Consider the following 119,360-nt stretch of genomic DNA (forward strand, 5'->3'; position numbering starts at 1 on the left):
CGCGGACACGGGGACGCGAACGGACACGGGGACATAAACGGACCCCCCGCAGCCGGAATCACCCACGGACACACACCCGGCACGCCCCCGCTACCGGAATTAACACAGGCGCACCCCCAGCATCACCCCACAGCCGAAATCACCCCCGCACCCAGCATCGCACACCCCTCCGGCATCCCCCCGCAGCCGGCACCTCACCCGCACCCAGCATCACCCACACACCCCCAGCATCACCCCCGCATCCAGCATCACCCCCGCACCCGGTACCCTCCCCTCCCCGCGCCCCAGGGCTCAGCTCTGCCCCCAAAGCGCTGCCAAAGCAAAGCGCTGCCCCCCACCCCATGATGGGACTGGAGGGAATTTGCCCCCACCCCAGGGCTGCAGTGGGGAGGGGTCCCTGGGGTGAATCAGGCTTATTTCCCAGTGAAGTATCTCCACACACACGCACACAGCGGATCAGTGACCCCCCGGCCACCCCTCCACGCTGGGCACGACAGGGCTGTAAATCTGGGGGCAAAGGATGTGTGTTCACCCCGCACCCAGGCTGGCACCCACTGAGCTTTCCCGCCGGGCTGGGTGCCAGGGCTGCCAGACGCTGTGGCTGCCTCCCAGGGCTGTGCCCAGGGGATTTGGGTGCTTCTGTGCTTCCCTTTCCAAGCCTGGGCAGCGTGTGATGGGGGGAAAATGGGAAAGGAGGTGGGGAATGGCGCGGTGCTAGCACAGAGCTGGAGCACATGGCAGCGCTCCAGAGCCAGGCTGTGCCCGCAGGTGTCTCTCCTCATATAAATACAGATATATTTTTATATATGTATATATGTATGGCCATGGAGAGGTTCACCCCATCATTGAGTGCCTGGGGACGCAGGACAACGAAGGAGCACCCGGAGGGACAGCAGAGTGACAAAGACCTGTGCTCCATCCAGCTCCAGTAGCCCCAGGTCAGGCAGCTGCGAGTCCCAGCCCTTTGCTACAAAACCTGCTCTCCTCAATGCTTCCTTAAAAATAATCCGTGGCTGAGTTTGTCAGCGGCACCGGACTCGGTGCCAGGCTATAAATACCAGCAGGCTATTTAGGAGCGAGGTATTTATACTGCTCCTCCATCTCCCTGTCAATCTTCCCACGGAGGCCGAGCATCACTTGGCTGTAGGAGAAGCCCCAGCGCGTGTAGGGAGCTGCAGGAGAGCTGGACCTGGCTGCTGGGGGTCCCCAAGGTGTGTCCCACTGCCCTTGGGGACACTCAGCTCCCCGGCAGCCCGGTGGTTCTCTTGCATCCATCACACCTGGCAGAAAGTAGAAATGAGGAAAGAGTGGCACTTGTTTCATTGGAAAAATCGGGAACCAAAGCTGCCCCACTCCGCAGGCTGGCTGGGGAGGGTGTCAGGCTGGGGATGGAGCCTTTGGAGGGGAAAGCTGGGAGGACAGGGAGGGGAGCATCCTCCCCAGAGTGACTGGAGAGGGCTGCTTGTGGGAATGATGCGTTGGAGTGCCTTCCTGACAACACAGCCCCCATCCTGACATCCAGGAGCCTGCTGGCCTCGGAGCTGGATGGGAGACTGGTTCCCACTCCAGGGCATTTGCTGAAGAGCAAAATGCCTCGGGATGGTGGGTGGTCCGAGCAGGCACCGTGGGCTGGTGGCCACAGGCCTTGGAACCTTTGGAACCCCCAGAAACCTTTCCCTGCTCAGGGAATGTGAGTGAGGAGCCGGGGCTGGACACCCCCAGCACAGCCAGACGGGGAAGGGGAAGGGGAAGGGGAGAGGGGAGAGGGGAGAGGGGAGAGGGGAGAGGGGAAAGGGGAAAGGGGAAAGGGGAAAGGGGAAAGGGGAAAGGGGAAAGGGGAAAGGGGAAAGGGGAAAGGGGGAAGGGAAGGGAAGGGAAGGGAAGGGAAGGGAAGGGAAGGGAAGGGAAGGGAAGGGAAGGGAAGGGAAGGGAAGGGAAGGGAAGGGAAGGGAAGGGAAGGGAAGGGAAGGGAAGGGAAGGGAAGGGAAGGGAAGGGAAGGGAAGGGAAGGGAAGGGAAGGGAAGGGAAGGGAAGGGAAGGGAAGGGAAGGGAAGGGAAGGGAAGGGAAGGGAAGGGAAGGGAAGGGAAGGGAAGGGAAGGGAAGGGAAGGGAAGGGAAGGGAAGGGAAGGGAAGGGAAGGGAAGGGAAGGGAAGGGAAGGGAAGGGAAGGGAAGGGAAGGAGCTTTTCCTCAGCCCCCTTTCCACACAGGGCTGGGAAGGAACATCAGAGTGGGTGGGGAGAGGTGGTGGCTGCTCCCCTCACTCCACCCTGTGCTGGTTTGGTCCAAGTCATGGAAATTGGGATGGCCAGGTCTGGCAACTGGGCCCTCCATCAGTGGCTGTTGGTGTGGGATGGAACCCTGGGAAGTAACAGGGAGCTGGGAGGCCGGAGAAGGGACTGGTCTGGGGATCAGAGCTGGCTCAGGGTGGTTTTCCTGACAGAGAAGTTTAAGGATGTCTGTGGTACCAAGGGGAAGTTGATGCAGGAGACTTCCCCCAGCAGCCTTGGGGCCACATCCTGATCCCTCCTTCCTGGTCCTCTCCTAAGCAGTCCAGGCCAGGAGGCCTCGCTCTGAGCTTTTTCAACCCCAAAAATTCAATTAAAAACTGTTAAGGTGCTCGAAATGTGTTTAACTGGCAGAAATGGGGGTGCCCCACAATCTTCTGAGCCCTGGGGCTGAAGCGGAAAACACTGGCAGCTCCTGCTGATCTGTGCCCATTCCCCCTGGGAACTTCCCCGGAACTTTGGGGATTTTAGGGCACTAGGGGAGGGTGTGAGAGTATCCAGTATCTGCTGGGGAATGCACTCACAGGCCGGGATGCGGCATGGGGAGGGCACTTCCACCTCGCCCTAAGCATTGCTAAGTGTTAAACACCTGGCCCCGGGGCTGGCAACGTGTCCCAGGGGAAGGTGCTTGCAGGGACAGTGGGGGCACAGTGACACCCGTTGTTCGTGTCCCCACGAGCTGCCTGGGGCGCAGCTGCTCCGGGTTAATCATCTCCAAGAGCCCGGTGGTTTTGCTGGAGGCAGTGAGGGCTGAGCTGGGCTGCCTGGGTGCTTTGGGTTTTCCCGCTGTTTCCAGCTGTTCAGCAATGCTCAGACATGGATGTTTTTTCCTTTCCCTGGTGCAAATGTCAGGGCTGTGACCCGGCACCAGCCCCTGCACCTGCTCAGGGTTTGGAAGTGGGGCAGAACCCACAGGTTGGAAACCCACACTTCCCAGTATCCCACAGCAAGGAGCAGAGCCAGAGCCACATCCGTGCCATGCCGGTGCCCATGTCCATACCCTGTGGTCATCCAAGTGCCCAGACTGTCCTGCCTGTGCCAGTGCCTGTCCCATGACCCGTGTCCCATGACCCGTGTCCCATGTCCCATGTCCCGTGTCCCATGTCCCATGCCATGCCGGTGCCTGTCCCCGTGGCCACACCCTGTTCTCACCCCGGTGCCCACGCCGCTGCCCGCACCCCACGCCCCGTGCCACGCCGGTGCCAGTGTCGCCAGTCTGTCGCACCCTCCGCAGGCTGCACCGAGCCGAGCCCGGCTCCCTGCCAACGCCTGGCTGGCGGCCACCGGTAATCCCAGCGCCGACCGGCAGAGGGGAATGATGGTCCGCAGGAGCCTCCCTCTTCCTCCTCCTCCTCCTCCTCCTCCTCCTCCTCCCGTGCCCTCCGCTCCTCGGGCTGTGCTCCCCCGGCCCCGCCGGCCCCTCCCTGCCCCAGGGCGCTGGTGGGCGATGGGTGCTCACCCACGAAGGGTGAGGGTGGGGTGACACCCCCCGCCCCCTGTGCTGCCTGTCACAGCCCCGCTGCACCGGCTTGGGGGGTTTTGCGGATCCTCAGGTGCCTCTCAGTCAGTGTCATCCCTCTGCTCAGGGCTGGAGCTGGGGCTGGAGCTGTTGGATCCTGCTCCGAGCTCTGTGTCCAGGTTGGAGCTGATGGATCCTGCTCAGAGCTCCGCACCCGGGCTGGAGCTGGGGCTGGAGCTGATGGATTTTAGCCCTGATTCAGCAGAAGCCGGTCGAGGCAGGCCTGATTCAGCACTCTTTAATCACGTTGTTATCTGGGAGCGCAGCGCTGGAGTCAGCAGCGGGACGGAGGGTGCAGCAGCCCACGGGCACAGCATCCCTGCTCGCGGGGCTGGGCAGAGCTGCCCTCGCCTTTATCAGCAGTGGAAAGTTTTATTGCTGCAATTACGCTGCTGTTAATTGCACCGAGAGCAATTCTGGGGAAGGCGAGCGGCCCCCGGCGCGGGAGGGCACCTTCACCCCCTTCTCTGCCCGGTGCTTCTCTCTCCTGCCCAGCCTGGGCTGGCTCAGACCCCGGGTCCCTTAACAAGGACATGCCTTAGGCACCTCCAAGGCTTCAGAGGTGACCCCAGGTGGGTTTGTAAGTGACCAAACACTGTGCATGGGGACCTGAGCCCAGCTGCGAGGGACACCCCGACCTCCCCTTGGCTGCATCTCCTGCCCTCAACCCTGCCCCCCGCCCCACCCCGGCTCTTCCCTCACTGCGATCGGGTTTCCCGGTGATCTGGTGAGGCGGAAATAAATCCTTGTGCCAGGGTCAGTGAGAGCGGAAGGAAAACTCCACTGATTGCTCCTCGTGTCCGTGAGAGAGAAACAAATTTTCCTGGGCTGGAAGCTTCATCCTGCAATGTTTAGTGGCTGCAGGAACCCAGCAGGATTCTGGAGGTGGTGAGCGATGGGGAGCAGCCTGTTCTGGGCACTGTGCAGGTGCATCCACCACGTCTGCTGCTGAGAGGTCAGGTTTTACACTGTGGGAATGAATTCATGGAAAATCACACGGGAGCAAGGTGGGATGATCCTCCCCACAGGCCCCGAATCCAGAAGCATCAGCTGAGGGGGCAGGAGGTCAGGGAGCTGAGCACACAGCCCCTGTCAGGCTTGGTTTGACTGCTGTGAGCATAAAAAATATCCCAAATAATCAACTTTTTTTTTTTTTTCTTCAATTCTTCATCACGGCCACCAACTGTGGCACCAGGATCATCCAGGAGAAATCCTGGCAGGGTGAAGGACAGGTATGGAACACTTTGCTCATCATGATGGGCTAATGCACTGAAGGCTTTGAAGGCTTTAATAATTTGGGAACTATCTCACCTCGCTGCTGCCACCTCCACCATCCCAGGAGCTGCCTGAAACCACAAGAGTGCTTATTCCCCTCGGCTGGATTCCCAGGGAAATCCTTCATTTCCGAGCTGGGATAGATAAATCAGGCATCTCCAGGCAGATAAGCATTATTTCCATCTGTTCAGCGAGATGTAATTAGCTGGCATGATCAGACTTTATCAGGCTGCAGTTCCATACAACCCCGACACTGCACAGCCTCTGACGGGAAGGACACCTGTGCTGGGTCCCTCGGAGCCCCAGCACACGGGACAGGCATGGGACAGGATGTGACAAAGCCATTTGAGCATCACTTGTGCTGCTGGAGCTGCTGGTTTGTTCTCCTGAATCCAGGAGCTTCACCTGGAGCCTTTGCAGAGGGATATGGGGAAGGAGAGCAGCGAGTTGGGAGCTGAGCCTGCCAAAGGGGATGGATTTAAAGACATCCTCGAGAGGGATGGAGCCAGCAGGGGAGGAAGGAGGGCAGTGGGGGGCTGTGCCTGCACCCCTTGTGCAGAGCCAGGCTGGGCTCCCAGAAACTACAGCTGGAGAGGAAGGACAAACCATTCCTATCCCCATCCCCATCCTCCTCAGGCATCCATCAGGGTGGAAGGGACAAAGGAAACTCTGACCAGGAGCACAGGGACAATTCCCTCTTCATGTAGCCATGTGGGGATAAACCAAAATGTGCTGGAGAAGGACAAACCACTCCCATCCCCATCCCCATCCTCATCCTCTTGAGGCACCCATTGGGGGGGTGGGGAAGGAGAAAACCCTGAGCAGGAGCACGTTGGGGACAATCCCCTCTGCTCGTGGCCATGTGGGAATGCACCAAAATGTGCTGGAGAGGAAGAACAAACCACTCCCATTCCCATTCCTGTTCCCATTCCCATCCCAACCCTCCTGGGGCACCCATCAGGATGGCAAGGAGGAAGGAAACCTTGACCAGGAGCACGCTGGGGATGTGGCCATGTGGGAATGAACCCAAACGTGCTGGAGAGGAAGAACAAATTCCCATCCCCATCCTCCTCAGGCATCCATTAGGGCATCAGGGGTGAAGGAAACCCTGACCAGGAGCACACCGGGGACAACCCCCTCTGCCCGTGGCCATGTGGGAATGCACCAAAATGTGCTCAACTGCTGAGTTTCGAGTTCCCAAATGTCTCCAGTCACAATAAAACCCTTCAGACAACTGCTTTACTTTCCTCTCCCAAGCTTTAGCAGCTGAGCCTGTCTCTGCCACCAGCCAGCCAAAAGCCCGGTGCTGTGCCACCATGTGACGCTGTCTGACGGTGCCAGCACATCGTGCCCACCTGCAGGTGGTTTTTGGAGCCCCAAAAGCAGCCCGTGTGTCTGTGTGACAGCTATTTCTGCGTGCCACAGACATCCCCTTCCCGTCTGCAAACCAACAATATGAACGCTGTCTATTTTTTACCTTTTCATTCAGCTTTTAGTTTTTTATTTAAAAAACACCCCAGTGGGCAAAAGAGGTGGGTGATGACTCAGTGCTCCAGTGCTTGTGTGGATTAATTTTTCAAAAATAAGGCTTTTAAACCACTTACTCGGTTTATTTAGCAGGACTGTGTGTGCACTGCCTAAATCATATCCCATACATTGCTTTTTTGGAAGGGATGAAGCTTGGTTTCTAATAATGAAGTTATTTACATGGATAGATATTCCCATTTATTTTCAATTTGAAGGGAGTGGATGCATTTTCATCGCCTCTTAAATACCATCACCCCACTAAGACAGAATTCCAAATTAACTCAGAGCCAGACTCCTCAGGGATCAGCACTGGGGAAAGTGTTTAAAAGAGGAATGATTTTCTATTGGAAATGAGATCTCGCTGCAGATAAATTTCCCACGAGAATCCCTCGATATCAGCAGCATTTTGGCCAGGCAAACAAACTACAAACAAGCCCTCTGCTAAGGGTAAAGCCTTCCTACGGAGCATCACGGGGGTGGGAAAGGGAAATATTCCAGCTTTGGAATTATTTTCCCATTGAAATGAGTCCGAGGGCTGAGAACAGTGTTAGGATGGAAAAGGCTGATGCACCGTGGGCATTCCCGAGGGTGCTGGCACAGATGCAGGTGGCATCTGAGTGCCAGTTGACGTCCTTGATTTTGGCCACGTGGGGAGTGTTCGGCTCGGAGGGATCACCCGCATCCCTCCCTGCGCCCCTGCCCAAAAAAAGCGGATTCTTGGCTCCAGGGTGGCATCCCCCTGGCACTGCGAGGGGGAAGGACCCGCTGGTGTCCCCCGGGGTGGTGGCACCGCTGCAGGGCTGGTGGCACAGGCGGGGAGGGATGTGAGCATCCTGCCGCCCCCTGCCCAGCCCCGCGGCGGCCGAGGGCAGCTATTTCAGGAGGATAAACAGGATGCCTCAGCCCGGCCACCTCCGATCCTCCCTCCCACCGCTCCCGGGTAAACAAGTCCAGCCCAGGAAAAGCCTCCTGGAGCCCTTTCCACGTTTCCAAGCCAAGCAGCTGAGACGAGCTTCGCCCAGCCCAGCCCCAGCTTCCAGAGGTCTGGAAGCATCCAGGGAGCAGAGCGATCCCAAGGCATGCATCCACCTCGGCAGCGACTCCCCGGAGCCGCCCTGAGGCTGGGAACAGCTTGAACTTTCTGGTCACGCCACCACGTCCTCCTCCTCTTCCTCCCTCGGTCACACCCCGAGCTGCTGGCGGTGCCCGGGCTCTGGGAATGACGCCGGCGAGGCCTTTCCTCCCTGCGGATCGTGCCCAGGCAGCGCCGCAGGATCCTGCGAGGGCCGTTTCCGCCTGTTGCTCTCGGCAAAGGAGCCGCGGCAGCAGCAAGAGGAAGGAGGAGCTTTTCCACCGCTTCCTCCAGCGCCGCAGCTCCAGCTGCTCCCTTCCCGGCCGTGTCCGAGGAGACTTTGCAGGATCGGTGGAACATTCCCGGGTTTAGTGTCGCTCTCCGAGTGTGCCCTCCTGCTCCCTGAGATGCCCCCATCCCGGGACAGCTCCTGCTCCCAAATCTGTGGCCGGGGCGGGTTTTAAATCAACTCGAGCGTTTCCCATCGCGTTCTCCCGCGGGCTGGGGAGGGCGCGGGGCCCCTCGCTGTGCCCGCTGCCCGCCGGCTCCCACGCCCGCTCTCCACCTTGGCAGCGCCCGAGCCAAGGTCAAGGCTGGCGGCCGCGGGGTGTGGGCGCAGGTGGGACGGAGCCCGGGTGTTGCAATGCCGGGGCTGGGGCAGCGCGGTGCCAGGACGGAGCCGGTTTTCCCAGCGGGACTGTGGAGGGGGGACGACACCGGGCACTGCCCAGCGCCCGGCTCCATCCTGCCCATCCCCCTCCTCCCCCTCCGGCAATTAGCGCGGCTAATTACCAGCCGGGGGGACACTCGCAGCCTCTCCCTGCTCCCGGGGGCGGCGGGAGGGACGCGGGGCGGTGCGGGAGGAGTGGCCGGGGGGGGCCGTGGGGCGCCGCGCTGCCGGGCCGCCCCGAGCGCTGCCTTCCTCCTCCTCCTCGTCCTTCTCCTCCTCCTCCTCCCTCTTCCCTCCTCCTCCTGCCGCTCCTCCCGCCGCCCGGCCCGGCCCGGCTCCGCTCGCCATGGGAGATGTGGTCTCCACGCACCTGGACGAGGGTCGCCGCCAGCACATCGCGGGTGAGCCCCCGACGCGCCCCCCGCTCCGCTCCTCCTCGGCGGGATCTCCCCATCCCTCCTTCAATCCCTTTGGGACCCCCCCGCTCAGTGTTCCCGGGACCCCCACGCCTGCTCTTCGCCTCTCTCTCGCTCTCTAAACTTTTTAATTTTTAGCTTCCCCGTGGTTTTGCCTGGGCGCAGCTCGGGGGGCTCCGGGGGGTACCCGAGGTGCCCGTCTGCCTCCCAAATGGAAGGTTGGATTGTGCCGGGGGTGTTTGTGTTGGCGGCGGGGCTCGGGGACCCCTCGGGCTGCGGGGAGGGGAGAGGGGAGCTGGGCTCCGGGGGGATGCTGGAAGCCGGGTCCAGCGCGGGGACACCGCTGTCAGCACGAGGACTGCTGGGGCTGGCTGGCAGATGAGTCTCATCCCCCTTTGCATTGCTGGGAGATCATTAGGAAAAGCCCTCCTCAAAGGTTCTGGCTGCCTCCAGCCTGCCCCTGCACAGGCAGGACACAGCCGTGCCCCCGCCAGCGCCGTGGGACGGGCAAGGGTGACAATGGGGTCATTGAGAGCCCGTCTGTCCCCGGGCGGCAGCGCCTCGCCCGTGGCACAGGATGTCTGGCCAGAGCTGCCTGGGAAGCGCGGAACGCGGGGTTACGGCTCCGCACAGGCTGGGATTGTGTGAAGCAGTGGCTGGGGGGGCGGTCAGGACTGCTAATTGGGGTCTGTGGTGACACTCCTGACCCCTGTGAGTGGGGTCACCCCTCCGTCGCGGTGCTGGGCTCCCCCAAGCCATTTTGTGATGCGGGCTCTTGGCTCCCCGGGGCTGCTGAGCGGGCAGCACGTAACCTCCGAGCCCTTTCACGCCCCAGCTGTGGTTTCAGCTCCCCAGGCGGGCAGAGCCTCGTCTCCAGTGGGTGAAGCCACCCCCGCACCCAGCGGAGCCGCACCTGGGTGGGTGTCACCGCCGAGGGTGGCTTCGTGCTGGACCTTGCGCCTCTCGCAGGCAGCTCAAGGGCTGGGGAGCGCCGATGTTTTGGAGGTGACTCCGCCATATCACTCCTCTGTCTCGGCCATAAAGCCGCGGGAGTGGCTCTGAAGTCCTTTTGTCCCCGAGGGCTCTGGGGGAAGAGCTGCTGCCGGCGGAGCAGCGCTGGAGCTGCCGTGGGGCTGGCACAGGGACACGGTGTCTCGCGGGGCAGCCCCTCCGCCCTGCCAGGCCCCATCCTGGCAGGAATGCTTACGTGGTATGCGGCTCAGCAGGACGCCAGCAGGTTTCTGAGCTTTGAAGGAGAGCTTGGAACTCGCTCTGGGGTTTTCATCTCGCATTAGTTAAAGCTCAGCCTGGCTGATCCGCGAGGCTGCACCGGGTCGGGGCTGCCCGTGGCGCGTTTGGATCCAAAGCAGATCCCGAATCTCCCTGTAACTTGCTGGTTGTCTGTGCAGAGATAGCTCCCTGTGCAAGCCCCTGTGATCCTAATCCTGAAGAATAACAAGGAAAAGCCTGGCTGGGTTTCCTGTGCAGGGATCTGTCTCTGATGGGTCAGGGACTGGGTGTTTGCAAGGCCAGGCTGGATGGTTGCACCCCGGCAGGGGCTGAGCTGTCAGCCCAGGGTGGGTTTTAACCCATGCCTGGGGGCTGCAGAGGCCTTTTCGTGGGAAAAAAAGTTTTAATGGGAAAAAGATTTCCTGAGGGAAAAAAAAAAAAGATTCCTGTGGAATAGGATTATGGAGACTGGGCTGGAAGATGCTGCAGCTCCAGAGGTTTGGGGTGAGTAGGGGGGGACACACCTGTACTGGGACACCTCCCTGTGAGAGACTGGGGCAAACTGGGTTCCTGGAGCACCTCTGTGCTCCTGCCAGGGCTCCTGGCTGGCTGAGGATCCCCCGGAGCTGGGAGGGGCTGTAACCCAGCAGGCAAGGCACGACTTGCTGTCAGGCATGCAAAGCAACGTGGCGGGGAAAACTCCGGGTTTTCCTGCCTAGCTCGGCCTGTTCTCCGCTGCCGCTGCCCCAGGAGGGATCCAGCCCTTCTCCAAGCAGCTTTTCCCACTTGTCCTCCCAAATTTGGGGAGTTTGGATTTGCTGTCCAGGCTGCCATGACCCCTGGTTGCTAGAGGAACAGGAGCTCTTTGTGCTTGGCAGTGCTTCCCAAGGTTGCAGCCTCTTAGACCAGCAGAGCTGCTGGGGAGAGCCTGGGCCAGACCTGTGCCCCTCCTGGGAATGGGTTAAAGGCAGGAGGAGGTGGGAAAAGCCCTGCCATGCCCACAGTGCCCAGGCTGTGGGGTCCCATGCCCTGTCCCGGCCCATGTGGTTGTGGCTGCGTGAGGCTCGTGCCAATGTCTCCCAGAAGTCACGAGCCACACACGCGTGACTTGGGTGGCTCAGGACCAGGGTCTTTCCTCCCTCTGGTGGGGCTGGAGGGCTCCAGGCAGACATGGAGGCAGCTCCCTGCTGGGGATGCTGGGGCTGTCTGGAGGAGCTCTCTGCAGCTCCTGCACTCCAGTCTCCAGGGTCTCTCTGACCAGTGCTTCCTCCTGCCACCCTGGTTTGGACATCTTCCTGCCTGAGTCATCCAGTTTGTTTGTCAACACCCTTCGGCTGCCCTCCTCCTCCTCTTCCTCCCAGATGTGGTTTGGGAGTTGCTTCCAACCTGCTCTATGGGCTGGAGCAGGGACTGGCTCATCCTCCTTGTGCAAGGACGCCCAGCATGGGCACCCTCAGCTGGGCACACGAAGGTGGCAGGGATGGAGTGTCCTGGGAAACCAGGGTGTCACTGGGTGCCCTAGAGTTTTGCAGTGTCCTCTCCTGTCCGGGGCAGTGGGTGCTCTCAGCATGGGACTGGATGAAGCTCTTCCCTCATGCTGGAGTAACTCCTTCCCTAGAGCATCCCATGGACCCCTCCTGCTGGGGGCTGAGGTGAAGTGTGGCTGGCAGGAGCTGGCTGGGGTCTGGGTGGAGCTGGTACTCCTGAGCCCAGGGGTGGCAGAGCCCAGGGATGCAGCAGGAGCCGCCGGATGTCTCCGTGACCAGAGGGATGTGGGGGTGGGTGGCAGCACAGGGAGGGTCCCTGGGAGCTCACACCTTGCTCTGGCATCTCCGGGGAGTCGCCAGCCCGTTAATTACGGAGTGAAGCAGCTGCTAATTTCGGGGTAGGACTTCCACGGGCACCAGCCCACGCAGAGGTGGCGGAGGTGACACCGAGCCTCATCCCTGGAGCCGGACCTGCAGCCTCCCTGCTCCAGCGAGCTTTGCCAGGCATCGGTGTCTGCATATCCCTGATCCCACCAAGCAGGAGGCTGGATGCCGATGGCATGGGCTGCAGGGCCGGCTCCAGATGTGCCAGAAGGCACCAGGCTGTGGCGAGCCCCAGGGATGGAGGGCTCGGTGTCCTCCTCCTGCTGGCAGCGGGAGCAGGTTCGCTGTGGCTTTTCCCTAAGCGTGACACTCATTTCCCAGCCTTTGCCGCAGCTCAGCTCCAGCCGGCGTGGGAGGCAGAGGCTGCCGGGCTCTGGGGTTGGTCTTGAGGCTGAAACCCTCACCCTGCCCCGGGGGAGCCGCGCAGGGAGGCTCCGAGGGCTCGGCGCTGCAGCCGTGGAGTGGTTTCTCCCAACGAAACGTGTGTCTTTCATCGCCAAATAAATAACTCCCCTGGCACGTCAGGGCTCCCTGCCAGCGGCGAGGGCTGGTTCTGGCAAGCTGGGGCTTTACCTGCAGCCGTCGTGTCGGGGCACGGGGCGCGCTCCGAGCCAGCGTGTTGGGGCAGGGGACATTGTTCTGGTGGCCTTCCCACGTGGGCGGGCCATGGGAGCCCTCCCGGCCGTGCTCAGCCCCGGGGCAGAGCCTGCCTTCCCTCGGGGAGGGCTTTCCCTGCCTCCCCCAGCCAGGGTTTAGCCACAGGCTTCGGCTGGAGCGAGCTGGGGCACGCACGGAGGGGATCCCTGCTCTGCCTGCGAGAGGCAGGGCTGGGACAGGAGGAACTGAGCCAGGATGGCAGCTGAGAGCTCTCCTTGGGCCAGCCTAGGGAGAGGAAATATCCCTAGAACAGGACACCCCCACGGCAGTGTCAGACACCCCAAAACCCACTGCAGGGACACAGCCAGGAGCTGGGATTTCCCAAGCCTTTGCCTCCCCTCCTGCCCAAATCACTGCAGAGGCTGGCTCAGAGCTCAGAGGGGCTCGGTGCCTCTTGGCACAGCCCCTGTCAGCTCCATCCCACCCTCCTGGGACCGACAGGCTCCGTGACTCCAAGCTTTCCAGCAGGAAGAAGGGCTGGAGGGATCCAGAGATGTTTATCCATGGGCACTTGATGGGGCAAGGTGTGAAGGCAGGTGAGGATGGGCTCTCCAGGATCTGCTCTGCCCCTGCAGGACCCAGCTCTGCTCCCACCACCCACTTTGTGGGGGATCTCACCTCATCCTGGGGCTGCAGCCCCCAGAGCCCACCTGGTGAGGTCCCCAAGCAGGAGCTGTGCCCCGTCCCCAGCCCCTGGCTGGCCTTGAGGCCCTGTCCCGTGCCTGGGGGTGACTGCAGTGGCTCCATGGAGAGCCCAGTGCCAGGGCCAGGAGGGGAGGGAGGAAGGGGCAGAGCAGAGCAGCTTTTGCTGCCTCCCAGTCTCTTGGACCAGCAGGGGAGGAAGCAATAAAACTCCACCTTTTCCCCCTTTTCAAAGGGAAAGAGCAGCGACATCTGACACAGGCCCCAGCTCTGGTAGAGCACAGTGCCCTTCTCTGTGCCTTCCTGCCCTTTGCCATGCCCTCCTGCCCTTCTTTGTCCACTCCTGCCCTCGCTGGCAGGGATCTCTCTGGGGAATTCCTCTTGGGAACTCGGCCTCCTTCACTAGGGGAGTCCCCAGATGGGACATTCCCTCACAGCAGGATGGATGGGACACTGCCCTGGAGGTGACAGAGGACCTGGGGCAGGGTCTCGCCCATCTCCTGCTATGCTGGTGGCTCCTGGGACACAGGACACTTGTCCTGGCTTCCTTTCTCCCTCTGCCAGCTCTGCTCAGCCCCTTGGGAGGTTTCCCTGCATGAAGGAATGTGCCCAAAGCTGAGATGAGCCAGCTCCCAGACCCCAAAGTAGTGGTGGGACAGCATCCTGTGGGATGAGTATGGAGGAGCTGGGGGGGGAGCTCCAGGACAGGCTCCAGGACAGGCTCAGGGCTGTTTTCTTCAAATCCCTCTTGGCTGGGTTGTTTTTTTGGATACACATAAAAATCTTTGTTTGGTCTCCTCCCCCGGGGCTGGATTGGGTTTCCCACTGGCACTGTCCAGCTGGGCACAGGGACAGTGTGCCAGGTTTGGTGCCTCTCCCTGGGGCTGGGCACAAGGGAAGCGGCTGCCGGGACATCCCGGAGCACGGACTGCCGGCCCCCAGGTGCCCCCAGCGTAGGAGATGCCCAAGTTTGCTCCATCCCCTTTGCCGTGGGGACCTCAGTTCCCTGTCCCACGGCTCCCAGGAGGATGTGGATGCCTGTGCACACCCCGGATTGCGCCATTCCCGAGGGCTGCAATGCAGCCCAGCCGGTGCTGGGGGATGAGCTGGACCTTGTCTGGGCAGGGGTGGTGCTGGGTCCCACCCTGCTGTGGTGAGAACCAGAGTGGTGGCAGCTCTTCTCCACCCTGGCCAGGTGCTGGTGGCACCCAGGGGGGCGAGGGACACGTGGGGTGATGTGGTTGCAGCCAGGATGAGGGCAGTGGGTGCTGGTCCAGCTCAGGGTTTGGGGTTGGTGTTCAGCTTGAGCCAAGTCCCCTACAGGGATGCTCCATCCTCCCACAGCCACCTGTGTCCATGGGACATATCCTGACAGTCCTGGGAGTGCAGTCACCTCTGCTGGTGGCTTGAGCCCGGTCCCTGTGCCCACTGTCAGGTGGCTCTCTGCTTTGGGGTGGCTTTAACCCAGCTATGAGGGCACCTGTGCCCCACGGCTTTGGAGCATTGCCCCAAAGGCTGCTCCAAGGGGAAAGGGGGCTTGCAGGTTGGATGGGGGCAGGAATCTCCTCCTCCCACATCCCTCGGAGGCTGTTTGGGCAGGGAGGCTCAGGGCAGGCACCTCGGCCCAGCCCCGGGAGCCGCTGGAAGGCCCCGCTGCTGTTTGTTATTCACAGGCACATTCCTCGCACGCAGCAGCCCCGCACTGCCTTGTTCCCGGGAAGCAGCGGGACACCGGCATCCACGCCACGGGAAAACACCCGCCAGCACGTAGCCGGCCGCTGATCCCTGTCCTGCCGGGCTGGACGTGACCCCGAGCCACGGCAAGGGGCTGGAGCAGGGGGCTGAGCCCCGCTCACAGCCGGGATAGCGGAGCAGGAGCAGCGGTGTCCAAAGAAGCAGCAGAAGGTGTCCAAAGCTTGGCTGAGAGTGTTTTTTTCAGTGTTTTTCAGCTGTTCAGAGGTTGAGGAGCTGCTGCTGAATGTGTCGCTTCATTTTTAAACCCGTGGTTGGCTCCAGAGCCTCGCAGGGCCATGGGAGCACGGCTGTGTCCCCGCAGGTTGGACTGCCGTGGGCTGGGAGGGCAGCGGCGTTGGTGGTGGGAGATGGGCTGGGTGCTCCAGGGTGGGCACACAGCCCTGGGTGGGCACACAGCCCTGGGAGCACCCGCGGGGTCCCAGCCGGCCGAGGGGACAGCGCAGGGTGCTGGGTCTGGGGGCAGCTCTCGCAGAGCCGTGTCCCCGGCGGGTGCCCCAGCCCTGCGCTGGCACCACGGGCGCTTCTGACTCATCCGGGGGCAGAGCCCGGCACGGCACAGGCACGGCCAGAGAGGATGAACCGGTTCAGGCCCGGCCCCAGCTGGTTTCTCCGGCGAGGCTCCGCTGCCTCATCCCTTCCTACCCGGCCTGCCCAGCCTTCCCAGCGCGGCTGAGTCACAGCGCAGCCGGCCGCTCCCGAGCTGCTCCTGGGGGAGGCACGGCGTGCTCCCTTTCCACCCCCACCGGCCTTCGGAGCTGGTTTTGGGCAATACTTTCAGTTCTGAAAATATTCCCGGTGGATTTTGGATAGTGCTGGAGCCTGGCAGCGCCCCTGTCCTGCCACCTCCCTGGCGCTGAGCCCTGCCTGGCATCAGAGCAGCCTCTGCTCCTGTCTTGTTCCAGTCAAGCTCAGTGCCAGTCCTGAGAGCAGCCCGGAGCAGGAACACCCCGGGGTGGGTTTGGGTGGGTTTGTGTGAAGGGTGTGGGGAGGTCAGAGGGGAAACTCTCCCAGATTTTGCTCTCCCACATTTTCCTTTCCCTGCTCCAGCCTCTCCTGGTTTGTATGAGAGAGGGAAATACGGAGAGCTGCTGGGTCAGCCCCTGAGTTTTGCTGTTATTAGGAACAAAACCTCCTCCAGCCCTTCTCTGTCACAGTGCCCCGGGGTGAGGAACTGGTGCCCAACTTCCCCCAGTCCTGGCATCTCCTCTGGGTGCTCAGCCGGGCTGAGTCAGGCCCATATGAAGGAGTTTGCTGTTTCTGGGTGGAAATGAGCTCACATTCAAATTCCCGAAACCCTAAACTGCCGGCTGGGGCTTAACCCTTTGGGTGCACCCGTTGGCTCTGCAGGGTTCCTGTGCCCCATCCGTAGTGGCACTGTCCCTTGTGCTGGCTGGCACTGCACTCCTGGTGCTCGGCCTACCTGGAGCCATCTCCTGCTGTCACTGTCTTTCCCAAATTCCTGCTGGGGTGAGCCTGGGATGAGCCAGGACAGCCCAGGGCCATGGGTCCTGCTCAGAGTTCGTGGAGTGCCCTGGGCACCTCATCCATGGCATCCTGTGCCCCCCATCCATGTGTGCACCCCATCCTCGCCGTGCTGTTCCCTCGGGGGATGCCCACACACTCTGTCTGCACAATGCCAGGATTTGGGACACAGGAGGACAGCTGAGGGACAGTGGGAACATGGCCTGGCTGTGCCTGGACCAGGCAGCAGAGCGGGCTGGAGCAGCCCCACAGAGAGGGATGACCTGGGGACATCACCTGGGGACAGTCAGTGGCATCCACATCCCTGCAGTGGCTTTGTTTCCCTTGCTGGAAGAGCCATCACTGGCCCTGTCAGTGCCTCCGTGGTGATTGTCCCTATCAGTGCCAGTGGTCTGGGGCTGCTGGGAGCCCCCCCCGCAGCCTGTCCCCGCTCACTAATCATTTACTGGCTAAATTAGTAATTAACTCCTCCCCCAGCAGCCTCAGCAAGCTGCCCACGGGTCACCTGTCCCACAGGGACTGTCGCCAGGGCAGGGACACCCAGCAGAGGGACGTGAGGAGGTGTCCCCGCCGTGTCTGCTCCTGCCCTGCCCTGCAAGCACAGCCCTGCCATCCCCCCCGGCGGAGCTGCCCGGGGGACACCGGACACTGCGTGGGGCCGGGGGGAGCTGGCCTGAGTGCGGCTGTCCCACAGGGCTGGGGAAGGAGCCAGGCCAGGCCACAGCCCTCCCCCAGCCCAGGGGTTCTGCTTCAATGAGCTGGTTTGGCCTTTTTGTTTTTCTTCATTTTTTCTGGACCAAGAGGAAAATTCCCTGCCTGGGGTGAGGCATCCCTGTGGCACCCACAGGGGTTTGGGCACGCTGCGCCAGCTCCTGCTGCCACTCCACTCCTGGGATAGTGGAAGGTGTCCCTGCCCGTGGCAGGGTGTGGAATGGGATGAGCTTTGAGGTCACTTCCAACCCAAACCAATCTTTTCTTCCATGATTCCACGATTCCACATCCTCCCAGGGGGCTTCTGGGGAGGGCTGGGATTCCAAAGGCACCTCACCCCCTGGACAGATGTAAAGTGGACACGTGAGGGCCGTGGCTGCCAGACGGGATGTGGGCTTGGAGGAGGATGCAGATGACTGTTCCTACTGGGATTTGCCAGCTGCTGGCCTGCAGCCCCTCCGAGGGGGGTGTTGTGAGCACATGTGTGTGGATGTGCATGTTGGAAAAGAGAGGGTCCTGTGGAGACCTCATAGCTCCTTCCAGTGTCTGAAGGGGCCACAAGGAATTTGGAGAGGGACTTTCATGAGGAATTGTAGTGACAGGACAAGGGGGAATGGCTTCAAACTGAAAGTAGGGAAATTAGGTGAGATACTGGGAATAAATTATTCCCTGTGAGGGTGGGCAGGCCCTGGCACAGGGTGCCCAGAGAAGCTGTGGCTGCCCCTGGATCCCTGGCAGTGTCCAAGTCCAGGCTGGACAGGGCTTGGGGCACCCTGGGACAGTGGAAGGTGTGGCTGGGGTGGCACTGGATGGGCTGTAAGGTCCTTCCAACCCAACCCATTCCCTGATGCCCTGCTGATGGGTGTGCCTGTGTCTGTGGGTGCCCCAGAACTCTGATCCCCACTGCCTTTGGGAGCAGCTGAGGGACCAAGCCCTGGGGACACACCTGGGCTGAGCCCCGTCCCTGTCCCCATCAGTCTCTGTCCCACCAGGGACCCGTGGCATCCCCAATACCCCCGTAGGAGGTTGAGAGAACACTGAGAGAGAATGAGGAGGAGGAAGAGGAGGAAGGACAAGGAAATTTTGGAGCAGACCTGTGCAGGACTGACCTCCCGTGGCTGAGTCTGCTGAGCGGGCTGCCCAGGCCTGGGCTATTTCCAGCAGCACTCCCATTCTCACATGATCTCAAGGACATGAGGAAAACGAGCTCCAGACACACACTGGTGCTGGAAGGGCTCTCCACAAGCCTGGGAATGCGGGATGGGGTTTCTGGAGCTCTTGCTGTGGTGGAACAACCTGCAGGCAGCAAATGCAGCAGCTGGAGGGAAGAGCAAGGTCCAGCTGTGCAGGCTGGGCTCCAGGTGATCAGGGCTCTAGGTCACACCTGCAGCTCATGGATTGATTTTTTCCCCCACCTCTCAGAGGTGGGGCTGGCTCTGGTCTTATGGGAGGTTGGGATCAGAGTTGGCTCTGCCTTAGGGATGTGCCTGTGTTGGAGGGAGTCCAGAGGAGGCCAAGGAGCTGCTCCCAGGGTTGGACCCCCTCTGCTCTGGAGCCTGGTTGGGAGAGCTGGGGGTGCTCACCTGGAGAGGAGAAGGCTCCAGGGAGAGCTCAGAGCCCCTTGCAGGGCCTGAAGGGGCTCCAGGAGAGCTGGAGAGGGACTGGGGACAAGGCATGGAGGGACAGCACACAGGGAATGGCTTCCCAGTGCCAGAGGGCAGGGCTGGATGGGAGATTGGGCAGGAATTGTTCCCTGGGAGGGTGGGCAGGCCCTGGCACAGGGTGCCCAGAGCAGCTGGGGCTGCCCCTGGATCCCTGGCACTGCCCAAGGCCAGGCTGGACATTGGGGCTTGGAGCAGTCTGGGCCAGTGGGAGGTGTCCCTGCCCATGGCAGGGGTGGGATGAGTTTTAAGGTGCCTTCCAACCCAAACCATTCCATGATTCCATGTGTGGGGCTGATTACGCTGCTGGAGATGTTTCCAAGGGCAGCACACAGCCAGTCCCGGCTGCTGGACCAGCTTGGACAGTTTGCCTTTGGAACCCTGAAGGCAAAATCCACCTCCTGCCCTGGCTCAGAGGGACCAAGACCCAGCCAGGGCTGCCCTGGCCGGGCCGTGACCTCAGAGCAGGCGAGGGCTGCACCTGCCTTTGGGGCACCGATGGCTCCAGGGCTGTGCCCTGGCCGTGCCCTGCCTGGGCTCGGTGACAGCTGCGGTGGCACGGCCGGTCAGGGGGCTGGGCAGGACAGGAGCCTCCTCTCCCGGCTGGTTTCACCCACAGGAGCCTCGGGCTCTGCGCTCCTCGAGCGTCACCCGCGACAAGGACAAAGCTGTGCCGCCCTGCTCTGTCCCCGTGAACTCGCGGGGCCACCTGCCCTGCTGTGCCCACAGCACAGGCTGGGTGTGGGGGTCCCTGGGGACCTGGCAGGGAGGGCTGGAGCGTGGCTGGGAGCTGCTGTGGCCCTGTCCTTGCTCCCAGCATCCCACACCCACATCGGCTCGGGCTTTGCCGATGCCCAGAGCCCTCTCCGCGCCCTCCCCGGCTGTGCAGCCCCTTTATCCCCCTCCTCCTGCAGCCACCACGCGCGGCTGAGTCACGGAGAGGCAGGAGGGGCGCAGGAGGCTGGGGACAGAGGAGCTCTGTGACCAGAGGTGCTGGCACAGGGATCCTGCTGAGCCAGGCGTTGGTGCTGCCGGTGCTCTTGGAACCCCGCGGTGGCTTCCCCTGCCAGGAGCCGGCAGCCAGCGGGACGTGCCAGGGCCTGCGCCAGCCCCGCCGCCCCGCTGGGTGTGACAGGGACCGGCTGGTGGCAGGGGGAGGGTGCTGCGGTCCCCTGGCAAACACCGCGATTGGGAAAGCGCTGTGGGTGGGTGGCTGGGGACACCCGTCCCGGGGAGGTCCCCGTGGGTGCTCCTGTTTGCCAAAGCACTTTGTGGGTGTGTTGTTGGGAGGGGGTGAGGTCCCTTCCCTCCTTTGCCATGATGGTGAGGGGTCTGAGGACAGGTGACAATCTAGGGGTCCCCAGACCCCTCCAGCTCTCGGCTGGATGTGCAGCCAAAGCTGCTCAGGGAAGGACGGCCACTCGTGGGTGGCTTTGGTGGTGGAGCTGGAGCAGGGAATGCTCTCCGTAGCCCCCTGTGCTCCGTGTGCAGCCAGGGAATGCTCTCCGTAGCCCCCCGTGCTCCGTGTGCAGCCAGGGAATGCTCTCCATAGCCCCCCGTGCTCTGTGTGGAGCCAGGGAATGCTCTCCATAGCCCCCCGTGCTCCGTGTGGAGCCAGGGAATGCTCTCCATAGCCCCCCGTGCTCTGTGTGGAGCCAAGGAATGCTCTCAGCACTTCTGAGAGGCTTTGCTCAGCCTGATGAAGGAGCCGGTGGGCGGCTGAGGCAGTTCCTGAGTGTGACACATCAGCCCTGCCAGGGTGTTCTGGATGTGAGGGGTCAGGACACCCTCTGGCATCGTCAGCGTGGGCTTCCCATCCTCTGCTCAAGCAAAGCCCGGCTGTGCCACCACTAGCACCCCACATTTTGTCACCTCCTGATCCCACAGAGGGTCCATGTCCCTCTTGCTTCCCCAGGCTTGCCACCAGGGCTACCAGGCAGGGAACACCAGTGGCCCCAGACATCGCCCCAGCACCCCGGAGAGTGCTGCTGAGCCGGGGCAGATTTAGTCACCTCGCATGTTTGACTGCAAGTCTTGTTCCAACCTCTGCAAATAATTGACTTTTGCTTTCCCATTTACTTAAACCCTCCTAATTGGCCCCGCTGTTAATCAGGGAAGAATGAGTGACTAAGCCTGCCCGGGGACCTGGGGCTCCTTTTTTCCCATGGACTGAAAGGAAATGAAACCTCAAAACGTCCTTTTAAATCTCAGCTGTCTGCATGGCTGCCCAGAGCCCTGGCCAAAACCACACGGCTTGGGAGACGGGAATTGCAACAGAGGAGCTGCAGGGATGCCAGGAGGAAAGGCCAAAACCCAGGCTGAGGAATTGCTGTGCTGGGATGAGCTGGGGTGTCCCATCCTTTGCTGTGAATTTGTTAAATTCCCAGGGGTTTCCCAGGCTGATGCTGGTCTGTAGTTCGCTCCTGTGGCTGGTAGTGCTGGCATCTCCTCAGGGATGGCTCCATCCCTCCTTGGGCAGCATTTTCCTCTGGAGCCGCTCATCCCATGGGGATTTGCAGCACCCTGCAGCAAAGCTGCTCCTTGTGCTGCCTTGGCTGCCAGCTCCAGGCCGGCTCCTGCTGGAGGTTTTGGCTGCCGCTGGAGGTTTTGGCTCCTGCTGGAATTTTTGGCTGCTGCCAGGCTGTGCCGTGCGGGTGTGGGGGCTGTTTTGTCTGGGTTTGTGCCCCCAGCATCGCGCTGGCTCCAGCACCGGGATGCAGAGCCAGGATCCGTCCTCCCCACGCCCATCGCCGGCACTCTGGCGCAGCCTGAGCCGTCAGAAATTGTTGGAGGAGACTCAAATTCTTCATTTTTCACAGGCTCTGGGGCAAAGTTGACAGGGGAGTTCAAAGTCGAGGCCCCATGTGCCAAAAGCAGCTCGGGGGGAGTTGTTTCTCCAGCTTTGGGATGCTTTGGGACGGGGTTTTGGTGTGGGACCCCCATGGGGAGTCTGGAGCAGGGGTGGGGAGGGTGCTGGGTGGGTCAGGGTGCCCAAGAGAGTCCCATGGCTGCTACATTGGGGCAGGTAAAGCCCCGTCCCTGCTGCTGGGGGTGGGTTTGCAATGTGCTCCCACGCCCTGCATTGAGGGGCTGCCTGTGGGATGGAGGGCGTCTCCTCCAGTGTGGGGTGCAGGGGTTATGTGGCAGCTCAAGCTCTCCCAACACCTTGGACTCATCCCAGACTGGAGTTTGGGGTCCTGGTGGGGGTCCCTGCCTCACATGGGGGCTCCAGGCTGTCCTTTCCCCTCACCCTAACCCTAATCCCAACCCTGCTGCTTCACGAGCTGCAGGGCTGGGAGCCCCTTTGTGGGATGGCCCTTTGGGGGCACAGCGGGGTCAGGGGGGTTTGAGCAATGTTTGGGCTGGGCAATGGGGGGCTGCCCCTAATCCCAGCTGGCTGAGGTGGTCGGAGCTGGGCCAGGAGCTGCACAAGGCACAGGAAGCCTCGGCACCGCCGGAATCAGCTCAATGTCAGGAATTTCCTGCCGGGGAGAGGAATCCATGAAATTAATGTGAAAGGCCAAAAAAAAGAGATCATCCTGACCCCAAATCGGGCCCTGGGCTGGGCAGGGAGGGCGGAAGGCAGCGGGTTCTGCCGTGGTCCCTGCACCAAAGGCTGTAGGGTGACAGGGGAGGGGTCTGGGTGGGCGCTGGGGGCTTTCAGGCCCCAAACGCAGCCCGTGCCTGACGTGGCTCTGCTGTCCCTTTGCAGAGAAGACGGGAAAGGTGCTGGGCGAGTTCTGCCGGTGCTACAAGGAGCAGTTTGGGGTAGCTCTCTTCAACAGCGTCCGCTATGAGATCGAGGGCGCCGGGGGCCCGCAGGCCCAGCTGCTCCACCGCAAGGTAAGGGCTCCGTCCTGCAGATCCACGTCCTTCCCAGAGCCCAGGCACGGCCCCTGTCCCTGTCTCACCCACCCTGCTGGGTGGAATGTGGCCCTGTGCTCCTGGTCCAGCCCATCCCTGGGGCGTTGAATGCTGTGGGGCTCCCTGGGATGGTTTTTGTTCCCACCCCATGGAAGGGGCACGCAGAGGCAGCAGGGTAAGGCTGGCTTTGGATGTCGCAGGAGCTCAGGGACCCCTCAGTGCCCAGAGAAGCCCTGAGCAGCCGTGCCAGGCTGTGTCCTCCTGCTCCTGGCTGCGAGTGATGCTCCCACCTGGGCAAATTCCCAGGGAGGAGTAGGAAATCCCTGATCCCAGAGGTGGCTCCGAGTCTGACCTGCAGCAGCCACGTGTGTCCTGCCTGGCTGAAGGGATGGGATTTGTGGCCGTGGCTTCTGGCGGGGTGGATCCTGCCTTCCCCTCCCTCCCTCCCTCCTCCAAAGGCAGATGCACCTCAGGTGGGGCTGCTCACAAGCTGACATGGCTTGGGGTCCTCCCCGGGGTGGCTTTCTTGGGGTTTTCCCTGGCCAGGTTGGTGGAGCTGCTGTCCTTGAAAGCAGGAGGAGATGGGATTGCACATCTGCTTTTGTCTGGGGCTTAAAGGGGTGGCTCTGTTAAACCAATCAAGGAAATGCCTCCCTGAGCTCAGCCTCAAGCCCTGGGCGCTCACAGTGGCTGTGTCCCTGACCCACCCATGAAGGTGACACCTTGCCCAGGCACCAGGACGTGCCCCGTCCCCTCAGGGACCTGCCCGGGTGCTGGGTGTGTTAGGAAAAATAAAGGAGTGGAGGTTCCTGGAGAGGAGCCGGGCCCAGTGTCCTCAGCACCCCCGGGTTCCTCGGATGCCTTCAGCCCCCTCGGGAGGTGCCTCCATCCCCAGGTTGGTTGCTTCATCAAAAAGCTCCAGCAAGCAGCCCAGGAATGTCTGAGGGACAGCAGCAAGGTCGGGAGGTCAGGGACACTGCAAGTCTTGGAAAAACCCTGTGGAGAAACAGGAATTCCTCCTGCTCAGTGTCCTGTCTGCTGCCCAGCCCCTCGCAGGGACCCAGCAGTGCCACTGGCATGTCACAGTGCTCCAGACACCACATCCGTGAGGGATGAGCATCTCCACCTGTGCTTTGTGCCCTCCAAACATGCCCCAAAAAATTGTGGATGGCACGAGGATGGAGGGTGTCCTCCTGCCCGGCCTCAGCTGGGATGTGGCACTCGGGATTTTTAAATGTTCTTTATTTATTCCCCTTTTCCTGTGAGCTCTGTGGTGCTCGGTGCAGTGACACCAGGGGTGACACTGGTGGCCTTCCTGGGCAGGGGGGGACAGCAGGAACGGGGTGTGAAGAATGATCCAGGCACCTGAAACACCAGCAGGATACAACAGCAATGAGAATACGGAATAAACACGCCTGCCTTTGGTCTCTCCAGCAATCCAGAGCTCCTGAAAACCCATCCCTGACACCCTCTGCTCCCTCTGTGACAGGGATCAGGACAGCCCAGGGGCTCCCCGGCCCCTCCCTGCCCAGCCCCGAAGTTTGGCACACACCTGCCTGTCCCAAATACTTGAGGGAGCTGGGAGGAGCCCCCTCGGTGCCTCCCGGGGGTGAGGAGGGGACAGCAGTGCTGGGGCTCTCCAGGGTCCCCAGAACCGTGTCAGGGCTCAGCCTGGATTTTATCCCACCAGCAGCCCCGTCTGTGGGGCTCTGCCTGCCCTGAGCCACTTGAGGAGGGCTCATTCCCCTCGCATGAGTCACTGGTGGGCACTCCCCAGAGCTGGCACCTCCTTTCTGTCCCCATCCCTGCTGGTGGCCTCAGGGTTTGGGTTCTCCTTCCTCCTGCTGGTCCCCAGCCCTGCAGGGCTCACTCTGGGCTTGGTTTTCCCCGTTCCAAAGGCTTTGGGAAGCAGTGAGGAGCAGCCAAGCTGCTGTCAGACCTCCCCCAGCCCAGGGGGTGTGTGTCGGGCCTTGGGGACAGCAGTGAGGGTCCTGTGAGCCGGGAGAAGAGTGGGAAAAGCTCCTCCAGAAGGGTCCTGCTGCCGGGGCAGGGTGGGATCCAAGCCCTGCTGGTCCCTCCTGGTGGCCACCGTGGTGGAGGGTGGGTGGCCACGGCAGCAGAGGTGGCCGCCGCACGCTCCAAGCTTCACGAGAGCTCTCAGCTCCTGTTTATGTTCCTGGGATCATAAAAATTCCTGGGATGAATTCCTGGCTGCCTCAGGCAGGCTGTGTTTGGGATGGTGTCAACGCTGCTGGCCAGACGGTGCTGGAGAGCTGGGGAGGGGCTGCACAGCCGGGGCCCACGGGGTGTCCTTGGCCTGTTCCTGCCATGGAATCCTGCCATGGAATCATGGGATGGTTTGGGTTAAAAGGGACCTTAAAGATCACCCAGTGCCACCCCTGCCATGGGCAGGGACACCTCCCACTGTCCCAGGCTGCTCCAAGCCCCAATGTCCAGCCTGGCCTTGGGCACTGCCAGGGATCCAGGGGCAGCCACAGCTTCTCTGGGAATTCCATCCCAGCCCCTCCCCACCCTCCCAGGGAACAATTCCTTCCCAAAATCCACTCAAAATCTCTCCTGGTTTAAAACAGCTTTCACTGGTCCCAGTGAAGTCCAGAACATCTGAGCATCGTCTGGTGCTGGGCTCTATGGGGTGGCTTCTTGCTTTTCCCTGTCCCATCTGGAGACCCTGCTGAGCAGGGCTTGGTCCCTGCCACCTGCAGATGCCTCTGGCAGGACCTCCTGGCAGCAGTGCCACACATCCTCCCCGTGCCTCGTGCCAGGGAAATTGCAGCAGCTGGAGCAGGGAATTGCTCCTGCAGGGCTCTGCTCCAACCTTCCCCTCATCCAGGGGAGCTGGGGTGCCTCAGCTGAGCTCGGTGTGTCCCAGAGGGGAGATGCCAAGGGCAGAGGTGTCACCAGAGGTGTCACCACGTGGTGCCCCTCAAAGGCATCACCCAGATGCACCAATTCAGGCACCAAACTCCGCAAAGCTGTGGGAGATGGTGCAGTGGAGACCCTCAGCACGGCCCTAGCGCAGAAACACCCACCCAACCCACCGTGGACAGAGCTTGCCGAGCTCCCCAGGGCAGAGCTGTCCCCTGGCTGATCCCCTGTGCCTCCCACCTCCTGTCCCCTCCCTGCAGGTTCCACTGGAGGACCACGTCATCTACTCGGGCAACATCTTCCAGTACATCGAGGAGAACAAGAAGTGGAGGAACCGCTTCTGCGTGGTGCCGCACAACTACGGGCTGGTCCTGTACGAGAACAAACTGGTGAGGAGAATCCCCCTTCCAGCCATCTCCAGCGGGGTCATTCCCAAGGGGACACCCCATCCATGGCCGTTTCTCCTGCTCAGGCCTACGAGCGGGAGCTGCCGCCCCGGGTGCTGGTCAACAGTGCTGGCTACAAGATCCTCACCTCCGTGGAGCAGTACCTGGAGCTGGTCAACAACAGCCTGCCTGGTGAGGGCCCTTGTGCTGCTGGGCAGCCCTTGGGGACCTTTGGGTGGGTTTGGGGGGTGTCATCCCTGAGGGCCTTCTAGAAAAGGGAGATTTTGGGGTGTAGCATCCTTAAAGACCTTCTGGAAGGGGTAGGTTCGGGGTGTGATCCAGGAGGACCTTTTGGAAAGGGTGATTTTGGGGTGTAGCATCCTTGGGGACCTTTAGAAAAGGGTGGTTTTGGGGTGTAACATCCCTGAGGGACATGGGGAAAGTGGGTTTGGGGAGTAGCATCCTTAAAGACCTTCTGGAAGGGGTAGGTTTGAGGTGTGATCCCTGAGGACCTCCAGAAAGGTGGGTTTGGGGTGTAGAATCCTTAAAGAACTTCTGCCAGGGATAGGTTTGGGGTGCAGCATCCCTGGGAACCTTCAGAAAAGAGTGATTTGGGGATGTAACATCCTTGGGAACCTTCTAGAAAGGGGTGATTTTGGGATGTAGCATCCTTACAGACCTTCTGGAAGGGGTAGGTTTGGGGTGTGATCCCCGAGGGCCTTTGGAAAAGGATGATTTTGGGGTGTAGTATCCCTGGGAACCTTCTAGGAAAGGTGAGTTTGGAGTGCAGCATCCGTAAAGAACTTCTGGAAGGGGGTAGTTTTGGGTGTAGCATTCCTGGGGACCTTTAGAAAGGTGTTGTTTTAGGGTGCAGCATCCATAGGGATGATGGAAGGGATCATTTTAGGATGAAGAATCCCTGAGGGGAATAATCCTTCTTCAGGGAAGTGGTTTATTTGGGATGTAGCATCCCTGGGCACCTTTGGAAGGGGTAGTTTTGGGTAGTGGGGCTGTAGGGAAGGAGAACAGCCCCATCCCACAGTGGGGTGCGGGGTCTCTGCTGCTCAGGTCCTGCCACAGTCAGGAAGGGAGGAAAGGAGGGAGGGAGGGAGGGAGGAAGGGAGAGAGGGAGGGAGAGGGGAAGGAATTCGGAAGGAAGGAATTCGGAAGGAAGGAATTCGGAAGGAAGGAATTCGGAAGGAAGGAAGGAAGGAAGGAAGGAAGGAAGGAAGGAAGGAAGGAAGACAGGAAGACAGGAAGACATGTCCATGGCTCCATGAGAACCACATGACTTTTAATTACTTTCAATTTTACTTTTCAGTTTTCATTCCAATTTCCTTTTGGGAAAAATGAGGCCCTTTTTGTTGTTTTTTTTTTTTTTTGGGGGGGGACAACTCCCAGCAAAAGCCCTTGGAAGGAGCTGAGGGCTCTGCATGTCCCTTCTGGACACCCCCAACCCTGCAGCTTCCCCATCCCTGCCCGGCTCCATCTCCCCCTCAAACCATCCACCCTTTTCCACAGGTGTGACCCCCAAATCTGGGCACTCCCCCATCCTGAAGTGCCCCACGGATTTCCCGCTGATCCTGTGGCACCCCTATGCCCGGCACTATTATTTCTGTGTGATGACGGGCAAGGAGCAGGAGAAGTGGCGGGCGGTGTTCCAGGACTGCGTGCGGCACTGCAACAACGGTGAGTGACATCTCAGGGTCACAGAGGGTGGTGGAGGCCCTGTGGTGACCAGGTTGGGGTTTTTGGGACAAAGGGATGGTTTGGAGTTCATGAGGAGGAGTTGGGTGGGAGCTGTTGAGCAAGTCTGGAGAAGGGAAGGATCTGGGGAGACACTTGCAGGGCCTAAAGGGGCTCCAGGAGAGCTGGAGATGGATTTTTGGACAAGGAATGGAGTGGCAGGATGAGGGGGAATGGCTTGGGATGTTGGGAATGGATGGGATGGATGGGAGATTGGGAAGGAATTGTTCCCTGGGAGGGTGGGCAGGCCCTGGCACAGGGTGCCCAGAGCAGCTGGGGCTGCCCCTGGATCCCTGGCAGTGCCCAAGGCCAGGCTGGACATTGGGGCTGGGAGCAGCCTGGGACAGTGGGAGGTGTCCCTGCCCATGGCAGGGGTGGCACTGGATGATTTTGAGGTTCCTTCCAACCTAAACCAGTCTGGGATTCCACAACTGAGCATCTCATCAGTGCCAGCATCACCTCCAGCTCCCTGGAGCATCCCTGTGCCCAGCTCCATCCTCTGCCCATGAGGATACTTGCCCAGGGCAGGAAGTATTTCCAGGAATCAGCCCAGAGCCTGGCTCCAGAGCTGCCCTGATGCCTATTTCCCACCCTGAGGTAGAAAATCCTTGTTAACTGAAGTCATCAAACCCCAACCTCGCCCGAGGGGGCTGTGGGCAGGGGGTGCAGGGCTGTGCAGCTGGGCTGGGCAGGACCTGCCTCCCACATCAGTGATCCTCTGGCAGGAAAACATGATTTTCCTGCTTGGCTGTGGCCTGGGCACTCCTGGGCTGAGCCCCAGATCCCAGCCATGCCTGGGATGGTGAGAAATTTCCTGAGGAAGGTGGTGCCAGAGCTGAAACCTACTCAAAGTCGGGTGTTCTAGTGGGCATTTTAGATGCTGCCCATTTTTTAAATGCTGCTTTCACTCCTGGGAGCCCTGGGTAGGCTCAGTTTCACCCCAGTTTTGCCAGGGCTGCTGTAATAGGGTGGGATCTGGAGCCTGGCTTTCACTGAAGGTTTCCATCCTCTCATTTTGGATTAAATCTCCCAAAAAATTTGCTTTTTTTTCCTTTTTTTTTTTTTTTTTTTTTTTTTTTTTTTTTTTTTTTTTTTTTTGTGCTGGGGGTGTTTGAGCTCGTTGGGCTGAATGTGCCCCCTCAGCCTGCCCAGGGCCTGGACTCCTTTGTGGAGGTCTGAGCGCTGGGACCCCTCATCCTCCTGGGATTCTCCTGAGGATCATTTCTGGATGGAGCTCAGCACCAAGGGACTCAAATGGGGGCAAAACCAGCTCTGGATAAAAGAGGAATCGATCTCCTGCTATCAACCCCCCGATTTTTAGCTCTAATTCCCCCTCCCACCTGCTGGGTGCTGCTGTGGGACCCAGGGGAGGTGGAAGCCCCTCCACCATCCCCTCTGCCAGCCATGGTTGTGCCAAAAAATCCTCTCCTCCCTCTTCTTCTCCTCAGCATGTGATGGAAAAGCCTTCCTGAGTGGGCAGTGGCCAAGGAGGGCTCGGTGCCGGGGCTTCTGCATTCCTCCAGCCCGGATTTCTCTGTGACATTGTTCTTCCTGCCCCTCTCTGCTCCTGGGAGCTCCAGGATCCTGTTTCATATTCCATGAAGGCTCTTTTGTTGTTGTAGAGCACTTTGAGGTTGTTGGTTTGGGTTTTTTTTTCCCCCTAAATTAGAGGCTCTGTTTCTGCCTCTGGTTGTGATTGGTGTGGGAATTTTCACCTCCCTTTCTCAGGCTGGGTTTGTGTAACAGCAGCCCTTCTGTGAGGACTGGGGATGTGCAGCTCTGTTCCTCACACACACGGGCTCCAGCCTGGTGTCCCTGGAGCCCTTGGCTGCTCCAAAACTGTCCCTTGCCCTGTCTGGTGTCACCTGGGGCTGGGCAGGGCCCACCCTGAGGGTTCTTGCCCCTTGTTGCAGGATGGTTTGGGTTAAAAGGGACCTTAAAGTTCATCCCATCCCACCCCTGCCATGGGCAGGGACACCTCCCACTGTCCCAGGCTGCTCCAAGCCCCAATGTCCAGCCTGGCCTTGGGCACTGCCAGGAATCCAGGGGCAGCCCCAGCTGCTCTGGGAATTCCATCCCAGCCCCTCCCAGGGAACAATTCCTTCCCAATCTCCCATCCAGCCCTGCCCTCTGGCACTGGGAAGCCATTCACTGTATCCTGCCACTCCAGGTCCTAAACCACACATTAATGAAGGAAACTCATTAAATTTGCCCTGTGGAGTGTCACGGGGGCTTCTTGCACCAGCCCTGCCTGGACAGGGCACAGGGCTGGGGACAGACTCAGGGATGGCCTCAGGCTCAGCCGGGACTGAGTGACACTGGGAGAGCTCTTTCAGGGAAAAATCCTGCCCCAGGCCCTGCAGGGACAGAAGGTGACAATCCCGGGAGCCGTGGATGGAGCAGCACCGACCCCTGGAAGCTCAGCCCAGCTCTGGCTCCCACCAAAGACTGAGAAAGGAACAGATTTGACTTTCTCAGTGGATTTTTTCCTCCTGATTATTAAGCTGCCCCTTAAGAAAAGCTGCTTAGGCTTGGAGTTAATTGTAATCACCTTAGGAAAGTCTGTGTGCGCTGGGAGAGATCTGCTCACTGCCCGGGGCTGTGTCCCCAGCACTGCCAGGTGTCAGCACTGCAGGGATCATCCCCTGGAGCCTCCCAGCAGGGTCACCCTGGCTCAGATCCCATCCTGGTCCCCTCCTCCGGGCATGGGGAGGGAAATCGGGCTGGAGGGTTCTCTCCCAGGGGTGTTTCCCTGTCTGGCAGGGACCCCCTCAGCCTGGACAGGCTGGGACAAGGCAGGGACATGCATGGGACACGTGGGACAGCTCCCGGGCTGTCCTGCCTGCCGGCTGTCCCCATCTCCTCCTCCTCGCTGTGGGGTGAGGCGCTGCCCCTCCTCCCGATGGGTGCTGTGGCAGGGTGGGGGTGACATCTGAGCCCCCCTCGTGCTGCAGTGACTCACCCCAGGGACAGCCCGGCCCTGACTCACTCCTGGTGCCTCTTGGCCACTTTCCTCTTCCTTCCAAGCCTTGCTGCTCCCTACAGGGCCCCCACTTCCTCCAGTCCCCCCCAGCTGGCCCGTCCCGCAGTGCTGGGGGGGTCACTGGGTGCCATGTGGGGTAGGGAGTCACTGAGCCCCCCATCCCGGTGAACCCCTGCTCCTGCTGTGCCTTTGGGGGTCACTGAGCCCCCCCAGGCCCCTGTGCACCATCTTGGGGTCACTGAGCCCCTGCTCCTGTTGTGCCTTCGGGGGTCACTGAGCCCGCCAGGTCCCTGTGCACCATTTGGGGGTCACTGAGCCCCCCAAGTCCCTGTGCACCATTTGGGGGTCACTGAGCCCCCCAAGTCTCTGTGCACCATTTGGGGGTCACTGAGCCCCCCAGGTCCCTGTGCACCATTTGGGGGTCACTGAGCCCCTGCTCCTGTTGTGCCTTTGGGGGTCACTGAGCCCCCCAAGTCCCTGTGCACCATTTGGGGGTCACTGAGCCCCTGCTCCTGCTGTGCCTTCGGGGGTCACTGTGGCCCTGTGTGCCCATGAACCATTTGGGGGTCACCGAGCCCCCATCCTGCCAGGGGGCTCCTGGGTGCCTCCCTGCCCTTTGTCTGGCTCTGGAGGGGATCACTGGACATAGCAGGAGCCCCCCAAGCACTGCTGCCCCCCACCCAACATCCCCCAATCCTGCTGACAGCCCTGGGGGCTTGCACGGGTCCGAGGGTGTGGGGGACCACACAAAGGTGGGCCGGGGGTGCTGGGCTGCCCCTCATCCCCACTTCCAGGCTGCTCACTCGTCCCCGTATCCCCTCTGCAGGGATCTCCGAGGACTCCAAAGTGGAGGCTCCGGCCTTCACGGACGCCATCCGCATGTACCGGCAGTCCAAGGAGCAGTACGGCACCTGGGACATGCTCTGCGGGAACGAGACCCAGGTGAGCACCCGCACCCCCAGCCCGGGCTGGGATGGGGTGACGTGGGGAGGGCTGAGCAGGCTCCCCCAAAACTCTCCTGCCTCCCTGCACAGGTCCTGAGCAACCTGGTGATGGAGGAGCTGCTCCCCGAGCTCAGGAGCACCATCGGCCCCCGGCTGAAGGGCAAAGCCCCGGAGCGCCAGCGGACCTGGATCCAGGTGTGGGGCTGGGGCTGTCCGGGGGGGAGGAGGGGTCCCCACCGCCTGCCACCCTCCCCCCCTGCCCGCAGACCCTGCTTGGGGGGGCCTCCCTTCCCCCGCTGGGCTCCTCCTGCTGCCCCCTTCTCGCGGCCCCTTCCAAAGAATCCGTCCTTTCTCCGCAGTGGTTTTTAAAGCTCCCTCTGTGCCCCTGCCCAGCCCTGCCCGGCCCCGCCCGCGCTGCCGCGTCCCTGGGGCCAGGGAAGCAAACAGGAGGAAGCCCAGCCCGGGAGCGAAGCCCGTCCCGGCTAAATTTAGCGAGCCATTTTTAGAGCAGCGCGGGCTAAATCCAGCCCAAACCCTTGCGAAAGACTGAGGGCTCTTCAGAACTGCCTGCTAAAACCTTAAACCCCCATAGATAATTACCGCCAGGCTCCTAATGGGCCACTTGAGCAGCCTGAAAACATACAAACGCTACTTTTCCAGTAGCTGCGGTCGCTGGGAAGTCCGGGGGAGGGAGGAGGGGGGAGGCTCTGCATCCTGCCAGTCCCAACAGCACCAAAATCGCAGCGTTTGGCAGCAAAGTGGGCGTGAAGCCTCAGCGGGCGGCTCCATCCTGCTCAGGAGGTTGGCTCTGAGATCCCGGCGAGGGTGAACAGGGCAGGGAACAGATTTCAGGGGGGTCTGGGGCTCTCCTGCTTGGACCACCACTATCCCTGGACCACCAGTATCCCCAGACCTGCAGCTTCTCCAAACCTGCAGCATCCCCAGATTTGCAGCATTTCTGGATCTGCAGCATCCCTGGACCACCAGCACCCCCAGCCCTGCCTGGGGCAGGTTGCCTGGTGGGGGACAGCGCTCACCTCTCTGCCTCTCCAGCACCACTTTGAAGCAGCTTCTGCACTGCAGGAGCTCCATCTCACCCAGCTGGGGAGGGGAAACCTCTGCCAGGCTGTGGGAAAGGGTCCTGTCAGGGCATGGGGGATGGCTCAGCAGGTCCTGGTGCTGCAGCCGGTGGTTGGGGGTGCAGCTGGAGGCGTGGGGGGTCTCTGACCTGCCCACCTTGTGCCCCCAGGTGTCAGATGCTGTCTATAGGATGGTCTACGAGCTGGCCAAGTCACAGTACGACGCTGCAGTGGCCAGGTGCGAGCAGGAGCGGCCGCAGCTGGAGAGCACCATCCGCACGGACATGGACCAGATCATCACCTCCAAGGAGCACCTGGCCAGCAAGATCCGAGGTACAGCTCTGCAGGGGTGCACCGGGATGTGGGGCTGTGCCCATGGCTCTTGGGGTGGCTGTTCCCGGGGTGCAGCACAGCTCCTGGCACCCTTGGCGGGGTGCATGTCCTCCCAGGAGGTCGGGGATAAGGTGGGCAGTCACGCCCCAAGCGTGGCAGGAATGGGTTCAGTACAGACCCAGGGGCACTGTGCAAGAATTCCTGGTGCTGTCATGAAAGGGGGAGCCTCCTGCGGGAGGGGCTTGGGAACAGGGGCAGCTCCTTCTGCCTGGGGTGGGTTTAGGGCGTGATGGGAAGGGCTGGAAGGACAGAGGAGCCTCACCGTGCTTATCCCTGCTCTCTCCCAGCCTTCGTCCTGCCCAAGGCAGAGGTCTGTGTCCGTAACCACGTCCAGCCCTACATCTCCTCCATCCTGGAGGCCCTGATGACCCCCACGAGCCAGGGCTTTGCCGAGGTGCGGGAGGTGTTCTTCAAGGAGGTGACCGACATGAACATGAACGTCGTCAACGAGGGCGGCCTGGAGAAGCTGGTGGAGGTGAGACCTGGGGGAGCTCCTTGCTGGCTCGGGGGTGACAGGGCCAGTCCTGCTGCCACCCGCAGTGTGGGCAGCACTGGGGCACCCCAGGCTGAGAAGATGTCACCCACGTGGGTTGGAATGTCCGGGCCTGAGTACAGAGAGAGGCTGAGCTTGGCTTTGTCCCCAGTACATGGAGAAGCTCTCCCACCTGGCCTTCCACCCCGTGAAGATGCAGTCGTGCTATGAGAAGATGGACCAGCTGAAACTGGAGGGTCTCCAGCAGCGATTCGATGTCTCCAGCACGTCTGTCTTCAAGCAGAGGGCCCAGATCCACATGAGACAGGTGGGATGGGGACCAGGGTCCTCCCCTGCCGCCCTGGGCTGGGAACAGCAGGCTGGGGAGCCCAGGCTGCTCCAACCCAGGAGGGGAGGTCTGTGCTGTCTCCAGGGGGGGGTGATGGAGCCCCTTTGGTCTGGAGGGCTCCATCCTGGTGAGCTTGGGCATCACAGCAGCGCTGCCCCTCTGCCACCGAGCCCAGTGGCACCAGCAGGACCAGTAGCCCAGTTCTGGGGTCTGATCCAGCAAGATTGGTGTGGGATACAGGGGGATGAGGGGGTGCAAACCAGCTGTGAGCACCCTCCTCTCCCAACAGCCTTGATCCTCGGGGTGAGGGCTGTGGATGCCACGCTGGGACGTCAGGGATTTTTCCAGAGTGAAGGCTCTTTGCCTGTTGGATATTGGGAAGGAATTGTTCCCTGGGAGGGTGGGCAGGCCCTGGCACAGGGTGCCCAGAGCAGCTGGGGCTGCCCCTGGATCCCTGGCAGTGCCCAAGGCCAGGCTGGACATTGGGGCTTGGAGCAGCCTGAGACAGTGGAAGGTGTCCCTGCCCATGGCAGGGGTGGGATGGGATGAGTTTTAAGGTCTCTTCCACCCCAAACCAGCGTGGGGGTCTGTGCTAAGGCTCATCTGAGTGTGGCAGTGCCCCAAGAGCCCCCTGCCCACCCTTGGGGTGCCCCCCATGCTGACCATGTGCCTCTGGCTGCAGCAAATGGATGATGCCGTGTACACCTTCGAGACGCTGCTGCACCAGGAGCTGGGCAAGCTGCAGGGCAAGGACGACCTGTGCAAGTCCATCCAGCGCATCCTCGAGAGGGTGCTCAAGGTGAGGCAGGGGGTCAGGACCTTTGGTGGCCTTTGGTCGCCTCGTCCCTTGGCCAGGGAAGAGGCCAGGAGTGATGTTACCTATTTCAACAAAAGTCTTCTGGGGGAATTCTTCTTTATATTGAGGTTTTCATGGATTTTGCTGGGGGCAGGCAAGTGGGAAATCACCTGGAGGAGCCAGGTCCCCTCTGACCACATCTGTAAAAGCCCCCCAGGGTTCAGACTGGCCCCCAAGCCCTCCTGCAGCCAGCAGTGGCTCCTACCCGGGCTCAGAAACACTGGGAAACAGCTGGGGAGAGGGATGTGAGGCCAGGGGGGGTCTGCTCCCGCCTGTGCAGATGGGTTGGGGGGCAAATCTCAGGGGTTTGTGCCCATGGGCCGGGGGCTGCCAGCCCACAGCGCTGGGTAACCCGGGCCACCCTCTCATCCTGCAGAAATTCGACTACGACAGCAGCACGGTGAGGAAGAAGTTCTTCAGGGAGGCCCTGCTGCAGATCACCATCCCCTTCCTGCTGAAAAAGCTGGCACCCACCTGCAAGGGGGTAAGAGGGGAAAGTTTGGGCTGTGGGACAGCACCACCCACCCCCATGGAGGGGATGGAGCATCCATCACACCCATCCCGCTGGGCTGAGCCGCCTCTCCCTCTCTGGCAGGAATTAGCCAAGTTCCAGGAGCTGATCTTCGAGGACTTTGCCAGCTTCATCCTGGTGGAGAACACCTATGAGGAGGTGGTGCTGCAGTCGGTGATGAAAGACATCATGCAAGGTAGGGTCCTGTGGCACCTGTGTGAGGAGGGGGTGATCCCATTCAGGGTGCTGGGGGCTGTGGGAGGAGAGGGTGATCCCATGGAGGGTGCTGGGGGCTGTGGGAGGAGAGGGTGATCCCATGGAGGGTGCTGGGGTATATCTGAGGAGGGTGACCCTGTGCAGGGTGCTGGGGGCTGCCCCAGAAGCAGCTTCCCCACTGGCAGGGCTGGGCAGTGGGTGGGATGCCGACCCCTCCACCCAGCTCCACCTCTCCCCCCACCCACGGGCAGCACTGGGCGAGGTGCCCCGGCCTGGCAGCGCCCGCAGCCCCTGTGACCTGTCCCTCCCTGTCCCCAGCTGTGAAGGAGGCGGCCGTGCAGCGCAAGCACAACCTGTACAGGGACAGCATGGTGATGCACAACAGCGATCCCAACCTGCACCTGCTGGGCGAGGGCCTGGCCATCGACTGGAGCGAGGAGTACAGCGGGCAGCCCGAGGCCGAGCCGGCCGCTGACCGGCGCCGCAGGGCCAAGCAGGTGGTGTCGGTCATCCAGGACGACGAGGGGGCCCTGCCCTACGGGGTGGTGGCCGAGGCGCTGCTGCAGCCCGGCTCCCCCGAGCCACGGGAGCCAGAGGAGGCACATCCCAGGGTGCCGCCGAGCCCCCCGGGTGCGGTGAAGGAGATCCGGGAGGCGCTGGCTCAGGAGAGCCCCGGGGATGGCGCCGAGGAGCGGCTGCCGAACGGCACCGACGCCGCCGGCGGTGCCAGCGAGGAGGGGGTGCTGCTGGCAGGGGCTGCCCAAGGGGCTGTCACACACCAAGGTCCAGCCCGGGACGGGGTGCAGTGTGCCACAGCAGCACCGCCAGCACCTGGAGCGGAGATCCCAGCAGGGACTGGGACACAACATGCCACGCCAGCGTCACCTGTCCCCGGAGCCGAGGTCCCATCGGGAGCTGGGACACGCCGGGCTGCACCGGCACCGCCTGTGCCCGGAGCTGAGGTGTCGGCAGGGGGGCAGCGTGCCACAGCAGCGTCACCTGGCCCTGGAGCTGAGGTCCTGTCAGGGGCTGGGGAACAGCGTTCTGCACCAGCATCCCCCGTGCCCGGAGCCGATGTCCCATCCGAGGCTGAGGTGCCACAAGCCACACCAAGATCATCTGTGCCGGCATCCCCCGTGCCTGGAGCCGATGTCCCATCTGAGGCTGAGGTGCCACAAGCCACACCAGGATTGTCCGTGCCAGCATCCCCCGTGCCCGGAGCTGACCCCCCATCAGTGTCCAGTGTGCCACACGCCACACCAGCACCACCCAGCCCCCGAGCCGATGTCCCAGCAGAGGCCACGGTGCCCCACGCCACGCCAGCACCACCCGGAGCCCAGAGCCCGTCAGCAGCGTGTGCCCAGCGCAGTGACCACGAGCCAGGCGAGCCCGGGGAGCGCAGCCCCCCACAGCCCAGGGGCACCACGGAGAGCGGTGAGGGGGTGCAGACTGAGTTCTAGCCCCAGCCCCTGCCATGGACTGGCCCCGGTGACACCGGGGCTGGGGAGGGGGACAGGACCCCCGGGGATGGAGAGCAGCACCGCGGGAGAGGGAGGGGATGGGGACACCGAGACCTTACTGCCTAACGGGGGTCCCGCTGCCGTGGGGGGCTGGCCACAGCCACAGCCCCGACTGGGTCAGACTGGGGGTGGCCCCAGCCTGGCTTGGGGCATCCCCTGCGCTCTGCTCTGTCCTTCTTCTGCCTTATTTTCTTTCCTACTGAGGAGATGCTTTACTGAGGAGCTTTATCTGCCCCCCACACAGTGCCCGGGGCTGCCAGGGGGCTGGCACTAGCCCTGCTGAGGGTGGGTGTGTGGGGACACTCCTGGCTGTCCCCTGGTTGTCCCCTGCCCCAATCTGGGGCGTTTCCTGGCAGCCTGCCCACCGCAATCCCCCCCCGGCCGGCTCCAGCAGTGCCGGTGGGAGCGGGGGCTGCAGGGGATGATGGACAATGGGAGGGCAAACGGGGCACGGCTGGGCTCCTGGTGGCCAAGATGGGCTCACAGCTTCCAGGCTGGGCTTACATCATCCAGGCTGGGCTCACAGCACCCAGGCTGGACTCCTGGTGCCCAGGCTAGGCTCATGGCACTCAGGCTGGGCTCACGGCACCCAGAGCCCACCCCCAGCCATCCTCACCCCGAGGTCTCCTGGCAGCTGTTTTAAGTTCAGAGTTCAATCCCTGGGGCCAGGTGGCACTGGGGCCGTATCCCAGCTGTGCCTGGCAGGACTGAGCTAATTCCAGGCTCAGATCCCTGGGGACTGGAGACATCCCAGCCCTTGCCCTCCAGAGCTCCCCAGCTCCTTCCACGGATGGTTTCTCCAGCGTTGCAGATTTTGGCTCCTGCTGTGATGGCCGAGCAAGGAGCAGGGGTTTGCTGACCCCCCGCCAGCCCTGCCCATGTGGGGAGGGGGACAGGGCAGCTGCAGCCCCCACACAGCGATGCCAAAAGCCCTGGAGGTGCTGGGGGTCTCAGGACTCCCGGGTGTGACACCTGGAGCAGGGCCCAGCACCCCGACACCCACCTGTGCTTAGGTGCCACCTTGCTGCCTCAGAAGGGGGGGTGCCCAGCCTAACCCACTCAGGGGGGCCCCCAAAGTGCCTCGGGAGGCCCCCCTCAAAGTGCCTTTCTCTGTGACCTTCCAACCTGTCTCTTCCAGGATATTTTATTAAGAAAGTTATACAAATGTTTAAAGATATGCTTATAATAATTAATAAAATGGAAAAGCTTTATTTAAAGCCAGAGGAGACTCTCCTTATTCCCTGGGTAGGGCTGGGGATCCCCAGTCCCACTCTGACAACCCAGGGGTGCCACAGCCTGAGCCCACCCAGGGGTGACATGAACCAGGAGCAGAGCTGAGATGATTTTTATTAAAAGGGGTGTCCTGAGGAAGCAGCAAGAGGCACCTGGAGCAACATTTCCCCCCTGGCACAGCCACACTGAAGCGCTGGCAGGAGCGGGGTGGGGGTGGCAGGACCCCCCCAGTGTCCCCAAAGGCACTGTGTGAAGAGGGGCTCGGTGCAGGGCAGCTCTGGCCAGGAGGGCAGCTTGTCCCAGCTTGTCCCCTCCCCCAGCAAGTCACCGGATCGTTCCCGTTCCAGCCAGGACGAACCTCCTCAAAAAGCAGGGAGAGGAGGAAATGCCAGCACCCCCCATCATCACCCGGACAAAGGTCCCTGAGAGCCAGGGCACAGCCACCAGCCGAGGCCGGTGGCAGCGTGGCGAGTGCCGGCCATGGGGCTCCCCGTCCCCAGAGCGGGGCCAGCCCCAAGGGCCCCCAGTGAGTCCTTGGAGTTCTGCGTCCCACAGAGCACGGGGACAAGGACAGAGCCAGCAGAAGTGACAGCAGCTATTCCAGACAGAGCAGCGGGAGGTGGGACACGTGTGCCACCGCCCCGGGGGGCTCTAGCCCCGGCCGAGCAGGGGGTACACCATGAAATAGCCCAGCGTGGAGCCCACGATGGCCCCCAGGAAGATCCAGGCGTTGTAGGACATGACGGCCAACATCACCATGTAGCCCAGCACCACCTGCACCACGTGGAACAGCGTCTGGCCCACATGGAACCAAAACCACCTGGGCAAGGAGATGGGAAATGCCATCAACGAGAAGCTGAGGTAGCCAGAATCGCTTCCCACCGGGATCCTGGAGCGGCCAGAGTGGGGTTTGGGGAGTGGGGAGAGGGGTGGGGGCTGCAAACAGCAGCTCAGGGGGAAATCCTGCTCCGAAATCAGTGAGGCTGGCAGAAAGAGCAGCCTCAGGAATGGTCTGGGATTAAATGCAAGAGGAAAAATCCAGGGCTTGGCTCCAAAGGAAGGACCTGCCAGGGCCAGGCTTGTGGGAACTGAGTTGCTGCTCGTGCCCATCCCCAAACCAGGAGGACCCTTTTGCACCCACAGTGGGTCCTGGAGGGGAACATGAGCCTCCAGACACCACCCTGGACATCTCCCACAGGACCTGGAGGGGCTGGGCTGCCCCTGGAGCCGCCTCCCCAGGCTGTACACACCCCCGTTCCCTGGGAGCCTGCAACTCCTCCTCACAGCCCCTCTCCCCCGTGCGCTGGCCATGGGGCACAGAGCCATCCCTGAGCCCCCCAGGTGGGTGCCAGGGGGTCCCTGTGGTACCTGCCCTGCGCAGGGCCGCTGTCCCCCTCCTGTGGCTCGGTCAGGGCCTCCTGGCTGAGGCTGCGGGGCAGGGCCAGCAGCGCCCGCCGCAGCAGCACGGCCTTGCCCATCTTCACGGCCTCGTAGAGCACGGACAGCAGCAGGATCACCAGCACAGAGAGCACCATCCCTGCAGCAGAGACATCCCCACGCTGCTGTGGGGCTGACAGGGGCACGGCAGGGCCCGGCACGGGGTGTTTGGGGATATCCATGGGGTGAAGTGGAGGGCTCCTGGCACTGGGGTGGGGCAGCAGCGTTGTTAAATGGCAGGAAATGGGGTATTTACCTTTTTAATTCACAGAATTAGGTTGGAAAAGCCCTTTGAGATCATCAAGTCCAACCTGTGACCTAACCTAAGACCACCTTGTCACCCAGACCATGGCACCAAGTGCCACATCCAGTCTGTCCTTAAACACCTCCAGGGACAGAGACTCCACCGCCTCCCTGGGCGGCCCCAGCCACCCTTTCTGTGAAGGACTCCTTCCTAATGTCCAGCCTAAACTTCTCCTGGCTCAGCTTAAGGCTGTGTCCTCTTGGGACATGGATGGAGGGATGGGTGGAGGGAGGGATGGATGGACGGAGAGAGATGAAGGGATGAAGGGATGGAGGGATGGAGGGATGGAGGGATGGAGGGATGGAGGGATGGAGGGATGGACAGAGAGAGATATGGAGGGATGGACAGAGAGAGATGGATGATGGATGAAGGGATGGATGGATGGATGGATTCATGGATGGGTTCATGGATGGATGGATGGATGGATCCATGGATGGATGGATAAATGGATGTCCCAGGGGCTGGCAGCCTACCTGTGGGGTTGTGGACATTCCAGAAGTCAAACAGCAGCACCACCGTGTCCGAGAAGTAGAAGGTCATCTGGAAAAGAGGCCAGGAAAGGGCAGTGCTGGAGCCCCTGGGGGTGCTGGGTGCCCACACTCAGCAGGTTCTCACACCCCACCCCAGGATGCTCATCTGGGGTTTTACTGAATGGTGCAAGTTTTTCCCCAGTTCTGAAATGGGAAGAGGAACTTGCACGGACAATCACAGTCACGCTGACTGGGTTAAACTCCTCCCGTGATCTCCAGCAGGACAATCTTCACCCCCAGCAGCAGCTCCTGTGCGTGTCTGGGCTGGGAGAAAAGCCAGTTTGCCCATGTGGCAAAGAGAGCTGAATCCAGGACTTCATCCAGCTGGACTGGAGGAGGGAAGGTCCCTGGGAACACCACCCACAGCCTGAGGTGAAGCTGGTGGGCAGAGCCTCTGCTCCCAAACCTCCTGCACCGCCAGCACACCCAAAAACTCCACCACCAAAGCACCACCAGAGCCACCAGTGCGACCACCCAACGATGGGTGCCACCCCAGGGGTGCTCCCTGGCAGAGGAGCATCAATCCCGACACTGTCCAACCTGCCAGGAGCTACAAAGGCACCGACCCTGCTCCTTCACCCCGCTGGAACAGGAGGAGCAGGAATTGCTCTTGTGTAAGACCAGCTCCAAGCTCGTACCCAGCTGCCAGGTCTTGCTCAAAAACTGGAATTTCGTTGGGTTTTTCATCCTCCATTCATTGAATCTCTCTCAGAGGTGTTTGTGGAGCTCGTGGCCGCCCCTCTCCCGCACGGATCCACGTCTGGATCCTCTTTCCTGCCTTTTCCAACACCGGCAGAGGTGACTGACAGGACCAGGAGCTGCCTCAGCCAGAAATACCATCCAATAAATCCCCTGGGGGTGTTCACCACAGCCCGGCTCTGATTACACCCCTGGGCCCTCCTTACCCAAAGCACATTAGCACATGTAATTGGCTCACCCTTTTAAGCCTCCTTTGGCCACTAATTAATGATAATTAGCCTTTAAACAAAGCTATTTCTCCTTTACAGGTTTCACCCACAGGTCTGTAGGTGGTGGAAGGAGCAGGTGACTGTTTTAGGGATGGGGGTTCCAGGGTGATTTAAGGGGTTTCTGAGGGGATTCATGGGGTTCCAGAGAAATTTAAGGGGTTCCAGGGGGGATCACGGGGTTCCAGGGAGATTTAAGGAGTTTCTGAGGGGATCACGGGGTCCCAGAGAAATTTAAGGGGTTTCTGAGGGCATTCATGGGGTCCCAGAGAAATTTAAGAGGTTCCAAGGGGATTCAAGGGGTTCCAGGGGGATTTAAGTGATGGGCAGAATCAGAGCCATTAAGGTTGGAAAAGCCCTGTAAGATCATGAAATCCAAACATTAACCCAGCACTGCCAAGGCCTCCACTAAAACCTGTCCCCAGGTGCCACCTCTCTTAACATTTTTTGAACAATTCCAGGGATGGTGATTCCACCACTTTCCTGACCAGCCTGTTCCAGAGATCCAGAAGATCCCTTTGCTGCCCCAGCCTGGGGTGAAGCCACATTTTTGGGTGCCCAATGTGGGTGTGACACCAAAACGATGCTCCTTGGACCTTGCTCCTCTCCTACAGAGAGATTTCTCCAGTGGGCAAAGGCCAAGAGGGCAAAATCCTAAAAATCCCTGCATTCTTTCCAATCCCAGGCCCAGGGATGTTGTTCAGAGGGATGGGATCCTGTCCTCCCCCACCTGCCCACGCGGCAGGGATTGAGGTGAGGCTGCGCCCAGCTCCTCCTCCGCAGGAATTCCCCCAGGGAAAAACAGCTGCTGGGAAACCTCCTGTGCTCAACCTGCATTTAGGGGCCGGATCCGCTGCAGTTTTGGGGTTATTCTTAGCAGAACTGCACAGAGCAGTGTCAGGTTCCAGTGGGATTCACGGGGTTCCAGCGATGATTCATGGGGTTCCAGAGGGGGTTTAAGGGGTTCCAGAGGGGATTCACAAGGTTCCAGGGATATTGAAGGAGTTCCAGGGGGGTTTAAGGGATTCCAGGGGGATTTAAAGGGTTCCAGGGGGAAATTCACGGGGTCCAAAAGGGGATTCACAGGGTTCCAGAGGGGGTTTAAGGGGTTCCAGGGGGGTTTAAGGGGTTCCAGGGGGGATTCACAGGGTTCCAGGGATATTGAAGGAGTTCCAGGGGGAGGGTTAAGGGGTTCCAGGCAGATTTAAGGGATTCCAGGGGGGTTTAAGGGGTTCCACGGGGGGATTCACGGGGTTCCAGGGAGATTTAAGGGATTCCAGGGGGATTTAAAGGGTTCCAGGGGGAAATTCACAGGGTCCCAAAGGGGATTCACGGGGTTCCAGAGGGAGTTTAAGGGATTCCAGGGGGATTTAAAGGGTTCCAGGGGGAAATTCACAGGGTCCAAAAGGGATTCCAGGGGGATTCACGGGGTTCCAGAGGGAGTTTAAGGGGTTCCAGGGGGGATTCACAGGGTTCCAGGGGTATTGAAGGAGTTCCAGGGGGGGGTTAAGGGGTTCCAGGCAGATTTAAGGGATTCCAGGGGGGTTTAAGGGGTTCCAGGGGGAAATTCACGGGGTTCAAAAAGGGATTCAGGGGGTTCCAGGGAGGGACTGAATGGGTTCCAGCGGGATCTCCGGCGTTCCGGGAAGGACTCCCGGTGCCGTGCCCGCCCCGGGGCTCACCTGCATGGTGGCGGCGGCAGCGGGCGCGGGGCCCGGCCCGTCCCCTCCGGCGCTGCTGTCGCGGTGTTATCCCGGTGCTGTCGCGGTGTTATCCCGGTGCTGTCGCGGTGTTATCCCGGTGCTGTCGCGGTGCTGTCGCGGCCGCGCGGGGCTCCCCGGGAGCTGTAGTGCGGCACGGGCCGGGGCGGTGCCGGTGTTTGTCCCCTCCCCTCGTTCTGTGTCCGGGCTCAGCATCCCTGGGGACAGCGGGGCCCGGCCGCTCCGCGCTCCGGGGTTTCGCTTTCCTTTCCCTCCCTGCTCCATCCCGGTCCCGGCGCGGATCCAAAGCGCCCGAGGGTTTTCTGCTGGTTCCCCACCCCCATCACCCCCGGCATCCGGGGTTTGCACACTAGAAATGGTGAAGGTTTTTTGGGGGTTCTGGGTGGCTCCAGGGAGAGCTCAGAGCCCCTTGCAGGGCCTAAAGGGGCTCCAGGAGAGCTGCAGAGGGACTGGGGACAAGGCATGGAGGGACAGGACACAGGGAATGGCTTCCCAGTGCCAGAGGGCAGGGCTGGATGGGATATTGGGCAGGAATTGTTCCCTGGGAGGGTGGGCAGGCCCTGGCACAGGGTGCCCAGAGCAGCTGGGGCTGCCCCTGGATCCCTGGCAGTGCCCAAGGCCAGGATGGACATTGGGGCTTAGAGCAGCCTGGGACAGTGGAAGGTGTCCCTGTCCATGGCAGGGGTGGCACTGAATGGGCTTTAAGGTCTCTATTCCACCCAAACCATTCAGGATTTGATAATTTTATTCTCCCCATAGCCAGGCAGGAGAAAGGGGAACTTTCCTTCCAGCTGTGACTGGAAGCACACAGCTGTTGGCTCTGTGCTGGGACACTCCAACCATCCCCATTACCCCTGGGAACAGGGTGTGCTGAGCTGCCCCTGCCTCCGTCTCCCCAAGTGCCACAGGTGCCAGTGTCCACAAAGGCACCCTGGGCATGCCAGCGGGTTTGTTTGTATGTCCCTGAGTGGGAAGGTGAGCTGGCATTGCTTCAACTCCTGCCTGGGCACAAAAAGCTTCCCCTGCTGCTCTCCGTGACCCCAGCGTGGGGTCTGACCCGGCTGCCACCCTGCTCTGCTGGCTTTGGCATCGCTGCCCAGCCTCACCTGGGCACAGGCACTTCAGGGGGTTAGAGCCCGAGCAGCGATGAGAGAACCAGCAAAGCCAGTTGGGATCTGGGGGTTTTGGGGCTGTGCAGCAAAGAAATGGGGGTGCTGTAACCCAGCCGGGGCCCAGACTCCCCCTGGGCTCCACAGCCCAGCAGGACTGGTGGAGGCAGGGGAATTCTTGCTGGGAACAACAATAAAAAGGTGAGAAAGAGCAGTGCTGCAGCAAAGGGCTTCAATCCCACCCCTGCCCACCCAGAGCGGTGCTGCCGTGGCTCTACACCACAAAAATCCCTCTCCGTGAGATGGAGATAAAAGCGAGGCAGGATTTGGGGGGATGGATATTTTCACCCCTTTGCAGCACCGGGTGCCTGGCTGGGCTGGAGCAGCACCACATTCTGGGCTCTCCCAGGCTCATCAGGGCCACTCCCAAGCCCAGTCCTGGGGAATCAATGCTCCAGTTATTTGTGCACTTGACCCCTTTCCCTCCCCTTTTCCCAAGCTGGCAGGAGTTTTGCTCCTTGCTTTTCTTTCCTTTAGCAGACAGTTCCCATCAATTATAATGACAGGAACCTCCCCCAGGCAGTCATTAAATCAGCACCTCCTCATCTGTAATATATACATATATATATATATATATATATATAATTTATAGAAAAAGGACTTTTGTAAACAATATTCCTCTGCTCCAGAAGGAACTGGAGTCCGGGCCATAACGCAGCTCCAAACACGGAGCTCGGACAGAACCGGCAGCTCTGGGGAACGAGTGGGAGCCCCGTGCCACCCCCAGTGAAGACTTCTCCCCACGGCTCCTGGGCGGGGACAGAACCGGCTGGCTCGGTTTGGGTGGCACCAGTTTCAGCTGAAGCAAACTGGTCCGACTGTGAAACCAAACTGGTGTGTGGTGTCGCCGTTGTGGAAGACAGCCAGGTCCCGCAGGGGCAGCAGCCACAGCTCCTCCGTGCTGAACTGGAAGATGGTGTCGGTGATGGAGGACTCGTTGTCCAGCTGAAATGACCACCGGGGACAGCTGAGTGGCACCGAACCCCTCAGCTGAGGGCCTGCAGCTCCCCCGGCTGCTCCTTGATGCACCCAGTCTCCATCCCCAGCCCCTCCCAGCTTCTCCAGGGTGGTGACCTCCCCCGTGTCCCCTGCCCCATCCCACGACCAGGACAGCTCCTTGGGCCCGGGGAGTGGATGTTCTCTGTCCCATCACCGTGTGCAGCCTCATCCACCCGGTCTATCCCAGCTGTGGGGGGTCAAACCCTCTCCAAAGGGCTCTCCAAAGGTCAGGAGGCTTTTCCAGGCGCAAAGGCCGCGCAGGGCCAGGCTCACCAGGCAGCCCTGCAGGCTGGCTGCATAGCTGTGATCTCGGGAGTCGGCCAGGAAGCGGATTTCCTTGTCGGGCTGGGGCCGGCCGCGCTCCGGGGCCGGTCTGCAGGAGTACGAGACCTTCTGGGCGGCGCGGTGGCTGTGCAGGCGCAGGAAGCGGAGCTGCACCGGGCTGGCCCCCGCGTATTCCAGCTGCAGGAGAGAAAGCCGGGAAGCGGGGGCTGCTTGGAGGGGGCTGTGCTCCCCCCAGGCCAAGCCCAGGCAGGGTCCAGCCACCGCTAAAGCGCTGGAGTTCCTCGCACAAGGAGGGGTCACATCCCTCTGTGCACGGCCGGGGCACCTGGGTGCTGTCCCACTGCTGCGGGGTGGCACTCGGGGACCCCTGACCTCACCTGTGTGTCCCCATGGCTGTTCCAGCCGGGCACTCACCAGGAAGCCCCCGGGCAGGGTGCTGAACCACTGAAAGGTGCCCTCAGAGGTGTAAGTGCTCAGCCAAGCCTTGATGGGGACCTGAGGGGAGCAGGGACAATGTCACACTGTCCCAGCAGGGCACAGTGGCACTGACAGGACAAGGAGGCAGCACAGGGCCTGTGTGTGTGGCCTGTCCCTGCAGCCTGGGCACGCACCGTGACAGGAGCCTCACTCCAGAGTGCCCCAACAGCTCCCTGCCACGGCAGTGGCCACCACGGCAAGGGATCGGCCACCACGGCAAGGGATCGGCCACCACGGCAAGGGACTGGCCACCACGGCAAGGGATTGGCCACCACAGCAAGGGACTGGGCACCACAGCAAGGGATTGGCCACCACGGTAGGAGACTGGGCACCACAGCAAGGGATTGCTCACCATGGCAAGGGATTGGCCACCATGGCAAGGGACTGGGCACCCTGTCCCTCTCCAGCCCCACCAGCCCTTGTCCCCCCCCACCCCGAGGGGTCACTTGGGGCTGAAGCTGCCCCATGGAAGCCCCCCTGTACCTGGTTGTGGACGGGGGCTATGCAGGTCTCCCCCCCAGCTGTGAAGTTGCAGAAGGCCAACAGCGCATCCTGGGGGCTGCCCTGGTTGGGGTCGATGTAGTACTGCCCTGGAGGGAGGAGGGGGCAGCTCCTGGCACGCAGGTTTGGTACAGGGAGAGTGCCACACGATGCCATCCCACCCCAGCTGGTGGCCTGGCTGCCAGCCCGTTTCTCCAGGAATGCCCGTGAAGCCCATCCGACCTCATTCCCCAAAATCCTTATTCCCTCTTTATTTCAAAGAGCTGCCTGTCCCTGCAGGGGCTCTGGAGCTCTGGCCAGCTCCAGGGGCACCCCCCATGCCCCTGGTACCGTCGGGCAGGCCGGGGTGAGCCAGCAGCAGCTCCTTGCAGGTGGTGGCCGGGTTGGTTTTGGTGCCGTTGGGATGCTCCACCAGGGCTTGGAGCTCCCGGCTCAGGGTGTCCAGCAGAGCCCAGACCACGGAGTAATTCAGGTGCTTGGAGGAATAAATGAGGCGCTGAAAGCAAAGGGAGGAGACATCACCTGACCATAAATCCTCCCACCAGGAGCATCAGCAGGTGCTGAGGAAGGGGATGGCCCGTGCAGGGGACAAGGACAAGCGTGGGGGCAGAGGGAGCAGCTGGATCTTCTTGCTCCTGGTGCCCAGGGGAGCTCGGAAGCAGCAGGACATGGGACAGCAGCGCTGGCAGCCCCTTCCCTCCTGGTCAGGGGTCACTCACCTGCAGCTCCTCCTGGGACAGAACCAGCACGGGCCCGCTGGGACCAGGGGGGCCGGCGAGACCCTGGGGACAATGACAGTGCTGGTGGCACTGGCTGCTGCCCACGGGCCCCTCAGCTCCTCCAACAGCTCCAGCAGCTGGGCATCCCCGTGGAATGACAGCACGGCACGGCAGGGCCTCACTGCCACGGTTAGGGGAGCGAGGCACCCAAATTTTGGGATGAGGGGTGTTTGTGGCTCCGCTTACCGGCGCTCCCGGTGTGCCCCTGCGGCCTGGCAGGCCCGGGAAGCCTCTCAGCCCCTGCCAGAAGAGGAGGAGGAGAAGGGAAGGAAAGCGAGGTGGGAGATGCTGCTGTGCTGAGCTGCACCCCCACGGGCCCCAGGGAGGGGGAAGGAGGGAAGAGATCCCATGGCAGGGCTGGTCCCGCTCCAGCTGCTCCCCACCACTTACTTTGGGTCCAGACAAGCCCTGGAAGGAAAGGACAGGACCAGGATAAGAGGGAGGCAGGTGGGATCAAAGCCCCATCCCTGTGGGGCCAGCAGTGAACCCCAAACCTGCAGGAGGGGGAAGGACTCACCGGTGTCCCGGGAATTCCAGGGTGTCCCCGCGGGCCAGGGGGGCCAGTGTCACCCTGGAAGGACACCAGAACAGCTCAGGGCCATGCACAGGACATCCCCCAGCCCTGCATCCTTCTCCAATCCCTTTCCCAGGGGGATTTTATATGGAAAAATAAGAAGTTCACCCCAAATACTGATTTTAGTCCCTGACATCCCTCTCTCCCTGCCCTTACCTGCTTTCCCTTGGGTCCCGGCCTCCCGGGGACACCATGGGGTCCTGGCTTGCCCTGGGAAATGTGGCAGGATGTCACACAGGGGGACAAGGGACCGGGGGGGAAGGAAAAGAGCAGAACCTGTCACGCACCTTGAAGCCATCGTCCCCTTGCTGGCCCAGGTCACCTTTGCTGCCCTTCTCACCCTAGGAGACAGTCAGGGAGAGCTTTGGTGGCAAAGGGAAGGACAGAACCCCCAGGACACCAGCGTGGGTGGGGAAATTCCCAGGTATGGCCGGCTGCAAAGTTTCTGGAGCAAAAACCCCAAAAGACCCATCCTTTGGATTCCACAGAATTCCCTGTCCCCACATTGCTGGGGACAGAGGCAGCAGGAGGGATGATCAGCTCCAAGCTTGAAAGGATTTCAGACTGAAATATTGCCCAGGAAAACCTTGGAAATTGCCAGGAAACACTTGGGGAGAATGAAGAAGATTCCTGGTGGGCTGAAACCAGAAGCAGGGGAAAAATCCCAGCATGGCCTCCTCTCTGCCTGCTCTCCCAGGAGCTGCTCACTGAGCTCACAATAAATTTAAATTTAATAAATTAAATTTAAATTTGATTCCCAGGGTTTCATTTTCCTGAAGGCTCTGAGCAGCTCCCCATCGCCAGGGACTGCTTGTCACTCCTATTTATGGCCCTGGGGCTGAGGGATGGGGTGGGAATGTTGGGATGTGCTCGGCTTCTCCAGCCAAGGCTGGATCCCACAGGAATGGCACAAGGGAGGTTCGGCTTGTGGTGCATTGATGCTGAGAGCAGGGATTTAAAGGCTCCACACTGCTGCCTGCAACTCCAGGAGGATGGAAAAGGATGGGATTTGGGAGAAAATCTCAAGGTTCTGTCTCCCAGCACCTGGGACATGGTGAAAAATCCCCAGAGAAGGATAGTGCAGCCATGAGGGTTCAAAAGGAGGGAAATCAGGGATGGCATCCAGCAAATTAAATGTGTCCCTGCTGTGCCTGGCACGTGTCCCCTACCTTGTGTCCTTTCGCTCCAGGCTCTCCTTTGGTGCCCTTCAGCCCCAGGATGCCCTAAGAGAGAAACATGGAACTGCCTCACCCTGCTCCTGTCAGCCCCTGGGAAGGAGGGACCTCCCCACAACCAAGGATTCCGAGGATTTCAGGCAGTTTTAGACACTTTGAGGCATTTTCTCATCATTCCTTTGATTTTTGTTTTAAAGGATCCCTCAGCAAAGCCCAGTAAAAGTGCACTGGAGCTGCCTTGGCTGGCTGAGAACATCCAGCTTTTCTTTTTTATTGTGAGGTTGCCAAAGTTGGGTTTTTTTATTTTAAGTAGAGAAAAAAGCAATTTCTGGTAATGAAAAGAAATATTTGAGTCCTTTTTACTGGCTGCGTTTTGCTCCTCCAGCCATGGCAGCTCTCTGGGAATGTGGGCACAGCTCTGTACCAGTGTTCAGCACTGCCTGGCATCAAACACATCCCTGAAAAAGAAGGATTTGGCCTCCAGAGTCACATTTTGAGAATGATGGGATCTGCCTGACTGGGATGTTAATTTGGGAGGAGAAGACAGGAGGAGATGGATGAACCACTTAAAAACTCCCCTCACTTTAAACAGCCCCCTGCTTCGGGTCCCTGCAGAGCTGGGCCACACAGTGGGGTCAAGCAGGGAGCAGCCAGCACCCCAAAACCCCAAGCTGATACTCACATAGGGTCCCTGCGGGCCCTGGGGTCCTGGAAGTCCTTTGTCACCTGGGTAGCCCTGAAATGCAAAGGGAGTGCCCAGGGTGATGCTCCAGGGCAGGGAGAGCAGCCCACAGGGGGCTGGCGCTATGGGGGACCCCCCAGATGGGCTGGAGGGGGTCTGGGAGCACAGAACCCTCCAGTTTTCTAAACCTAAACCCTAAACCAGGGCTCAGGCAGGTGGGAGCACCCCCAAAGTGCCAGGGGGGCAAGGCAGCCCCACAAAGCCACCACCTACCTTGTGTCCCCGGGGACCCCGCGGGGGCTGCTGGCCCATCTTGCCTCGCTTGCCCTGGGGACCACAGGTGAAAGACTCACAGGTAATTCCAAACTAATCCAGCCACCCCTCATCCTTCCAGGGATTCCAAGCCCCCAGAAAACTGGGACCTCCCTGGAAAAGCTGCCCGGGCTCCAAGGAGCAGCCCCGCAGTGCCTGCCACCCTCCGTGGGGCCAGCAGTGCCATTTACCCGTCTGCCAGCTTCTCCAGGGACCCCTTCTTCCCCTTCCTGCCCCGTGTCACCCTGGGGGGAGAAGAGATGGGGGATGTGGGTCTCCAACAGCTCAGCCACATCCCAGGAGTGGGGAACAGGAGCTGCTGCCTGCAGGAGATGGGGACAGAGCCCACCAGGCACTCGGGGACCCTGGATGGGCACCAAGAGCTGGGGAGGCCCCTGTGCCCCCCCAGGCCACCTGAGCCAGGCTGGAGGCAGCATCTGCCAACCCCTCACCCAAAACTTGCCCAAGGGCATCCTGTGTTTGCCAGGTGGGGAAAAACAGGTCCCCCTGGGAAATTCCCACTGGATCCAAATGGGATTGACCACCTCAGGCTTGCCCACCCCGTGCCCACCGGGCAGTCCCCCTCAGGTGCCACCCCCAGGGGAGGATTTTGGGGGTACCTTATCTCCTTTGCGGCCTTTCCATCCTTTAGGACCAGCTTGTCCAGGAGACCCCTAAAATCCCAAAGGAGAAGGAAACCCCTCCATGAGAATGCTGTGCCAGGGATGCCCCTCCCACCTTCCCTCCCTGCCTTGCCCCAGTGAGCACAGGAGGATGCTCTAGGCTGGAATATTCCCTTTGGGATTTTTTCCCCCCTCTCTGGAGCAGGAGGGGCAGAGTGGGGCTGTGGGAGGGTTCAGCAGGAGCAGGAGATGGGGACTTTCACACCTCCAGGGGATCCCAGCATCCCACAGCCTCTTTCAGGGACAACCACCATGGCTCCATCCCACTCCTCACCATTTGTCCTGGTTTTCCCGGCTTGCCCGGCTCCCCTTTTGCACCCACCAGGCCCTAAGAAGGAAAACAAACTTCAAGCCAAATCCAAACCTCTGGGTTATTCACCCAATTCCCAGGCAGGACACAGATGTGGGAGGCTGGAAAAGCTGGAGCAGGGAATGGGGCAGAGAGGAGCCCGCTCACCTCGGTGCCGCTCAGCCCAGTGGCTCCAGCTTCGCCCGGTGGCCCAAGAGTCCCCTGAGTTCATTTGGGGACAAAACATGAGGCTGGCACCAGGGGAAGGCAGGAGGGCACAGCTGGGGCTGTGGTCCCCAGGGAGAGCCGTGCCAGGGATGTCCCCTGCCCGTCCCCACGGAGCAGACGGGCATTACCTGCCGGCCTGGCTGTCCCTTGGTGCCCGTCACTCCTCTGGCTCCCTCGTGCCCAGTGTACCCCCGGAGCCCAGGGGCACCCGCCAGTCCCTGAGCCCCCTGCGAGCCCTGCAGGGCACAGAGAGGGGGACACTGCTCACCCCCATCCCCAGCAGGGCCCGAGCAGCCGCCCCTCGAGGGGCTTCAACCACACTGAGCTTTGCAAATGCCCCTGGAGTTGATTCCACAGCAAATCCACTCAGAGTTTATTCCACAGCAAATCCACCCGGAATTTATTCCACAGCAAATGCCCCTGGAGCTGATTCCACAGCAAATGCCCCTGGAGTTGATTTCACAGCAAATGCCCCTGGATTTCACAGCCTGACCTCTCCCAGAAAATCGCCCAAGTTAAGGGCTTGGAGCAACCTGGTCTGTGGAAGGTTTCCCTGCCCATGGCAGGGGATGGAATTCAAAGAGCTTTGAGGTCCCTTCCAACCCAAACCAGTCTGGGATTCTGGGATTCCATAAGGGCACGTCTTGCCTGGGCAGGGTGGCACTGTAATGTGGGAAAACTGGGATGCACGTGGGATTTATCCTGCAGCTGAGGTCAGGGCATTGATAACCCATCTGGGGCTCTCTACCATGAGCATAATTCCCATCCTGGGGCACCTCAAGCGTTCCCAGAGCCACACGGACACCGGCGGATCTGCTCCAAGGAGGGGGAAATCCAGAGCCCTGGAGCTGCCTCAGGCAGATTCCAGCAGCCGAGCGTTACCTGTGCAACAGCCCTGGCACCTTGGCACGGCTTTTACCAGCTCTATTAAAACTCCTTTAAGGGAATTTGCTGTGGGAAATCCAAGGAAGTGGTGACTCAGTCCCAGGGCAGGAGCTGGGAGCCATGGCCAGGCTGGCAGAGCTCACTGTGCAGCCACCCCCGGGGTGAGACATGTCCCAAAATGCCACCAAACCTCTTTCCCAGGGGAATTTTTGGGGGGCAGGGCGGGTACTCACCACTGGGCCGGGCTTGCCACCATCTCCCTTCGCTCCATCATCTCCGGCCAGCCCCTGTGGGGTCATCAGGGGTTCAGAAAAAGCCCCTCAGCACCGTGTCCTTCAGCTCTGTGGGGACCCTGAGCATCCTGTCCCACATCCCACACTCAGCTGGCCAAGGCAGCACCGGGAATCACTTGGGAGTAAACAGGATTCAGCAGCAGGAACAGGTTTTCCATGGGGCAGCCTGGGTGCTGGAAAGGATCTGATATTTGGGGTTTTAGGCACTGGGATTTTGGGGTTTTAGGGACCTGAGAGTTTGGAGGTTTAGGTCCTGTGAGTCTGTGCTGAGATCTGAGGTGTTAAACCTCCCCCCTCGCTCCTGAGCCCCCTGACCTGGCCAGTGAAGGGGCAATAAATCCTTTGGGTTGTATTTGGAATAGGGAAGCACTGGGGAAGCCTTTGGCAATTCCAGGCATCAGTACCTCGAATCCTGCAGCGCCAGCAGCTCCATCCACACCTCGTGGCCCTGGATCTCCCTGGGAAAGGAGGAGAAGCAGCTCTGTCCATGGAAAAACCCTTCCCTGCCTTGCTGCCTTTGGATCTCAGGCAACAAGGCAAGGGGTGTCCCATGGCAGGTCCCCCTGTCCCCAGCCTGCCCAGGACACCCATGCAGCCAGTCCCACCACATTCCCACCAGGAAAGCTTGGGAAGCGGCCAGAAAAGGGGGATCCAGCCAGAGATGAAGGGTTGGAGCCATCACCCCACGGTACCTTCTCTCCCTCGGGACCATCAGGCCCAGGAGGACCTCGGAGTCCTGTCCCCCCCTGTTCAGGGGACAAACAGAGGAGCCCGGGTCACTCAGCCCTGCCCAGTGCTCCCAGTCACACCAGTGTCCCCTCCCCAGGTCTGGGACAGGGACAGAGCCCTGCCCAGTGCTCCCACTCACACCAGTGTCCCCCCACCAGGCCCATGACAGAGATGGGGCCCTGCCCAGTGCTCCCAGTCACTCCCATGTCCCCCCACCACGCCAGTGACCAGTGAAAGGGGAGAGGGGACATGATGTGACTTACAAACCATCCTCTGGCTCCAGCAGGTCCTGCAGCTCCGGTGACACCGCCCTGGCCCTGGGACACAGAGGGGGACATGTTCCCAGCCCGGCAGGAGCTGCAATTTGGCTGAAGGCAGCACTACCCCAAATGGCCCCACAAACCCAAACCATCCTTTTGTTTGGGTGTCACGCCCACGAAACATGAAACTCCCTAATTATGGGGATTTGACAATTCCTAGGATTTTCTGCAGCTCCCAGAGCCCAAGGTTTCCCACAGAGGGTGAGCTCCCTCCTTGGCACCCATCACCCAGCCTTTGGGGACACTGGGCACCTGTAGGGTGAGGCAGCCTGGCCCCAGCTGTACTTGCCAGCAAACCTTCCCGGCCCTTCTCTCCCTTCTGGCCTTTCCCTCCGATTTCTCCCGTGGCAGCTCCTGGACCAGGAATTCCAGGAAGGCCCCTGGGGCCAGCATTGCCCTGCTCAGGGATGGAGACAAGTGTCACCACAAAGAGGGAGAAGGAACAGCGATAAATGAGCTTCTGCAGGGAAATGAGCTGTGTCACCCTCTGGCTGGGTGCCACCGAGAGCATGGTGCTCCTCAGCCATGGGGACAGCCCTGTGCTGCTCTGTCCCCACCATGGAGCAGCAGATGAGCAGGCCAGGGATGTTGCAGAGGTGCTGGAAGGAGGGACAGAGTTACAGACACCCCTCACCTTCCGTCCCTGCAGTCCTGGCTCGCCTGGGTCTCCAGTGTCACCAGTGTCACCCTGCCCGGAGGGAAATGCCCACATCAGACACAGCAGCTGCTGCCCAGCCCCATCCCAGGGTGGGTTAAAAGTTGGGCTTTGACTTCCATGAGCTTTTCCACCCTCCCCTGGCCGGGATTTTGATGCTGGGTAAGGCACGGCCTCGCCTCCTGTGCCGGGAGGTCACCCCAGCTGTGACCCCGCTGCCCCAAAAGGGAGTGGGGACAAAACGCTGAGCACACCTTGCCCAGCACAGGGACCCCAAAACATCAACCCCCAGTTCCATGGGAGCATCCCAGGCTGTGTGGGGCAGAGCCATGGCGTGGGCAGTGTCCCATTCCCATTCCCTGGGGGGACAATCCCACACGTACCTCTTTCCCTTGCTTCCCAGGCCGTCCCGCTGGCCCCTCTGTCCCCTCGTCCCCTGGCTCCCCAGGGCTCCCTCTGATGCCCGGAGCTCCTCGGCTTCCTGCCTCTCCCTGGGTAGGATGAAGATCACCAGGATGACTCTTGGCTGCCTTTTCCAGCTGAGCCTGGCTTTGCTTTCCATCATTTCCCATACTGGGAGAAACCCTTTTTTTTTAGGGGACCCCCCTGCCATGCGCAGCCACATCAATCCCCAGGCATGAGGATGCTGGGGGAGGGTTTCCAACACTTCCCGTGGATTCAGGTGCCTGTGTGACCCTGCAGGAGCGGGGTGAGCCCAGCACCACCCCAAACATCACCCCCAGCACCCACCTGCTCCCCCTTGGGCCCCGGCTGACCCTCTGCTCCCGGCGCTCCTGGTGCTCCCTGGGGAGGAAAGAAAAGCCCAGCCCTAGCACAGCTCGCTGACCCAGCTTGAACCTTCTGGCTTTTTTGAGGATCAGCAGCCTCCTCCCATCCTTTTCCACCTCTGGAATGGGGGATTGGGTTCCTGCTGTTGTACCTGCTCCCCATCCAGCCCTCGGACTCCGGCTCCCCCGGGATCTCCAATGTCACCCTGCAGAGGACACAAAATCAGGACAAGCACTGTGGTGGTTCTGTGTCTCTGCATCCCACTGGGATGGGGCCAAACTGGGAGCGGTGCTGGCCCCCACAGCTCTGGGGCTCCCAGAGGAACCAAACCCCCTCCTCTGTCCTCACCTTCTCTCCTCTTATCCCCGCAGGCCCCTCACGTCCATTTGGACCTTCCCGGCCCTGAGAACAAACACCCCACATCAAGCAGAGAGCCTTGGCCCCAGCTCAGGAGCCTTTGCAGCTCCCAGGCAGGGTCTGGGATGTCCTGGCACACCACACATCCCCACAGGAAGAGAATTCATGCTCCAGTTTCCCTTTTCCTTCCCTTCCTGCAGGCGCTTCAGGGAGCTCCCCAAAGGTGCTGCAGCAGCAAAATCCTTTATCCTTGTGCTCCTGAGAGGATCAGTGGCACTCACCGGGTACCCAGCCGGGCCAGCAGCACCAGCTGCTCCAGGAGCGCCTCTTTCTCCAGCCAAGCCAGGCTTCCCGGGAATGCCATCCAGCCCTCTTGTGCCAGGAACACCCTGCAGGGCCAAAAAGCCCCTTAGGCCCCCCAAAACACAGCTCAGGGAGAGCAAAGCCAGGGGAAGCCCCGTGGCTGATGCAGTTGGGTCACCTCTGGGTCCAAAAGGTGCCACCTGCTCCAGACCCCATCCCTGCAGGTTGCTGTCCCCACACCCCACTCGTCACCACCCGCACACAGGCTGTGGGGTGTTCCCTGCCCCACAACCACCCCAGGGGTGAAAATGCCCCTGAGTGGGCAGCGATCTGCACCCTGTGGGGCATCACCCCACCCCAGCAAGGGGCAGCTCTGCACTTACAGGCAGCCCTGGCAGCCCTCGAGGACCTGGGTCACCTGTTCTGCCCTGGGAAAAGAAGGATGTTCAGCAGGGTGTCCCTGGAAAAGGGGGACCAAGGGACTGAGATCGGGGTGAGGCCTTGCTCAGATAAATCCCAATGTCTTGGGACCATCTCAGCGGTGTCTGTGCTGCACCAGGACAGAACCCAGCCAGCAGGGAGTGGGATCAGGGTCCTGCCTGCTCCCAAAAAGGGGTTTGGGATGGATCCATGCAGGAGGCAGCACAGGGGGTGTACTGCAGGTCACACGTCCATGCAGAGGGATCGGAGCAGCCAGGAACACAGGGAGCATGGAAAGCCCTACCTGGGAGCCGGGAGCACCACGAGGACCAGGGGGACCTGGCAGGGCCTGGGGGACAAGAGCACCCTCAGTGACACAGCCCTGGCTGAGTGCCCCTCCCAGTTTAGCTGCAAGATTGGCAACCATTCCCCATGGCAAAGAGTTCCCGTTTTCCTCATTCCCAGCCCAGCACAGAGAACTTGCTGGGTGCTTTTCCAAGGAGCTGGAGCTGCCCAGAACAGCAGCAAACAGCTCTTACCTTTGGACCAGCTTTTCCTGGAAATCCTGGTGGACCTTGAGCTCCCCTTTCTCCCTGTTAGGAGGCAAGAAAGATTCCCTTGCCTCTGTTTTAATGCAAAAACCTCTTTAGAAAGCACAATAAAACAAACAAAAAAGCAGCTCTTAGAACAATCCAGAGGTGTTTGGGCAGAGGAAGTGCTGGAGAACCACTGGTTCACCTGCTGTGGGAGACAGATGCAGCTCTTCTCCTCCCACCGTGGCTGATGGAGACTCTGGACACCTCCAAACCCATCCACTGGGTTCAAAACTCATCCCAAGAATGCTCCCAAAGCCCAGACTCCCCAGTGCTGGAGTGGGTGTCCCATCCCTACCTTGTCTCCCCTGCGTCCCAACTTCCCACGGTCTCCGGCAGGTCCTGGGTAGCCCTGGGAAGAGCTCGGGGTTAGGAGGCAGCTGGGGCTGCCTGGCACCTCTGGATTTTAGGGAAAAGGTGGCTGAGGGAAAGGCAGGAGCCTTGGGAGGATGGGGAGTGCCCAGCTGGAGGCTGCTCCAGCTCCCTCCCAGTCCAGCCACCGCCGTGTCCCCTCCGTGGGCAGCTCCGTCACTTACAAAGGTGCCCACAGGTCCTTGTGGCCCCTCCAGGCCAGGCTTCCCAGGCAGCCCCTGCCAGGCAAAACAAGGGAATTAGCAACCCCCACTCCCGGGATGCAGTCAGGCTCCCTCCCTTCCTCAGTGATCCCATGGGATCTGGTGAGCCCTTGGGCTGAGTCCGTGGGATCCCTCCAGGTGTCCCCGTGGCAGCCCAGAGCCTCTGGGGGCTGTTCACCACCACCAGTCCCCCAAACACACTCAGGGCCCCCCAAACCCCAGTTCTCACCTTTGGGCCCAGGGAACCCATGTCTCCATCAGGTCCAGGCTTTCCTGGAGAGCCCTTTGGGATTGTTTGGGGAGGAGGTGTCAGCCAAGGGCTGAGAGGGGATGAGCCCCACCGAGCCCCACCAAGCCCCCACTGCTGCCCCTGAGCTCACAGCCAGGGGTTACCTGGGGCCAGCAGGGTCACAGGGGACAAACTCGGCCACTGTGGCCAGTCCTGGTGGCTCTGCACAGCGGCCCCCATGGCTGGCAGGGCTGTCACCAGGGAAGGTGACAATCCTCGCTCTCAAGGCCAGCAGGAGAGGAGGATGGAGAGGCTCAGGCCTGGCTTTGAGCCCGACCCAAAGCACAGGTGAAGGGCTCAGAGGGGTGAAGGCAGCACTGGGGCTTTTCCCTGAAATCAGGGAGGAGCTGTTCCAGCTCCAGGAGGTGTTCCAGGTCTCCATCCCAGATCACTGAGCTGGAGGGATCCACCAGGATCGAGTCCCACCCCTGGCCCTGCACAGACCCCCCAACAGCCCCACCCTGGGCATCCCTGGCAGCGCTGTCCAAACGCTCCTGGAGCTCTGGCAGCCTCGGGGCCGTGCCCATTCCCTGGGCAGTGCTCCAGTGCCCTCGCCCTGACCCTGTGCCACCCTCTGCCACTGGCATCTCCTCCCAGGACCCAGGGCCAGCTCCTGCTCAGCCATGGAGGGTTTCCATGAGCTGCCATTCCCCATGGACACCACACTGGGCTCAGGGAGGCTGCACAGTTCCTGGAGCAGGCTGATTCCCTGGGGGAATGATTCTGTGCTTCCCTACCCCAGTTATTTCCACCACTGCAGCTTTTTCATATTTTTTATCAACCAGGTAAGGTCAGGCCCTACAGATGCCCCGATTCCAAGGAAAGTCCCACATTCCCCACCAGCAGCACCAGCCCCACTGACATCCCCCCAAGGAGAACAGAGAGTTCACACAGAGGAACATTTTTTTTCCTTACTATGGATCCAGGAATTCCCGTGTGCCCACGGCTCCCTGGTAAACCGGCAAATCCCTGGGGGAAAGGGCAGCAGAGGAGCCATGAAGGGAAGGCAGGAGAGGAGGATGGAGAGACTCAGCCCTGGGGCTTTTCCCTAAAATCCAGCTCCTGGATTCCTCATGGAACCACCACAGTTGGATACACACGACACCCACTCGTGCCCCCAGACACTCAGGTGTGTCTGACCCAGTTCTCATCCTCTGAGGATTTTTATTTTTTAATTTTTTTTTTTTTTTTTATTTCAGAGCAAAGATAAATATACAGAATCCTGCAGAAGGGAAAACCCGCTGCCAGCCCCACTGCTGCTGGATCTGTCCAGGATAGCAGTGCCAGGGGCGTTCCAAATCCTTCCCCCCTCAGCAGGATTCCTGCTCCACCCCATCCCACAGACATGCTTTGGTGGCACATTCCCAAAGGGATAAAGCTGAGCAGATGGATGGAAGGCCAGAAATCAGCTCTACTCACCGATGGTCCTCTCCTGCCTGGGCTGCCCACGACCCCTGGGTGACCCTGCAGGATGAGGACAAGGATGAGGATGGGGAGGCAGAACGGCCCCTCCCAGTCCCCATCACGGCCACGTCCATGGATCAAGGTCTCTTCCCACATGGGGATGGGAGACTGGGAAGTGTCCCCATGGATGGCATCAACGTCTTGTCCCACATGTGATTGGGAGGCTGGGAAGTGTCCCCATGTGCTCAGCTGTCCCCATCCCCACATCCCAGCCCCTGTCCCCCCCAAGTACAGATGCAGGATGGGAACCTGTGTACCAGGCTTTCCTTCTGCACCCTCCGCTCCTGGCACACCCCGCGAGCCCTGCAAGGAGAGTTTTGTCTCAGGGTGGCCCCTCCAAGGGCTCCTCCAGCCCCAGAGCCTCCCTCCAGGGTGCCAAGGTGGGGCATCAGCAGTGGCACTGCCTGTGGGAGCTGTGGGTTCCTCCTGCAGCTCCTCCCTGCTCCTCCCACCTTGGGACAGGAAATAATATCCGTGTGGGAGGGAAGCCATTCCCACCAGGAACACCTTGGCTGGGTCTTCCCTCCTCCTGCCCCATTCCTGGCTCCTTCACCAAGCATGGCTCTGGATAACAGAGCTTCCCTGAAAAGTTCTTTCCTGGAATTTTCTGTGCTCAGCATTCCAGGGGAAGTTGTGGGGTTGGGCGAGTGGTTTGTCAAAATTCAACATGCAACAGCCTGAGCTGCTCATCCCCGGCATTCCCTGTGCAAATTCCCGACCCTCTGATCCAGCCACATCCCAGGATGCTGCTCCCATGTCCCAGAGCCAACAGCTCCACACGGCAGCACAGGGATGTGGGATATCCTCTACTTACGGGCAGTCCAGGGACTCCAACCAGCCCACGCTGCCCCACACGGCCCTGGAAAACACCAGGAATCACAAAAACATCCATCTGCCAGCGGCAAAGCTGCACACTGGGAGGAAAATCTGGTGCCTGAAGGATGTGGATGTGCTCTGCCCCAGCACATGCCAAGCCAAGCAAGGGATGTTCAATCCAGGATTGTTTCAATCCCTCACAGCCAAAAATGCTCCAAGATCCAGCTCCAAATTCCAGCCCCTCTCCGTTAGTTACCCGGGCTCCCCGTGGTCCTGGGGTTCCCTTGGGGCCATCAGGTCCTTGGCATCCCTAAAATCCACACAGAGGGAAACACAGACAGTGCAAATCTGCAGGTGTCCCCCAGGCCTGCAGCCCCAGGGGGACTCAGCCATAGCGGCAGGGGCAGGTCAGGGGGATGCCATGCACAGGGAGGGGGCCACAAGGCTGGAGACCCTCCCCAGGAGGGTGTCCCTGGGTGCTGGGACCCTGGCAGGGCGGCCACATCCCTGTTTTCCATGCAAGGAAGTGGCAGCCCGTGGGAAAGCAGCAGATTTTGGTGCTGACCTTGGGTCCCTCACTGCTGTTCAGCCCTGCAGGGCCGATCTGGCCTTCTTCCCCCTGCCAGGCAAGAGGGGAGGAATGATCCAGGGAAAACACAGCCTCTGATCCCGGGGGAGTCACCAGCCTGCTGCTGGTGTAGGGAAAAACACTGGGAGCGTGAGCAGAGGTGACATTAGTAAATGTCACCAGCTTTGCGGTGGGAGTGGGGACTTCCCCCATCCCCCAGGGTTAAAAAACTGGGCAGAAAGAAAAACCTCAACAGTTTGATGTGGCCCAAAGTTGAATATTTTTGTTTCCTGATGGACAAATTAAAGGCAATTCCAAGGAATGCTGTGCCAAGGCTCCTGCCTGCTCCAGCCCCTGTGCTGCCTGGGAGGGTGGAAAAGGCAGGGAGAGGATTCTGCCGCATCCCCAGCTCCTGGAGATGTGGGATGAGTTGTTATTCATCCTGAAGAGCAAAAGAGCAGATCCAGGAAGGCCTGGGAGTGGGAGGGCATCCCCTGCAGACTGGAAAGGTGGGCGGGAATATAATCCTCCTTTTCCTGAGAAGCTGGGAATCACTAGAGATCAGCAGCCAGCCTGGCCTCAGTTCCCAGCTCAAACACAGATCTGAAGGTGGGTTCAGTCACCCAGACAGCTCCCTGCAGGAAAAAGCCTTCCCAAAGCACTTCAGGGCTGCCAGCACAGGCTCCAGGAGCAGGGAGCCAGGCAGGAGTCAGAGAGGGGCACAGATCAAGCAATCCCTGAGTCCTCTGCTCCCAAAACCTGCCAAGGAGCTGGCCGGGAGCAGGGACTCAGCGGGATCCTGCAGAGCTGCCGGGGCTGAGGCAGCTGGGGAGGGCTGGGAATCCTCTGCCTGGAGCTGCTCTGACATCAGAGAACCCAGCAGCGAATTTTGGGATGGCGGCACAGCTGCAGCAGCCAGGGCAAAGCTCGGTGAGGGTGCTGGGGGCACCTGCAGCCCCAAGGGTGGGGGCTCTGGGCTGAGCTCCCTGTGGGCAATGCCGTTAAAGGGATCCCTTAGGAGAGATCCCATAAATCAGCACGGCCACACTGCCTGCCCCCTCAGGGCTGTCCCCACGCTGGGACACAGGCCACGTGTGTGTGTCCCCACCCCATGACACCCCAGCCCAGCAGCAGCACTCACGTCCGGTCCCCGCGGCCCCGCCGCCCCTCGGGGGCCAGGGAAGCCCTGCAAGCCCCCCTGGCCCCGGGTCCCTGGGGGGCCTTTTGCTCCTTGTGCTCCTCGTGGGCCCTTGGAGGGATAAAACACAGAATGTCACAAAGCAGGGACAGCAATTCCCTGATCCACGGGCAGGAATTCCCCTGGAGAACCCATCACTTGCAGGGGTGAACACCCCAAACTCTTCTCCCCCAGCATCCCTAGGGCACCAAAAATGGGGAAATACAATTTTTAAACATCCCAAGCGAGATGGAGCAGGGAAGGATGGATCAGGCAGTGGGATCAACACAGGATGAGCTGCCTGGCTGTCACTGTCCCCAAAATCCAGCAGATCCCTGGGGTCCTCGGGCAGCCACCCCAACCCACCCACAGCTGGGGTGAATCTGAACAACAGAGGGAGCAGCTGGGGGCTCCACAGCCTTGGGAATCCGTACCTTGCTTCCTCTGGCTCCCAAATCTCCCTTGGCTCCACCCGGACCTCGGCAGCCCTGCGAGTGAAGGTTAAACTGAGAAACCCCTGTTGCAAACTGGGATCTGATTCTGGCACCAAATAAAGAGACTTTTGCCCTGTTCCTGTCAGGGCTTTCCTCTGCATTTTGGGCACTGGAGTCGTCTGCCCAGGGAGGTGGTGGATGTGTTTTTAAAAAGCCTGGACGTGGCACTCAGTGCCATGGTTTAGTTGATGAGGAGGTGTTAGGTTGGGTCATAGGTCGGACTTGATGATCTCAAAGGTCTTTTCCAACGTGGTTCTGTGATTCTGTGTGGATGGGCCTTTCCCAGCTGGGAGCTGCTGGACCTGCTCTTCATGCTGGGGAGGCTCCAGGGTGTTGGGTTCAATCCCCACCAAAGCAACCCCAGCACCTCATGCCAGTCCCAGCTGCCTGCTGGTGGTGGCATCTCTGGCACCACCAAAACAATGACAAGTGTCTTATCCTTAAGGAACACTCCTGGGTTCCTTAACTCAGGCCAAACATTCCCACTTCCTTGGGCCTCCCAAGGCTCCCCAAGGCAGCCGATTCCTCAGGACACTCTCAGGTCTAAAAGCTCCTCTGAGCCCAAGCTCAGCTCTGCCTGCCCAAACAACTCCAGCTGCCACCTATTCCAACATCAAGTCCAAAGAACATGGAGCTGCAGCTTTGGGCTGCTCTGCCACGGCTCTCCTGCATCCCAAGCAGGGATCCCACAGATGCCACCACTCACCCGCTCTCCTTGGGCACCTCTTGGACCTGGCAGGCCAAGAAAACCCTTCAGAGAGAGAGGGAATGTGAGTTACAAAAGAAAAACACAAAGGGAAGTATTGCACATGCTCCTGGAAACACCAACCCTCCCACAGGGATGGGATGGGATGGGATGGGATGGGATGGGATGGTCAATGGGAGGCACCAGTTTGGCTCTGCTGAGATGCCAGAGTGGGATTTGTTCCCCAAAAAGGGACCAGAAAATGCACAAACCCTCCCAAGGCTGCCCCTAAGATAAGGATGAGGTCCTTGTCAGACTCCAAAATGCACCCCCCACATGCCACCCCGCATCCCTGACCCCATTCCACACCCCAGCTCTCAGCTCTGTGGGTTGGGGACATGAGAAAGGGACACCTAGGCCAGGCAGGAGGGAGGTCAGGTGGCCCCAAGCCCTTGGAAAGGGCAGCTGAGCACCCAAACCCCCTGGGAAAAGGGAAGGGATGGGCAGGGCTGGGCTATCTCTGCTCAGAAATCCTTAGGGAAAGAATAAAGATCGAGGTCCCTGAAAGCAGGAGGGTCAGAGGAGCGCTGGGGACGAGGAGTGCGGCCACAGGGACGGGGCTGGCGTTTCCAACAGCCCCGTGGGAAGCCGGGGAAACAGGAAATTCCCTGCAGGGTTTGTGGGGTGTGAGGGGCAGGATGAGAGCACTCCACACCCAACCACCCCCTTCCCATGGACTTACCCCAGGGCCCTCCTGTCCTGGCTGTCCCCTCACCCCAGGGGCACCGTCTGTACCCTGCAGGAAGAATCCTGGAATCACAGACTGTCCTGAGCTGGAGGGACCCACAGGGATCATCGAGTGCAGCCCCAGCCCTGCCCAGACCCCCCAACAGCCCCACCCTGGGCATCCCTGGCAGCGCTGTCCAAACGCTCCTGGAGCTCTGGCAGCCTCGGGGCCGTGCCCATTCCCTGGGGAGCCTGGGCAGTGCCCAGCAGCCTCTGGGGGAAGAACCTTTCCCTGCTCTCAGCCTGAGCCTCCCTGGCCCAGCTCCAGCCGCTCCCTGGCTGCTGTCCTGGTCACAGAGTGAAGAGGGATCACATCAGAGCACCCAGCCCCTCCATGTCCCCTCCCCAGGGTGACCAGGGACCTCCAGGTGGCATTTGGGAGCTCTGCTGGACGTGCTGCCCCCTCTCCCCTCCAAAAACAGGGATGAGGACCCCCTCAACCCCACAGTTCAGGGAAATCCCTCAAACCTGGCCTTCATCCCCACCAAGGCCCAGAAAAAAGCTCTCACCGTGTCTCCTTTGGGACCAGTGGATCCCTCCAGCCCTGCTGGACCCTGACAAAAGCAAAGGCAGGGGATGTTGGGCAGAACAGGGATGTGGCTCCCTGTCCTGCTCTGGGGGTGAGACCCCAGCCCACAGGAACCTGCCCAGCCCCCCAGGAGCTGCCTCACACCTCAGGGACCCTGTCCCCAGCAGGTCACCCTTTGTCCCCTGTGCCCTCCCCATCCACCCACTCCTGGGGGGCCACGAGGACCCCTAAGGTGGAGGATTTCGTGTCCACTTCCAGAGCACATGGGGGGCAAATCCCAGCAGCTCCTGGAAGAGAACTGGGGGGGATCCACCCACGCCAGGACAGCCCCCACTCACCTGAGAGCCCCTGGGGCCAGGGGGGCCACGCCTGCCCTGCAAGCCCTGGGGTCCCTGCAGAGGGGGGCACACGGAGCTGCCATTAGGATCAAACCCCGGCAGGGCAAAGCCTCTCCTGGGAATTCCCAGCCCCCGAGGAGCTCCAGAGTTCCCAGCTGTGTGGCACACTAAGGGGTACAGGAAGGATTCCCACCCCTGTCCCAGCCCCTCTGCAGCTTTTGGGGTGCGTTGGGATCATTCCCGCCCCCACCCCAGCCCCTCTGCAGCTTTTGGGGTGCGTTGGGATCATTCCCATCCCCTCCCCAGCCCCTCTGCACTTTTTGGGGTGCGTTGGGATCATTCCCACCCCCTCCCCAGCCCCTCTGCAGCTTTTGGGGTGCGTTGGGATCACATCCCAGCTGGAGGAGACCACTCCAGGCTGGGTGAGCCTGGGGACACCCCCCATCCCAGGACATCTCATCCCTGGCATCACCCACCTTGGGGCCGCGGGGGCCGGGCATCCCAGCAGGGCCCATTTCCCCCTGCGGAGAGAGCAGGGAAGGGGCGGGGTGAGCGCAGGGACAGGAAAATCCCAAATGCCAAAGGATGGGGACCGGGACAGACCCACCTGAGAGCCGTTGATGCCTCGGCATCCCACAGATCCCGGCTGGCCCGGCTCTCCCTGCAAGGCAAGGCCCTGCTCAGCCCTACAGCCCCCACAGGGCAGCTGGGACAGGGACCCCAGGCATGTCCCCCATGGGCTACTGGGGATGCTGGGGGGGCTTTACTGGTGAGGTTTAACACCACTGGTCCTTCTGCAATTCCTCCCCCTGCTACCACGATGATTTTAACCAAATGTGGCATTTTTAGCTGTAAATTAGACCAATGGCAAGGACAAGGTGCTGCTCTGGGCAGCAGCAGCTCCACTGCCTGAAATTCCATCTGTCCCAAAGCCCTGGGACTCACCATGGGACCAGCAGGGCCCGGGGGACCCACGGAGCCACCTTCTCCCTGCAGCAGGAGAGAGAAAAACGCCATTTGTTCGCTTTGATCCTCTCCTTCATCCCAAATCCCCCTTTTTCTTCACATCGTCTCCCACATTCCTTCACACCAGCTGCTTGATGCCCCCTCGCACAGCTGCTGCCCAACCCCAGCTCCCTGACTCCTTTCACGTTGGAAAATGAATCCATTCACCACCAAACCATTTCGATTTTCCTTTTAAATCCTTTCCCAACCCTTTCCTGGACAGGATGGCTCGCAGTGATGTGGGAGCACTGAGCTCTCCATGTGCTGAGAGAAGCCTGGAAAAACCAGGTGCTGCCAGCCTGGGATTCATCCTCCTCCAGGCTAAAATAAATCCCAAAGTGCTCTGGAAAAGCTCATTTCTCTTCATTTTTCTTCATTTCTCTTCAATTGGCTTCATTTTTATTCATTTATCTTCATTTCTCCTCATTCCCAGCCAGAACAGGATGGAAAAGTCCCTGTGGGAACTGCTGGAGGCAAGGCCCCAACATGCCTGGATGCAAATCCCTGCTCAGACCCCTCTTCTCAGTGGGAATCCCCGGCTCCTGCACCCCTCCAGGGAGGGCAGGTGACACTAAAACCACTCACCTCTGGCCCTGCAGGGCCCTGGAAGCCCAGGACACCCTTCAGCCCCATCATTCCCTGGAAAAGAAGCCGGGAATGAGGTGTCAGCACCCTGAGGTGGCACTGCCTTTGTCCCCTCCCTCACAGGAGGGGCAGGGACAACACAGAGACCACGAGGGCTTTGCTGAAGGCAGGAGAAGGTGGGCTGGAGCTTGAGGACATGGCAGAGAGGGACAGGGGATGGAAGGAGGGGTGTGAGACACCCCCAGCTCCCCAGGGAACTCACCTGGAGCCCAGCAGGACCTGGCAGCCCATCCTCACCCTTCACCCCCTGGAAAAGCCAAGAGCAGCCTGAGTGATGGAGGAGGAGAGCAGGACCTGGGGGGCTGTGGCAGGGAAGGAGAGACCCCTGCGCACCCTGGCAGGGCTGTGAGGGGCAGGGACAGCCACCCTCACCTTCACTCCCTTCTCTCCTTTGTCCCCAGCTGGGCCAGGGTCTCCCAGGAAACCCTGAAATGGAACGACGAGGATGAAACGGGACCATGAGGAGTTCAAACGGAGCTGTTGGGCCTCAAGGAACACAGTGAGGGTGGGACAGGAGGATGGGGACCCTCGAGGTTGTGCTAAATGGGGCAGGCCCAGAGGCAAAGGTCCCCAGCACGGCGTCACCTCCCTGCAGCTCCTGGTGCCCCGTGTCACCCACAGAGGTGGCACAGGGCTGGCACAGGCAGGAGGGGACAAAGTGTGGCCCAGACCAGGTATCTGATAACCCACGTGGGACTGCTGCTTCAGAAAGAAGAAATTAGGTCTCAACCCCCTCCCAGGACAATCAGGCCTTGGAGGAGCCCAAAAAATCTCCTGGGCAGCTCTGAAAATGTTGGCCTTAAGGGGGAAAATTGAAAAAATTAAAGGGTGACAAACCACCAGCATTCACTTTTTTATGGACATTTTCCATCCTGGCTGAGCCTGGGGAGCAGCGGCAGCACCAGGTGCTGGTGTGGTCCCAGTGAAACCAGTAAGGAAGGGTGCTGGTGTTTGGCACCAGGAGCACGTGCTGGGGCTGGGGCTGGCACTGCTGGAAAAACCAGGTGCTGCCAGCCTGGGATTCATCCTCCTCCAGGCTAAAATAAATCCCAAAGTGCTCTGGAAAAGCTCATTTCTCTTCATTTCTCTTCAATTCGCTTCATTTCTCCTCATTTCTCCTCACTCCCAGCCAGAAGAGGGATGGAAAAGTCCCTGTGGGAACTGCTGGAGGCAAGGCCCCAACGTGCCTGGACGCAAATCCCTGCTCAGACCCCTCTTCCCAGTGGGAATCCCCGGCTCCTGCACCCCTCCAGGGAGGGTGGGTGAGGTTGGCACCTCATCATGCCCATGCCCACGCAAGCCAGAGCCAACTCACCTCTTCTCCCTTGTCCCCAGCCAGCCCTCGGTCACCCTGGAAGCCCTGGAGGCCCTGGGAAGAGGGAGGAAGGAGCAGAGCAGGCACTGAGGGGCTGCCCAGTGTCCACCCACGTCCACCCCATTCCCCAGCAGCTGCTGAGAGCCCCAAACTTTCCAGCACCATCAGTCCCTGTCCTCTAAACGCCCCTGAGAAAGCTCCCATGCCCAGGGGTGTGTCCTGCAATCCCCAGGGATTGCTGCCAGGGGTCTGGAAAAGGGCAGGGACCAAGGAAGCAGATTCCTGGATTGAACACTACCCAGGCATTCCTCAATCACTCTCATTTCTTGGTCACCCTCCAAGTTTTGAGCCCTGAAGGCCTTGGAGCACCCTGGGATAGTGGAAGGTGTCCTGCCCATGGCATAGGGTGGAATGAGATGGGATTTAAGGTCCCTTCCAGCCCAAGCCCTTTCATGATTTGCAGTTGTTCTGCATGAGGAGGTCCAGGTGCAGCAGCCCAGCCCTCGTGCTCAGACCCACCACAGTCCCAGAGCTGCAGCTCGGGTTATCCCAGCCCCTTAATGAACATTTGGGATGCCCCACAACCCTTTTATTCCTGGGAAACCTAATCCAGGAGGAGGAATATTCTAAAGGAGGCAAGAGAAGGAGAAACAGCTTTAGGAGCTCCCTGTCTCCTGCCCGGGGTTTGGAGCTCCAGCTTCCCCCTGATCCTGAGCATTCCCTGCCCACGGCTCACCTGCTCCCCTGGCAGCCCCCGAGGCCCAGGTTTGCCATCCAAGCCAGGGAAACCATCGGAGCCGGGGTATCCCACACGTCCTGGCAAGCCCTGGAGCCCGGGTTCCCCCTGGGGAGGAAAATCCAAGCACGGAAAATGAAAAACTCCACGTGAGGAAAGCAGCAAATGAAACACCGAGCTCTGCCTGCCTCTGGAGCTGGAGCTGGGGAAAAGCTTCCACACCCAGGGGCTGCAAGCGTTGGGCACTGGGATCTTTGCAGGTTCTCCACCAAAACCCTGGGATAGTTGGAACCAGAGGTGTGCAGCAGGAAGCAACAGGGAGGGCAGGGAAGAAGTGATGCAGTGAGAGAAGGTCGAGTGAAAGCCTCCTGCATCGGACCCACCACAATCCCAGAGCTGCAGCTCGGGTTATCCCAGCCCCTTAATGCACGTCTGGGATGCCCCACAAGCCTTTTATTCCCGGGAAACCTAGACCTCGAGGCACTAATCCAGGAGGAGGAATATTCTAAAGGAGGCAAGAGAAGGAGAAACAGCTTTAGGAGCCTCCTGCTCCTTGGCTCCAAGCTGTTCCTGGTCCTTTCCCACGTGCAGGAGTCGGAGCAGATCCATCTCAGGATCCATCTCAGGATCCATCTCAGGATCCATCTCCAGCTAAAGCTTCAGGGCAGCTTTTCCTTCACCCCTGAGCTCAGCGAAATCCTGAATCTGGGCAGGTTAAAGAGGAGTGTGGAGCAAAGCTCCAGCCACGCTGGCACAGCAGGACCTTGCTCTCCTTTCCTTGCACCCACAGGGCACCTGAACCCCACAGGGAGCTGAGCGGGGCAGTGCCAGGGGGGAGGGGGTCCCATGAGGGCACAGCTGCTCCCACGGCAGAGCTCACCCATCCCATCCAGAGCTGGGGTGACAGAAGGACTCTGGGACAGCTCTTTTGGGACAGCTGCCTGGGGGGGCATCACCTGGAGGGGTGCAGCACCCAAAGGGGCCGTGCTGAGCTGTGACTGAGCCACCCCTGGAGCAGCAGCAGGGGAAGGACCCTCTGTGCCACCACCCCTGCCTGGAAGGGCACCCGGGCATCGATCCCACACCTTCAAACCAAGCCCACCATTCCCAAACTGTCCCCAGCCCTGTCACGACTCTCCCTCTCCCAGCCAGGGGCTGATCCAAGAGGGGCTGGGTCCCTGAGGGTCCCAGGACAGCCCTGAGGGTGCACTCAGCCTCTCCAAAGTGTCCCCACTCACCGTGTACCCCCGCTGGCCTTTCTCCCCCGGCTCTCCCGGTGCTCCGCAGGGTCCCTGCGCACAAACAGGGACTGAGTCACCCGAGGTGTCCCCAGATCCTGCCCCGAGCCCTGGGGAGGCTGTGGGGACAAGCAGCAATGCCCAAAGGTGACCTTGGGAAGGGCAGAGTGGGATCATTCGCATCCCTGGCACCCCAACCCTGCCCACCATGGCGGGGTCTGTGCCCAGAGCAGGTTTGGAGTGGGGAGCAGATCCATTTTCCCACTGCTTTGGCTCCTGATGGGATGTCAGGACAGGGAGTTTTGCCTTCCTTCCCTTTGCCTCATGGCCAGATGTGGGGGAAGCATCACCCAGCAATGCCAGGGCGGTGGGCATGGAGCTGAGACCCCCCAGCACGGGCTGGCCCCACACAAATCCTTCCCCAGACCCTCCCTGCCTTGTTTTTGTGCCTCTCAGAGGGATCCACGTGGTCCCTTCTCCAAAAACAAGGCTGGAAGCTGATGCCCCAGGGAAGGAAGCCAGCCCTGCTCAGCTGGCACAGAGAGAGGGGCTGAGAGTTGGATATCAAACATCGCAGGTTTCAGTGGGAAGCACACAAAAAATCCATTAGGCTGCTTTGAAACCCAATCCCAAAGTCCTTAATTACAGCACAGCCCAAGTGCTTGGGGACATCGACCCTAAAAGTGTCCCCAGGGCAGCAAGGCCACCGAGGGGACAGCAGGGCTTTTGTACTTACAGGTGCTCCTGTTCTCCCGGGATGTCCTGGGGGCCCAGGAGCTCCGGGTTTTCTCTGGATTCAAAAGAAAAACATTGGAAAAACCCATCAAGTGCTTGGAGCAGGGAAAATTCAGCTGCCAACAAGGAAAAACCCAAACCCAAAGTGACTGAAGCGGCACTCACCGGCCAGCCCGCGTGCAGGAGTTGGTAAAATGATGATTGCTGAAAGAAAAGTGAGGGGGGGGGGAAAAGCAAAAGGTGAAAAAAAATAATCCCAAATCCCTTTTGGCTGGATTTAAAGGTCTTTCTCCTCATTTTGGAAAGATGCAGCAATGAACCACTTGTTTAATTCATTTATTTATTTCATGCTCTGGGCCAGCAAGGCACGGGAGGAAGGATAATCTGAGGATAATGTGTGGGAAATAAGGAATTATTTCATCAGCAGATTAAGCAGACCTAATTCTCCTGGGATTTGGTGCAATTCAGCTCCTCCACGGATGCCCTGCAGCCCTGGGACACCAGAAATGTTTGGAATATGGAAAAGTAAGAGTAGTGAGCACAGGGACTGTCAGAGTTTGGTCTAAAATCAGCTCTTTTGACCCCGCAGTTTGCTCCAGGTTGGGAATCTCCTTCAGCCTCTGGAAAACCCAGAGGAGCAGATGCCCCACAGGCTTTCCCCTCGCTGCTCCCAACAGCCAAATCTTGGATGCACTTCCAATTTTTTCCAAGCCCAGATGCCCACAGAGAGGGGAAGACCCACCTGAAAGGCCCAGGGTGGATTAATCCCACCCCAACCACAGCTAATCCCATCGTGTTTCCAAACCAGCATAAAGGTCCCAAACCCTCCTGGTGCATCCCCCTCTCCAAGCTGGGTTTTCCCAAGTTTTTGGAGATGTCCAGGAGATACAGTGCCCATCTCCAGCTACCAGCAGCACAGGAGGCAAACCCCATCTTTCCTCCTCCTCCTTCCCATGGTGAGCCCAGACCCGTGGTCCAGGCAGCTCCTCCAAATCCTGGCTGGCACCAGAGGCTAAGAAATCCCCCTCCTTATCCATCACCCCAATTCCAGGCAGCTGGAGGGGCAGGATTCACTCTGTGCTCCCCAATTTCAGCCTCGAGGACACCGGGAAATTCCTCCTGTCCCCTGCTCCAAGGACCTGCCCCCCAACTGCAGTGGGGAGAGAGGGCAAAAGCCAAGGAACTCTTGAAGGGAAAGAAACACAGAGCTTTGAGCAGATGGGAATATTCCCAGCAGTGACCAGGACTCTCAGAGGCAGATGATGGATGGAATCCCTGCTCCTTTCAAGCTGATCCCAAATTGATTTCCATGTCCCTCCTGTCCAGCCAGTTCTCATTTCCCCCAAAATCCGCTCCCAAAACCTTTCAGGAGGAGGTTGGAGCAGGGCCAATGCTTTTGCCTTGTCTCAGGAATCAGTGAACTCCGATTCACTCAGGACAGGATATTATTTCATCCAAGCTTTTAACAAGGGGGAAGAAAAAAATCCCACGTGAGACACGGCCTCGGATTTCGGAGCACCAGATGCCAAGGACAGGGGAGAGCAGTTAATTGGCTCTGCAATTCCAGCAGGAAACAGTCGGAGCTCTGGGAAGGGGGAGCAGCACGAGGGGAGGGGATGGAGGATGGGAGCAGCACCGTGGGGATCTGTGCTCCCGGAAACCTCCAGCCTGGGAGCCCTTCCAGCAGCCCTGGGGGCAGCTCTGGCTGCCCAACCTGTGCCACCCTCTGTAGTCACCCCACGGTCACCCCATCCTGCCCCATGGCCATCCTCACCCTGTGCCACCCTCTGTAGTCACCCCATGGCCACCCTCACCCTGTGCCACCTTCTGTGGTCACTCCATGGCCACCCTCACCCTGTGCCACCTTCTGTGGTCACTCCATGGCCACCCTCACCCTGTGCCACCTTCTGTGGTCACTCCATGGCCACCCTCACCCTGTGCCACCTTCTGTGGTCACTCCATGGCCACCCCAGTCTGTGCCACCCTCTGCAGTCACCCCATGGCCATCCTCACCCTGTGCCACCCTCTGCAGTCACCCCAAGGCCATGCCCACCTGTGCCATGCTCTCCAGTCACTCCATAACCACCCCCCAGGGCACATGCCAACCCTGCAGTAGTAGCACATCCCTAAAAGTTCCCTCCTTTTCCCTTTCTTTCCCCGCGAGGTTCCCAGGCACCATTCCCTGCTTTTACAGGCATTGGGATGGAGGCAAGGGAAGGACTCTGGTGCTGCAGGTTAAGCTCTCCCATAACTGTGGGAGCTCCAGTTCTCCTTCCCAGGATTCTGGGACTTCCCCACTGCTGAATCAATTCCAGAACAAGCCAGCAGCAGTTCCTGCCCCTCCAGCCACTCCGAGACAACTTCTTGGCAAAGCCAACATCTGTCAGCACGTCGGGAACAAAAGCACAGGGCAGGGGCTTGGGCTGGAATCACAGCGGCCTTGAGTGGCTTTTCCTTAATTCCCATCGACAACAAAGGGTTTTTTCATGGGAAGTGAGCGGGAGAGGCTGCTGAGCACCACAACAGCCACAGCTGCTCTGGGACAGTCACCACATCCCTTGTTTTCCCAGCCCATCCTCCTGCAGTGTCCCTGAGCCTCAGGGGTGGCTTCCCTGCCCTGCATTTCCAAAGGCTGAGCCAACAACAGACCCCAGGATACCCCAAATCCCCCAAACCCTGGGGATCCGCTCATGGGAGCCCCAAAGCACGGTGCTGTGGGGCTGCAGGCACAGCCAGCCCCGTCCCCAGAGCAGCCAGAGTCCCAGCCCGGCCTTATCTCAGCAGAGATTAGCAAATCCCAGCCCAGGGCTTTGCGCTTTCCTGCTGCCGCCGGCGGCACCGCCGGGGTCATGGGGCCACAGACACAATGGCCCTGCGTAGCTTTGGGGTGGCCCACGGCCCCCTGGCAGACACTGCCTTCCCCTAGAGATGGCACCAGGCCAGCCCTGCTGGGACCAGGGCCAGCACCAGGGCCCAGAGGAGCAGGGGCTGCACTCAGAGCCTAAGGGACAAGGGCCAGCACCAGGGCCCAGGGGACAAGGGCCAGCACCAGGGCCCAGGGGACAAGGGCCAGCACCAGGGCCCTCAGCCAGGTTGCAGCAGCTCTCCAACTTCAGCTTCCCAAGCACAGACAGGATGTGCTGCCTCCAGCATTCCAAAGTGGGGACACCAAGGAATTCCCAGCCCGTAGGTGTGAGTGTTTCTGCCTGCAGGAAAACAAAGCTTGAGGTCTCTTTCCAAATGCAGGCAGGGGGAGAATAAAGGGAATTCTGACTGCAGAGCAAAGTGCTGGAAGCATGGCCTGAGAGCAGGAACTGGTGAGAGAGGGGTCTGCCCTGGGTGGGAGGAGATCCCTACCATGGAGATATCCAGCTCCCTCTTATCCCTGTTAATTCCTGCACACACTGCGTGCCTGGGATGGATCCTGTGAGTGCTGGGAGCTGCACAGCTCCTGCCCTGGAGCAGCAGGAGGATGGCAGAACACAGAGGTTCTCCAGGTCAACCAAGACTTCTCCCGATGACCAGCAGGAATCTGATCTCTGCTTTGATCCAATCCAAGCCAAACCCGCAAAGGTCTGGCCCAAGGACTCCCAGCAGGTCAATCCAAGCTCAGATCCAAACCAGGACCATCCTCCTCCTCCTCCCCCTCCTCCAGCACCATCCCTGCGCCGGGTGTGCTGTGCTGGCAGAGCAGAGATCCTCCTGCTGCATTCTCTCCCCAGAATTCCTGGCATTTCCCCTGGAGCAGAGAATGCAATGATGGCTCTTCACCAATGAGTGAGCTGTGGAGAACTCAAATATCCCCCCCAAGGTCACTGGAGCTCTTGGAGAGCTGGAGTGTGGAGCTCTCACCAGCCCAGTGCTCTGCCCCTGAAGCCACTGATGCCATCGTGCCACACTGCAGGGACCAGAGGGAAACAGAGCCCCACAAAGCAGAGCGCATTCCCAGCCCCAGGAAAAGTGCTGGGGCACTTAGAAACACAACTCCTTCAGCTACTGCCCTGCCCAGATCACTCCAGGCTCCACAGGGAGTTTAAGCTTAATCACAGCAGAGGCTGTGCTGTGAGGAGTTGGGAACTCTTGATGAGCCTGGCTGGGTTGTTCAGTGAGTTTGGGAGTCATCCCATGGAGTTTTCCAGCTATGCAGTGCCTGAGGCACTCCTGCCTCCCCACAGATCCTGCTCCAATGGATCAGGTGAGAAAAGGTCTCAGCAAGAGCTGGATGGGCACAAACCCTGTGAGCCACAGGCTGGGACAAGGTGGGAAACAGGAGAGAGGCTTTGTAATCAGAGCAGGAAAAGGGCTGCTCGTGCATGGCTTGGATCTTCCTTGGGCCCTGTCCCAGGGGGTGATGGATGGACCATGGCCAAGACGTCCTGGTCAGCCACAGGGGACAGAGCACACTCTGATCCCATTCCACCCACACAGCCAGCCCCAGTGAGCTGCACCTCCCTCCTTGGCATCTCCCCTCAGCTCCCACCCAACAGTGAGGAACCTCAGCCATGGCAAACCCTTCCATCCCATCCCATCCCATCCCATCCCATCCCATTCCCACAGAGCAGAGGGATGCAGGGAGCTGCTGGGGAGGTGTGAGTGGAGCACTTGCTCCCTGTGGCTGGAACTCACCGTGAACAACTGCCAGTCCTCCCTGGAGTTCCTCCAGAGGACAACGGTGGGGACACCAGGGATGCCAGCGGGGCCGGGATCACCTGGGGGGCCCGTCCGCCCCACGGCTCCAGGGTATCCCTGCGGAGACAAGGGCAGCTCCTTAAAACCTGCGGGGATTTAGGACCCAGCACAGGCTGGACACCGGCTCTGACTCAGAGCCCTGTCAGGGTCTGGGCAGGGAGGGCAGCCTGGGTCTGACCAGTGCAGGGCTGGAGGACAAATGTCCCTGCAAGATGATTTCATGGATATGAAATGGGTTTGGGCTTTGGGACACACCAGTGTCCCTCCTCCAGGTGATCTGAGCTGAAGCTGCTCCATGTCCCAGCTCTGCTGCCTTTGCAGAGCCACTGAGTGGCTCAGAGGAAAGAGAGCAGCTTGTCCAGGCACATCAGTCACAGAGTCCCAGGATATCCTGAGCTGGAAAGGACCCACAGGGATCATCCCATCCAATTCCAGCACAGACCCCCCCAAGAGCCCCACCCTGGGCATCCCTGGCAGCGCTGTCCAAACGCTCCTGGAGCTCTGGCAGCCTCGGGGCCGTGCCCGTTCCCTGGGGAGCCTGGGCAGTGCCCAGCACCCTCTGGGGGAAGAACCTTTCCCTGCTCTCAGCCTGAGCCTGCCCTGGCCCAGCTCCAGCCGCTCCCTGGCTGCTGTCCCTGGCCCAGGAGCAGAGATCGGAGCTGCCCCTCGGGAGGAGCTGCAGCCCCCGGGGAGCTCTGCCCTCAGTCTGCTCCAGCTGAACAATCCCAGTGCCCTCAGCTGCTCCTCACGGGCCCCTACAGACCCTTCCCCATCCTTGTGGCCTCCTCCGAATGCTCTCTAATAACTCAATGTCCTTTTTTATATTGTGGTGCCCAAAACTGCCCCAGAACTTGAGGTGAAATCCTAAGCCTGGGCTTAAAGTGCTCACTAAACCCAGTTCCTCCCTCTTCCAAACCCACAGACAGGGCCCCCAGGAGCTCCCACTGCCCTCTGGATGAAAAACCCCCAAACCAACCCAAACTGTCAGTGGTGTTTGCCCCACACCCTACACCCCATACTGGACATGCCCCTGTTTTTCTGGATACTCACTTTGTCTCCTTTGGGCCCCACCAGTCCCCGTTTGCCAGGACAGCCCTGAAAGGCAAAGGAGAAGAGCTGTGACCCCAAAGGGGAGATCCCACAGTGACCGAGTGACCAGGGCCACAGCCCCAGGCAAGCAGGGACTGAAATGGTGGATTCAGAGCAAACCAGCAGCTTCAACCTCCAAGAAACACCCCAAAAACCAGTGTGGGGTGGGAAGAGCCTCCTGGTTTGGCTGCTCCTGCTCGGGCACCACAGAAACACCCCAGAGCAGGCAGGGGAGCAGGAGAACATCTCCTGACACCTGGGGAGGAAAGGCAGCGTGTTAGGGAAAAAAAAAATCCCCTAAAATTGAATCATATCCACACTCCAATAGGAGTTTGGACAAGGACACAAACATCAGCTGCCTTTAACTGCTGGGAGATGTGATCTGGGCAAAAATGCACATTTTGGCCACGGGCTGACCCCACTTCAGGGCTTACCAAGGCACCTGTGTGGGCAGAAACAGCCAGCTGGGAGATCCTGGCTTTTTGGGATGACAACAATTCCCTGGAAGGTGTTACCTGACAGCCTCTGCCTGCCTCTGCTGCAGAGCTGCAGATCTGACAGCTTCAATCCCAGGCACAGCTTTGTTCTGAGCCTGCAGAGCACCAGGTCTGACCCCACAGAGCTCCCCCATGGCTCCATTCCCTCTCCCTGGGGACCCCGGGGCCCCCCTGCCCTCCACCCTTGGGAGCAGCAGCAGGACAGCAGCAGGGAAAGCTGCCAGGCTGGGAACACATTTGGGCCAAAATAATGGCTCTGACCATGCCTGGCACATGCCACCACTGAGCTTCAGTCCTGCACAGAATCCTAAAGTGGTTTAGGTTGGAGGGACCTTCAATCCCATCCCATCCAGCCCCTGCCATGGGCAGGGACACCTCCCACTGTCCCAGGCTGCTCCAAGCCCCAATGTCCAGCCTGGCCCTGGGCACTGCCAGGGATCCAGGGGCAGCCCCAGCTGCTCTGGGCACCCTGTGCCAGGGCCTGCCCACCCTCAGAGAAAAGATGTTTTCCCAATATCCCATCCAAACCTGCTCTTTTTCCATGTGAAGCCCTTCCCCGTGTCCTGTCACTCCATGCCCTTGTAAGAAGCCCTTCTCCATCTTTCCTGTCAGCTCCCTAACCCCTAAAGCTGGGATGGAGCTCTGGGACCGGTGTTTCCACCCAGGATACTCAGGACCAAGGACACAAATCCCATCTCCAGGCTTTCTCCAGGACAGGAAAGCAGCTCCCCCCAAGGCTGGGTCCCTCCTGACAGCAGGGCTGTCAAACGTCGTGACGTTTCCTCTTCTCCTGGGATTTTTTCAGCCTCCAGCATCTGTTCCTTTTGCCTTTTTCTTCTATTTTTGCAGGCAAGAGCTGCAGCAGCAAGGAGGTGGCTTGAAGGGGGAGTTAGCAGTCCTAAATTTATCCCAAGGCTGGCTCAGGGATGATGGATTTAGTGCCAGGTCCCTTAGACACGGCCATGGAAACGGCCCTGCAGGAGCCCCCCGAGCCCCGGGGCAGAGCCCACAACTTCCACAGGGATGGAAGGAAAAGGCAAGAGAAGGTGCCCGGGGTCACTTCTGGCAGTGGGGAAATGAAATAAAATAAAATTTTCTAGAGGAAACGTTAAGAAAATATAAATAAATTAGGGAAATCATTTTGGCAGAATGAATAAACAGAAAAATATTTAAAAACATTTTTCAGCTACTCCTCAACAAAGACTCCTCTGAAACTTTTTCTATTTCAAGTTTACCTTTTTATAATTTTCCTTTTCTCGTCAATGAAGACTTGGCTCCTCTAAAGCTTCTTCTATTTCAAGTTTACCTTTTTTTTTTCAATTTTCCCTTTTTCATCCTCAATGAAGACGTGACTCCTCTAAAGCTTTCTCTAGTCTAAGTTTACCTTCTTTTTTCCCCTAAATTTCCCTTTTTCATCCTCTACAACAACTGAATGACTTGAAAAACACTCAGAATGTATTACAAGATAAATCCAGTGCTCTGCTTTGAACCAGGCATCAATTTGGGGGTGAAGAAGCCAAAAGCAGCGATGCCAGTGGGGTCCATGGGTGGGTGGCAGGGGTTTTGTGTGGGGTCTGGGGCTGGAGGGAATAGCTTGGTCCCCTCTGATCCCCTCAGCCTGATTCTGGGCAGGACCAGGGTGAAATAAAAGTGAAAAAAAAATAAAAGTGAAAAAACAAAGTTTGATGGAATGATTTGAGACCATCTCTAGAGCAAGGAGGACAAGGGAATCGTCTTCTCTCCAGTTTTCAGTGAGGTTTCCTCAGTGACATCCAAAAATCTTCTGCCAGTGTCAGTGCACAGCCCCACTGTGCCTGCACGGGGAGGGCTCCCCAACCTGGAGGTTTCCCATCCTGGAGAAGGTTCTCCACCCTGAAGATGGTTCCCCATCCTGGAGAAGCTTTCCCCATCCTGGAGAAGCTTTCCCCATCCTGGAGATGGTTCCCCATCCTGGAGATGGTTCCTTATCCTGGACAGGGTTCCTCACCCTGGAGAAGCTTTCCCATCCTGGACAGGGTTCCTCACCCTGGAGAAGCTTTCCTATCCTGGAGAAAGTTCCCCATCCTGAAGATGGTTTCCCACTCTGGAGATGGTTTCCCCATCCTGAAGATGGTTCCTCACCCTGGAGAGGCTTTCCCATCCTGGAGAAAGTTCCCCATCCTGAAGATGGTTTCCCACTCTGGAGATGGTTTCACCATCCTGGAGAAGGTTCCCCATCCTGGAGAAGGTTCCCCACCCTGAAGATGGTTCCCCATCCTGGAGAAGCTTTCCTATCCTGGACAAGGTTCCTCACCCTGGAGAAGGTTTCCCACCCTGGAGAAGGTTTCCCACCCTGGAGAAGGTGTCCCTGAGCTGTTTCCCCCATCTCAGCAGCCTTTCCCCACCACCCACCCCTCCTACCCCTTCTCCACTCACCGGCAGCCCCGGCGGTCCCGGCAGCCCCGGCGGTCCCGGCTTCACACGGCCCTGGTGTCCACGTGCCACCCACAATCCGGCATGTCCTGCTCCGAGAGGATTCTCTGGGACACCCACCACTGCCCCTGCCCTCAGGGGACCTTTGGGGACGTTTCCTTTGGGAGCAGCCCCCCGATGAGGCGATGGGGACACTCTGGGGAAGGGGTCCAAGCGAGGTTTGCCGGGCGGGAGCCGCCGCCGCGTACCCACATCCCCCGCCAGCTTCTCGGTGGTGACGTTCTCCTCACGGGGGTCAGAGCCACGCTCCTTCTTGGCTGCTTGGGGGGGTTTGATGGAGGCTCCTGGGTGGGTGAAGCACTGTCAGATTCCCAGAAATCGGGATGGAGAAAAGGAGGAAAATCGTGGACTCACCGGAGCTTCTCCTGAGCGCTGGCCTGCCGGGGCCGGTGATTTTGTTGTAGGTGGAGTTCAGCAGCTCAAAGCCTTCATCCTCAATGGACAGGCTGCCCTCTTCCTCCTCCTCCTCCTCCTCCTCCTCAGCTGGTGGCACCTTGTGAGCAGAGAGGGAAGCCAGGGCGCTCCCATCAGGCTGGAGGTTGAGCGTCCCCTGGGCAACCTCCCACGGCCAAGGTGGCCCCAGGGTCAAATCTGAACTGCTGAGTCTGGAGTCCTGAAAAAGAAGAAAGGAAAAAGATGAAGTTTGAAGGGTTCACTTATTTTTTTCCTTCTTTGCTGCTCAATGGAGTGCCCAGGGAGGTGGTGGAGTCACCATCCCTGGGAGTATCCAAGGAATGACTGGATGTGGCACTCAGTGCTCTGGTCTGAGTGACAAGGTGGTCACAGGTTGGACTTGATGACCTTGGAGGTCATTTCCAATCCTAATGACTCTGTATTTCCTAATTTCCCACATGCTGGAATGCTGCTGAGGGGATGAAGCAGGGCACAGCTTGTGAGCCCCAGGCAGGAGCCCTCAAATTCCAGGGCAGCTCATCCAGAATGAGCAGGACACTTCATTCACCTCCAAACCAAAACTTTCCTTCCACAAGGGACACGAGCTGCTCTGGGCACCCTGTGCCAGGGCCTGCCCACCCTCCCAGGGAACAATTCCTTCCCCATATCCCATCCAGCCCTGCCCTCTGGCACTGGGAAGCCATTCCCTGTGTGCTGTCCCTCCGTGCCTTGTCCCCAGTCCCTCTCCAGCTCTCCTGGAGCCCCTTTAGAGGCTCTTTCTGCCCAACAACCTCCAGCAGAGCCCAGGCACTGCCCAGGGATGGGGGAAAACGGCAGCACTGGGAGGAATGACCCCACTCAACTCAAAAACACCGGCTGTGGAAAAGGAGCTGAACTTCAGAGCTCCCTGCACTGCAAAATCCCACCACTTTTCCACCCAGCACTGGTGAAAGCACCTCAGGCTGGGCTGGTGGGTGGGTGTGAAGGTCCTGCACCTCTCCTGGAGCAGCTGCAGCATTTCCAGCAGCCCCACATGGCCACCAGCCCTGCCTGGAGCCCGCTCCGTGCTGCTCCTGGGCTCCGCGGGGACACGCACAGCGCGTGGCACCGCGAGCTGGTGGCACCAGGCTGCCTGGTGGCTCCTGGTGGAGAAGCTGCTGAGGAGCCAGCTGAGAGAAGTCACTAGAGGGAGATGCAGCCCCACGCTTGCCTTGCAGGGCCGGGAAGGAGACCTGGAGAGTCCTTCCCATCCTTCTTCCCACATTCCATGGGCTGAGCCCAGCACCTGGCTCCCGTTCTGCTTTGCTCCATGGATCCACTGGCTTGGGAGCAAGCACCAAGGGGGATTTGCAGGAGCAGCAAGCAGGAAAAACAACAATTTTCCTGCCAGAAGTGGTGATCCTGCAGGTGAGATCCTGCAGGTGAGAACCCAATGGTCCCAGTGGAGCCGACTCTGGCCAAGCCCATTTGGGATGACCACAGGAGGTGGAGGAACTCCAAAGGCAGCAGGAGCTGCTGAAGCTTTGGCTCTGCTGCCAGCAGATTGGAGATTTCCAAGCTCTTCCCATCCCAAGTAGAGGAGAAAAAATTAATTTTGCAATTTTGTAGTTTTTTAACATTTAAATTTCGTAATTTTTCAATTTTTTATTTTTGCAAATTTTTACGTTTGTAATTTTGTATTTTTTATTATTATTTTGCTGTTAAAATGCCGAAAAAGAGAAGCCACTTGCTGATCGGCTGTCCCAAGCAAAGAGGCTGCAAGGGTTGCAATTAATCAATTAAAATAAATCAGTGGAGGCATTGCTCCACACAGAGAACCAGAGAGGAGGATTCAAAACTCCCCTGCCTTCAGCCCATCACCCCCCACCCTCACAGTGTCCCCTCAGAGGTGGTGGCTGGTCAAAAGTCACCTGAAGAGATGCTAAAATTGGGTCCCTGAGTTGACTAAACCCACCTGGGCACGACCCCTCCAGCCTCGTGGAGCTGCAAAGAGGCTTTGCCCAAAATCTGGAGCATCACCAGGGTCCTCCCTGTGCAGCCTCAGGGTGGCACCTCTGCCAGGGGCACCTCGAGAGCCCCACTCCTCATTTCCACAGCCCAGACAAGCTCCTGAGAGAGGGACAAGGGACAGCAGAGTCCCCACAGGGCAGTAGCTCCCTCGAGGGGAGCACAGGGAATATTTGTTCTTTTTGCAGCAATTCCTGGAGGGATAAAAGCCACAGCCCTTTCTTTTGGAGCTGAAATAAAGAAATGAAGAGTTGGAATCAAAAATTTTTGCTTGCAGAAATTAAACCGTGAAGCAGCGCCGTTTTGATGTTACATTTTTGGTGCTTTTGGGGGTTTTCTGATTAAAAGCAGGTCTTGAAATACACCTTTAATGGTGGAAAAAAACCAAAACAAAACAATGGACTTCAGCTTCCCAACTTGATCTGTATTTCTCCCTCCAACCAATTGTTCTGGTTTTGATCCAAAGTGTTCATTTTCTTAAAACACATTTCGCAACCAGTGAACCCCGAGGATTGGAAAGTTTCAGCTTTCAGGAAGAGAACTTGGTGCCTCATTTTATACACCTTGGAGTGGAAAATTAACAGAAGACAGCAGCACCTCTCTGCTCCACGGGGCTGGGGGATTCAGCCCAGGGGTCTCAACAGCCAAACATTTAAAAACCAGTTCCTCAAAGGACAGTTTCCTGTGGGTACCAGCTGGCAGAAGGCATCAGGGAATGGTTTGGGTTGGAAAAGACCTTAAATCCCATCTCATTCCACCCCTGCCACAGGCAGGGACACCTTCCATAGACCAGGTTGCTCAGATTTCCAACCAACTCGGCCAGCAGGTGAGGAAAAGTGCAGTGAGAATTCCCAAACCTTATTAACCACGAGCTGTGAGGCGCTGCAGGGGCAGGAGCTGAAGAGTTCGGGTTCTCAGTGGGTGATGCTGGTGCAGAAGAGCTCCACAGGATGTGCCAGCCTGGGAATCCCAGTGGGAAGCCACATCCAGGCCTGGCAGCTGGCACTGGGAGCCTGGAATTCCCACACAGTGCAGACAAGGAGGTTTTAAATTCACCTTCAACACTTGACATGGGAAAGGTCCACACTGGAAACTCCACGAGAAAAGGGTCTCAAGTAAAAGTTACTGAGGCATGAGGCTGAATTATATTGGTTGTGTAAACACAGCTAAAGCCAAAATCAATAGAACCCATCCTTGATCCTCCAAACAGGCCAAATTTAGAGGAGAACCAGCTGAGAGGGACAAATTGGGAACAGCTCAGAAGTTGTCCAAAAGCGTGAGAGTTGAGTGAGGCATGTGAGTTTGAGCTCCCAGAAATTCCAGCTGGGAAGTGGGGAAGGAGCCCAGATTGAAAGCAGCCATTAAGGGTGATAAAACAGAAGGGAAAAAAGAAGGAATTGGCACGTGACAAGCAAGGCAGGGTCTGTGATTTGCAGAACATTTGATTAAAGAAGGAAAATAAAGGAGGAGAAGTCTCTGCCCCAGCCACATCTTGGGTCCCCCTCGTCACCTGCCACGTGGCAGTGACAGAACCACAGCAGCGATGTGGGAAGAGCTGGAGAATCCCACTTAGAAAATCCAGATGACATAACCAAAGACAACAAAACACTTCCCATTCCAGAGGTTCAGAGCAGAGGTTTCTCAATCCCAGCCGCATAATTTAACCCCAAAAGCATGAAAACCTCAGGCTCTCCCCAAGACAAGCACTGAATTTTCAGTTTGGCTCCGAGAGCTGGGGAAGCTCCAGGGGACTGACTGGGAAAAGGCTTCGTGTTGTGCCAATATGGAATTAAATTTAAAAAAAAAAAGGCAAACAGGAAGCTTTGAGTAATTACAGACCTCTTCCCTCAAGCTGAGCCCAAGCAAAATAACAGAGCAACTGATATGGGGCTCATTAATAAAGAAACCACGGATATGTAATTAATGCCATGGTTTTGGAAAGAGTTGCAAACTTGGGATGTTGCCTGAGGAGCCTAAGAGTGTTTTACTGACAAAGATAACAGTGCTGCTGGACTTCTGGAGGGCTTTTGAGCTGATTCCAAACCCAAAAATTCCTAAATGACAAAGGGGTTAAAGGCCAGCTTGGAGCATCCCTGTTTACAGCAGCGCAGACAACCAGCAAACCACTCGGCCCTAATTTTCTGCTGGGTCAGGCTGGGTAAAACCGAGTTCAAAGCTCAGGTCTTCTCCCAGGAAACAGATATTTTGGTTAATAGAAGCCTCTTCCACCCAACATGATTCACGGTACAACATGATTCACCCAAGATCAGAGATGGACAATTTAAAACTATTTTTTTCCAGCACATTTTTAGCATCAAGCCCCTAGAAGAGGCTGCATCATGGGGAAAAAAAAATTTGAAATCAAGGTTGGACTGATTTAAAGAAGAAATAAGTGCCAGGAAATGCCGTGGGCTGTGTCCAGCAGCAGCTCAGGTCACACAGTTGTACCTGTGGAGCTGCAGCACCCACAGCAGGAGTCTGGAGGGGATAAATCCCTCCCTCTGCTCTGCCCTCATTCCTGGAAGGGGCTGCAGCCCTGAGACATTGCTCCATCCTTCTCCAGTTGCTCCAGGCCAGAAAAGCAGGAGCCTCTTTCTCCATGAAACCAGGAACAGCTCAGCACAGTGATCCCCACCCCACAGGGGCAGAAATGTTTGCTCACGAGTTTCCCATATGACACCTGGCTGCTGGATTTGGGAAGGGACTGCACAAAAAAATAAACAAAGTAAATTATTTCTAGTGCCAGCATCTAAAGGGGCTACGAGAAATTTGGAGAGGGGACTTTTTACAAGGGTGTGGAGTGATAGGACAAGGAAGAACAGTTTTAAACCGGAAGAGATTTAGATTGGATATTGGGAAGGAATTCTTGGCTGGGAGGGTGGGATGGAATTCCCAGAGAAGCTGTGGCTGCCCCATCCCTGGAAATGTCCCAGGCCAGGCTGGAAAGGATTTGGACCAACCTGGGAAGGTTTCCCACAGGAACAGGATGGGTTTTATTTGGAGATCCCTGTGACCCCTCAGCAATGCCTCATTCCCCCAGGGGGATGTTTGGGGCTCCCTGATGTCCTACCCAGGCTCAAACTTGAAGCAACCCAAAATCCCAAACATCCCTGCAAGCTCCGCATCCAGGGGCCACGCTGAGCCTGGGAACCTCGGGAGGATTCCATGTGCTCCCTGCCACTCTCCTGCAGCACTGGTGCCTCACCTTTCCAAAGGAAAAGCAGGACAAGCCCCATTCCTCAGTGCCCTCAGCAGGGCCTTGCACAGGGGATGTGGCTCCCCAGGGACACGGCCGTGAAGCTGCAGCAGGACACGAGACACTGGTGGGACAACAACAGCCTGGGAAGCATCTGGAGATGCTGATCACCAACCAAGGCCTTGCTGGGACACTTCTGGCACATGCCAAGCCCTAAAAGTCAGCAAGGGCATAAAAGCTGCCCCCAGGCAGGGGGTCAGGTCATAAAAGGTTGGAGAGCAGCAGTAATTCCCACCAGAGGATGCCTCACGGCCTGGCTGGGTGGAGCAGCACCTTGGTTTGGGGATTAAAAACCTCTGGGGTTCAGCTCAGTGCAGTCCTGTCATTACATTTATCCCACAGCGGGTTTCAGGGATAATAAATTATCCACAGATCTTCTCCTGCTGGAAAAAAAATGGATTCAGAGCTCTTCAGGGGGCTGAGATATCAGAGCTATCAGGTACAACATCTCAAGATAAGGCCTGAGAGCGGGGAGATAGAGCTGGGCTCCAGCTGTCAGTCACATTCCCCACAGGGATATTTGGGATCATCCCAGGTTATCCAAGGAGCCAGCAGCCCCAGAGCTCCAGGGCAGCAGCGGGGTGGAAGAGGGACAGTTCCCCCATGAGGGCTTGTCTCTGTCAGTCAGGATGGGCCAGGCCCAAGCCTTTTGTGTCGGGTATTTTAAAGCCCAGCACCAGGAGTACATGCAAGGCCTGACTTACACAGGCTCCACACTGCTCTGCTTTGACAGGAAGGATGGAATTTTAGGATTGAGTGAGCCTGAAGGAGTGATTGCCAGCCCAGCTGTGCTCACTGACAAACCTGAGCAGGAAGAACAGAGGTGCCACGACCCAGCCGAGCATTTCCATGGAGCTTTCACAGCATTTTTAAATCAAGAAGAAATTTCCAAACTTTTACTGCCCAGATAATTAAACCTGTCAAGTTTTCAAGTTCCAGGTTTGAAGTTTCTTTGGAAATCTGTGGGATTTAAGCTTTGCCTGTTTGCTGAATGGCTTTAGGATCCCAGGTTAAGCTGCCTTGGAAAAGCCATTCAGTTCAGGATCCAGCTCAGCCCTCCTGCTCACGGTTAGGGCAGGCAGCCAAAGAGAAAACAGAAAGCAGGAGAAGTGGCTCAACACCATCCACATCCCAAAGATTGCTCAGAAATGACAATTTAACCCTCAAAAAAGAAAAAAAAATTCCCAAAAGGTGTAGGCTGCAATTCAGGTATCACTGCCAGTAACCAACAACCCTTCTATTGCCTTGCCCCCATTACATCATCCTGAGCCTCCATAATTATTTAGCTCTAATTAACAATTAAGGAATCCACCAATGTACTAATTTACTTCTAAATGAACAAAGGAACTAGAAGGCAGAGCTGTGGCCTGTCTCTGCAGCAGAGCTGGGCTGCTCCTCATTACTCCCAAACTGCAGCAGCTTTTTTATTCCTAATAAATCCTAACGCCAACAATTCCGAGGCGTCTCTGCTCCTTATTAAGGGCTTGAAAAATAAACTTGTCCCAAATCCAGAATATTGTTCATTTTCCCTTGCAGACCAATGAATTTCACCACTTTCCTTGTTATGGCAACGTCTTGCCAGAGGCTGGGTGAACCGGCTGGGAAACGAGCATCGGATGGAGGGAATCCCATCCCAAACAGGATCCAGCAGGATGGCAGAGCCCACCTTCCATAAGTGCCCAGGAAAGGCGATTTTTGCCACCTCAGTTCGTTACAAACCCACCCAGCAAACCTGGGGCACGTTCACCCCTGAGCTGCTGAGCCTGGAGCAGACGGGATGGACCCGGCTGCCAAAGGTCACTTGGCCAGTTCCAGTTTGGAATTCTCCAGGTGTAGCCAGGTGGGAGGAGAGAGACTCTCCCCAAAGAGTTAACAGCAACCAGGAGGCTGAGGGGAATGAAGAACTGCTCAGTCACACACACACAAAAATCCCCATTTGCATTTGCTGTCGGCTTTCCCCTCAGGATGTGCCTGCATGGACTTGAACAACAAAGCTTGGCTCAAAATCCCAAATCAAGCAGGAACACAAAGGCAGCCTCGCTCAGAGCACTGCCTCATGTCCCCAGCACGTGCACAAGAGCTGGGGACACGCTCCAAGCGCCAGCTGGGGGACAGCAGCTCCAACATGGAGCTCAGCACCAGGAGCACCAGTGGGACTGGGGAGCAGCCACCCCAGACCCCAGGAAACCACACCAAGGAGGGCTCCAGAACCACAACCACCTCCTCCACAGAGAGCTCCAGCCCTTCCCACCTCCTCAGTGACAGCAGGGACATCCTGGGGGATGCCTCCCCAGGCACGCATCACACCCCACTGTGGGCAGGAGCAGTGGTCACCCTGCTTTATCCCGAATCCTGCCACCCTGCTGGCCTCACCTCCTTCCCTCCAGGCTAACCCAGCCTGGCTCAGCTCCCAGGCAGATCCATGAAGCCTGATCCATCTCATTCCCTGCTCCACCACCACCCCTCTGGCTCCACAGAGGTCACGTGAGCACTCACCGTGACCCCCACCAGGTCTGGGACACGGCAAGGGACGCTCAAACCATTAAAGAGAGAGGTTGCAGTAAAGAAAATAACAGTAACAGCCAAGAAAATAATAATAGTGGCCTTGGCTGGGTATTTTGGCTTTGCCTTATTGCTCATTAAAGCAACTCGTGTCCCCAGGAGACAGCTTGGGGGTGACAGCAGAGGGACACGAGGAAGGACAGTGCAGGAGTCGTACCTGAGCAGATGAATCCTGGACTTCATTGATTTCCTTTGGCACCTGGAGAGTTGGAGAGAGAAAAGAGGAAAAATGTCACTGCCCAAGGAGCAGCACTGACTTCAGCAGGTGCTTACTGCTGGCTCCAGGATTGAGGAACTGCCTCTGCCGGCACAGGAAACATCCAGGGAATGCACAGCGGGAGCCAACCCTTCAGAGCAACACAAGGGAATGACTTCTGATCAAACCTCCCAAGAGTTTGGGTGGGTTTTGCAGTTTCTGTTGATTTGGGAGCTCCTCAGCCCTGAGGAGGGCCAGCAAGGGATGGGAACTGGGGAGATGTGGGGCAGAATCATCCCGTGGGGTCCCACCTGCAGCCAATTTACTGATGCTTAAAGTGACATTTTCTCCTTGCTGGGTGAGACCCCAGAGCCATTCAGGGAAGAGCTCCAGGCCTCCAGAGCTTGGGATAATACAGGTTTCATTTTGGGATGACCAGGGGTTCCACTGGACACTCGGACACTCCTGCTTCCCTCAGAGCAGGAGGGAACCAGTGTGACCAGCTCTGAGTTACACTCAGCCTTCTCCACACTCCCTGGCCAAGGCAGCTCCTTAATCCCTCACGAGCAGGGCTTTCCCAAAAATCCTCCTCTTCGAATAACCCACACAAAACGAAGCAGCTCACGCTGGGAGTGCAGCAGCCCCTGCAGGGCTGTCACCGCTCCCTGATCCCTGCCTGGGCATGCTGGCTCCAGCATCCCAAAGGACACCTTGGCCACAAGCCAGACAGGACAGATGCTCCATCCCACGCCCAGCTCCCTCCCTTGGCACTGCCCTTCCCCAGCAGCTGTCCCAGCTCCTCACCAGTGCACAGAAATGGGTGTTACACACGGGACGCTCGTGCCAAGCGCTGACATCCAGCACCTGCCTCTCTCCAGCTTTTTGCAGGCTCCTATGGAGCACTTCCTATGGAGATACCTGGCCTAAGATGTGAGGAATCTCCCTGGGCCAACTCCAGCTCCTGAGGAAAGCCTGGGTGCTTCATGTTTTGGGGGATTTATGATGTGATCTGGGCTTTGTGACACAGAAAAGTTTGTTGGAAATTTGCTGAACGCTGCAACGGAAGCAAAGTCCCCCAAATTTCCATTTTCCAGCAATGCTGGCAGAACAGAGGGACAACCCCTGGAAGGAGGATGCACCAAATGGTGCAATGCTGCTGGGAGGGGGCAAGAATTCCAGAGTGGTGTTCATGTCAAGGACAGCTTTGACCTCCTCCCAGAAACGAAGCTCCAGCTGCAGCATTACTCAAAGCTTTCCAGTGTCACACACAGGAGCACATCCAGTCATTCCCACCCCCAGGCTTTCCCTGGATCCCAAACTCTCCCTTTAACTCACTCTCCTTGGCATCAAACCAATCTGTGACTTGAAGGGATGGAAAAGAACCACTCCACCTCCTCACATCCCAGCCTGAATTGGGGATCCCAGCACCTCCAGGCTGCATTAACGCCCTGGGTTGGGCCTTTCATGGGAATCATGTGACACCAAGGAAAAGCTTGGCCCAGCAGTCCCTAAATTTGTCAGCTGCCCCCAGCCACACCTCTGGCCAGGCTGTTGGGAGCTCCCACGGGGCCCTGTTGAGGTTGAAGGAGCCTGGGCAGGTTGAGTTGTAGCTGTGGCAGTGCTCGGCAGCGGCTGCTGGGTCTCCCATCACGAAGGTCAGCTGCTGGAGAGTGCCCTGGGAGAGACACAGAAACCAGAGTTGATCCCCTGCTTCTTCCAGAGGAGAGGGAAAGGTCTGGAAGGGCCTGCAGGGGAGGTTGTCTCCAGCTTCTCATAGCCAGGGATTTCTTTACGGGATGGTTTGGGCAATGAGCATTCCCTCAGCAGCTTCAAGAGTTGGATGCAGAGATATCACGGGCAGGGACACCTTCCACTGTCCCAGGTGCTCCAAGCCCCATCCAACCTGGCCAGAGACAGGACAAACTGTTCCAAAATGTAAGAAATGAAGGAAGCCCCGAGCTCAGGGCACAGAGTGGCTGAGTTATCTCCATGTCATCATGGAATGATGTGGCCCAGCACTTCCAAGGATCCAGGGGCAGCCCCAGCTGCTCTGGGCACCCTGTGCCAGGGCCTCCCCACCTTCCCAGGGAACAATTCCTTCCCAATATCCCATCTATCCCTGCCCTTTGGAAGTTTGAAGCCACTGGACACACTCCCCAACCAGATCTTTCCATGCTGACTGCACAGAGACTTCTCTGCATGACCCAAGTCATGGCCAACACCAGAGGATGAGTGGAAGTCAAACCCAGAGGTGACCTGACTGCTGCCACTTGTGCTGCCCTGACCCAAGCCCTCTGCACAATTCCAAGCCTTTGCAAAGTTTATCCCGCCCAAGCATGAACATAAATGTTGTTTTGGGAAGAGAAGGTGATGGAAATGGATTCCTTCAGAGGGAGCTTGCAACCTCCTTCACACAGGTAGAGCAGACCCTGCCCAGCTCTCACCTTAAAGGGGATCTCGAAGGACTCGATGAGGCCTCCGATGATGATCAGTCCCTCGGTGCTCACTCCCATCCCAAAATAGTTGGACCAGCTCACTCTGTCCACCAGCCGACAGTCCACGTGCAACTCCAGCCTCTCCAGCGAGATGCTGAGAGCCACTTGGTGCCAGCGCCCGTCGCCCAGGAAGGACACTGGGAACCTGAGGGAAAGAGAAGAGGCAGAACAGGAAACTTCATCCCACACCTTATCCAGGACCAGCCTTCACCCCTCAGCAGCTCCCAGGTGTCCTGGGTTGCAGTGTATTCTGTTACCATCCTCATGAGCTGTTGAAATCAGGTGGGGCAGTGTTTCCTTGCCTCCTCCCCCCAGACTATCTTCTGTTCATGGCCCATCATTGTCCTGCCGCATGACTCAGAGATAACTCCCTCTGGACTATCTTCTGTTAATGAGCCCAATCAACACCTGGCCTCATGACTCATTACCCCATTGTGAGATGCTCCACCCAGAGGGAGGGACCAAGAATCCCAGCGTGGATATAATCTGAGACTCTGAACACCAGAGACAACCCTTTCCACTGGATTTCCAGAGGACAGGAGCTACACAGCCACCACTGGACCTTCTGAGGGAAAGCAGAACCTTTTTTCTACAGGATCACCGCTTCAGAGGGCTGCAGCCACCATTCTACCAGACTGCTACCACCACCCTGACTAACAGGGTGTCAGGTTGTGTCTTGACTCTGTCAGTTTGAACCAGTGTTTTCTTTTAGTTTTTTCCTTTTCTTTAATTTCCCCATTAAATTGTTATTCTGAGTTGGTGCCTCCCACTGGTTTGTTTTCAAGCGAGTACACTCCTTATCCATCCTTAGTGCAGACAGAAGGAACAATCCTAGAGTTATTACACCACCATCACTTTCTTCCATGGATTTGTGGATGTCCACAACCAGTTGAGACATCTGAGAACTGCCTGGGTTTTGTGGCTGGATTTATCCCCAAGGATCTGAACCTTTTGGTCCTTTGTTTTCCAGAGCTGCATCGTTTTGGCAGAGTGGAATTTGACAAAGAGGAGAGACAACCTGCACCAGGTCTGAGGGCCATCACCTTCCTTCAGCTGAGGTGAGCTCAGCACTGCCCAAAGCCCACCAGAGTGGGAAACCCTGACCCTCGGCCTTGGGAATGGAAAAGGAAGGATGGAAAGGCAGGAAAACAGCACCTGGGCTGGGACTTACTCGTAGTGTCTCCTCCTCGTGGTGACAAAGACCAGGCCATAGGGGTTAATCCTGATCTGGAAGAGCACGTGGCTGCGATGGCTGAGGATGGTCACCAGGCTGGTGTCCTCCTTCAGGGAATACCTGAGCTTCAGCAGCACGCTCAGCTCATCTGCAAACCTGGCAGACAGAGGGGACACGTGACACCACACAGCTGCTGCTGTGTCACCATGAACCGACCCCTTGAAATGAAAAAATTCGGGTCACAGCACAGAGGAACTGAGTGAGAATGAAAAATAAAGAGAAACAAGAGCAAAGAATTGTTCCAGTTGTGAGGTTCAAAGAGAAGCAGCCAGGCCTAATTTAGCATTGCCCACACACCCTCAGCATGGGGTGATGGGGCCGTGCCAAGGTGTCCTTCCTGCACCCAACCAAGAACCATCAAAGAACCCCAGAATGATTTGGGTTGGAGGAAACCTTAAAGCTCATCCCATCCTTCCATTAGGCCAGGGTGCTCCAATCCCCATCCAACCTGGCCTTGGACACTTCCAGAGACAGGACAAACTGTTCCAAAATGTAAGAAATGAAGGAAGGCCCAAACTCAGAGCACAGAGTGGCTGAGTTATCTCTATGTCATCATGGAATGGGCTCTCCAAGGAACTCCTCAAACCAACAGCCGCACCTCAGATGATTTTCGAGCCCCACCAGCCCATCCCCACCCCCTGAAGGGAGGTTACCTGTCCCCAAAGGCCTCCCTGGTGGGGATGTTGAGGGTGGCATACTGCCCGATCTCCAGGATCCTGCACTTGCTGTGGTCGTAGCCAAAGGAAACATTGCTGAGGTCCTGGGCATGCAGAATGATTTTGTCCAGCAGGTTCACCTCGTCTGTGTTGGGGGAGAGGAGAGAGATGCTCAGGAGGCTGAGAAACCTCCACTACAGGGCTCTGCTCTGGTCGTTTTTCAAAAGAAAAACACAAATTGGACAACAGACAAAACTTGCAGGAAGAAGAGTGTAAATTTGGGAAAATTAAAATTCAGCACACAAATTCAGCAGACTCAGCCCACAAAAACCATTCAGACAACTCTACAAACAGCCAGGTGAGATTTCTGAACCCCAATATGAGCTTCAAGGCTACTGTCCCAAAGGCAGGAAAGGTCATTCCTTCCCCAGCAGTGGTGGGACCTTCACAACCACAGAGCTGGGATGCTCAGGGCTGTAAAGCAGAGCCTGGGACACAAACGTCCCAAACCACAAGTCCTGGAGCAGCTGGGTACAGGAATCCTGCTCGTCCTGCCCCAAATTTCCTTGCTGATGTTGTAAACAAAGAATTGGACCAAGCAGTGGGAAGAAGTTGCAGTGTCCCAACCAGAGCATGGGGACACCCCTCTCTGCCCAAAGCAGGGTTCAGCCCTATTCCAAGGTCAGGAATTCCAGTGGGAATTCCCAGAAAGGAGAGGATCCACTCTCAGAATGTGCTGTGAACATTCAAGATGATTTGAACAGGGGGAGAGCCCCTGCTCTGGGCTGTTTGGCAGCACCACAAGGAGTTTTCACTCCCCTGGCAAACAGAGATTTTCCCTTTCCAAATTCATTCCTTAACTAAAGGATCTTTGAACTACAGGAACACCTGAGGAAAAATGTCTTTAAAATCTCAAGGTTTCTTGTTCCTCTCCATCAGCAAAAAGACTTTCAGACCTCTGGCTCTACCCAGACAACTAAAACCAGGTCCCTCCAGTGTGGCACCAACCCTGCCACCAGCAAGGAGTGGGGACAAGGGACAGGCCCAGATCAACACCCTTTGGGATCACTCCAGACCCCACAGTCCCTTTCCTGGGAGGGTCTGGACAATCCCACTCGATGATTTGTCAGTGGGAATTGTGCCAGCACCATCTGCATGAGCATCTGCCACGGCTTGGGAAGCATCCAGCCCCTTCATTCCCTGTAACTCCCGCTGTGGATGAGGCGTGAGATTTATTTGAGGGCAGACAAACAGCCCCGGGCACGCTGCGACCTGCCAGGAGATATCCACACCCCAGAGAGGGAAAATAGCAAATCAATGGAGCAGAAAGCTGCTTTGATCCACTTCAGACACTCGTGTGTCACTCCTGATGCCATCTCCTCGGAAGACATCGCATGGGAAGAGCCCTGAGATGGGAAGGAACAGGATCCTGCAGGAGATGTGGCTGTCTGGGGGGAGTTGGGATTTCACCTGGGATTTCCCCAGCTCTCCACACCAGCACAGCATCCACAGGGTTCCAGGCAACCCAAAGCTCTGCAAAATGAAGGTGCAACAGCCTCTGGCAGCAGGAACACCAAAAAACAAGGAGTGAGCCAGAGGGTGCAGGGCTGAGCCCCTGGGAGCCCTGACCAGGCAGAAACCCCAAATGCAAAATCCACCGAGTTTATCAGCGCAGCATGTCAATTAATCTGAGACCAAACACAGCTCACAGAGGGGAAAACATCCAGAATATTCATCCTCTCCCAGTCCCAAGCTTTTCTGGGAGGCGATTTCCTCCCATCAGTGGAGGAACCTTCACAATTCCATGCCCAGGGGCTGCAGCCCCTACCAGCATCAAGCTTTGCTGGAGATCACGGGCAGTGAGAGTTCAGTGGATCCCATCAGGGACGGGCCTTCCCACAGCTGGAAAAGCCCTGGAATTAACACACAGGGAATATTCCCTGGGCAGGGAACAAACAGGGAATGGTTTTAAACTGGAAGATCGATTTAGATTAGAGATAAGGTTTTTTACAGCGAGGCTGGTTAAACACTGGCACAGATTTCCCAGAGCAGCTGTGGCTGCCCCTGGATCCCTGGAAGTGTCCAAGGCCAGCTTGGAGCAGCCTGGGATAGTGGAAGGTGTCCCTGCCCGTGGCAGGGGTGGAATGGGATGGTTTTTAAGGTCCCTTCCAACCCAAACTATAACAGGATTCCAAGAGTAGGTTCCTGCACTGTCTGCAGCTCACAGTCCCACAGTTTTGGGGCTGAAGCTGCTGCACAATGAGGTTGTTCATGACACTGGATTTAGGGCTCACCAGCCTCAACTCCAAAGCTTTTCCTGCCGCTTCTCCCCAGGATTAACCAAGGGCCTCCTTTCCCTCCTGGCACAGCTGCATTTGTGGTTCTTACAAGAACATCACAGATTTGCTTTCCATTTCCAAGCAGGTTTATTTTTTCCCTTGGCCTTGAACTCTGGGAGCAGGCAGGCTGCTTCCCAAGGACATGGATTACCTGGGAAGCCATTCCCAGCTGCAGGGGCTGAGTCACCAGCTCGGAGAGCAGGGTCACAACCTTCCTGGGAGCACATTAACCCCAGGCAGGGGATGCTGAGGCTGCTGAGTGCAGTTGCTGCAGCAGCCAGAGACAGGAACAGGCCAGGCTGTACACCTGTTACAGGAATTCTGTGTTTCCTTTCCAAAAATCCCACTTTCTCCAGAGTTTTCAGCATTCCCAGGGCTAAGTTGCTTTATCACCACAGCCAGGCTTCCCTTCTCCTTCCAGAGCCCATCAGGGAGCAGCTCTGCTCACCAACACTCTTTCTACCCCTGCACCCTCCTACCTCCATCCTGGACCCCAAAGCAGAGCTCACAGCCCAGCTGGGCTCACCTTGGGCTCTCCCTGTCCATCCCACTGCCCACAGAGCACATCCAGCATCCCAAACCAACAGCTTTGCCCTTCAACCTCCGCCCAGATGCCTCCAGCATGGCTATTCCTGCACTGGAAAGGAGATTCCTGGAGTTCAGCTGCAGCTGCCAAATCCAAGTTGCTCCGAAAAGCAGCGCAGAAATCTTCCCAGGTGTCCCAGTCCCAGGGAGACTTGTGCAGGGGCACTGGGGGAGGGAAGCTGGGGAGCAGGAGCACCCCAGGACAGGCCCAGATTCCAAAGGGGAACGCCCTAAGCAGAGCCAGCCCCTGGAGGATGCTCCACAGGCAGCCCCAGGCAAGGACAGCCAGGAATAGGGTCCAGATCCCTCCTGGAACTCGGTCAGCAGAAAAGGGAAGCACAGGCAGAAGCTGGTGTGGAAACCAGGCCACAGTGGGGGGTAAAGCCCACCCAAGGGACAGAGATGGGACAGGGACCAAAAGGACAAGGAGATAAATTCCATCCAGGGTCAATATATGGCCCACCCACGAGGGAAAGACCCCACCACCACAGCTCAGGTTAAGAGCACAGGGCTGAGCTTAAATGGCGCTGCTGGGATGAGTTGGGGGTCCCAGGTGAGACTGGTTGGGGTCATTAAGGTCCATGAGTGCTCTCAGGAATCAGATGGGTTTCAAGGGTGACTCTCCACCATCCCATCCCATCCCATCCCATCCCATCCCATCCCATCCCTGCGGCTGCATCCCAGAAAAAAGTGTTCCCTGAGGGGCACCTCCAGTTGCAGACACAGAAAAGAGACCACCCATCTTCTCCTCTGGCTTGTTTCAATGTGTGAAACTTCCACTGAGCTTTATGTTCTCCCCAAATGAGGGAAAATTGTATTAAACAACCCAAAATTGGGGCCTTGGAGAGCTCCTAACAGGGTCTGTCAGGCTGAGTCACTTCCCCTGGATGTGGCACTGGTTGGAACCTGCAGTAACAGGGCTGGCCAAGCCCTGGGGACAAGCCCAGGGGACAGCTCTGGCTGGGGAATGGAGCCTATGACCTAATGGGCCTTTCCTCCCTCCGATTCCTGAGTGCCTGAGGGAAATGTTCTGCCAGGACTCTGCTTAGGATCACTTCGAACTCGGCAGCAGAGAGGCTCGGGCATCACAGCTGGAATTCAATCAGGAAGGCTCCCTGCATGAAGTGATGGAAAACCAGGGTTCTGTCCTGGGGCCTCACACCAGTGACACCAGCACCGAGAGGCCAACCAGCACAGCCCTCCCAGCACACCGGTGCTCCTCCACGTGCCCCTGGCATCCCACATCCTTTTGCCTCTGGAAGAACATTGGAGGTCGTGCCTGATTTTTTTTCTGGAGCAAGGGCAGCAAAAATGGCAACTTCACACTTGTTTGGAACTGTCTGGTGGCCCCACACATGGAGCAAGGACACCTCGACACAAAGTTTTTTGTAGGCAGCTCTTCCAGCTTCTCCTTCTGCCCCAGGATTCCTCGTGCCAATGCCCACGGCAGCCACCCGTGTCACTCCCTGTGCCACATCCATTCCCCACTGTTCCCATTTCCCTCCTCATCCGACCATCCCTTTCCAAGGCCACCTCCAGAAGGCACCTGAGGTGAGCTCTAAGCTGCAGCACACGCAGCTCCCGGGGCTGGTTATGCAACAGGATTTCAACCTCCGGAGAGCAGGGATAATTTGGGTTTGACCCCGAGGCTGCAAGTCCAGAGGGGACAGAGCCAAAGCAGGAAGAAAAGGAACAAGGACATTTCCCACGGAGGACGCTGGAGCTATTATGGAAGAGTGAATGCAGCCACCCACCCACGGAGAGGACAGCGAATCCCAGGGAAGCGAAACCTTCTCGGAAGAAAGAGCTCAGCTGCACGCATTGTCTGGGCAGGAAAAACGGGAGCACAGGTTCTCCTGGAGCTCATTACCCGGATCTGCAGCTGTGCTGCTGCTCCTTTGTGCCCACCCAGCTCTGCGGGGTGGGGATGGGGCTTTTGGGGACAAAGGCTGGGCAGGAGGAAGGGCTGCTGGAAGGCAGGATGACCCCGAGTAAGGATAAGCTGGCTGCAGGGAAAAATAGGGCAAGCGGCAGGAAAGGAGGAGAGCTTTGGGAGCAGGGAAGAGTTTCAGGGCTGCTACAGCCACGGAGTGGTCACAGGAGTGTGGAAGGGGCAGCTCAGCCTTCAGCTTTATCCTTTATTCTCCTCAGGGCAAATCCCAACTCTCCAAGCCATGAGATGGCATAAAAATCTCATCCCATTAAGTGAGGGGGAGAGAATGTGTCTAAGAAATTGTCTGCTGCCCTTGTGGGGACGTGGAAAGGGTTTGGGACATGGAGCACATGGATATCCTGGAAGCTGAGCAAGGAGACCCTTGTGAAGGAGGCGCTGGGAGGGAGGGTCACAAGGGTGAGCTGCTCTGCAGGGTTTGGTGGCCTGCCTTGCTTTGGGGTTTTTTAACAGGAAACCAAAAAAGAAGCCATTTCCAACCTCCTCAAGACGTGCTGAGAGATCACAGAACCATGACATAGCTCCGGTTGGAAGGGACATTTAAGGGTCACCTCATCCAACCCCACAGACCCCACAGAGCTCCTCACCCATCTCCTTCCTGAGCAACCACCAGAGTTAACCCTACCCAGAGCTCCTGGTCCTTGGAGAGACGCTCTGGTGTCACCCCAGCCTTGTCCAGCCCTCGCCCGCAGGCCACACCCGCACCTGGGTGCATTTTCCACCCCCGTTCTCCACATTTCCCCTCCAGACCCTCCTCCCTCTGCTCTGTGCATTCATCTCCTGTCCCCTCCTGGAGCACCGGCAGCAAACGCTCCTGGGCTGAGCTCAAACCTTCACTCATCTCAGTTCAAACACCACAGAAATGATGTTTCATCCACACTCAGGGCTTAAAAGCTTTAAGGAGGGGTATTTTTACATGGTTTTCATTTAAATCCCCACACAACCACTCCTCGACCTGTTCAATTTGGCCTCTCAGCAATTAAATTAATTACTGAATTACAGGGAGTCAGCGTTGGAATGGGTCTACAATCTGTGGGATTCATTTAAAAACAACTAAAAACATCCCAATAAAACTTGGGTGACACTGAGTGGGGACAAGTGCCATAAACATTGGCCCTCGCTGTCGCTCGTAAAACTTCTTGTTATTGCTCCCTTGTCAAAGTAAATGAACAGCAAATTCTCCAAACCCTCCCACTCTCTCCAGGGGTTTCCAGCTTTCCAACAGCTTCCCTCTCTGCGGTTTTGTTTTATAGGGCTGGGAGGAAAACAGAAATAAACACCAAAGCCGTGAAGGGATGATCCCAAAAAGCTGCTCTGGGTGGGATGGACACCCCAGGCTGGGAAGAGCACACAGCCAGGGTTTGGAGCCCTGATTTTCATCATCCTCTTGTTCCGATCACTGAATCCCAGGATCATTTAGGTTGGAAAAGACTTCCAGGATCTTCCAGTTCAACCTGTGCCTGAACCCCACCCTGTCCCCAGCCCAGAGCCCCGAGTGCCACCTCCAGGCCTTCCTTGGACACCTCCAGGGATGGGGACTCCAAACCTCCCCGGGCAGCCCCTTCTGATGCTTAACAATGTTTTCCATGGAGAAATTCCTCCTGATGCCCCAGCTGACCCTCCCCTGGCACAGCCTGAGGCTCTGTCCTCTCATCCTGGAGAACACTGGTGTGCAAACACCCCAAAACTCCCAGGAACTGTCTGGCTTTGAAAGACTCCAAGGTCAGGACCACCAGGAGGTGCCTCCAGCCCCCAGCCCTGGCTCCAACAGCAGGAGAGGAGAGAAAAGAGCAGGAACAGAGCGAGTTTTTCCTGCTGTTTCCTCCCTGCAGGGTGAGGATTTGCTGATCCAAAGGCAGTGTTTGCATCGTCAGGAACTGGGCCTCAAATCCCTCCTGTCCGGGGAAGCACTGGAGGATATTCCTGCAAGAGATCCCTGGGCATGCAGAGCTTTCCTTCTTTTCTTCTTGAGCTTTCCTGATGTTCTGTGGAGGGAACAGCCTCAGGCTGTGCCAGGGGAGGGCCAGGGGGGACATCAGGAGGAATTTCTCCATGGAAAACATTGTTAAGCATCAGAAGGGGCTGCCTGGGGAGGTTTGGAATCCCCACCCCTGGAGGTGTCCAAGGAAAGCCTGGAGGCGGCTTTCCAGGTGGTGCTCTGGGTTGGGGACAAGGTGGGGACCGGGCACAGCTTGGACTCGATGATCTTGGAGGTCTTTTCCAACCTCAGTGATCCCGGGATTCTAAACTGGCTGCTGTTTCGTTCATGGCAGCCACAAAATCAGTGTTTTCCCTCATCCAGCAGACCTGCCTGGCAGGAGCCCTCAGCTGAGCCAGAGAGGCTCAGGGCAACCCCAGATGAGCCAGAGACATCCCAATTGCCTCTTCCCAGAGCTTCCCCCTTCCCTGCGCTCAGAACTCCGCCTGCTCCGCTCCTGCCATCCAGCCGGGCGGTCCCAGCCCCCTCTCTCAGTGTATTCATGACAAACACGTTTTATCAACTCCCTGCAGCAGCCCAGGGGACAAATTGCCCGAGGGCAGACGGGGGAGTCAGACAGCTCCATTTTCCAGGCTTGATAAGAGCCAGTGACTTCAGCCAGGCAGAAATCAGAGAATGCCCTGCAAAGGTCTGGCTCAGGTCCTCTGGCCGAGGAAACCCCGAGTTATCACATCCCGGCAGGAGAACGGGCAGAAATCCCACCTGGAATTTCCTGTGCCCTTGGCCTCGTGCCCCCAGCCCCATCACACACCCTGTACCCAGCACAGAGCTGCCAAATTCCCACTCAGGGCTGTTTGGACTCAGACAAACTCACAGGTTTCAGGGAGATAAGAGGTCAGGGGAGCGAACTGAGGCGATTTAACAACAACCCAGAGTTGGTGGTGGGAGATCCAGAAACCCCTCGGGGGGGGCAGGATGGCAGCTGCTTTCACATTTAAACCCGGCTTTCCTGCCAGCCTGCAAACCTGGAAAACATCGCTGGGGGGGAATCGGTGGTCCCAAAAGAGGAGGGCAAAGTGACAAAGCTGGGAGCACCCAGCACTGCTCTCCCCTGAGCTGGCACTGAGGAAAAGAGCCTGAGGCCAAAAGGCGGGGAACACGCAGGGGACATGCAGGGAACACGCAGGGGACACAGGGCTGGGTGTGAGGCTGCCAGGGACGTGCTGCTGTGCTGTGCCAGCGGGCACAGAGCCAGTGCCCAGCCGTGTCTGGGCTCCCGGGCACCGTCTGCCGCCCGACCAGCAGTGATGGGACCCCGTGGGAGCTTGTGGGAAACACCAGGTCCCAACTGCTGGCAGGGAAAGGCAGCTCCTGCCTGATCCTCTCAGGAGTGCGGGGTTTATTGCAGGATGTCCCTACTCTGTCTGAACCCGTCCCAACTCAGGGACACTCGTCTGACACCCTGCCACCCTCCAGCCAGGACAATTGTCCCTTTAAAGGGCGGCCACAGGGCAGTGCAGGGTTGATTTTAGCTCAAATGCAGCCACTTCATGCTGCAATCTCCACTGTGGGGACACTGAGGAGGAACAAGGCCCTGTGCTGAGGGACAGGGGACAGACAGACGCTGCTCCTGGGAGCCCGGGGGGGAGCTGGACCTGCCTGAGCTGAGCTTAGCACCCACAAGTGCCTTCCCCAGCTCCTGTCACTCGGGTGTGACCAATTCTCACCCAAAATCAGCACCAGGGAACTTGGTATTAAAATTCTGGGTCTGGGTCGATGTCTGGAGGTTGCATTTGGCTCCTGGGGGAGCTGGACCTGCCTGAGCTGAGCTTTTCCACTACAAGCACCTCCCCCAGCTCCTGTCACTCGGGTGTGACCAGTTCTCACCCCAAATTAGCGCCAGGGAACTTCATTAGAGGGAAGGTTTTGACAGTTTAGCACGAACACCAGAGCAAGTGACAACAGTGACTTCGCAGCGAGCGTGGCTCCAAGGAAGGAGAGAATGGAAGAACCTGGGACCTCACAGGATACAAATCTCCAAAATCCCTGCAGGAAAGCGAAGCCCCCAGCACCTCGCAGGGACCCAGTTCTGCTTCCTTTGCTCCAGGAGCTGCTGTTCCCAGGGTCAGCGCTCAGGCTCTGACCTGGTGTTAAAATTCTGCATCTGGGTCAGTGTCTGGAGGTTGCATTTGGCTGCTGGGGATCATTTTCCCTGCAGGAACAGAGCAGGAGTGAGAGGAGGAAGCAGCAGAGCCTCATCCCAGCAGAGCCTGGGGCAGAGCAGGGCAGGAGCACCAGCCCTGACCTTCCCCTCCTTCTCCCTTCAACACAACCCCCAGGAATAAAAAAATAAAAAAATTAGAAATAAGTGTTTCCTAGCCTCACAAGCTGCCATTTCACGGCCAAGAAGCGCTCAGATTTTCACCGCAGGCAAAACATGTGCACATTTGTGATTCACCCCGCGCCGGCAGCTGCCAGCTTTCTGCACAAACGATGCAATTGTTGCGGTTTCAACCCTGACTCCACTCCCAAAAGCTCCTCCGAGCTCCTCTGACAGAGCTCCTCACCTCCCACCTCTGGTATTTATTTTTACACCCAAATTATCTTTGGGTGCCTGGGAGCCTTCAGATTCCCTGACAAGCTGCTCCAAGCCAGGAGCTGCTGCTTCCCTGGGTGTGGGAGTCAGTGAGAGCCCCAACCAAAAGATTTCTTCCCGTAAACTCCTTTCACCAGCTCAGGTCGAGCCCACGGTGCTGGAACCAGAGCTCAGGAGGCTCCGGGTGAATAAACACAAACCAGGATTTTATTCAAGTGCAGAGAAGCTGCCAAACCCCACAGACGGTGCTGGAGGCACCACTTTGCCAAGCCCCAGGAGGGGCTGAACCCTTTGGAGCTCCCTGGGCCACATCCTGGGCTGAGGAGGCTCCACAATTGGAAGCTTGGATGAGGATGAGCATGGATGAGGCTGGAGAAGCTTCCAGCGTGGAGGAGATCCCAGGGAGAGCACACCCAGCTCGTGGGCTTGGGCCAACCTTTCTGCAACAGCCCCTTGCTGGATGCAGACATCTCCATCCCTATTCTTCCTCTCCAGGGTTCAAAATCCTCCTTCTCCTCCAGAAAAACTTCCTATCCAAAGCCCATTCCTGTTTTTCAGCTTCCAAGGCTGCATCGGAGCATCCCACCCACCTGCCAATAAGGATTTCCCAGCTCAAACCAATTTTCCTTTCTCTCCATTTCTTCACTAACCTTGAGAACTTCCCAGACTTTTTTACGCAGTAGAACCCAGAGGAAAATCTCTTTTTTTCCCCACTTAAAACTCCACGTTTTGAGCCTGGATTATTCATCACAAGAAAAGCTGAGAAGGGCCCAGGTCAGAGACGCTCCCCCATCCTGCTGCCTGCACTCAGGGAATTGTGTGGATTTTGGGAGAGCCCCAGACAGAGCTGACAAGTCTTGTTTGAGCAGCAGGGATGTCTCTGCCTCGCAAAAAAACCAACCCCATAAAATCTGCTCTTCATTCCTCCCTCTGCCTTTGAGCGGGGGGGGAAAACATTTCTTGGTGATTCATCACTTCCCTGAACAGCCCAGACTGAGAAAAGGATGGATTTGGGATGTGAGGAAGCTCTCAGGGTTAAAGGGAATTGCTGGAAATAAATCAGTGTCAAACAGAAAACTTTCCCAATATTTGAGTAAAAAAAAAAAAGAAAAAAAGAAAAAAGAAAAAAAAAAAAAAAAAGGAAAATGAGTCAGTTTGAGTCAGCCCAGAAATGAAAGGTTTCACCTCTGTGGATGAGCTGCCTCTTTCTTGTCTCCTTTAACTCAGTGCAAGTTCACTTGAATTAACTGAAACTGTTTGAAACGGAAAAATCAGTGTTATTTTTAACCCCCTGAGATGAGAGGACATTTCCTCCCTCCCCCAGTAAAGCACTTTTAAAACTTATTTTCACAAACCCCAGGAAACCCAAGAGTTTTAACGGGCTTGAGTTTCACTGCCACTTCCCGATGGGAATTTTTCACCTGATCAGCGCAGTTTCACCAGCCCTGCTTCAGCCCCCACCAAGCCCACTGAGCTCCAGACTCCTGAGCCCACTCTCCCTCAATCCCCTGTTCCTTTTTCTGGAAGCAGCCGACCTGAGGAACATCCCCAAGCAGAGAATTCCTCTGTACCCCTCTATTCCTTCTGTTCCAGTGCCTCAGAATCCTCTGGATTCTCTCACATCTGACAACCTCTGCAGCCAAGATTTTGCTGCACTTCATTTTCAAGCCACCTCCAGAACAAAAAACCCCGGAGCAATGAAGAGGAGCCCTGGAATTCCCACAGGAATGGGAATGGACACACCAGGACATCATCTACAACTCACCCTGGGATCTCTCTGGGTTTAATGCATTCCACCACTGCTGGGGAATGCTGAAAAAGAAGAACAAAAGCTAAATCCATGAGTTAACCATCCTGACTGGAAAAGAAGGATTTCCTAAACCAAAACAATTCATCACCTTGTCCCCCCAAAGTGCCAGGAATTATTTTTTAAGCCATATCCTGTATCCAGTATCATGGTGGGAATAATCCTCCTTCAGGTGGAAGGTTTCAGAGTTTCTCTTTCCAAGACATTCAAACATTCCCAGCTGGTGAGGAGCAATCCTGGCCACCTGGCTTTGCATCTCAGTGCCAGGAAGGAAGAGAACCGTGAAAAATTGTGGGTATGGGGGGTTTTCCATGGATCCTGGGAGTGATGCCCCAAAGGGGCTGGGCTTTGTGAGCTGCTGAGCTGCCCATCCTTGGATGGGCATCCCTGGCAGCGCTGTCCAAACGCTCCTGGAGCTCTGGCAGCCTCGGGGCCGTGCCCATTCCCTGGGGAGCCTGGGCAGTGCCCAGCACCCTCTGGGGGAAGAACCTTTCCCTGCTCTCAGCCTGAGCCTGCCCTGGCCCAGCTCCAGCCGTTCCCTGGATGCTGTCTCTGATCAGGAGGGAAAAGGTGATGGATCTGGGTCAGGGCAATCTGCTGGGAGCATTGACAATGGCACATCTGTCACCTCCTGGAGGAGCTGGAGTGGAGGTGACACCTCCAGGCTCCCTCCCAGCAAAGCCCTGTCCCAGGGAGAGCGGTGTCAATGTGCAGCATCCACAGCTTGGAAAGGCAGCTCCTGTTTCCTAACCTTGGGCTCCACCATTTTTCCTGCCAGGAACATGCCAGGGAAGCCCAGATGTCCCCAGGACAGATGTGAGGTGCAAGCACGAACAGCAGAGCAGGTGACAACAGTGACTGCAGCGAGCATGGAAGGAGAGGGTGGAAAAACTGGGATCCCACTGGATACAAATCCCCAAAATCCCTCTGCACATCTCACCTGGGAGCTCTTGGACATGGACAAGCCCCTGCTGCTGCACAGCTCTGATCCTCTGGGCTCTCCCAAAAATATCCCTAAAAAAGGAACCAATCCCTCTCCAAAGCTCCCTGAGAGTCTGGAGTGCTGCAGACACCACGGGCTGGCTGCTCCTGCTCCCACACCTGCATTTCCTGAGGGCAGAAAACATCATTTTCCTGTCTAACTCCAGCAAGTCCTGCAGGATTTATCCAGCCAGCAGCGAGCAGCTCTCGCAGGACTATTCCAAACCCACCGGGCTGAGTTTGTTTTGCAGTCATCAGATTCAATGTCCCGGAGATTGCTGCAGCAGCTCTCCCGCTGGGCTGGAGCAGCGTTCCAGCCTCTCCAGCACACTCCAGTGCTCTGGGAGCAGCAGGACCATGTGAAGGAATGGCTTTGCTTCTTTTTTTCCCTGGTTTGGATGTGAAGCAAACCAAGAAAAGCGATGTGAAAAGTGGAGTTGGCTTGAACCGCTGTGCCATTCCCATCAAACCTGCAGCAAGAGAAATACTCCAAGGGATCAGCTCGGCCCTAAAGATTGAATTGTATTAATTCACTGTAAAATCTATAAAAAAGGTTAAATCACAAATGCGTGCAATTCCGTGCGGCTGTTCCCTCCCTGCCCCAGCCAGAACTGCTGCAGGATGTGGGACAGCCAGGCTCAAACCCCTCTTCTCCCTAAAATATTTGATTCCTGCATTTTAAGAGCCTCCCCCACCTGCCTGAGTCCAACCATCAGCACTGCCAAGGCCACCGCTAAGCCGTGTCCCCAGGTGCCACATCCACACAGCTTTTAAATCCCTCCAGGGCTGTGACTCCACCACTGCCCTGGGCAGCCTGGGCTTGAAAACCCTTCCCATGAAGGAATTTTTCCTCATATCCAAACTAAACCTGCCCTGCTGTAACCTGAGACCGTTTGCTCTTGTCCTATCAAGAAAGAGCGAGGAGAAATTTCTTTTCTAGGAAAAACCACAGGAAGGAAATGGGATTTCCAGGACCAGGGAGCCCCGTCTGATGATGTTTGGCAGCAAACTGTGGATCATGAGGAGGACAAACCCCAGCTGGGGTATGGAGGATCCTGAGGAGTTCCAGGTGAGGCTTTGCTCTGCCTCACTGAAGAAGGAGCTCCAAAGACAAGGAATTCAAGGCATGGCTTTAAACACGACATCAGCCATGAGTCATCTCCTGGTTCCTGCCTCCCGGCAGCTCTGGGATGTCTTTGAGATGACAACTGTTGATGTTGAGGCTTCAAAAAAATCCATCTACTCTCCTCCAGGCCTAGCCCACTTTTAGGTGTGAGCTGAGAAAAATCCACTCATTTACCCAGGCACAGAAACATTCATCTTCATGCCAAGGTAATTCCCCCTAAAAAAAAAAAGCCCCCTAAAGTCACCGAGTCCAGCTGTTCCCACAGCACTGAGGCCGCCACTGAGCCATGGCCCCGAGTGCCACATCCACATTCAGGCTTTTAAAACCCGCCAGGGATGAGGGCACTGCCCTGGGCAGCCCATTCCAATGTTTAACAACACTTTCTGTGGAGAAATTCCTGCTGCTGCCCACCCTGAGCCTGCCCTGGCCCAGCCTGAGGCCGTTCCCTCTCCTCCTGTCCCTGTTCCCTGCGAGCAGAGCCCGACCCCCCCGGCTGCCCCCTCCTGTCAGGGACTTGTGCAGAGCCACAAGGTCCCCCCTGAGCCTCCTTTGCTCCAGGCTCAGCCCCTTTCCCAGCTCCCTCAGTCTCTCCTGGGGCTCCAGACCCTTCCCAGTTCCGCTGTTCTTCCTTGAGGAGCAGCAATTCCCAAGGGTGGTCATTCCAGGCTGCCTCAAGCCCCCCTGGAGCAGGGAGAAGGGGGGTGAGGACAGTCCCACGCTGGCCCTGCCCATCAGCCGGGCTCTGGCTGCTTTATCAGCCCATTTATCTCGGCTACTTCCAGCCCTATCCTGTTTCCAATCAGCATCCCCGGCCCGCTCCGGCCTGTGGGAATTCCAGCAAAAGCCTGGAAGGAATATAAAAATGAAACAAAAACACATTCGGGGAGATTAAAGCTGGGAAAAGGCTGTGAAAAGGAGCAGCGTTCATGTTCTCACATCTCGCTGGGTGCTGAGGGCCTGGGGGAGGCCGAGCCCGGGGAAGGGGCTCCCCACAGCCAGGTTGGGGTGCAGGAATTCTTCCCGTGCTCGGGGAGCTCTGTGTGTGCCCCACTGTGTCCCCAGGGCTCCTCCCCAGGCCACAGCAGGTCTGTCCCCACTCCCCGAGCCACAGCCACAGCTGGGAGGGAGCCCGGGGCCATTAAAGAGTCACAAATCGGGAGCAAATGTCAATTGGGATTGTGAGCAGCTTCTTGGAGCGCAGCGAGCAGCTCCACGCGTCCTACCGCCTTCAGAGAGGAGGGATGGGAGGGTGAAGAAATAAAAAATCACTGCCAGAGTGAGCAAAGCAGCAAGGGAGGTGATTGTACCCCTCTCATGAGAGCCCATCTGGTGCACGGGTCCCCCTGTGGGGTCCCCAGCACAGGAAGGAGCTGGAGCTGCTGGAGAGAGTCCAGAGGAGGCCCTGGAGCTGCTCCAAGGGCTGGAGCCAGGCTGGGAGAGCTGGGAGTGCTCACCTGGAGGGGAGAAGGCTCCAGGGAGAGCTCAGAGCCCCTTGCAGGGCCTAAAGGGGCTCCAGGAGAGCTGGAGAGGGACTGGGGACAAGGACACAGAGGGACAGGACACAGGGAATGGCTTCCCACTGCCAGAGGGCAGGGCTGGATGGGATCTTGGGAAGGAATTGTTCCCTGGGAGGGTGGGCAGGCCCTGGCACAGGGTGCCCAGAGCAGCTGTGGCTGCCCCTGGATCCCTGGCAGTGCCCAAGGCCAGGCTGGACATTGGGGCTTGGAGCAGCCTGGGACAGTGGGAGGTGTCCCTGCCATGGCAGGGGTGGCACTGGATGAGCTTTAAGGTCCCTTCCAATCCAAACCATTCCAGGATTCCCTGAAAAAGGCTTCCTTGGATCAACACTGCTCCAATCCCTACCAAGCTGCAGCAGAGCCGTGTTCACAACCTGCTTCTGCAAACTGTTTCTGAGGGGGGAAAATAAAGACAGCAAATTCAAACTAACAACACACAAGCAGTTTTAATTAGGATCAGGAAGTCATCCCAGGGTGAATTCCCAGCCATGCCTACTCCCTGTGCTGCTGCTCACACTGCAGAGCTGTCCTGGGCTGCACAGACACCTTCGTGGTGAGGATCGGAAGTGCTGGGGAGGAGATTTAATGTTCTCCAACATGGACAGGATCCTCTGGACTGGAAATCCCAGCCTAGTCCAGGATAAAAACCATGGAGCCCCTCAGAGAGGGCACAGGGCCCTGGAGCTGCTGCTCTGCAGATCTGCTTTCGGTGGCACCCCCCACTTGCTGATGCGAAGATTTAATGCTCCAGCTGCTGGGCTCATTAACAGCTCTAAACCTCTCTTTAATTAAACTTCCTGAGCCTCACAACCAGAGAAAAAAAGCACGGAAAACCTGACTGCTCGTGGCTCAAGCACAAAAACTGAACACAAAAGTTCAGAGGCAATTTTTATTTATTCTTTTAAGACTTTTTTTTTTTTTTTTAAGCCAGGATCCCATTCATTTCTTTTTATTTATTATTATTTATTATTTATTAATATAATTTGGTTTTTTTTAAAAAATTATTTATTTATTTTATTATTTAAGCCATCCCATTTATGATCCCATCTGGAAAACCATCCAGCCCCTCTCCATGCTCAGGAGGATGCCAGTGTCCATCCACCACACCCCAGCCTTGATGAAAGTTTCCATCTCCTCATAATTCTACAGCCAGGCTGGTCTGGCCAGTGCCCATCCCAGTCCCTGCTTGCTCCTGTCCAACCCCAAATCTTCTCCCTGGCAGCAGCACCACACTCATGTTGGCCCCACAGATGCCAGAGGGGGAATTCACACCTGCAGTGACCCATCCTAGAGAGAAACTCATCAGCTTCCTCCACAGAGACACCTCCAGAGAGCTTCTGGGTGAGCAGCAGCCCCAGGGAGACCCTTCCCAGCTCACAGGAATTCCTGAGGTCACGATCCAACCTCTCCCTGCCCTGTCACTGTGTCACCCCCACCCTTTGGCCATGGGAAACATCTCAGGAACCTCTCAGGAACCTCTTGGTCGTCATCCCCAACACCCATGGAAAAGGAGGAACCTCTTTTCCCCTGCCTGCATTGTCAGGAGAAGATGGGAATGAGACATCTGGGTGTCCTTGTGCTGGTCTGAAGCTCAGCCCACAGAACATCCCAGCTGCTGCAGGCATCAGGAAGGGATCAACCAGAATGAGAAGGTTTCCTCTTCAAAATGTGCCCTAAAAAGCACTCCTGGAAGCCAGGAGTACACAGCAGCCAAGAGGGGATCAGGTTGGAGCCATCCCAGATCACTCCTCGCCCTGTGACCCTCAAACATCCAGCAGAGCCCCCAAACCCTTCCACGGGAGGAACCTTTTCCTGAGCAATGAAAGGAGCAGGGATGCTGCAGCCACCCCTTGGAGAGGTGTCCCCATCAGCACACCGAGGCTGCAGAGGGAACACATCCCGAAAGGGAGCCTGGAGAGACCCCAGAACCCGAGACTGCGGCAGCCCTGGGCAGCACGTGCCTGCCAGATGCTCCCCGCTCCACAGCAGGGAAGGGGGGCTCCGGGGGTCAGGGTCGCCAGCGATGTCTGACTGGGTTCGTGGAGAAGGGGCCGTGCAGGGGGAGAGGCAGCCGGGAGGAAATACCAGCCTGGGGGAGGAAAAGCCATCCCGGGTGGATTCCCGGTCACGTTTGCACATGTCTGGCTCCGGAGAGGCAGGAAGCTGCAAGGGATGGGGCTGAAAGGAGGAGGCGGAGCAGCCCCACACGTTTGAGATGCTCCTTCCTGCATCCCTGGAATGCCTCGGAGAGCTGCAAATCCCCAGTTTGGGCTCAGCCTCCAGCTCTCAGTGTCCCCTCTGCTCTGTCCCTTCTCTGTGAGGGTGAAATGCTGCTCTGGGAGCTGCAATTCCCACAAATTTGACTAAGTCTGGAGTTCCCTCCATGCCCTGGGACCTCCTGGAGTGTGTCAGCCCTGTCTCCCCTTGCCCATTCCAGCATCAGTTGGCTCCTTGCCCTCGACAGGAGGAAGCTGCAGCCTCTGACGTAACCCCAGGCCCTTCTCCCCAAGGCTCCAGACCAAGTAAAACAAAGCCAGACTGCAAATCTCAGCAGCAAGAGCCCAGACACAAAGGAACAGCTTTGGAATTGCCACTCCTGCCCCCACAGGGAAACAAAATCCAGATCCCTGGATCAGGATGGAGCTGCCCAGAGCAGCTGCAGCATCTCCAGAAGTCTCTTCCAAGGTGAATTATGCCCTGAAAATGTCTCTAAAACACCTCCCACCCCTCCTGCCCCTGCACAAAAACACTTGCAATATCCCAACAGCCATGAAACTGGATTTTTTTAGCAGCCCAGCTCTTCCAGAGAGCGGCAGGAACTACACCAGTAACACCAGTTAGTGCTGCTGGAGCACCATCACACCCTGCCCACCAAGAGCCACGACCCCTGGTACATTTAAGACAGAAAAATATAAAATCTAAATCATTAAACCACAAGAACCACAAATAGAACATCGAAGCACTGCCTCCTACGGCTGTGCCTGGGATGAGCAGCGAGGCACAGCACCTTTCCTGCTTTAGTTGAATTTTGGGTCACTTTTTCCTCAAGCAGCACTCAAAAATGATGATGGAATGGTCACCGAGTGTGGGATCTGCTCCTATTCATGCAGGAAAAAAGCCCACAGTGATCTGGCCCAGAGAAGCTGTGGCTGCTCCATCCCTGCAAGTGTCCCAGGCCAGGCTGGATGGGCTTGGAGCAGCCTGGGGTAGTGGGAGGTGTCCCTGCCCATGGCAGGGGGTGGAATGAGATGGGATTTGAGGTCCCTTCCAACCCAAACCATTCCGTAATTCCATGATTCTGTGACCTGGTGTTCTACAGAGAACAGGCCAAAGAAGATCTCCAGCTTAATTCCTATTTTAAGCCCAACAGTTGTGGCTGAATTTGGGAAAACATCTTTCCCTTCAGGAAAAACATCTCATCTGGATTTAAAGCCTTGCCAGCAGCTGAAACTCCACCACAGCCCAGCCCTGGGGTAGGCCAGGAGCGAATGAAATGATAAATACATGGAACATGTGGGTTGTGAGAGCTGGCGTGAGAGTCACAATTAAAACCAGCAGAGCTGGGGGAGAAAATGAGCAGCACTTTTACTGCAGAAGGTGGAGGGTTTGTAGGATTCCCTAAAGTCTCCTCATCTGGAGAGGAAAACCACAAGTGAGGCATTAGAGAATGAATTAATGTGGATTCAGAGCTCTGCGTGCCCTGGGCAAGAGCCTGAGCTCTGCTTTACTCAAAGCCTTTTCAGCAGCTTCAAGGTTTTCCCTGAAAAAGAGGGAACCATCACAGGCCTCTGCATGGTCTGTGATCTGCCAGGACCTGCCCAGTGGGAGCAGGATGACCTGCATGGGGAGATCATGGAGTCATGGAATATCCCAAGCTGGAGGGACCCACCAGGATCATCCAGAGCAGCTCCTGGCCCTGCCCAGACCCCCCAAGAGCCCCACCCTGGGCATCCCTGGCAGCGCTGTCCAAACGCTCCTGGAGCTCTGGCAGCCTCGGGGCTGTGCCCATTCCCTGGGGAGCCTGGGCAGTGCCCAGCACCCTCTGGGGGAATTTTAAGCTCTTTAGGTCCCCCAAACTCTACACACAGAGTGTGAACCTTCTCGTTTGCTCTTTGTCCCTTTGCTTTGCAGCTTGCTTGAACTCCACACCCCTCAAAATGTCACCAGCCAGGCCAAGGGGGACCACATGGCACGATGGACACCATGTCCTGTCTCCTGACATGAATCCCATCTTCCATTTGCCATCCTCAAAACTGAAACATTCACAAAGCCCCAGGAATGCAAAAAAAATTAAAGAAGGAAAAGAAGGAGAAGGAGAAGAAGGAGAAGAAGGAGAAGAAGGAGGAGAAGGAGAAGAAGGAGGAGAAGGAGGAGAAGGAGGAGAAGGAGGAGAAGGAGGAGAAGGAGGAGAAGGAGGAGAAGGAGGAGAAGGAGGAGAAGGAGGAGGAGGAGAAGAAAGAGAAGAAGAAGAAAAAGAAGAAAAAGAAGAAAAGAAAAAGAAAAAGCAAAAGCACAGGAGCTGATTAAAAATCTGCTCACACAAAAGTCGCTGCCAGAAACTGAGATCTGACTTCAAAACTCCTCTGCATCTCTAAGGACCTTTTAATAGCTCTCATTACAGAACATCTCCCTCAGCCCTGCCAGAACAGAGCCCACATTTCCACAGGCAAGGCCCAGCTGTTTCATTGATCCATTCCAGGACTTCAAACGAGGATTAATAACGCAGCTCTGTCAAACCAAAGGTTCCACTCCTGGGCGCTGATGCCTCCCTTGGATGGCAGCTTGTTTAACCTGCCCCTTTAATCTGGGATTTCCCACTCCCAGCGGGAGCTGCCGTGGAAAATGTGCCTCAGAAACGAAGGTGCAGCAGCAGGGAAGCAGAGAAAATGATAAATAAAATGTATCTCTTTCGCAGCAATTACCTGTGTCATGTGATCCTAACCTTCAGTATAAACAGATTTGTTTAAAGAGGAAGAGAAATCAGGGAATGATGGAATAGTTTGGGTTGGAAGGGAATTTAAAGCCCATCCAGTGCCACCCCTGCCATGGGCAGGGACACCTCCCGCTGTCCCAGGCTGCTCCAAGCCCCAATGTCCAGCCTGGCCTTGGGCACTGCCAGGGATCCAGGGGCAGCCCCAGCTGCTCTGGGCACCCTGTGCCAGGGCCTGCCCACCCTCCCAGGGAACAATTCCTGCCCAATCTCCCATCCAGCCCTGCCCTCTGGCAGTGGGAAGCCGTTCCCTGTGTGCTGTCCCTCCATGCCTTGTCCCCAGTCCCTCTCCAGCTCTCCTGGAGCCCCTTTAGGGGCCCTGCAAGGGGCTCTGAGCTCTCCCTGGAGCTCCTCCTCTCCAGGTGAGCACCCCCAGCTCTCTCACGCCCCAAAACTGCTCAGCTCTGAGTCCCATGAGGTGCTGAGCTCATGGAGAAAATCCCAGTAAATCCTCCTCACCCCTCTGCTCTCCATGCCTGGGATTTCTTCTACTCCCTCTGGATTTAGGGGCATTTGAGGGGTGAGTTACGTGCCCTGCCCATGCCCTGCCCCACGGCAGCTTCTCCAGCCGCTGGCATCTGCTCCAAGGAAATCCATCCGTTCCTGCAGGTCTCTGCTGGAGCTGCAGTGGCACAAACCTGGCACAGCCGGGGTGGCAGAGCTGCAATGCCGCAGTGCCAGACAGAGCACGCTGGCAGGATCACAGCCCCGCTCCCAAACACGTCTGGCAGGTTAAAAAAGGAAAAGGAGAGGAGCTAATGGAACCAAATCCCTGCCTGGCTGCGGTTTCCCAGCTCCGATCCCAGCCCGGAGCTCCTGCAGAAGGAGGGGAGGCGTCTGTCTCGCACCATTCCCTGCTGGAGAGGTGGGAACCAGCAGCAGAGAGGCACCACAGTTACCCAGGGCCCTGCAGAGGGAGAAACCAGGGAGGCCCTCCATGTCCCTCCATCCCTCCATGTCCCTCCATCCCTCCATGTCCCTCTGTCCTGCCATGTCCCTCCATCCCTCCATGTCCCTCCATCCTGCCATGTCCCTCTGTCCTGCCATGTCTCTCCATCCCACTGTGTCCCTCTGTCCCAACACATCCTTCTGTCCTGCCGTGTCCCTCCATCCCTCCATGTCCCTCCATCCCTCCACGTCCCTCCATCCCTCCATGTCCCTTCATCCCTCCATGTCCCTCTGTCCTGCTGTGTCCCTCCGTCCCACTGTGTCCCTCTGTCCCAACACATCCCTCTGTCCTGCCGTGTCCCTCCGTGTCCCCCACCTCCCCTCCCCTCCCCCGCCCCACCAGCCACGTGCCGGGCCCCCCTTGTCCCCAGCAGCCCCGGGATCAGCGCGGTGTGACCTGAGGTGGCCTTCAACCCTGCGGGAATGACACTGCCGGCAGCGCCGGCAATTAGCGCTGCGCTAATTACCGTCATTGTGGCACAGGAACGCCCTGTCAGGGCCGAGGTGCGCCGAACAGAAGCTGATTTTTGTCACTTTGTTGCTCTCTTGAGCTCCCGGAGTGGCAAAGGCACGGGAGGAGGGTGCGGAAATCGCGGAGAGGTTTTCTTCCCCTTAATTGCTGACCCCAGGAGAGCGAAGCTTTCCAGGCGGCTGCTCCTCGCGGCTTGAGCGAAGCCGCTGCACAATGAGGGAACAGCGGGGACACGGCATCCCTGCGCCACCAGCCCGCGATCAGGAAGCGCTTCCCTCTGCCAGTGTCCCCAGGTGCCCCCGGCAAAGCAGAGCCCCGGGTCCCCCGAGCTGCTGCATCCCACAGAGCCAGGGATGGGATGGGATGGGAAGGAAGGGGACACAGCCAGCCTTGGCAGCCTAAAAACGGGGCAAAGCACCAAAAACCCTTCTAATCCTACAATGGGGTGGTGGGTTGGGTGAGCAGCCTCTTTTTAGGAGAAGGAAATGAGGTTTTTGTGCTCAAATCTGTCCCCCAACACTCTGCCAGGGCCAAGAGAGAGGAGCAGGGAGAGCTCCTTCCCCCACCTGCCTGGAAAGAGCTGCAGCACCAGCACAGCCCTTTCCAGATTCCGGGGCTTCCCGTGGAGGAGGGATCCTGGTGGGTTCCTTCCAGCTCGGCTGATTCTCTGATTCTGTGGTTCTGTGATTGATTCTGTGATTGATCTGTGATTCTTCCTCACTCCCTGCAGAGCTGAGCCCTGAACCTGCACCCAACAGGGTCACAAGGACCCAGCCCAGCACCCAAGAACCCACAGACACCCCCCAGATTTCCCTCCCAGACAAGCCCCAGACACCCAAACCCCCTGAGGAGCGGCTGATCCCACAACCTGCAGTGTCCAGAGGATGGGAGCTGAGCTGTAAAACCATTCCCAGCTCCTGCCAGGGCAGCACAGCCAGAATTCCTGGCCCACACAGGCAGTGCCAGCCCCACGCTGGCCGTGAGAGCCATGTCGTGGGTATATAAATACAGAAATATATATATTTAGCACGCCCTGAACATGCACACAGAGCTCCAGCTGCCTCAGCCAGGGAGGGACCGACGCTACGTCACCCCCACGGCCGGGACCTCAACCAGGAGCAGATGGCGGCTCCTCCTGCAAGAAATTAGGAGCTTTTTGGGAGCCTGCCCAGAGGAAGGAGGTGTGGGCAGCCACTCCGAGCTGCTTCTCACACCAAACTCCGTGTCTGCCTCCAGAATCTTCCACCTAAAGCCTGGCTTAGTCTGGGCTTGACACCAGTGGCTGGAGGTCCTGGCAGTGTCTGGACAAGGTGTGATACTCAGCCCAGACTCATTGTCCCATGGGAGGGAGGTTTGTATCCCCCAGCTCAGCCCCTGGTGAGCTGATCTGATCCCAAACCTGCAGGATGATCCATGACACTTCTCCTCTGGAAAATCTTCCCCTAAGGAACAGCATTCGAAACCCTTCCCCAGCACCCCAGAGCTTAAATGGAATGATTTGGGATGATTTGCACCGACTAAGGTGCAAAAACTAGAGGTGAAAGCAGCTCTGGAATCCATCTGTGCTCTGTGGTGGCACAGGGGACACGGGCTGTGAGTGCCAGAGCCAGCTCAGAGCAAGGCCTGGATCCAGAGGAAAAGAGGCTTTAGGAAATGAGGCTTTAGGAAAAGTGTAAGGTTTTTAACTTGGTCTGATCTGGAGGGATCTCGTGGGGACACAGCCAAATATCAGCTCTGCACTCCAACTTCCAGCAATACCAACATATCCTGAAGACAGGGATCTTGGGAACAGCTGGGAAGCTTGGGCTGGGAGTGTTCAAAAATCCAGCCTGAGAGAGACTTAAAACAGAGAGAGACCTTTCAATCCAAACAGCTCCAGCCAGGCAAAGTTAAATAGCACAGCGAAAATCCCAGCAGCTGGATCTGGAATGATGTGCACCCACCCCTCAGTGTCCCTGCACCCCAATATCCCATTCCTTAGGGCTTTTCCGTAAGTGTTGTGTCTCCTGTCACCTCAGCAAGGAGGCAGTGACAGCAGAATTTAGGGGGGGACAGCAGGAAAACGTCCCCCATGTGCCACATCCCAAAGGCAGAACCAAGTCCTGGCTCAGCACCTTCTCCTCCAGACTTTCCAAGGAAATTGGGGCCCCTTCCAGGCTGGAATTCCCAAAGGCACCTGGGTGCACCGAGGTCAGTGCAAGGGGGGGTACAACCAAATAATCCCAAGGGATCAAGGGAAGGTGTTTGTCTGAGGGAATGCAGGGACTCACCTCCTCCCTATTCCCAGATAAAAGCACCGGAGGATTTTAGGAAAAGGCTCTTTCATCCAGCAGAAACCAGCTGGAAAATGATGCTCAGCAAGCCCAAATTTTAGATAAAGGTGTCCTTCAAATGGACCTGAAGCACAAACCCAGGCAGGTTTTTCCCTCCTCCCTCTGGAGCACAAAGAGGAGCCCATGAAAAACCTCAGGGATAAAAGCTGGATTGCAAAAATGTCCTGGTGGGCTCTTTGTGGGGTTCCCAGAACTCCTGAGAGCCCTCAGGGTTTGGTTTTCCATGCTCTGCCCTCAAAGAGGAAAAAGCCTCAGGGGAAGGCTCCCAGCTGCTCTCTGGTGGGGGCACAGGCAGTGACCCCCGTGTTTATTCCACTTTAAATGCACAATTTAGGGTCTTGTCAAGGGAAAACAATTGGTAATTCCATATAATTGCCTAATTAAGGAGATCATGACCCTCCCTAGAATGGAGGGTCAAATGGAAATGACACCAAGAGTCCAAATCTGGGATTTCTGGATTTTTAAGAAGTTGGATTTGGAACTTGTTAAGATTGTCAGCATCAGGCCAGGACACAGACGTGCTATAAAATAAATAGATATATTTTTATAATTATATCTGTATAAAACACCTGCAACTGTACACAGACAGCGCTGATACATCTCAATTTATACCTAATTTTCCATATTTCCATCAGGTTCGATATTCCATTTACCAAGTCCGTGTGCACATTCCCAAAAGATCCCAGATTTGAGCACCTTGCACAACGCTGGATCCGACATTTCGGAGTCCCAGACCTCCAGCAGGATAATTTCCTGCAATTCCTATTTTCCCCCAAACCCTCAAGCAAGAAATGCCATCTGCAGGAGCCAAGCCGTGCGCTTTCGGATGCATCACTTAATTAAGCAGATTTTAATTGGATGACTCCAGCTTTAATTAAAGGCAAATTGTTCGTGCGCTTTCCTTTCTGGATCTCATTCCCAGACAGGATTTTCTGGGTTGATTTGGGGCAGTTTTGTGCTTTGCAGAGTAGGGTTGCAGTTGTTATTTATTGCAATTATTATTTATTGCATTTCATGAGGAAAAAGCAGCTCCCAGGAGCTCTGGAGCCACTGGGCTCCCACGGAACCAAGGAGCTTCCCACTTTCTCCTCCTTCCTAACCAGAGCATCCTCAGAATGTTGGGATGAGCTCAGCAAAGCCCTGGAGACCCCCAGGTTGTGCCCACTGGGCACTGTGGACAGGAAGGGGCAGCTGGGGCTCATCCCAAATCCAAAAATTCCTGCCAGTGCCACCCCCCATCCCAGACCCACAGCACTGCAGGGGGAATTCTTAGGAATTGTTGCAGCTCCCAGTATAAAAAGAACCAGAGGAGGCCCCAGAGCTGCTCCAAGGGCTGGAGCCAGGCTGGGAGAGCTGGGGGTGCTCACCTGGAGAGGAGAAGGCTCCAGGGAGAGCTCAGAGCCCCTTGCAGGGCCTAAAGGGGCTCCAGGAGAGCTGCAGAGGGACTGGGGACAAGGCATGGAGGGACAGGACACAGGGAATGGCTTCCCACTGCCAGAGGGCAGGGCTGGATGGGAGATTGGGAAGGAATTGTTCCCTGGGAGGGTGGGCAGGCCCTGGCACAGGGTGCCCAGAGCAGCTGGGGCTGCCCCTGGATCCCTGGCAGTGCCCAAGGCCAGGCTGGACATTGGGGCTTGGAGCAGCCTGGGACAGTGGGAGGTGTCCCTGCCATGGCAGGGGTGGCACTGGATGAGCTTTGAGGTCCCATCCAACCCAAACCCTTCCATGTTTCTATGAAACCACAAAAATTAGACACAAGTTCAATAATTGCTCCCTTAAAAATCAGCCTCTCCACCATTCCCAGGCCAGCCTGGTGCTCCAGCTGACATTTGGATTAGAGCTCATGGGATGGATTTGACTCAGTGCTAAAGGACATGGGTGGGCTGCAGTGGGAGCTGTGGTCACAGGGGACGGGACACCAGGAACACCAACAGCTCCCTGCCCACCCTGCAGAACCAGGAACACAAATCCCCACGTCCTGACTGAGCTGGAGGGAGGAAAGAAGACAGGGATCCATATTTCCTAATGGATCCAGCTAAGAAATGGATCCCAGTTTCCTTCCAGGCCGAAGGTGTCACAGCTGCCACGTGCTGTGCCCTCTTCTCTGCCACTGCTGGAGCAGAGGGCACACGGAACCTCCACAAGGTCTCACCAGCTCTGAACACCAAGTCCCAGCTCCAGTCATGAGCTGCTCTCCTCTGGCACTCACTCCACACTTCAATTATTCCCCACCTGCCTCGGGATCAGGGCACCCAGCCAGGCACAGCAGTGCCACGGGTCACTGCTCCAGCTCCTGAAGCCAAGCCCAGCTCCAAGGTCAGGAAGTCCAGCCAGGCTCAGCAGCCCCTCGCTCCCCATCCTGCTCCTCGAGGGTGTTTCCTGGAGCTGTGCCACCATGCAGGCCTTGCCTGGAGCAGAACTGCTCCATCAGTAGGGCCTGGCTGGGGAACAGAGCCTCAGCCCCAAGGAAGTGTCTCGGTTTAGGCCAAAGCCCAGGAAAAGCCCACATTTGGAGGATTTCGCTCCATGCACCAGCTGGATCCACAACAAAACCTGAAAACCTTCCCCAGCCTGGGCAGCAGGGACCGAAGGGCAAAGCCTCACAGCTGGGTGATGCTCAGTCAAAGGTGAGGGTGGGCAGGCCCTGGCACAGGGTGCCCAAAGCAGCTGGGGCTGCCCCTGGATCCCTGGCAGTGCCCAAGGCCAGGCTGGACATTGGGGCTTGGAGCAGCCTGGGACAGTGGGAGGTGTCCCTGCCCATGGCAGGGGTGGCACTGGATGAGATTTGAGGTCCCATCCAATCCAAACCAGTTCAGGATTCCATGATTCTATGGTATGAGACACCCAAGAAGCCTCACACAAATCCCAGCAAACCCGGCTGCTCTGTCCCGCACCTCCACCCCCCGCTCCAGGCACCCCTGTGCCACAGGGACGCCGCGAGAGGCTCCGTCCCTGCCCGCCCCCAGCAGCTCACGGGAGCCGCCCCTCGCCGTGCTCGACGCTTTTTCCCCCCGTAACATTTTTGGCTGCCCCGTGGCCGGGACGCCGGGGCACCTGGGGGGTTCCCCTGCACCCCCATCGCCGGGAACCGCCGCCGCATCCCCGCAGAACCCCGGGGGTCCCGGCCGAGCCCCTCTCCCCTTTCCCCGCTCGCCGCTCCGCCGTGCCGGGCTCCCAGCGCATCCCACTGGGGACCGCCCGCATCCCTGCCCAGGATGTCCCCACCGCCCGCCAGCTCCGCTGAGCCCCCCGGGATCCCCCCGGGATCCGCGGCCGCCGGTCCTACCTGTGTCCAGCCCGGAGCCCGGCTCGGGGGCCGCCGGCGCCGCCGGGCACAGGGACAGGGCGCAGAGCAGCGCCAGCGCCCGCGCCCCGCCGCGCATCGTGCCCGGCCCCGGCCCCGCCGCATCCCGGCCCCGCCGCATCCCCGCCCGGCCCCGCCGCCGGGACAGGCACGGCCCCGGCCCCCGCCCCCGCCCCCGCCCCCGCCCCCGGCCCCCGCCCTGCCCCGCACCGCGCGGGGCCGGGGGAGCACCGGGGCGAATGTCCCACATCGGCCCCTCCCCAAAATCAGCCGGGCTGCCAGCGCCCCCCGGGGATGAAGAGTTTGGGGGTGGGGGTCGCCCTTCCCCCCCTGCAGGGCTCCGGGGGTGACAGACGGACAGACAGACACACCCCGGACACACCCCCACGGCTGTAGCAGGGGTTGCTGCCACCCCCCCGCCGTGCTGGCTTGCCCTCCATAGGTAAAGGAGACATTCCGCACCTCCCCATCCCAAAATACTCGCGGCAAGAGTTTCTCGGGGTGCTTCGCCCCCCCAGCTCTGCCCAGCTCCCCCCGGGGGTACCCGGCCCTGCTCCTGCAGTGGGAAGGACAGAGCAGCCTCCTGACCTGGCATTTTGGGGTGAGCGAGGGACCCCAGTTCTCCAGTGAGAGCTGGGCTGGGTACAACCCCCTCTTTCCTTGGGGTCTGGGCCAGTCCACCCCCCCTTACTGGGATTACAGGGGGTAAATCTGACCCAGGCCGGGTCCTCCCCAGCCACGCCACCACCACAGTGGGAGACTCACCCCAAAAGTGGGTTCCCCCAGTCCCCCCCCAGACCGGAGTGCTGCCCCACAGCAGACCCCTCACGCTCAGCTCTCCAGTGCCACCAGTGGCACAGCCCC

At 58.1% G+C, this 119,360-nt stretch overlaps 3 protein-coding genes across 3 annotated transcripts; 1 reads left to right on the plus strand and 2 right to left on the minus strand.

Moving 5' to 3' along the window:
- The first annotated feature begins 8,681 nt into the window (after window positions 1-8,681).
- On the plus strand, window positions 8,682-38,197 carry NIBAN2 (niban apoptosis regulator 2). The gene is made up of 14 exons (XM_082295206.1): window positions 8,682-8,751; window positions 22,488-22,618; window positions 25,786-25,914; window positions 25,998-26,103; window positions 27,433-27,600; window positions 31,467-31,582; window positions 31,675-31,779; window positions 32,834-32,996; window positions 33,344-33,531; window positions 33,701-33,856; window positions 34,560-34,676; window positions 35,110-35,217; window positions 35,329-35,440; window positions 35,779-38,197. The coding sequence occupies exons 1-14, from the start codon at window positions 8,697-8,699 to the stop codon at window positions 36,918-36,920; spliced, it is 2,796 nt and encodes a 931-aa protein (XP_082151332.1). The 5' UTR covers window positions 8,682-8,696; the 3' UTR covers window positions 36,921-38,197.
- Window positions 38,198-38,216: 19 nt separating this feature from the next.
- SLC31A2 (solute carrier family 31 member 2) lies at window positions 38,217-43,258 on the minus strand. The gene is made up of 4 exons (XM_082295207.1): window positions 43,132-43,258; window positions 40,428-40,494; window positions 39,582-39,750; window positions 38,217-39,033 (listed from the first exon to the last, which is right to left on the minus strand). Exons 1-4 carry the CDS (start codon window positions 43,135-43,137, stop codon window positions 38,865-38,867), a joined length of 411 nt encoding a protein of 136 aa, XP_082151333.1. The 5' UTR covers window positions 43,138-43,258; the 3' UTR covers window positions 38,217-38,864.
- Window positions 43,259-45,134: 1,876 nt separating this feature from the next.
- Window positions 45,135-118,575, minus strand: LOC309581077 (uncharacterized protein; the record flags this gene model as incomplete). Its single annotated transcript, XM_082295492.1, has 72 exons — window positions 45,135-45,284; window positions 45,612-45,800; window positions 46,038-46,118; window positions 46,584-46,690; window positions 46,932-47,097; window positions 47,321-47,383; window positions 47,567-47,620; window positions 47,771-47,788; window positions 47,898-47,951; window positions 48,111-48,164; window positions 48,242-48,295; window positions 49,124-49,177; window positions 49,812-49,865; window positions 50,085-50,138; window positions 50,315-50,368; window positions 50,744-50,797; window positions 51,081-51,134; window positions 51,264-51,317; window positions 51,452-51,559; window positions 52,442-52,495; window positions 52,906-52,959; window positions 53,194-53,247; window positions 53,494-53,547; window positions 53,840-53,947; window positions 54,185-54,238; window positions 54,589-54,696; window positions 54,956-55,009; window positions 55,146-55,199; window positions 55,343-55,396; window positions 55,633-55,740; window positions 56,038-56,082; window positions 56,379-56,423; window positions 56,614-56,667; window positions 56,966-57,019; window positions 57,204-57,257; window positions 57,472-57,525; window positions 58,447-58,500; window positions 58,951-58,995; window positions 59,245-59,298; window positions 59,810-59,854; window positions 60,068-60,121; window positions 60,377-60,430; window positions 61,521-61,628; window positions 61,991-62,044; window positions 62,757-62,801; window positions 63,478-63,531; window positions 64,031-64,075; window positions 64,389-64,442; window positions 64,865-64,909; window positions 64,996-65,049; window positions 65,334-65,378; window positions 65,979-66,032; window positions 66,241-66,285; window positions 66,411-66,464; window positions 67,354-67,407; window positions 68,090-68,197; window positions 69,328-69,381; window positions 70,064-70,117; window positions 70,228-70,266; window positions 74,689-74,808; window positions 75,802-75,846; window positions 78,753-79,093; window positions 79,164-79,422; window positions 87,185-87,226; window positions 88,761-88,898; window positions 89,668-89,863; window positions 90,890-91,048; window positions 91,606-91,753; window positions 92,724-92,820; window positions 94,099-94,162; window positions 94,474-94,579; window positions 118,479-118,575. 72 exons carry the CDS (start codon window positions 118,573-118,575, stop codon window positions 45,135-45,137), a joined length of 5,622 nt encoding a protein of 1,873 aa, XP_082151618.1.
- Between the last annotated feature and the right edge of the window lie 785 nt (window positions 118,576-119,360).

Source organism: Coloeus monedula, assembly GCF_965178545.1.
Source record: "Coloeus monedula genome assembly, chromosome: 21".
Taxonomy (NCBI): domain Eukaryota; kingdom Metazoa; phylum Chordata; class Aves; order Passeriformes; family Corvidae; genus Coloeus; species Coloeus monedula.

Bases quoted from the DNA above. Each gene is read 5' to 3' on its own strand.
- NIBAN2 (XM_082295206.1), top strand. From the start codon at position 8,697: ATGGGAGATGTGGTCTCCACGCACCTGGACGAGGGTCGCCGCCAGCAC. The intron at 22,619-25,785 runs GTAAGGGCTCCG...CCCTCCCTGCAG, and splicing joins CCCAGCTGCTCCACCGCAAG to GTTCCACTGGAGGACCACGT. The intron at 31,780-32,833 runs GTGTGGGGCTGG...TTGTGCCCCCAG, and splicing joins GCCAGCGGACCTGGATCCAG to GTGTCAGATGCTGTCTATAG.
- SLC31A2 (XM_082295207.1), bottom strand. The intron at 39,751-40,427 runs GTAGGCTGCCAG...TCTCTGCTGCAG, and splicing joins GAATGTCCACAACCCCACAG to GGATGGTGCTCTCTGTGCTG. The intron at 39,034-39,581 runs GTACCACAGGGA...CTCCTTGCCCAG, and splicing joins AGCGGCCCTGCGCAGGGCAG to GTGGTTTTGGTTCCATGTGG.